The sequence below is a fragment of the Tachyglossus aculeatus genome, chromosome 11, assembly GCF_015852505.1.
Source record: "Tachyglossus aculeatus isolate mTacAcu1 chromosome 11, mTacAcu1.pri, whole genome shotgun sequence".
Taxonomy (NCBI): Eukaryota; Metazoa; Chordata; class Mammalia; order Monotremata; family Tachyglossidae; genus Tachyglossus; species Tachyglossus aculeatus.
The window spans coordinates 55,280,016-55,399,865 of NC_052076.1; the positions used below are offsets into that span (position 1 = coordinate 55,280,016).

The window sequence follows — 119,850 nt, forward strand, 5'->3', positions numbered from 1 at the left end:
TTACCCCATGGGGTGAAAGCAACTATCTCTGGTTGGCAAAAAGAGGAAATCCACCCCTCAAGCTTCTTCCCAAACTGTCTCCCGCCTTTGTACACCGGGAGGAGGGATATACGGTGGCAGGGGAAGGGGAAGAAGATTCATTCAATCGTATTTTTTGAGCGCTTGGAAAGTACAATTCAGCAACAAACAGAGACAATCCCTGCCCACGACGAACTCGCTGTCTAAAAGGAGACAGACATCAAAACAAGTAGATAAAACCGTTACGGGAGAAAGTTATGATGGAAATTAGTAGGGAGAGGCAGTCAGTTGTCATTGCTCTCCGACCAGTGGCTGGTGCTTAAATCCATCAATCAATCAATCAATCAATCATATTTATTGAGCGCTTACTGTGTGCAGAGCACTGTACTAAGCGCTTGGGAAGTACAATATGGCAACATATAGAGACAGTCCCTACCCAACAGTGGGCTCACAGTCTAAAATGAGGACCGACATGCTATAATCAGCTTTATGATCGTTTAATTTTTTGATCCCTTCGTTATGCATGATCCTGTTGGAACAGGTAATTTTGAATTTATAGCAATTAGTTCATCCTTCCAAATACTCATCTTTTGGCTGGAACTAAATATGGAAATTTAACATAGACGAGTGTTTGTCAAGCTTGCAGAAAAACAACAAAAAAACCCCTCCGTAAATCAAGACAGAGTAAAGGTTATAAACAAGACTACAAACTTTTATTTCAAACAGAAAAAATACCCTCCCCCACTTAGTTCCAGTATTGGACTGAAAATATTATTTTCTCAAAAGGAAAAGTAATTCTTGCAGCCAAGGCTGGGTTACTATTACTGTATTGGTAGAAGGAGTAATGCAGAAACAACATTGTTTGTTCACTCTGAGAATTATGCATCCTGCTGAAACAGCTACAAGATCATTGGAAGCTAACAAAATTACATTTTCAGGGGCTCTTTAATACTGGAGGGATTTTTTGTTTTAAAAGGGAACCTGCATAATCCTAAGTATTGGGCAAGGAGATCAACAGCTGCAAAAATTTAAATTTATTTGGCCAATATGGGGAGAGGCAAAACACTCTGACAGCTAAGCCAGATCATCAGCAGAGCTGAAATTACAGAAATAATCTACGTGCAGGATTCATTCACGTGCAAAGTTGACCGTTTACTTGGCACTGAAATGAAGGCAGAAAATATCAACTTTGTCTTAAAATAGGTGTCTTCAAAGCATCCCTGTGACAGTATAATTTAGGACAGAAACAGTTTATTATCTGTACACTCGAATCACGCTATAATCTTCAACTCCTGGAGACTGTTTTTCTCGTTTGGGTGGGCGGAAATGAGTGTCCTTGACAACACTCCAGTCTGCTCCCTGGTTAGGATTTCTCACTCGATCCCTTGGTTTCCTCCTCAACAGCCTCCAAAGTTTCCGTCCTTACTCCACACAGACTGCCCCATTGCAGTTAGATGCAATTGTATTTTCATTGCCGACATCTGCAGAGAAATACGGGCTCTTCCCCTATTTTAATTTGCAGTGTTAAGTGTCTTAATTAGATTTCATTGTGTTCAGCTTTGTTATTCCTGTTGCAGTAAAGGCTGTTCTTTCAAATAATTACTTTGCAATGCCACTAACTCCGTGAGAGTTTTCTCCAGTGGGATGGAAAATCTTTAAGGGAACTTGACCCCCCCAAGGCCTTTTCGGACTTTGAGTCCAGTTTTGATAGTTCCCTTCCACTGGATGGTGTCCAGTTCACAACCTGTCCATTTGTTCAGCGTGGAAGGACTCACCTCAAAAAGAAACTTTTTCTCTTTCTTGCTTCACTCTCAATCAGGGGAGGTAGCGATCGGAAGCATTTATCAAGGGGGCAGGAATGAAGATACAGTTACAAGGAATGAAGGTACAGTTGCACTGCGATACAGCCTGCTTTTATGTAAGAGGGGAAAAAAAGAAAATCAACTGGGGATAACAATGTGAAGCAAGTTCAGAACTCCCCGCACCCAAACACAGGACATTATAATTTGTATCTAGAAAAAAACAACAACAAAACTCACGTAGTTCCAAAGCCACTGAAATGGTAAGCAGTTTTAAATATTAATGGAGCTCTTTAGGAAAGCCTATTGTCTTCCTTCAGCCGTGGAGTCCAAATGACTATCCAAGTTCCTGAGACAAAGACACTTATGCTGAAAATCAGGCCAGTGATGCTTGCCACAATGGCTAAATACTCCTCTCCTAAAACCCATTTTGCCTTAATTGTATATCGCCATCTGAGAAATTGAGTCAGGGGAACAATCGTAAAATGGGGAAAGTCTCAGTGTCGATCTAAAACAACCCCTAGAGTAATTTCACGTCCTTCACGCTTTCAGCTTTCCATGGCGTTGAATTTTCTCTTCTTATAATTCTGGACCAGGCTGGAAGCCGTGATTTGCGAGGCCTGTCCCTTCTCCCAGCACTGGAAGTCATTCAGTCCTTTCTGGCCCGTCTGAAACAAGCCCCGTTCCAACTCATCGAGTCGAGCTACCAGGGCCGAAGTGTCTTCATTGTACGCATTCTGGGAAGAATCCATGATGCGCCGGAAACGTCCAATAAATGTCTACGGGGGGAGAGAACCCAAAAATCACCAATGAGCTCGGTCACTCGAAAGCCGGACTCTCTTTTCCCCTTCGGACGACAGGGAAGAAAGAATCAATTTGAAATAATTCTAGTCCAAAAATCTTGGTGATTTACTGGGTGGGTGTTTTCCCCAGTAGTCTTTCACTTCTCCCTAGTCTCTGGACATTGACTTTTCCCATTTTCTAAAGGAAACGGAACAGTCGTTTTCATTGATTATCAGCAATATCGATTTATATAGTGTATCGCCTAGTCAGACAAGACATCTTTTATCCCCCAGACTACCTGACAATGTCAGCCAAGGCCTAAGACAAGCATTTATCAAGTCAACTACTCCTAGGGGAAGCGGCGTGGCTCAGTGGAAAGAGCCCGGGCTTTAGAGTCGGAAGTCATGGGTTCAAATCCCGGCTCCGCCACTTGTCCGCTGTGTGACTCTGGGCAAGTCACTTCACTTCTCTGGGCCTCAGTTCCCTCATCTGTAAAATGGGGATGAAGACTGTGAGCCCCCCGTGGGACAACATGATCACCTTGTAACCTCCCCAGCGCTTAGAACAGTGCTTTGCACATAGTAAGCGCTTAATAAATGCCATAATTATTATTATTATTATTATTATTAAGAACCAGAAGTGGGGGTGAAAGCATTTGAGTTTTTAAATCCTGAGTCTTTTAGACTGTGAGCCCGCTACTGGGTAGGGACTGGCTCTATATGTTGCCAACTTGTACTTCCCAAGCGCTTAGTACAGTGCTCTGCACACAGTAAGCGCTCAATAAATACGATCGATGATGAGTAGGGAGGTTAGTTTATTTTAATATTTGATGGACGATTAGGAATTTTAAAAAGTAATATCCTCAGAGAACAATAATTTTAACCATGGCAAGGATCCCAATAAATACGATTGAATTCAAGTCATTTTTTCTTCTTCTAGAAAGAGGATGGGATGAGGATTGGGCGACTCATTCAGCGTAACTTTCCTCTATATTTCTTCCCACCCCAAGGCCTCGTCCTGCCTCTTGAGCCTCCTGCAGCCTCAGAGTAGAGAATTATGTGCAAAAACAACTTCCGCTGAAGCGAGTAGGGATGCTTTAATAGCGTGCATCTCACAGGGATTCAATCAATCGTATTGAGCGCTTACTGTGTGCAGAGCACTGTACTAAGCGCTTGGGAAGTACAAGCTGGCAACATATAGAGACAGTCCCTACCCAACAGTGGGCTCACAGTCTAGAAGGGGGAGACAGAGAACAAAACCAAACATACTAACAAAATAAAATAAGTAGAATAGATAGGTACAAGTAAAATAAATAAATAGAGTAATAAATATGTACAAACATATATACAGGTGATGTGGGGAAGGGAAGGAGGTAAGATGAGGGATGGAGAGGGGGACGAGGGGGAGAGGAAGGAAGGGGCTCAGTGTGGGAAGGCCTCCTGGAGGAGGTGAACTCTCAGTAGGGCCTTGAAGGGAGGAAGAGAGCTAGCTACCCAGACTGCGAGCACGTTGTTGGGTAGGGACCGTCTCTATATGTTGCCAGCCTGTACTTCTCAAGCGCTTAGTACAGTGCTCTGCACACAGTAAGCGCACAATAAATACGACTGAATGAATGAACGAATAACCCTTACAAAGTTTCCAGTACTTATCTATCGCTTCCTCCCGACCGTTACCGCTTTCGTATATTTAAAAAATAAAATGATGGAATCGGGAGCGGAAAAATCTTCCACGTCCTCCTGGGCAAATCAACTACTCGCCTGCAGTAAGGTCTGAGATATCTTTGTATTTTCCGAACTGTCGAAATGCAGGAGCTGGGAGCCAAATCCGTAGTAGTGGGGCCCCATTTTATGCAGGTCGACGACGTTGGCGTCAGCACTAAAAACGGTCCTCCAGCCTTCCTTGTACGTCTTGGGCAGCTCCACCGAAAGAATCCTCCTTTTGTTGTCATAGAGTCCTTTCGCCAGCCACAGGGGTATTTCTAGTTTTGAGCCCTGATTTCAAAAGAGATTCGAAGGTAAGCCGAAAATGCAGATTATCTGCAGAAAACAAACACGACAGAAAAATCCGCCCCTGGCAGATAAGTGAAGTCCATCCCTCAACACAGCTGGCTCTGCCACTTTATCGCTTTAAAATTGTAACTGCGGACAACGACATGCCCATGACAGGATGCGGGCAGAGGACCGTTTTATGCCTCAGGAAAGGGCTAAACATGAGAATGCAACGCCAAGTTAATTTTTGGAACTAGAAAACAAGATATTGCAAACTGAGTGAATCTTTAGTACCGTACTACCCTAAACAGTTCTGCCACGTTAAACCAATTTTTAAAAATGCAGATACAGTGTTCACGTCAAACCGACAGTGCCTTCTGCAAGTGTGCTAATTTTCTTGAATCAGTTTTATCTGTACTTTAAAAACATATATTTTTTTCTCGTTCTCATTTAATCAGAAAGTGGCCAGGCGATTCAGCTTCCTTTCTAAAACTAAAAAGAGCCCACTTGGGGATGATTCTGGAAACCTCTAATTTGTGGAGATGGATGGAATACCTGGCTTTCTAAACCAAGGGTTGGGAATGTGCGAGTTTGAGCATTTTGTAAACTCATCTATGGAAAAAATACGGAATGTGATTGAAACACACCAACAGTCAATAAAAAAGGGAAAAAAACATATAATGAGTCAGGGTTTTTTTCTATCACGCATTACTGTGTATACGATACAGTGTCATTAGCAACCTGGTGTCCCTGCCTGCTCAGGGTATCTTGCAGTTAAGCTGTGCAGCGGCAAACACCATATTGCGGGGGCAAGGAAGCAAACCTGTATATATGTTTCTACATATTTATTACTCTACTTATTTATTTTGCTTGTACCTATCTATTCTATTTATTTTATTTTGTTAGTATGTTTGGTTTTGTTCTCTGTCTCCCCCTTCTAGACTGTGAGCCCACTGTTGGGTAGGGACTGTCTCTGTATGTTGCCAACTTGGACTTCCCAAGCGCTTAGTACAGTGCTCTGCACACAGTAAGCGCTCAATAAATACGATTGATTGATTGATTGATTGATTGATTAGTCTTGCTTTGGATCCCCATTCTTCCGAGGGACCCTCCGAACCGTGGGAGCTTCTACGACGAAACCGACCCTACTGAGTAAATGCACCCAGGCTGTGGGAGACTGAAGATTTCTGGGACAAATTGGGCTAGGAATGCCGCAGGCTGGGTCATAAAATTAATCACCTTTATTGAGTGTCTGTAATAATAACAATAGTAACAATGATGATGGTGTTTGTTAAGCCCTTACTATGTGCCAGGCACTGGGGTAAATACAAGGTAATCAGGTTGTCCCACGTGGGGCTCACAGTCCTCATCACAGGATGAGGTAACTGAGGCACAGAGAAGTGAAATGACTTGCCCAAAGTCACACTGCTGACAAGTAATAAATATTTATTTATTTATTTTACTTGTACATCTCTATTCTATTTATTTTATTAATATGTTTGGTTTTGTTCTCTGTCTCCCCCTTTTAGACTGTGAGCCCACTGTTGGGTAGGGACCGTCTCTAGATGTTGCCGACTTGTACTTCCCAAGCGCTTAGTCCAGTGCTCTGCACACAGTAAGCGCTCAATAAATACGATTGATTGAAGTGGCAGAGGCGGAATTAGAACCCATGACCTCTGACGCCCGAGCCCGGGCTCTTTCCACTGAGCCACGCTGCTTCTCTGCTCATTGTGTAAACTCATGGCGGGCAGGGAATGTGTCTATTGATTGTTATATTGTACTCTCCCAGGCACTCAGTACTGTAATAATAATGACAGCATTTATTAAGCGCTTACTATGTGCATAGCACTGTTCTAAGCACTGGGGAGGGTACAAGGTGATCAGGTTGTCCCACGAGGGGCTCACAGTCTTCATCCCCATTTTACAGATGAGGGAACAGAGGGCACAGAGAAGTTAAGTGGCTTGCCCGAAGTCACACAGCTGTGCTGTACTTTGCACACAGAAAGCACTCAATAAACGACTGAATAAATGACGAACGTGCACAGCAATGTACTAAACACGCGGGAGAGTACACTATAACAGAATTAGCAGCCACGTTCCCTGCCCATAACAAGCTTACAAGCTAGAGTGTCGAGGAGGTCTGGCTGGTCGTATTAAATATTCCAAGAGGATAACAGGGGGGGAAATTTAGTTTTACTCAGTGCTAATCGTGGTTTGTTTGTTCACTATTCAAGGAATGATAGAATCTTTTCACTGTTAATGATAATAATGATAATAATAATAATAATGATAATGTTGGTATTTGAGAAGCATAATGGCTCAGTGGAAAGAGCCCGGGCTTGGGACTCAGAGGTCATGGGTTCAAATCCCCGCTCCGCCACTTGTGAGCTGTGTGACTTTGGGCAAGTCACTTCACTTCTCTGGGCCTCAGTTCCCTCATCTGCAAAATGGGGATCAGTCAATCAATCATATTTACTGAGCGCTTACTGTGTGCAGAGAACTGTACTAAGCGCTTGGGAAGTACAAGTTGGCAACATATAGAGATGGTCCCTACCCAACGACAGGCTCACAGTCTAGAAGGGGGAGACAGGGAACAAAACCAAACATATTAACAAAATAAATAGAAATCGAGAGAGGGAAACAGAGAGGGGACAGAGAAACAGAGAGACAGAGAAAGAGAGGAAGAAATAGAGAAATGGGGGGGGGGGGCACAGAAACAGAGACAGAGAAAGAGAGGAAGAAATTGAGAAATGGAGAGAGAGAGGGGGCAGAAAAACAGAGACAGAGAGAGACAAACAGGCAGAGACAGAAAGAGAAACAGATTAAGACAGTAAGCCCCACGTGGGACAACCTGATCACCTTGTATCCTCCCTGGCGCTTAGAACAGTGCTTGGACCATAGTAAGTGCTTAACAAATGCCAGCATTATTATTATATTATTACCTTTTTACTGTTAATAATAATAATAATAATAATGTTGGTATTTCACTGTTAATAACAAAAACAGTAACAGTGCTGGTATTTAAGCACTTACTAAGGGCCAAGCACTGTTCTAAGCGCTGTTAAACAACTTAACGTTCCGTCTTCGTCGACTGTTCCCTCCATGTTTCAGGAGAAATATATTTATATTTTATTCACTATAATATCAGAAGCAAATATGGGCCATGGGGACTGGATTTTAATGCCACAAAAGAGAGTCACGTGGGCCTGCGGACCCCAACCCTGCGGAGACCCAGAATGCACCGCGCCGCCCCCGAGCGACTACTAATCCCAGAATGCACCGCGGTGTCCCCCTAACGACTACCAATCCCAGAATGCACTGCGCCCCCCCCAGGAACTACTATTCCCAGAGTGCACTGCCCCCCACCCAGCAACTAGTAACAGCAACAGTGATGGTATTTTTTTAAATGGCCTGTATTGAGCGCTTACTATGTGCAAAGCACTGTGCTAAGCGCTGGATGATAATGATGATGGTATTTGTTAAGTGCTTACTATGTGCGAATAATAATAATGATGATGGTATTTGTTAAGTGCTTACTATGTGCAAAGCACTGTTCTAAGAGCTGGGCTGCGGGTGGGGGGGGTTACAAGATGATCAGGTTGTCCCACGTGGGGCTCAGTCTTCACCCCCATTTTAAAGATGAGGGAACTGAGGCAGAGAGAAGTGCCTCAGAAGAGAACTAATCCCAGAACTACTGAGGCCCTACTGAGACCTCACCTCCTCCAGGAGGTCTTCCCAGACTGAGCCCCCTCGTTCCTCTCCCCCTCCTCCCCCTCTCCATAGAGAAGCAGCATGGCTCAATGGAAAGGGTACGGGCTTTGGAGTCAGAGGTCACGGGTTCGAATACCGGCTCTGGAGCCGCATGTCTGCTGTGTGACCTTGGGCAAGTCACTTAACTTCTCTGAACCTCAGTTACCTCATCTGTAAAATGGGGATGACTGAGCCCCACATGGGACAACCTGATCACCTTGTATCCCCCCCTTTGCGCTTAGAACAGTGCTTTGCACATAGTAAGCGCTTAACAAATGCCATCATTATTATTAGTATTATCCTCCATGCCTTACCTCATCATCATCATCAATTGCATTTATTGAGCGCTTACTATGTGCAGAGCACTGTACTAAGCGCTTGGGAAGTACAAATTGGCTTCCCCACAGCACCTGTATATATGTTTGTACGGATTTATTACCCTATTTATTTACTTATTTTACTTGTACATATTTATTCTACTTATTTTATTTTGTTAATATGTTTTGTTTTGTTGTCTGTCTCCCCCTTCTAGATTGTGAGCCCGCTGTTGGGTAGGGACCGTCTCTATCTGTTACCACCTTGTACTTCCCAAGCGCTTAGTACAGTGTTCTCCACACAGTAAGCGCTCAATAAATACGATTGCATGAATGAAAGTTAAGCGGCTTGCCCAAGGTGACACAGCTGACAAGTGGCGCAGCGGGATTCGAACCCACGACCACTGACTCCCAAGCCCGGGCTCTTTCCATTGAGCCACGCCGCTTCATCATCATCATCATCAATTGTATTTATTGAGAGCTTACTATGTGCTAAGCGCTTGGGAAGTACAAATTGGCAACATATAGAGACAGTCCCTACCCAACAGTGGGCTCACAGTCTAAAAGGGGAGACAGAGAACAAAACCAAACATACTAACAAAATAAAATAAATAGAATAGATATGTACAAGTAAAATAAATAAACAGAGCAATAAATCTGTACAAACATATATACAGGTGCTGTGGGGAAGGGAAGGAGGTAAAATGGGGGGATGGAGAGGGGGACGAGGGGGAGAGGAAGGAAGGGGCTCAGTCTGGGAAGGCCTCCTGGAGGAGGTGAGCTCTCAGCAGGGCCGTTTCTCTTCCCAGAAGGCACCGCGCCCCCCTCCGAGCAACTACTAATCCCAGAATGCACCGCGCCCCTCGAGCAACTACTAATCCCAGAACGCACCGCGCCCCCCGAGAAACTACTAATCCCAGAACGCCCCGCGCCCCTCAGCTATTAATCCCAGAACGCACCGCGCCCGTCGAGCAACAACTAATCCCAGAACGCACCGCGCCCCCCGAGAAACTACTAACCCCAGAAGGCACCGCGCCCCTCGAGCAACTATTAATCCCATAACGACCCGCGCCCCTCGAGCAACTTTTAATCCCAGAACGCACCGCGCCCGTCGAACAACAACTAATCCCAGAAGACACTGCTCCCCCGAGAAACTACTAATCCCAGAACGCACCGCGCCCCTCGAGCAACTATTAATCCCAGAACGCACCGCGCCCGTCGAGCAACAACTAATCCCAGAAGACACTGCTCCCCCGGGAAACTACTAATCCCAGAACAAACCGCGCCCCTCGAGCAACTATTAATCCCAGAACGCACCACGCCCCTCGAGCAACTTTTAATCCCAGAACGCACCGCGCCCGTCGAGCAATTTTAATCCCAGAACGCGCCGCTCCACCCGAGAAACTACTAATCCCAGAAGGCACCGCGCCCCCCGAGCAACTACTGATCCCAGAAGGCACCGCGCCACCCTCCGAGCAACTACTAATCCCAGAACGCACCGCGCCCCTCGAGCAACTACTAATCGCAGAACGCACCGCGCCCCTCGAGCCACTATTAATCCCAGAACGCACCGCGCCCCTCGAGCAACTACTAATCCCAGAAAGCACCGCGCCCCTCGAGCAACTAATCCCAGAAGGCACCGCGCCCCCCCGAGAAGCTACGAATCCCAGAAGGCACCACGCCCCCCGAGCAACTACTAATCCCAGAAAGCACCGCGCCCCCCCGAGAAACTACTAATCCCAGAATGCACCGCCGCACAGAGTCGGCTGCCTCCCGCTCCATTCAATCGTGCTTATGGAGCGCTTACTGTGTGCAAAGCACCGTACTAAGCGCTTGGGAAGTACAACTCATTCGGTCGTATTTACTGAGCGCCTCTGACGGGCCTGGGACCGTACTAAGCGTTCGGGAGGTGTTTTTTTCTTTTCCGAGGCGGGTGGGCACGAGCGCGCCCGGCGTTACCTCGGGGATGCCACCGTCGGCTTCGGCGGCTCCGCTCCGCTCCTGGAAGAAGGCCCCCAGGCGGGGCAGGGGGGCCTCGGTGCGGGCGGGCAGCTTCTCCTGCGACAGGAGGATGTCCTGTAAGGAGAGGAAGTTCTGCTGCGGGCCCAGGGCCCCCGACCCCACGGGGAGGTAGGCCGACTCCGACATGGCCCCAAGGCGCCGGCGGAACCGTTTCCGCTTCCGCTTCCGCTTCCGTTCCCGCGCGCAGGCGCGCGCCAGGCCGGAGCAATCGAGCCCGGAGCCGTCAGGTGAGAACCGCGGCAGGCAGAAGCAATCGATCCCCCACCGCCCACAGCGCTCTCCTACGCCCCCAGGTGGTCACTGGGATCATAATCCTTATAATCATAGCGTTTGTTAAGCGCTTACTATGTGACAAGCCCTGTTCTAAGCGCTGGGGTAATAATCATAACAATAATGATAACGATGGCTTTTGTGAAGCGCTTACGATGTGACAAGCGCTGTTCTAAGCTCTGGGGTAACAATAATACCAATAACAATAATGATGGCTTTTGTTAGTTGCTTACTATGTGACAAGCACTGTTGTAAGCGCTGGGATAACAATAATAATAATAATGATGGCTTTTGTTAAGCGCTTACTGTGTGACAAGCCCTGTTCTAAGCGCTGGGGTAATAATAATAACAATAATAATGATGGCTTTTGTTAGTTGCTTACTGTGTGACAAGCACTGTTGTAAGAGATGGGTTAATAATAATAATAATAATAATAATAATAATGATGATGGCTTTTGTTAATTGCATACTATGTGACAAGCGCTGTTCTAAGTGCTGGGGTAATAATCATAACAATAATAATAATGATGGCTTTTGTTAAGCGCTTACTATGTGACAAGCGCTGTTCTAAGCGCTGGGGTACCAATAATATCAATAACAATAATGATGGTTGTTAGTTGCTTACTATGTAACAAGCCAGTTGTAAGCGTTGGGGTAATAATAATAATAATGATGGCTTTTGTTAAGCGCTTACTATGTGACAAGCGCAGTTCTAAGCGCTGGGGTATTAATAATAACAATAATAATAATGATGGCTTTTGTTAAGCACTTACTATATGACAAGCACTCTTCTAAGTGCTGGGGTAATAATAATGATGGCTTTTGTTAAGCGCTTACTATGTGACAAGCCCTGTTCTAAGCGCTGGGGTAACAATAATAACAGTAATAATAATGATGGCTTTTGTTAAGCGCTTACGATGTGACAAGCGCTGTTCTAAGCGCTGGGGTAACAATAACATCAATAACAATAATGATGGTTGTTAGTTGCTTACTATGTGACAAGCACTGTTGTAAGCGTTGGGGTAATAATAACAATAATAATAATGATGGCTTTTGTTAATTGCGTACTATGTGACAAGCCCTGTTCTAAGCGCTGGGGTAATAATAATAATAATAATGATGGCTTTTGTTAAGTGCTTACTATGTGACAAGCACTGTTCTAAGTGCTGGGGTAACAATAATAATAACGGTGGCTTTTGTTAAGCGCTTACTATGTGACAAGCGCTCTTCTAAGCGCTGGGGTAACAATAATAACAGTAATAATGATGGCTTTTGTTAAGCGCTTACTATGTGACAGGCCCTGTTCTAAGCGCTGGGGTAATAATATTAACAATAATAATGATGATGGCTTTTGTTAAGCGCTTACCATGTGACAAGCCCTGTTCTAAGCGCTGGGGTAATAATATTAACAATAATAATAATGATGGCTTTTGTTAAGCGCTTACGATGTGACAAGCACTGTTCTAAGCGCTGGGGTAATAATAATAACAATAATAATGATGATGGCTTTTGTTAAGCGCTTACTATGTGACAGGCCCTGTTCTAAGCTCTGGGGTAATAATAATAACAATAATAATAATGATGGCTTTTGTTAAGCGCTTACGATGTGACAAGCGCTGTTCTAAGCGCTGGGGTAATAATAATATCAATAACAATAATGATGGCTTTTGTTAGTTGCTTACTGTGTGACAAGCACTGTTGTAAGTGGTGGGGTAATAATAACAATAATAATAATGATGGCTTTTGTTAATTGCATACTATGTGACAAGCGCTGTTCTAAGCGCTGGGGTATTAATAATAACAATAATAATAATGATGGCTTTTGTTAAGCGCTTACTATGTGACAAGCGCTGTTCTAAGCGCTGGGGTAACAATAATATCAATAACAATAATGATGGCTTTTGTTAGTTGCTTACTATGTGACAAGCACTGTTGTAAGCGTTGGGGTAATAATAATAATAATAATGATGGCTTTTGTTAAGCGCTTACTGTGTGACAAGCCCTGTTCTAAGCGCTGGGGTAATAATAATAACAATAATAATGATGGCTTTTGTTAGTTGCTTACTGTGTGACAAGCACTGTTGTAAGCGTTGGGGTAATGATAATAATAATGATGGCTTTTGTTAAGTGCTTACTATGTGACAAGCACTGTTCTAAGCGCTGGGGTAATAACAACAATAATAATGATGGCTTTTAAGTGCTTACTATGTGACAAGCGCTGTTCTAAGTGCTGGGGTAACAATAATAACAATAATAATAACGATGGCTTTTGTTAAGCGCTTACTATGTGACAAGCGCTCTTCTAAGCGCTGGGGTAACAATAATAACAGTAATAATGATGGCTTTTGTTAAGCGCTTACTATGTGACAGGCCCTGTTCTAAGCGCTGGGGTAATAATATTAACAATAATAATGATGATGGCTTTTGTTAAGCGCTTACCATGTGACAAGCCCTGTTCTAAGCGCTGGGGTAATAATATTAACAATAATAATAATGATGGCTTTTGTTAAGCGCTTACGATGTGACAAGCACTGTTCTAAGCGCTGGGGTAACAATAATAACGGTAATAATAATGATGGCTTTTGTTAAGCGCTTACTATGTGACAGGCCCTGTTCTAAGCGCTGGGGTAATAATATTAACAATAATAATGATGATGGCTTTTGTTAAGCGCTTACAATGTGACAAGCCCTGTTCTAAGCGCTGGGGTAATAATATTAACAATAATAATAATGATGGCTTTTGTTAAGCGCTTACGATGTGACAAGCGCTGTTCTAAGCGCTGGGGTAATAATAATAACAATAATAATGATGATGGCTTTTGTTAAGCGCTATGTGACAAGCCCTGTTCTAAGCGCTGGGGTAACAATAATATCAACAATAATGATGGCTTTTGTTAGTTGCTTACTATGTGACAAGCAGTGTTGTAAGCGTTGAGGTAATAATAACAATAATAATAATGATGGCTTTTGTTAATTGCATAGTATGTGACAAGCGCTGTTCTAAGCGCTGGGGTAATAATAATAATGATGGCTTTTAAGCACTTACTATGTGACAAGCACTCTTCTAAGCGCTGGGGTAATAATAATGATGGCTTTTGTTAAGCGCTTACTATGTGACAAGCGCTGTTCTAAGCGCTGGGGTAATAATACTAACAATAATAATAACGATGGCTTTTGTTAAGCGCTTACTATGTGACAAGCCCTGTTCTAAGCGCTGGGGTAACAATAATAACAGTAATAATAATGATGGCTTTTGTTAATTGCTTACAATGTGACAAGCGCTGTTCTAAGCGCTGGGGTAACAATAATATCAATAACAATAATGATGGCTTTTGTTAGTTGCTTACTATGTGACAAGCACTGTTGTAAGCGTTGAGGTAATAATAACAATAATAATAATGATGGCTTTTGTTAATTGCATACTATGTGACAAGCGCTGTTCTAAGTGCTGGGGTAATAATAATAACAATAATAATAATGATGGCTTTTGTTAAGGGCTTACTATGTGACAAGCGCTGTTCTAAGCGCTGGGGTAATAATAATAACGATAATAATAATGATGGCTTTTGTTAAGCGCGTACTATGTGACAAGCACTCTTCTAAGTGCTGGGGTAATAATAATGATGGCTTTTGTTAAGCGCTTACTATGTGACAAGGCCTGTTCTAAGCGCTGGGGTAACAATAATAACAATAATAATAATGATGGCTTTTGTTAAGCGCTTACGATGTGACAAGCACTCAGCGCTGGGGTAATAATAATAACAATAATAATAATGATGGCTTTTGTGAAGCGCTTACGATGTGACAAGCCCTGTTCTAAGCGCTGGGGTAACAATAATATCAATAACAATAATGATGGCTTTTGTTAGTTGCTTACTATGTGACAAGCACTGTTGTAAGCGTTGGGGTAATAATAATAATAATGATGGCTTTTGTTAAACGCTTACTATGTGACAAGCGCTGTTCTAAGCGCTGGGGTAATAATAATAACAATAATAATAATGATGGCTTTTGTTAAGCGCTTACTATGTGACAAGCGCTGTTCAAAGTGCTGGGGTAACAATAATATCAATAACAATAATGATGGCTTTTGTTAGTTGCTTACTGTGTGACAAGCCAGTTGTAAGCGTTGGGGTAATAATAATAATAATGATGGCTTTTGTTAAGTGCTTACTATGTGACAAGCACTGTTCTAAGCGCGGGGGTAATAATAATAACAATTATAATAATGATGGCTTTTGTTAAGTGCTTACTATGTGACAAGCACTGTTCTTAAGCGCTGGGGTAATAATAATAATAATGATGGCTTTTGTTAAGCGCTTACTATGTGACAAGCACTCTTCTAAGCGCTGGGGTAACAATAATAACAATAATGATGGCTTTTGTTAAGTGCTTACGATGCGACAAGTGCTGTTCTAAGCGCTGGGGTAGTAATAATAATAATAATGATGGCTTTTGTTAAGCACTTACAATGTGACAAGCCCTGTTGTAAGCGCTGGAGTAATAATAACAATAATAATGATGATGGCTTTTGTTAAGCGCTTACGATGTGACAAGCGCTGTCCTAAGAGCTGGGGTAACAATAATATCAATAACAATAATGATGGCTTTTCTTAAGCGCTTACTATGTGACAGCCCCTATTCTAAGCGCTGGGGTAATAATAATAACAATAATAATAATGATGGCTTTTGTTAAGTACTTACGATGTGACAAGCGCTGTTCTAAGCGCTGGGGTAACAATAATATCAATAACAATAATGATGGCTTTTGTTTAGTTGCTTACTGTGTGATAAGCGCTGTTGTAAGCGGTGGGGTAATAATAATAATAATAATAGTAATGATGGCTTTTGTTAATTGCATACTATGTGACAAGAACTCTTGTAAGCGTTGGGATAATAATAATAATGATGATGACTTGTTAAGCGCTTACTGTGTGACAAGCGCTGTTGTAAGCGTTGGGGTTGTTAGTTTCTTACTATGTGACAAGCACTGTTGTAAGCGTTGGGGTAATAATAACAATAATAATGATGATGGCTTTCGTTAATTGCATACTATGTGACAAGAACTGTTGTAAGCGTTGGGATAATAATAATGATGATGATGATGGCTTTTGTTAAGCGCTTACGATGTGACAAGTGCTGTTCTAAGCGCTGGGGTAACAATAATAACAGCAATAATAATGGTGGCTTTTCTTAAGCGCTTACTATGTGACAAGCCCTGTTCTAAGCGCTGGGGTAATAATAATCACAGTAACAATAATGATGGCTTTTGTTAAGCGCTTACGATGTGACAAGCGCTGTTCTAAGCGCTGGGATAACAATAATATCAATAACAATAATGATGGCTTTTGTTAGTTGCTTACTGCGTGACAAGCACTGTTGTAAGCGTTGGGGTAATAATAATAATAATAATGATGGCTTTCGTTAATTGCATACTATGTGACAAGAACTGTTGTAAGCGTTGGGATAATAATAACAATGATGATGACTTTTGTTAAGCGCTTACTGTGTGACAAGCACTGTTGTAAGCGTTGGGGTTGTTAGTTGCTTACTGCGTGACAAGCACTGTTGTAAGCGTTGGGGTAATAATAACAATAATAATAATGATGGCTTTCGTTAATTGCATACTATGTGACAAGAACTGTTGTAAGCGTTGATGATGGCTTTTATTAAGCGCTTACGATGTGACAAGCACTGTTCTAAGCGCTGGGGTAATAATAATAACAATAATAATAATGATGGCTTTTGTTAAGCGCTTACTATGTGACAAGCGCTGTTCTAAGCGCTGGGGTAATAATAATAACAATAATAATAATGATGGCTTTTGTTAAGCGATTACTATGTGACAAGCACAGTTCTAAGCTCTGGGGTAATAATAATAACAATAATAATAATGATGGCTTTTGTTAAGCGCTTACTATGTGACAAGCCCTGTTCTAAGCACTGGGGTAACAATAATAACAATAATAATAATGATGGCTTTTGTTAAGCGCTTACGATGTGACAAGCCCTGTTCTAAGCGCTGGGGTAATAATAATAACAATAATGATGGCTTTTGTTAAGTGCTTACGGTGCGACAGGCACTGTTCTAAGCGCTGGGGTAATAATAATGATGGCTTTTGTTGAGCGCTTATTATGTGACAAGCACTGTTCTAAGCGCTGGGGTAATAATAATAATAATGATGGCTTTTGTTAAGCGCTTACTATGTGACAAGCACTGTTCTAAGCGCTGGGGTAATAATAATAACAATAATAATAATGATGGCTTTTGTTAAGTGCTTACTATGTGACAAGCACTCTTCTAAGCTAGGGTAATAATAATAACAATAATGATGGCTTTTGTTAAGTGCTTACTATGTGACAAGCGCTGTTCTAAGCACTGGGGTAATAATAATAATGATGGCTTTTGTTAAGCGCTTTCTATGTGACAAGTGCTGTTCTAAGCGCTGGGGTAATAATAATAATAGCAATAATAATAATGATGGCTTTTGTTAGGTGCTTATGATGTGACAAGGTCTGTTCTAAGTGCTGGGGTAACAACGATAATGATGGCTTTTGTTAAGCACTTACTATGTGACAAGCACTGTTCTAAGCGCTGGGGTAATAACAATAATGATGGCTTTTGTTAAGCACTTACTATGTGACAAGCACTGTTTTAAGCGCTGGGGTAATAATAATAATAATGGCTTTTGTTAAGCGCTTACTCTGACAAGCACTATTCTAAGTGCTGGGGTAATAATAATAATAATAATGACTTTTGTTAAGCGCTTACTCTGTAACAAGAACTATTCTAAGAGCTGGGGTAATAACAATAATGGCTTTTGTTAATAATAATAATGATGGCGTTTGTTAAGCGCTTAGCAGGGGGGGATACAAGGTAATCAGGTTGTCCCACGTGGGGCTCACAGTCTTCACCCCCATTTTACAGAAGAAGTAACTGAGGCTCAGAGAAGTTAAGTGACTTGCCCAAAGTCACACAGCTGACGAGTGGTGGAGCCGGAATTAGAACCCAAGACCTCTGACTCTCAAGCCCGGGCTCTTTCCACTTAAGCCACGCTGCTTCCCTACAAGGTAATCAGGTTGTCCCACATGGGGCTCACACTTTTTAATCCCCATTTTACAGACGAGGGAACTGAGGCCCAGAAAAGTGGAGTGACTTGCCCAAAGTCACACAGCAGACAAGTGGCGGAGCCGGGATTTGAACCCATGACCTCCGACTCTTAAACCGGGCTCTTTCCACCAAGCCACGCTGCTTCTCTAGAATCCATGGGGACGGTGAGTGACCCTGTGTCATCATGGCTAATCATTACATCCTGCACAAGTACGGAAATAATCAATCAATCAATCGTATTTATTGAGCGCTTACTGTGTGCAGAGCACTGGACTAAGCGCTTGAAGTACAAGTTGGAAATAATAATAATGGTATTAAGCACTTACAATAATCCAAGCACTGTTCTGAGCGCCAGGGTAGATACAGTGTGACCAGCTTGTCCCATGTGGGGCTCCCAGTCTTCATCCCCATTTTCCAGATGAGGTAACTGAGGCACGGAGAAGCGAAGTGACTTGCCCAAAGTCACGCAGCTGATAAGTGGCGGAGTCGGGATTAGAACCCACGACCTCTGACTCCCAAGCCGGGGCTCTTTCCACTGAGCCACTAGATCGGAAAGCCCAAACTTGGATCCGTCCCCTCCAGCGATCTCTAGAAATGTTTGCCGGAAGAGAGCCGCAAAGTGTGGGCCAGTAGTTATTATTAGATTAGATTCAATCGGATTTATTTATTGAGCGCTTACTGTGTGCAGAGCACTGTACTAAGCGCTTGGGAAGTATTATTATTAGATTATTATTGCATTAGATTAATTAATTATGCAGTGCCTGTCCTCGGGTGTCATTCATTCGGTCGTATTCACTGAGCGCTTACTGTGTGCAGAGCGCTGTACTAAGCACTTGGGAGTGTACTAACAGGATAATAGGCACATTTCCTGCCCGCAGTGAGCTTACAGGCTAGAGTGGGAGGTGGACATTAATAGAAATAAATAAAATGACCAATCTGAAGTGGGGCAGGGTGGGGTTCTGCCTTCTGATTTATTTGGAGAAGTAAAGAGGACTCGTTAGCCAACCTGTTTGCCAATATTTTGTCAATTCGGACTGTTCCACCCTTACTTTTCTATCATCATCAATCGTATTTATTGAGCGCTTACTATGTGCAGAGCACTATAGCGCTATCAGTAAATAGAGAAGCAACGTGGCTCCGCCCGGGCTTTGGAGTCAGAGGTCATGGGTTCAAATCCCAGCTCCGCCAATTGCCAGCTGTGTGACTTTGGACAAGTCACTTCACTTCTCTGGGCCTCAGTTGCCTCATCTGGAAAATGGGGTTTCCTGTGAACCCCCCGTGGGACAACCTGATCACCTGGTCACCTCCCCAGCGGCTTAGAACAGTGCTTTGCACATATATGTTGCCAATTTGTACTTCCCAAGCGCTTAGTACAGTGCTCTGCACATAGTAAGCGCTCAATAAATACGATTGATGATGATGATGATAGTAAGCGCTTAATAAATGCCATCCTCATTATTAGTAAATGCTACGCGGCTCCTACTACGAGGAGAGCACTGAACTAAGCACTGCGAGAGTACAATAAAATTAGTGTCAACGATCCCTGCTTCCCAAGAGAGCCTGGGAAGCAGCAGTTCATTCATTCAATCGTATTTATTGAGCGCTTGCTGTGTGCAGAGCACTGTACTAAGCGCTTGGGAAGTACAATTCAGCAACAAATAGAGACAATCCCTGCCCACAATGGGCTCACAATCTTGCTCCCAAACAGTAGCTATAAGATCTGAGGGCAGTGCCACTGTCTTCCAGAGGAGAATGGGTCTGTATATCCATCAATCAATCAATCAATCGTATTTATTGAGCGCTTGCTGTGTGCAGAGCACTGTACTAAGCGCTTGGGAAGTACAATTCAGCAACAAATAGAGACAATCCCTGCCCACAACGGGCTCACAATCTTGCTCCCAAACAGTAGCTATAAGATCTGAGGGCAGTGCCACTGTCTTCCAGAGGAGAATGGGTCTGTATATCCATCAATCAATCAATCAATCGTATATATTGAGCGCTTACTGTGTGCAGAGCACTGTACTAAGCGCTTGGGAAGTACAAGTCAGCAACAAATAGAGACAATCCCTGCCCGCAACGGGCTCACAATCTTGCTCCCAAACAGTAGCTATAAGATCTGAGGGCAGTGCCACTGTCTTCCAGAGGAGAATGGGTCTGTATATCAATCAATCAATCAATCGTATTTATTGAGCGCTTACTGTGTGCTGAGCACTGTACTAAGCGCTTGGGAAGTCCAATTCAGCAACAAATAGAGACAATCCCTGCCCAACAGTGGGCTCACAGTCTATATTGTTATCATGCATCTACCCCAGCATTTAGAACAGTGCCTGGCACATAGTAAGCGCTTAACAATTGCATCATTAGTATCATCTTTGAAGAGATGGAGGTACAGAGAGTAAGTTGGTATTAGAGTGTGCAGGTTGGGATGTAGTAGGCGATAAATGACGTAAAAAGTAGGAGGGAGAGAGAACTGATTTATCTTAAAGTGGATTTTTAGAAATTTGATTTGAGGAGACAGAACCGGGCCGATTAAACAGTCGCTCGTCACTTTCGTCTTGTCGTACCCTGTCCTGGTGATAGAGGATAACCACGGTATCCCTAAATCACGCTTTGGGGATTGCTTTATTATTGCTTGGAGAGTTTCAGATACGAAATACAATAGTTCATTCATTCAATCGTATTTATTGAGCGCTTACTGTGTGCACAGCACTGTACTAAGCGCTTGGGAAGTACAAGTTGGCAATATACAGAGCCGGTCCCTACCCAACAGCGGGCTCACAGTCTATAAGGGGGAGACAGACCACAAAACATATTAACGAAATAAAATAAATAGAATAAATATGTACAAATAAAATAGAGTAATAAATACATACAAATAAAATAAATAGAGCAACAAATAGAAAAGATTTTAAGATCTTCTGATAAATGTGATCGTTTGGCTCCGTTCTTTAGCCTTTTTTGATGTGCTTTCCCCCCACCCCGCCAAAAAAAAGTACCTTTGAATTTTAAGAAGCTTTGAAATACAGAATCGCAAAGATATTAGAATATTAGTAAACATCAGTGCCACATTAATTGCGAAGCACGCGGAGGATGTGGGCCGCGCCCCGGCCCTGTCAGTCGTCCGCTGTGAGATTAAGTGGTTTGCCCAAGGTCACACTGCAGGTGGGCGGCGGAGCCGGGATTAGAAACCGGGTTGGGAGTGGGGCAGACATCAAGTGTCCAAAGGTCACAATTCCAAGTTGGCAGGCACAATCCCTGCCCACATCTGCAGGAGAAATCACTCAGTCATTCATTCAATTCATTCAATCGTATTTATTGAGCGCTTACTGTGTGCAGAGCACTGGACTAAGCTCTTGGGAAGTCCAAGTTGGCAACATTTGGAGACGGTCCCTACCCAACAGCGGGCTCACAGTCTAGAAGGGGGAGACAGAGAACAAAAAAAAACATATTAACAAAATAAAATAAATGGAAAAAATATGTACAAATAAAATAGAGTGATAAATACGTACAAACATATATACAGGTGGATCATAAGAAATCAGTCCAATCCCCTACCCTCCCATCTCTTCCAAGGTCAGTTCTGGTCACAGAACCCTCCAAGAGCTATTTTACCTCAGTGTCCCCTTCTCCCCTCCATTCATTCATTCATTCATTCATTCAATCGTATTTACTTAGCGCTTACTGTGTGCAAAGCACTGGACTAAGCGCTTGGGAAGTCCAAGTTGGCAACATTTGGAGACGGTCCCAACCCAACAGCGGGCTCACAGTCTAGAAGGGGGAGACAGAGAACAAAGCAAAACATATTAACAAAATAAAATAAATGGAAAAAATATGTACAAATAAAATAAATAGAGTGATAAATACGTACAAACATATATACAGGTGGATCATAAGAAATCAGTCCAATCCCCTACCCTCCCATCTCTTCCAAGGTCAGTTCTGGTCACAGAACCCTCCAAGAGCTACTTTACCTCAGTCTCCCCTTCTCCCCTCCATTCATTCATACATTCATTCAATCGTATTTATTGAGCACTTACTGTGTGCAGAGCACTGTATTAAGCGCTTGGGAAGTCCAAGTTGGCAAACACATAGAGACGCTCCCTGCCCAACAATGGGCTCACAGTCTAGAAGGGGGAGACAGACAACAAAACAAAACATTTTGACAAAATAAAATAAATAGAAAAAATATGTACAAATAAAATAGAGTAATAAATACGTACAAACATATATACAGGTGGATCATAAGAAATCAGTCCAATCCCCTACCCTCCCATCTCTTCCAAGGTCAGTTCTGGTAACAGAACCCCCAAGAGCTACTTTACCTCAGTCTCCCCTTCTCCCCTCCCCTCCATTCATTCATTCAATCAATCATATTTATTGAGCGCTTACTGTGTGCAGAGCACTGTACTAAGCGCTTGGGAACTACAAATTGGCAACATATAGAGACGGGCCCTACCCAACAGCGGGCTCAGCCTGGGAGCCAGAAGGTCCTGGGTTCTAATCCCGGCTCCGCCACTTGTCTGCTGTGTGACCCTTGGGCAAGTCGCTTCACTTCTCTGGGCCTCAGTTACCTCACCTGGAAAATGGGGATTGAGGCTGTGAGCCCCACTTGGGACAGGGACTGTGTCCAACCCGATGTGCTTGTATCCACCCCAGCGCTTAGTACAGTGCCTGGGACATAGTAAGTACTTAACAAATACCATCATCATCATTCTAGAGAATATTCTATGCCCCCTTATTAGGCCACCGACATTATAGGAAGTTGTGTGCCATTCCACACTTTGATGACTAATAATGATGTTCGACATTATAGAAAGTTGTGTGCCATTCCACACTTTGATGACTAATAATGATGTTCGACATTATAGAAAGTTGTGTGCCATTCCACACTCTGATGACTAATAATGATGTTCGACCTAATAGAAAGTTGTGCGCCATTCCACACTTTGATGACTAATAATGATGTCTTGCACTTTACTTTTCTACAGAAATACTTTACAGAAATATTGTATTTTTAATCGCTCCAACAAATTTTTACACTATTCGCTTTTTTTTTTTCCGGAGTTAGCCGTTTCTTGAGCTCTGATCCAAAAAGCCTTCCTCGGGTTCAAAATAAGTTGATGGGTGTGATGAGTTTTTATGTGTGGGAAGCGCTGATTTTTGGTTCTTCCCACAGTTGTTTTTTTTACCATTCTATTGAAAAATGTAAACGCAACTAATTTTTTGAAAGCTATTCTTTTTCTATATCTTTTTCTAATGTTTTCTGTTGGAAAGAGAAGTAAAATATCCATCCCTAAAGACATCAGATTTTCATTTTCTTTTCTGGTTTCATTAAAAAAAAAAATTCTACCATCTCTGCCTCATCATCATCATCATCATCAATCGTATTTATTGAGCGCTTACTATGTGCAGAGCACTGTACTAAGCGCTTGGGAAGTACAAATTGGCAACATATAGAGACAGTCCCTACCCAACAGTGGGCTCACAGTCTAAAAGGGGGAGACAGAGAACAAAACCAAACATACTAACAAAATAAAATAAATAGAATAGATATGTACAAGTAAAATAAATAGAGTAATAAATATGTACAAACATATATACATATATACAGGTGCTGTGGGGAAGGGAAGGAGGTAAGATGAGGGGATGGAGAGGGGGACGAGGGAGAGAGGAAGGAAGGGGCTCAGTCTGGGAAGGCCTCCTGGAGAAGGTGAGCTCTCAGTAGGGACATCAGATTTTCATTTTCTTTTCTGGTTTCATTAAAAAAAAAAAATTCTACCATCTCTGCCTCATGGTAAGCTCCTTGAGGGGAAGGATGGTCTCTACAGATTCTGTTGTACTCTCCCAAACGCTTAGCACAGTGCTCTGAACAGAGTCCTTAAATACTATCGCTTAATCTCTTGGTTTCCATTTTTTTTTTTGAAGAAATTCTTGGTCCCTTAAGCCTCTTTACCTGATGGGCCCCTCAATTTGTCAGGATAAGGTAACTAGGCACCTTGATTTGAACATGACGGTCATCACACGTTTGCAGAAGGCGCCACAATTTGCAGCCATGGTAGGGTAGCGGGATGAGAGGGACTCTCTTTTCTTCCTCTCCCATCTCCTTTTTTTGTAGTGGCAACAGCAGAATCAGTCAATTAGTGGTATTTATTGAGCACTTACAGGAAACATTTTTTTTTTAAATGGAATCTGTTAAGCAGTTACTAGGTGCTAGGCAAGATAAACAGGTTGTACATAGTTTGTGTCCCACTTGGCGATCACATGTCCGCCACATGTCTGCTGTGTGACCTTGGGCAAGTCACTTAACTTCTCTGAGCCTCAGTTACCTCATCTGTAAAATGGGGATGAAGACTGTGAGCCCTGATCACCTTGTATCCTCCCCCAGCGCTTAGAACAATCCATCCATCAATCAATCAATCAATCGTATTTATTGAGCGCTTACTGTGTGCAGAACATTGTACTAAGCTCTTGGGAAGTACAAGTTGGTCCTTCTGATTCCCAGGCCCTTGCTTCGTCCATAGTAAGCACTTAACAAATGCCATTATTATCATTATTATTATTATTATTATTATTATTATTATCACTGTCTTATTCCCCATTTTAAGATGAGGTAACTGAAGCACAGAGAAGTGAAGTGACCTTCCCAAAGTCACACAGCAGACAAGTGGTGGAGCCGGGTTTAGAACCCAGGTCATTCATTCGTTCAGTCGTATTGATTGAGCGCTTACTGTGTGCAGAGCACTGTACTAAGCGCTTGGGAAGTACAAGTTGGTCCTTCTGATTCCCAGGCCCTTGCTGTATCCACGAGGCCACGCTGCTTCTCTTGGGAATTGCTTGGCAAAGTACAATAAATTATTCATTGTAGTGAATAAATCATGAATATATACATAAGTGCTGGGGGGCTGAGAGAGGGGTGACTATAGCACGCAAATCCAAGTGCAAGGGTAACAGAGAAGGGAATGGAACATATCCATGCCACTAAATCAATATTTTGTTTAGGGTTTCTCTGAAATCCTTAATCCCTGTTCATTTTTAAATAGATGATTTTACCTCTTAGAACCGTGCTGCATGCGTGGGGTTTTTCATTCAATCGTATTTATTGAGCGCTTACTGTGTGCAGAGCACTGTACTAAGTGCTTGGGAAATACAAGTTGGCAGCGTATAGAGCCGGTCCCTACCCAACAGTAGGCTCACAGTCTAGAAGGGGAGGACAGACAACAAAACATATTCACAAAATAAATAGAATAAATATGTACAAGTAAAATAAATAGAGTAATAAATCCATACAAACATATATACATCTATACAGGTGCTGTGGGGAGGGGAAGGAGGTAAGGCGGGGGGATGGAGAGGGGGAACATATAGAGCCGGTCCCTACCCAACAGTAGGCTCACAGTCTAGAAGGGGAGGACAGACAACAAAACAAATTAACAAAATAAAATAAATAGAATAGCAAATATGTAATATACTCTATTTATTTTACATATCTATTCTATTTTATTTTGTTAATATGTTTTGTTTTGTTCTCTGCCTCCCCCTTCTAGACTGTGAGCCCACTGTTGGGTAGGGACCGTCTCTCTATGTTGCCAACTTGTACTTCCCAAGTGCTTAGTACGGTGCTCTGCACACAGTAAGCGCTCGATAAATACGATTGATTGATTGATTGATGTAATATATGATTGAAGACCATCCAAGCAGTTTCGCCACTGTGTAGATAATGATTTCCCAGCAGGGCAACGGGAACTAGCGTAAAACAGAGGCCAGTCTTCTGATTCTCAGGTGACTCGCCCCTGACTGGCACTGTTATGGTGGCAGTCTTCTTTCTAACCTGATTTTTACTTCTTTGAAAAACCCTTCCAGCCTCCCTCTGGCTCGGCTCCCGCTGTCGAGTTCCAAGGTTCAGACACGATGCCCTCGGCCGGGGGACCCGGGAAAGCCAGGCAACTGCACTGGGGAATGGAGGAGTGGGGGTCTTCCTGGTGACCCTCACGGTAACTATGGAGGGTCAGCATCATTATAAAAGGCAAAAATCACCGTGGAAACAGTCCAGGCTTCGGAGTCAAAGGACCTGAGTCATCATCATCATCATCAATCGTATTTATTGAGCGCTTACTATGTGCAGAGCACTGTACTAAGCGCTTGGGAAGTACAAATTGGCAACATATAGAGACAGTCCCTACCCTACAGTGGGCTCACACCTCTCTGCTGGGTGGCTTTGGGCAAGCCACTTAACTTCTCTGCTCCTCAGTTGCCTCAACTATGAGGATTCAATACCCATCCATCCATCCATCCATCAATCGTATTTATTGAGCGCTTACTATGTGCAGAGCACTGTACTAAGCACTTGGGAAGTACAAATTGGCAACATATAGAGACAGTCCCTACCCAACAGTGGGCTTACAGTCTAAAAGGGGGAGACGGAGAACAAAACCAAACACACTAACAAAATAAAATAAATAGAATAGATATGTCCAAGTAAAATAAATAAATAAATAAATAGAGTAATAAATACGTACAAACATATATACATATTCCCCCTCTTACTTAGACTGTGAACCCCATGGGGAACAGGGACTGAGCCCGAGCTGATTATGTTGTACATTCAGTGCTTGGTACATAGTGAGCGCTTAACAAATACCTTAATTAATTAAGAACCATTTCCCATGTGTCTTTATGATGCCTCTTCTCACATAGTAATAATAATAATCAATCAATCAATTGTATTTATTGAGCGCTTACTGTGTGCAGAGCACTGTACTGAGCACTTGGGAAGTACAAGTTGGCAACATATAGAGACAGTCCCTACCCAACAGTGGGCTCACAGTCTAAAATAATAAATGTGGTGTGTGTTAATAATAATAATGACGGCGTTTAGTAAGCACTTACTATGCGCAAAGCACTGTTCTAAGCGCTGTGGAGGTTACAAGGTGATCGGGTTGTCCCACGGGGGGATCACAGTCTTCATCCCCATTTTACAGATGAGGGAACTGAGGCCCAGAGAAGTGAAGTGACTTGCCCAAAGTCACACAGCTGACAACCGGTGGAGCCGTGACCTCTCACTCCAAAGCCCGGTCTCTTCTCCACTGAGCCACGCCGCTTCTTTTGTGTGTCAAGCAACTGTTGTAACCACTGAGCTGGTTGGACGTAGTCCATCTCCCATGGGGGGCTCACAGTCTTAGTCCCCATTGTGCAGATGAGGTGACTGAGGCACAGAGAAGTGAAGTGATTTTGACACCTGTCTCCGTGTTTTGCTTTGTTGTCTGTCTCCCCCTTCTAGACTGTGAGCCCGTTGTTGGGTCGGGACCGTCTCTGTATGTTGCCGACTTGTACTTCCCAAGCGCTTAGTACAGTGCTCTGCACACCGTAAGCGCTCAATAAATATGATTGAATGAAAGTGACCTGCCCAAACATGTGGCAAAGCAGGGATTAGAATACACGTCCCCTGATTTCCAAGCCCGTACTCTTTCCGCTAGGCCAACTAAGTTGTCTTGCGGGGTTGGCAAAGAGGCGACTGGGGTTCCTTAGTGTCATCAGTGGTCACCTGAACAAGTAAAGTGAGTGTGCACTTTCATTAATTAATTAATTCATTCATTCATTCAATCGTATTTATTGAGCACTTACTGTATGCAGAGCACTGGACTAAGCGCTTGGGAAGTCCAAGTTGGCAGCATATAGAGACGGTCCCTACCCAACAGCGGGCTCACAGTCTAGAAGGGGGAGACAGAGAACAAAACAAAACATATTAACAAAATAAAATAAATAGAATAAATATGCTCAAGCGTACGTATTTACACACATGGCTTGTTTTCAATAATTGCAAAGGATTGGGCCGCGGGGCGGCTGTTGATGCGCATAGATGCTAGGAAATTCAGGGTGGTAATTTGGTTGTCATAGGCCACGGGCCTGGGAGACAGAAGGACCTGGGTTCGAATCCCAGCCCCGACTGTTGTCTGCTGTGTGACCTTGGGCAAGTCAGTGGGCCTCAGTGACCTCATCTGTGAAATGGGGGTAAAGACTGTGAGCCCCACGAGGGACGTGGACTTTGTCCAACCTGATTGATTTGTATCTACCCCAGCGCTTAGAAGAGTGCCTGGAGTGTAGTAAGTGCTTAACAAATACCACAATTATTATTGTTATTATTATTATTATTGTGCAGATGAGGTGACTGAGGCACAGAGAAGTGAAGTGATTTTGACACCTGTCTCCATGTTTTGTTGCCTGTCTCCCCCTTCTAGACTGTGAGCCCGTTGTCGGGTAGGGACCGTCTCTTTATGTTGCCAATTTGTACTTCCCAAGCGCTTAGTACAGTGCTCTGCACACAGTAAGTGCTCAATACATATGATTGAATGCGATTGAATTATTAGAGATTCTTAATGCTAATATTTTCCCTTCTCATCTATTCTATCTTACTGTATTTGTTCCCTGGGGAAGGAATCAAACGATTGATCAATCAATCAATCGTAGTTATTGAGCACTATTGAAGAACACTGTACTCAGCACATGGGGGAGTACAATATATCAGATTTGGGAGACATATCCCCTGCCCAGAGGGAGTCCAGAGGGGGAGAGAGCTATTAAAAGAAATTGCGGGTATGTAAGTAAATGTTGTGGGGCTGAGGGTGAGGTGAATAAAGGGAACAAACACAGAAGGGAGAGTGATTAGGAGAAATGAGAAGGCCTCTTTGAGGAGATGTGCTTTTCTTCCCTTCTCATTGCTTCGAGATGCCATTTATGGTTTTGTTTACTTGGGCTGGAAGAAGCCAGTATGTGCTATAATCAATCTATCAATCAATCGTATTTATTGAGCACTTACCGTAAGAAGTCCTGGCTTCAGAACTAGCTAAGGAGCCTGCAAAATTGTTTGGAAACACACATGCATGGAGTCCGCAAAAAAGATAACATCCCTACAGAGTGCCCCTTTTGGCTGGGGAAAAAAAGTCTGACTAATTGGACTTGATTTAGTATGATTTTTAAATTCCAGATCAAATTCAGCGTTTTGAATCAGCTCTTCCAACGTTTTCATTTTAACGTGCTTATTAACTTCCAAAGACATGAGGCAACCCCTCTGAAAAAAACAGTTCACATGAAATCCCCAAAGTACGATCTCGGCTGGTGGCGTGTGATGCGGAGAGTTGTGTGTCGTTATAGTGTACTCTCCCAATCGCTCAGTACACAGTAAGCACTCGATAAGTACCACGTACTTTCAAGGCACAGTATAGCCCAGATTCAGCAAGGATTTGTAAAGCGCATTTGAAGCCCTGTCATGATGTTTTAAAATCTGTCAAATTCCTCCTCTTCAACACCCGATCCAGCGGGTTCATCAGCTTCACCCCGACGCGTGTCGGTGAAAGGAGCAGTAGAAGATCCTCAGTCTGGCTCAGAGACGGGAGGCCTTATTTTCCTGCAGAGTGGCCGTTTGCCCAGTTTTATATGGGACAGCCTGACATTCCACTGGCCTCAATGGAAAGAGGCCGGGCTTGGGAGTCAGAAGTCACGGGTTCAAATCCCGGCTCCGCCGCTTGTCAGCTGTGTGACTTTGGGCAAGTCACTTCACTTCTCTGGGCCTCATCTGTAAAATGGGGATGAAGACTGTGAGCCCCAGGTGGGACAATCTGATCACCACAGCGCTTAGAACAGTGCTTTGCACATAGTGAGCACTTAATAAATGCCCTTCTTCTTCTTATTATTATTATTCTCTGTCCAGTACAGTTACAGCACTGGCCGCCCTTTTGCCTGGTAATTTTATTTTAAACGCTCGGTCCCCCTCTGCCACAGCTCTGACTGCCCAGTTCAGCACCCTTTTTCATGGAGTCCTGGGAGAGGAACCAAACAGTAATCAATCGATCAATCAACAGTATTTATTGAGCGCTTACTGTGTGCAGAAGAGACCGTGAGCCCTCTGTGGGACGGGGACTGTGTCCGGCCCGATCTGCTTGTATCCACCTCGTTGCTTCATTTATTCATTCAGACATATTTATTGAGCGTTTACTGTATGCAAAGCACTGTACTAAGGGCTTGAGAGACTACAGTATTGTACATGGAGTCCCTGGCACATAATAATAATAATAATAATGATGGCATTTATTAAGCATTTACTATGTGCAAAGCACTGTTCTAAGTGTTGGGGAGGTTATAAGGTGATCAGGTGGTCCCACGGGGGGCTCACAGTCTTAATCCCCATTTTACAGATGAGGTAACTGAAGCCCAGAGAAGTTAAGTGACTTGCCCAAAGTCACACAGCTGACAGTTGGTGGAGCCAGGATTAGAACCCATGACCTCTCACTCCAAAGCCAGTGCTCTTTCCACTGAGCCAGGCTGCTTCTCGTGCTTCCATAGTAAGTGCTTAACAAATACCACAATTATTATTATTACTACTACTAATAATGATGGCATTTATTAAGCGCTTACTATGTGCAAAGCACTGTTCTAAGCGCTGGGGAGGTTACAAGGTGATTGGGTTGTCCCACGGGGGGCTCACAGTCTTAGTCCCCATTTTGCAGATGAGGGAACTGAGGCCCAGAGAAGTGAAGTGACTTGCCCAAGGTCACACAGCTGACAGTTGGCGGAGCCGGGATTAGAACCCATGACCTCTGACTCCAAAGCCTGTGCTCTCTCCACTGAGCCACGCTGCTTCTCGTGCTTACATAGTATGTGCTTAACAAATACCACAATTATTATTATTACTAGGCGCTTGGGAGAGTACAGTGCCACAGAGTTGATAGTCCCCTCCTCCCCCTCCCCATTCCCCCCATCTTAACTCCTTCTCCTCCCCACAGCACCTGTATATATGTATAGATGTTTGTACATATTTATTACTCTATTTATTTTACTTGTACATATTTATTCTATTTATTTTATTTTGTTAATATGTTTTGTTTTATTTTCTGTCTCCCCCTTCTAGACTGTGAGCCCGCTGTTGAGTAGGGACCGTCTCTATATGTTGCCAACTTGTACCTCCCAAGCGCTTAGTACAGTGCTCTGCACACAGTAAGCGCTCAATAAATACGATTGAATGAATGAATGAATGGATGATAGGCAAGCCTCCGGTGAGCTTACGGTCTAGATGAGGAGGCATGATTTAACAGTAAAAATAATATGGGTACATTATAGAGAAGCAGCTTGGCTCAGTGGAGAGAGCCCGGGCTTTGGAGTCAGAGGTCATGGGTTCAAATCCCGGCTCTGCCAATTGTCAGCTGTGTGACTTTGGGCAAGTCACTTCACTTCTCTGGGCCTCAGTTCCCTCATCTGTAAAATGGGGATGAAGACTGTGAGCCCCCCATGGGACAACCTGATCACCTTGTAACCCCCCCCAGCACTTAGAACAGTGCTTTGCGCTTCATAAATGCCATTATTATTATTATTATTATTATTATTATTATTATTATTATTATTATTATCAAACGGCAATGGCAGTATGTGTCAACAATGAAATGTTTTAAATAACACTTTTGGGGGCGTGGACAGGCAAACTATTCAGCAAACAGACACTTTGCCCTAGTAGGCTTATCATTATCTTTTCCAGGTAGATATGATTTCCTTTAATGGCTGTCATCATCATCATCAATCATATTTATTGAGCGCTTACTGTGTGCAGAGCACTGTACTAAGCGCTTGGGAAGTACAAGTTGGCAACAAATAGAGACAGTCCCTACCCAACAGTGGGCTCACAGTCTAGAAGACTGTCCTTAGCAAGTGATTTTGAGAAGATAGAGGTGAAGGCGGGGTCCTTGTTTAGAGTCTAGAGGCAGCAAGCAGTGGTGGAGGAAATTCATTGTCATATTTATTGAGCGCTTACTGTGTGCAGAGCACTGTACTAAGCGCTTGTACTCTGCCCCACCCCATGTTGAGGACTGGAAACTCCCTCTAGAGTGGAAGCTCATCGTGGGCGGGGAACATGACTAATAATAATAATAATAATAATGATGGCATTTATTAAGCGCTTACTATGTGCAAAGCACTGTTCTAAGCACTGGGTACCAACTCTGTTGTATTATACTCTCCCAAGAGCTTAGTATAGTGCTCTGCACACAGTAAGAACTCAGTAAATGCCATTGATGATGATCAATTGATGATAATAATAAGAATGATGGTGTTTATTTATTCATTCAATTGTATTTATTGAGCGTGGAGCGTAGAGAAGCAGCATGGCTCAGTGGAAAGAGCCCGGGCTTTGGAGTCAGAGGTTATGGGTTCAAATCCCAGCTCCGTCAGCTGTGTGGCTTTGGGCAAGTCACCTAACTTCTCTGGGCCTCAGTTCCCTCATCTGGAAAATGGGGATCAAAACTGTGAGCCCCCCATGGGACAACCTGATTACCTCGTAATCTCCCCAGCGCTTAGAACAGTGCTTTGCACATAGTAAGTGCTTACCAAATACCATCATTGAATGCTTACTGTGTGCAGAGCACTTTACACAGTGCTTGGGAAGGACAATAATAATAATAATAATGGCATTTATTAAGAACTTACTATGTGCAAAGCACTGTTCTAAGCACTGGGGAGGTTACAAGGTAATCAGGTTGTCCAGTCAGCAACAGAGAGAGACGGTACCTACCCAACAGCGGGCTCACAGTCTAGAACAGTCTAGTCTTCTTTTAAACGCGACTTGGTCAGTCAGTCAGTCATTCATTCAATTGTATTTATTGAGTGCTTACTGTGTGCAGAGCACTGTACTAAGCAGTTGGGAAGTACAAGTCGGCAACAGATAGAGACAGTCCCTACCCAACAACGGGCTCACTGTCTAGAAGGGGGAGACAGACAACAAAACAAAACATGGAGACGGGTGTCAAAATCGTCAGAACAAATAGAATTAAAGCTATATGCACATCATTATCAAAATAAATAGAACAGTAAATATGTACAAGTAAAATACAGTAATAAATCTGTACAAATATATATACAAGTGCTGTGGGGAGGGGAAAGAGGTAGGGTAGAGGGAGGATGGGGAGGAGGAGAGGAAAAAGGGGGCTCAGTCTGAGAAGGCCTTGCGCTGACTGTGGGATAGCGCTTACTATACACTGTTCTGAGCACTGGGGGAGATACAAGGTTATCGGGTTGTCCCACATGGGATTCATACTTTTAAACCCCATTTTACAGATGCGGTAACTGAGGCACAGAGCAGCGAAGTGAGTTGCCCAACGTCACACAGCTGACAAGTGGCAGAGCTGGGTTTAGAGCGCAGGTCCTTCTGATTCCCAGGCCCGAGCGTGGCCTAGATTGTGTGGGCGGGGAACGTGTCTGATGTTGTATTGTACTCTCCCAAGTGCTTAGTACAGTGCATTGCCCACAGTGAATGCTCAATAAATAGAATTAAAAGAATGGATCCTTCTTTTTCTAGGGCAGAGCCGAGTGAGTCTTACCTTTCGGCTCTGGGCAAGCTGTTGCTTGAAGCTCTAAGAAGCAGGAGCTGTAGCTACTAATGTCAAGAACTCTAATAGTACGGGGGACCGAATCCTATGGCTTGGGAACCATGTTAAGCGCTTAGTACAGTGCTCTGCACACAGTAAGCGCTCAATAAATACGATTGATTGATTGATTGATGTTTGGCTCTTAGAACCAAATGTGGTTTTCGAAACAGGGAGGGGGGAGGCCTTCCCAGACTGAGCCCCTTCCTTCCTCTCCCCCTCGTCCCCCTCTCCATCCCCCCCATCTTACCTCCTTCCCTTCCCCACAGCACCTGTATATATGTATATATGTTTGTACATATTTATTACTCTATTTATTTATTTATTTATCTTGTACATATCTATTCAATTTATTTTATTTTCTTGGTATGTTTGGTTTTGTTCTCTGTCTCCCCCTTTTAGACTGTGAGCCCACTGTTGGGTAGGGACTGTCTCTATATGTTGCCAATTTGTACTTCCCAAGTGCTTAGTACAGTGCTCTGCACATAGTAAGTGCTCAATAAATATGATTGATGATGATGTATAACCGTTGCTGTCACCATGAGATAAACTATTTCAACTTGTGTTTAAACTGGACAATTAGCTCTTGGCACACCCCAAAGCTTCGTTTTCCTCAAGGGTTTCATTTTGATTGGTTCTTCTGCCCAAAAAGGACATTTTGAGTCTATAGGTTTGAATTAGTGGGCACATTTTTTGCCCATGATGATGATGGAATCATCTCCCCTGCTAACTGGGGAGAATTATTGCATCGCGGAGATAATCTAGCTTTGGCTTATTAGACACTGCTCATCCGATGACTTCACCTGGGGGAAGAAGAGTTGGCAACTGGGGAAAGATGTGATGTTTTTTCTCTGTCGCTGGTTTTTATTCCTCACTTGCTATTTCAGTTATTATCCAGTGGTGGGCACTATTCAAAAAGCCAGTTTTCTCCAAATAAAAGTGAGAATCAGGAAACAGAAATGTTCAGACTAAAAATACCAAAAAAAGCCCTGACTACTTTAGCAGGGATTCTGATAGGTTTCGGTGTCAGTCTGGGTTATTTTCCTCCACAACAGAGTCGTAGTTATAAATAAAGTACTTAGTTTTCTTCTTTTTTTCATTTATAAATTATTTATATCAATGTCCGTCTTCCCCTCTAGAACGTAAGCTCATTATGGACAGGGAAGGTGCCTGCCAACTCTGTTGATGATGATGATGATGGCATTTATTAAGTGCTTACTATGTGCAAAGCACTGTTCTAAGCTCTGGGGAGGTTATAAGCCGATCAGGTTGTCCCACGGGGGGCTCACAATCTCAATCCCCATTTTACAGATGAGGTCACTGAGGCACAGAGAGGTGAAGTGACTTGCCCAAAGTCGCACAGCTGACAATTGGTGGAGCTGGGATTTGAACCCATGACCTCTGACTCCAAAGCCCGGGCTCTTTCCACTGAGCCACGCTGCTTCTCTGTTGCATTGTATTCTCCCAAGCGCTTAGTGCAGTGCTCTGCAGATAGTAAGTGCTCAATAAATACCTTTGGTGGTGATGATGATGATGGATTTTACTCAGTAATTTTGAGAATTTTCCCCTTCGGTCTGTCTTCAGGTTCCACAGAAGGAAGCACAAACTTCAGATTCCCCTGCAGTTTGCCCTGACTCTGCCACTGTGCACCGATCTTGCTGCTTAATTTTATTGGACTTAATTTTCCTCTCCACCTCATGATGTATAATTATATCAGTTAATCACATCTTGGAGTGTCAGTATAAAGGGATACATTGTCACTGTTCTTATGAGTCATGGCTGCCGTGCCTTTAATAGCCAAGCAGCATATGTTCAAACACACTCAAATTATGGATAGGTTGAACTCTGGAAAGGCTCTCTCTACTTTAATATTGTTGTTTTCTCTCTCTTGTGTCTTTAGCAACTTCTCTTCTCTCTGTGGCTAATCACAATGATGTTAGTACTGTGGTATTCCGGAGTTTCGGGTCCCAGTGTCCTGCAACTGAGTTTGAATCACTTCAGGGGTTTAATTTTCAGAAAAACTATCCAAGCTCTGAGAAGCTGGTTGCAGTTCATTCATTTATTCATTCAATCGTATTTATTGAGTGCTTACTGTGTGCAGAGCACTGTACTAAGCGCTTGGGAAGTACAAGTTTGCAACATGTAGGGATGGTCCCTACCCAACAGCGGGCTCACAGTCTAGAAGGGGGAGTCAGACAACAAAACAAAACATATAAACCAAATAAAATAACTAGAATAAATATGTACAAGTAAAATAAATAGAGTAATAAATCTGTACAAACATATATACATATATACAGGTGCTGTGGGGAGGGGAAGGAGGTAAGGCAGGGGGATGGGAAGGGGAAGGAGGGGACTGTGCTACAAAAATGAACTAGACAACATCCAAATTATTTAAAAATGCATTTTAATCTTTTGCAGATGTCTATGCTACTGAAGACCCTTCCGTTAAGTTGTACTGGGCTTCCACCAGTGGATGGTTCAGTCGATCAATCAATCAGTGGTATTTATTAAGCGCTTACTATGTGCAGAGCGCCGAACAAAGAGCTTAGGAGACAACAGCACAGCAGAATTAGTGGGCACATTTCTTGCCCATAACGATGATGATGATGGTATTTGTTAAGCTCTTACTATGTGCCAAGCACTGTTCTAAGCACTCGGGTAGATACAAGGTAACCAGGTTGTCCCACATGGGGCTCACAGTCTTCACCCCCATTTTACAGATGAGGAAACTGAGGCATGGAGAAGTTAAGTGACTTGCCCAAAGCCACACAGCTGACAAGTGGCAGAGCCGGGATTAGAACCCATGACCTCTGACTCCAACGCCCATGCTCTCTCCACTAATCCACGCTGCTTCTCTAACGGACTCTGAGTCTAGAGGGGGAGACAGACATTAATATAAAATAAAAATTTATGATATATAATTTAAAGATATGTACAAGGTTCAAGGCCCTGTATCAGTGATAACAGGAAAAGGTAAATGGAGCGGGGAATCCTGGATCACTTTTGTAATATTGGGTAGTGTAAATTGGGAAACTTGATGTTGCAGGGAGAGCCCTAAAAAAATGAGAAGATTTCTGGAAACTGCGGGGCAGAGGCATTTTACACTATTCTAGAAGAAGGTTAAGGCAGCTATGGAAGTAATAATCATGATAATAATAATGGTAATATAATAGTATTATATATTATGTGTGATAATATATAATCATGATAATAATAATAGTAATAATTGTGTTTAAGTACTTGCTATGGGCCAAGCAATGTACTAAGTGCAGGGGTAGCTAGGAGATCCTCAGGTCAGGCACAGTTCCTGTCCTACATGGGGTTCACAGTCTAACAGACTGTGAGCCCGCTGTTGGGTAGGGACCGTCTCTATGTGTTGCCGACTTGTACTTCCCAAGCGCTTAGTACAGTGCTCTGCGCACAGTAAGCACTCAATAAATACGATCGATTGATTGATTAATTGATTGATTAATAGGAGGCAGAACAGGTTTTGAATCACCATTTTACAGATGAGGAAACTGAGGTACAGAGAAGCCAAGTGACTTGCCCAAAGTCACAGAGCAGGCAAGTGGCAGAACTGGGATGAAAACTCAGCCCTCCCAACTCCCCGGCCTGTCCTCTTTCCACCAGACCGTGCTGGAAATAGGAAGCCTGGGGAAATTGAGTGTGAAATGCAGTTCAAGGGAGAGCCTTGCTTTGGACCGGCAGAGATTTGTCCTGGGGAACTGCTGCCCCTCTTATCCCTATTCCTCACTCTTAACTCCAAGCCCTCACTACCATCTGCTTCCTAATTTTACGTTCAGGGGGACTTTCTCCCCTTCTACACAGCGCTGCTTGTTCCCATCAGTAAGTTCTTGATGTGTGTTGCCGTATCCTTTCAAGATAGATATGATAGATGATGCCACAAGAGCTCCACATGTTGAATGAAGTATGGCTCAGTTTCCTGGGAACTTTGCTCCCCAACGCATCCTAATAATAATTATGGTACTTGTTAAATGCTTACTGTGCGTGAAACCTGTTCTAAGAGCTGGGGTAGATACAAATTGATCAGGCTGGACACAGTCCCTGCCCCATATGGGGCTCACAGTCTAAGAAGGAGGGCATAGGATTTAAAGCCCATTCTACAGAAAGAAGTGAAGTGACTTGCCCCAGACCACCCACCAGACAAGTGGTGAAGCCGGGATCAGAACCCACAACCGTCTGATTCCCAGGCGCAGGGTCTCCCCACTTGTACTTCCCAAGCTCTTAGTACAGTGCCCTGCACACAGTAAGCGCTCAATAAATACGATTGAATACCATTCTGTTTCACAAAATGCAAGGTGTTCCCCCCAACCGGGTTGCAGAGGGGAAAAAGTAGACCTAAAGCGGGGCCCCTTCTTGGGGGTTTCATCCCCCTGGCTTCCGGGAGGGAGTCTGGGGAGCAACTGTGGAACATCTTTATTTTAATTTTCCTTTTTTATTTTTAAGATGATGGCAATCCAGCCCAGCAGGTGACATCATCTCATCATGCTGCGTGCCGCGCTTGACGTGAGCGATCTCATAGGTGCGCTGGTAAGAATTTTTTTGCTGTTATTTCACCCCTGCGTGTTGGTGATCGGTTGTTTCAACCACCCAACTTTGTGTGGCTTTGGGCAGGGGCTAATTTAAATGTAAATGAATTCCCTATTCCTCCTACACTAACGGACAGGGTCATTATTGTTGAAGTCAATTGAGAAGCAGTGTGACTGTCAGAGCATGAGCCCGGGAGTTCAAAGGATCTGGGTTCTAATCCCCACTTGTCTGCTGTGTGACTTTGGACCACTCATTTAACTTCCTTGTGTCTCGGTGACCTCATCTGGAAATGGGGATTAAGGCTGGAAGCCCAATATCGGACAGAGACCGTGTCCAACCCGAGTAGCTTGTATCTGCCCCAGCACTTAAAACCATGCCTGGCATCTAGTAAGCGCTTAACGGATACTTGAAAATAAAATCCAAGTCAGTACCGTTCTGTGGAAAAGGTCCAGCGCTTAGAATAGTGCTTAGTAAGCGCTTAACACATGCCGTCATTATTATTATCACAGCTGGAATCATCACAATCACCTAATCACATGAACTATGCATTAGTTTGTGATGACCCTCGACTTCATTACATCTCGAAGCCACTGAAAACCGCATCTTAAAGAACTTGTATTCACTCTTCCTGCTTGACTAATCCAATGAAATCCAATTTGTTCAGTTTTTATTTGCCAGCGAGGCAGACTCGTTCCCAACAGTTCTGGACGAGATGGAACCTACTAGTGTACAAAAGCATAAATATAACTGCCTCTGCATCTTTCAATTAAAGTTGTTTCATGTAGGAGATGAACTATAGCTGCTGGGAGTCTTTAACAGTAATTGGTTTTCTTTGTGAGGCTGAAATCACTAGGATTGTGTCAGTTTTTCTTCTGGATTAGATCAGGGTATCTTCCTCAGAAGCATGTGCAATTAAGCCTTGATATTTTCAAGTAATTAAGTGAGACATACACCGTAGAGCAGAATCTCTAGGGAGTAGTAGAGTAGTTAAGGAAATGTAATTTTGGGGGGTTAATTTGAAAGCCTCCAAATCCTTGTTAAATAACCTCATGCTACTGAAATTAGGTTTCTATAAATAACAGATACACCAAGAGGTAGATACGATAAGGAAGTAGCATCCACAGCTGAACCCAGGAAAAGAGGATATTCAGGGCCGTCAACCTGGAATCTGTTGAGCCTTCTTATACAAAATGCAAAATATTTAAGGAATATTTCCTCCTTTGCTCTTTCTAGGACAAAAAACAGGAGGAAAAGTCTTCAATTTAAGCAAAAAAGGTGATTAATACTCATTCATCCTTTCAGTTGTATTCATTGAGCGCTTACAGTGTGCAGAGAACTGTACTAAGCGCTTGGAAAGTACAATTCAGCAATAGAGACAATCCCTGCCCACACCAGGCTTACAGTCTGGAAGTTGGAAGACAGACATCAAAACAAGTAAACAGGAATCAATATAAATAAATAGGATTTTTTATAGATATATACATATATACATAAGTGCTGTGGGGCAGGGGGGAGAGGACAAAGGGAGCGAGTTGAGATGACGTGGAAGGGAGGGCAAGTTGAGGAAAAGGGGGGCTTAGTCTGGGCAGGCCTCTGGGAGGAGGTGAGCTTTCAGTGGGGCTTTGAAGGGGGGAAGAGTGATTGGTGGATTTCCCCCTCTCCATCCCCCCCACCTTACCTCCTTCCCTTCCCCACAGCACCTGTATATATGTATATATGTTTGTACATATTTATTACTCTATTTATTTTACTTGTACATATCTATTCTATTTATTTTATTTTGTTAATATGTTTGGTTTTGTTCTCCCCCGTCTAGACGGTGAGCCCACTGTTGGGTAGGGACCGTCTCTATATGTTGCCAACTTGGACTTCCCAAGCGCTTAGTAGAGTGCTCTGCACACAGTAAGCACTCAATAAATATGATTGAATGATTGATTGATTTGAGGAGGGAGGGCGTTCCAGGCCAGAGGTAGGACATGGGCCGGGGGTCGACGGCGGGACAGGCGAGATGGAGGCCCAGTGAGAAGGATAGCACCAGAGGAGCAGAGTGTGCGGGCTGGGATGTAGAAGGAGAGAAGGAAAGTGAGGTAAGCAGGGGTAAGGTGATGGAGAGCTTTGAAGCCAATAGTGAGGAGTTTTTGTTTGATACGGAGGCCTTGACAGTTTTATTATACTTGGGTCGGAAGAGACTTACAAAGTTTTTTTGATAACTATCCCGCAGAAGCAAATTATCTCTGCTCATAAACACACGGTCCGCCTCTGAGTTGAAGATAACTTACTTTTTCTTTTTTTAAAGAATAGTCATTGGAGAGCTTTTAAGTCCCACAAATTGAAGAGCAAAATTGGCTTCCTTTCCCTTGGGTCTGCTTTCAGTGTAAATCATCTCATTAGGGAGCCAGTTTTTAACGGTTAGTTTTTTCTAATCTAAAATCAAGGAAAAAAAAAATCCTCCTTGATGTATTCCCCCAGTGGTGTATAATGAAAGTACTTTTCTGTTAGTTTATATCACACCTCCCTTCCCCATTTTGTCCTTTGCTGTGCCACTCCTCTCCTGCAATACGTTGTCCTTGTATCTGCATAACAACACTGTTATTTCTCCATCGTTGACTCAACCATGACCCCCAATAGTCGACTACTCCTGCCCTTTAATCCCCCCTCCCGCTAAAAATCCCCCGTCTCCACTCCCCACATTGGACCCTCTAATGACTTGGCTAACTTTTGTTAACAAAATAGGAGTCCTTAGCCATAACTTCATCCAGGGCCACCCTCTCTGCCTCAGTGCTCTCCCACGCCCTCCTCCACATTTCCTTTTCCATCTTCCATCTATCCTTAAAAATCTAACCTTTTTGTGTGGGACACAGGACTTAGCTCCTTTCATCTTTTAAATAGCTCTCTCCAACCCTCCTCCCCGTTTTTTTTACTGTTTTCTTCAACTTCTCACTCCGCTCTGAATCCTTCCCTGCTGCCTTCAAACAGCTCAGGTCACCTCCAAACTGAAAAAAGCCACCCTCCAATCAGCCCCATAATAATAATAGTAATAATAATGGCACTTGTTATGTGCTTACTATGTGCCAAGCACTTTTCTAAGCACTGGGTTAGATACAAGGTATTCAGGTTTTCCCACGTGGGGCTCACAGTCTTAATCCCCATTTTACAGATGAGGTAACTGAGGCATGGAGAAGTTAAGTGACTTGTCCAAAGTCACACAGCTGCCAAGTAGGGGAGCCGGGATTAGAAGCCACGACCTCTGGCTCCCAAGCCCGTGCTCTTTCCACTAAGCCACACTGCCCCATCCTTTGTCCAGTCACCCAGCTGTTATCCAGTCATCCTTTCTTCATCATCATCAATCGTATTTATTGAGCGCTTACTGTGTGCAGAGCACTGTACTAAGAGCTTGGGAAGTACAAATTGGCAACATATAGAGACAGTCCCTACCCAACAGTGGGCTCACAGCTTGAACGAACTGGATACCCCCCTGCCTTCGCTAGCTCTCCACCGACTCTCTTAATAACAACTGTGGCATTTGCTAAGCACTTACTCTGCACTGTACTAAGCGCTGAGGTCGATTCACTCACTCACTCACCTCCTCCAGGAGGCCTTCCCAGACTGAGCCCCTTCTTTCCTCTCCCCCTCGTCCCCCTCTCCATCCCCCCATCTTACCTCCTTCCCTTCCCCACAGCACCTGTATATATGTATATATGTTTGTACTTATTTTTTACTCTATTTATTTATTTATTTATTTTACTTGTACATATCTATTCTATTTATTTTATTTTGTTAGTATGTTTGGTTTTGTTCTCTGTCTCCCCCTTTTAGACTGTGAGCCCACTGTTGGGTAGGGACTGTCTCTATATGATGCCAATTTGTACTTCCCAAGCGCTCAGTACAGTGCTCTGCACATAGTAAGCGCTCAATAAATACGATTGATGATGATTGATGATGATTTTCTTGAACTTCTGCAGTCTAGGTTTTTTACCCCCTTTCATTCTACTGAGACCCAGCTCCCCAAGGTCTCCAATGATCCCTCTCTAGTTCAATTACTCCTCCCAAGCTAAGTGTCTAACTAACTCACTCTCCACTCTCCCGTCTCCTTGCCCGTGATGTTCCCCCAACTTGAAATTCTACCCTTCACACAGTTGAACAAGTAATTGAATGTTCAGATAAATATATCTAGACTGTGAGCCCACTGTTGGGTAGGGACCGTCTCTATATGTTGCCAATTTGTACTTCCCAAGCGCTTAGTACAGTGCTCTGCACATAGTAAGCGCTCAATAAATACGATTGATGATGATGATGTTTGGAGGACTTGGAAGATGGGGAGAGCTATGGGGTGGGTATCAGAGAAGCAGCATGGTGTAGTGCGTAGCCCACAGGCCCAGGAGTCAGAAAGTCATGGGTTCTAATCCCAGCTCCCCCACTTGTCTGCTGTGTGACCTTAGGCAAGTCACTTTACTTTTCTCTGCCTCAGTTCCCTCATCTGTAAAATGGGCATTGAGACTGTGAGCCCCACGTGGGACAGGGACTGTGTCCAACCCGATTTGCTTGTATCCACCCAGTGCCTGGCTCATAGTGTGCGCTCAACAAATACCATTATCATTATCATTATGGACATATCTGTAGAAGCAGAGGAGCAGCGTGGCTCAATGGTGAGAGCATGGGCTTTGGAGTCAGAGGTCATGGGTTCAAATCCCAGCTCCACCAACTGTCAGCTGTGTGACTTTGGGCAAGTCACTTCACTTCTCTGTGCCTCAGTTCCCTCATCTGTAAAATGGGGATTAAGATTGTGAGCCCCCTGTGAGACAACCTGATCACCTTGTAACCTCCCCAGCACTTAGAACACTGCTTTGCACATAGTAAGCGCTTAATAAATGTCATCATTATTATTATTATTATCTGTACTTTATTTACACTAATGTCTGTCTCCCCCTTGGGACTGTAAGCTCACTGTGGGCAGGAAACATGTCTACCACCGCTGTTGTATTTCCCTCACCCAAGCGCTTATACAGTGCTCTGAGAATAGGTTCTCAATAAATATCATTGATTAATTGACTCTGATGATGGTATTTGTTAAGCGCTTACTATGTGCAAAGCACTGTTCTAAGTGCTGGGGACATACAAGGTGATCAGGTTGTCCCACATGGGGCTCACAGTCTCAATCCCCATTTTCCAGATGAGGGAACTGAGGCACAGAGAAGTGAGGAGGCCTTCCCAGACTGAGCCCCTTCCTTCCTCTCCCCCTCGCCCCCCTCTCCATCCCCCCATCTTACCTCCTTCCCTTCCCCACAGCACCTGTATATATGTATATATGTTTGTACATATTTATTACTCTATTTATTTTACTTGTACATCTCTATTCTATTTATTTTATTTTGTTAGTATGTTTGGTTTTGTTCTCTGTCTCCCCCTTTTAGACTGTGAGCCCACTGTTGGGTAGGGACTGTCTCTACATGTTGCCAACTTGTACTTCCCAAGCGCTTAGTACAGTGCTCTGCACACAGTAAGCGCTCAATAAATACAATTGATGATGATGATGATGAAGTGATTTGCCCAAAGTCACACAGCTGGCAAGCGGCGGAGCCGGGATTAGAACCCATGACCGCTGACTCCCAAGCCTGTGCTCTTTCCACTGCGCCATGCTGCTTCTCTGAGTCACCCAACAGCTACTCGTTGCAGTTTGCATTTGTACCAGGCCTCAGCCCTTATGCAAGATTTGACCCGTCCTTAAAACTGCTTTCCCAAGAGCTTAAGTGCAGTATTTGGCCCCACGATAGCCTACAGTCAATATCAATTACTGACCTACTTGTAGGTTCCAGCAATGGTTTGATTAATTGTCAGTGGTCTACTCTTCCAAAACCATTTAGTTCAAACAAATGCTATTTGTTTTCATCGATTCCTTAAACAAATCAGAACATCTAAGGATATTACCGTTTCTCCCTGTTAAAAATATCGTATTTACAGTCCTTTCCACTGTTAATGCACTGGTTCCACGTATTTTCTTATTTCCTAAATCCTCACCCGTGATCAATCTTTGAAGCGCCGATGAGATTCATTGAGCTCCTTTGATTTAGAAAGGATCTTTAGTTAAAACTCCACTGAGGGAAGGCTTTCCAGGAAATGTTTCTTCAAGTACATGTCTGTGAATCGTTGGATGCATAAATCCAGTGTCACAGGAACTGATGTTTATTCAAGTTCGTACTGAGTGGGTAATAATAGGCATCATTCATTCATTCATTCAATCATTTATTGAGCGCTTACTGTGTGCAGAGTAATAATAGGCATCATTCATTCATTCAATCATTTTTATTGAGTGTTTACTGTGTGCAGAGCACTGTACTAAGTGCTTGGGAAGTACAAGTTGGCAACACATAGAGACGGTCCCTATCCAACAGTGGGCTCACAGTCTAGAAGGGGGAGAACTTTCAATTCATTCATTCATTCATTCATTCATTCAATCGCATTTATTGAGCGCTTACTGTGTGCAGAGCACTGTACTAAGCGCTTGGGAAGTACAAGTTGGCAACATTTAGACAATTCACCTGCACATGTAACTGTCTGGGGCTAGAGTATATTTCTCCAGTTTTGGCCACTTGAGTTCAATGTGCATCTTAATAATAATAATAATGGTTTTGTTAAGCGCTTACTATGTGCAAAGCACTGTACTAAGCGCTTGGGAAGTACAAGTTGGCAACATATAGACAATTCACCTGCACATGTAACTGTCTGGGGCTAGAGTATATTTCTCCAGTTCTGGCCACTTGAGTTTAATATCTTAATAATGGGTAGGGACTGTCTCTATATGTTGCCAATTTGTACTTCCCAAGCGCTTAGTACAGTGCTCTGCACATAGTAAGCGCTCAATAAATACAATTGATGATGATGATATCTTAATAATAATAATAGTGATGGTTTTTGTTAAGCGCTTACTCTGTGCAAAGCCCTGTTCTAAGCGCTGGGGAGGTTGCAAGGTGATCAGGTTGTCCCACGGGGGGGCTCACAATTTTAATCCCCATTTTCCAGATGAGGCCACTGAGGCCCGGAGAAGTGAAGTGACTTGCCCAAAGTCACACAGCTGACAGTTGATTTGAACCCATGACCTCTGACTCCAAAGCCCGGGCTCTTTCCACTGGGCCATGCTGTCAGGTCATTTCCGTCCCACAGCGACTTCATGGGCACATCTCTCCCATCCGCATCTGCAGGAGTTCCACTGTGTATCCATGGAATTTTCTCGGTAACGGTACGGAAGTGGTTCACCATTTCCTCGGTTTGGAAGTGGTTTACCATTACCATTGGGCATAACCATTGCCTTCTCCCACGTGGTAAACATGCATCTTCACGCTCGCCTCTTTCTCATGCCGCTGCTGCCCAGCAAAGGTGAGTTTTGACTTGTAGCGGACGGTCTTCCACTCGCTAGCCACGGCCCAAGCTAGGAAAGGAATGGGCAGGCCTCTGCTTGACTCTCCCTCCCATAGCCGAGGCTGGTAGAGTATTGGAAACTCTCCAGTTGCAATCCTGAGAGAGGATTTATGTGTGTATTGAATTAAGTGTAGGAAAATGTATTCTCCTGCACCTGTTTCTAATCAATCAATTGCATTTTTTGAGTGTTCTATAACAATATAACAGAGTTGGTAGATATTCCCTGCCCATGGCGAACTTTCAGCCTAGAGGAATTCTACTATTTACTATTCTATAATAGTATCATAGGTTATGTTATTATTTATTATGTAATGCATATAAATATATTTACTATATGATCACATTAAATATATTATTACAAGAGATAATATTATTCTCATTTTATCTACGAGAAGCAGCATGGTGTAGTGGCTAAAGCGTGAGTGAGAAGGTCATGGGTTCTAATCCTGGCTCCCCCACTTGTCTGCTGTGTGACCTTGGGCAAGTCACTTCGCTTCTCTGGGCCTCAGTGACCTCATCTGTAAAATGGGGATTGAGACTGTGAGCCCCACAGGGACTGTGTCCAACCCAATTTGCTTGTATTCACCCCAGCGCTTAGAACAGTGTCTCGCATGAAGTAAGTGCTTAACAAATACCATAATAATAATTATTATTATTATTATTTCTACGGAGATCATAGTCTAGACTGTGAGCCCACTGTTGGGTAGGGACCGTCTCTGTATGTTGCCAACTTGTACTTCCCAAGAGCTTAGTACAGTGCTCTGCACACCATAAGCGCTCAATAAATATGATTAAATGAATGAATATACAATTAAATTCAGCATTTTTTGATGATGGCTGGTTCTGGCTTTGGGCAGCATCTAGACTGTAAGCTCTTTATGGGCAGGGAATTTGTTTACTGTTATTTTGTACTCTCCCAAGCATTTAGAACAGTGCTCTGCACCCAAAACTAAACCCTCAATAAATATGATTGAACAAATGAGTGACTGAACGTGCCTACTGACTCTTTTATATGGTACTCTTCCAAGTGCTTAGTACAGTGCTCTGCATACGGTAAGCGCTCAATAAGTATGATCAGTTGATTGATCTATTATAGACAAAGTAATGTTTGGGGCCTTTCTCAACTTCTTTAAATTAAAAATCATATGATATGAGTAAGTAGCTTTCTTTACTTCCTCCATCACTTAAAATGGATGCAGAATCCTGAGTTTTCATTGCCTGTTTTTTTTTGTTTTTCATGTACTCAGAGCAGCTCCACTTCCCCTCAAAACTGACACATTTTGGTGTCCCCATTTCTGATTTGGGCTCATGCCTGCTCATCCCATTTGAGAAATCTGTACAAATACATACAAGTGCTGTGGGGAGGGGAAGGAGGTAGGGTGGTGGGGGTGGATGGGGAGGAGGAGAGGAAAAAGGGGGCGACGGGATGGACAGCCTTGAAGCTGAGAGTGAGGAGTTTTTGCTTGATTCATAGGTTGAAGGCAACCACTGGAGATTTTTGAGGAGGGGAGTGACATGCCCAGAGCGTTTCTGTACAGAGATAATCCGAGCAGCAGAGTGAAGTATAGACTGAAGCGGGGAGAGACAGGAGGATGGGAGATCAGAGAGGGGGCTGATGCAGTAATCCGGTCGGGATAGGATGAGAGATTGAACCAGCAGGGTTGCGGTTTGGATGGAGAGGAAAGAGCGGATCTTGGCGATGTTGTGGAGGTGAGACCGGCAGTTTTTGGTGACAGCTTGGACATGAGGGGTGAACGAGAGAGCAGAGTCGAGGATGACACCAAGGTTGCGGGCTTGTGAGACGGGAAGGATGGTAGTGCCGTCTACAGTGACGGGAAAGTCAGGGAGAGGGCAGGGTTTGGGAGGGAAGATAAGGAGTTCGGTCTCGGGCATGTTTTGGGCTTTCATCGATGCTGTATGTAACATGAAGATAACAAATGCAAAACTCAAATATGATTTGAATTTCTACCGTGAGGCATAAGGTGTAGATGAAATAAAATTTATCTTTTGGAAAAAATACTGATATTGGAACTGAACCACAGTTTCTCTGTCTTGGAGATATTTAAAGGCAAAAAAAAAAATCAAAGAGTATTAGATTAAAAATTCCGAACTAAAAAGCACATTTTGAATATCATCTGCATAAAGATACGTGTTTTAAATAGACTTGAAAACAAGCCTTAAAAAATCAGCCTGTAAAGTGTTTCCACCCTGCAAGATTTTCAACAGTTCCTCCCACACAAACTAACGTGAATTGGCGGCGAGGTATTGGAAGGCAGTGAACATTAATAACTCGAAGAGACATAGTGCTACGACTAAAATCCCATTAGGATGGATGCTATTAGAGGAGGTAACTTACGCTAACAAAATTTTCCTCATCTACTGATTGACTGCCACTGACTTCCAATACATTTCTGGTTTCCATTTCAATGAACAGTTCGATTGCCTGGGAATCAGCAATCTACACATAATGGTCTCAGGGCATTACCGAAGTCTGGGCTGAGAATTTTCCATCCTGCTTAGTAATAATAACGATGGCATTTGTTAAGCGCTTACTATGTGCAAAGCACTGTTCTAAGCGCTGGGGGGGATACAAGGTGATCAGGTTGTCCCACGTGGGGCTCACAGTCTTAATCCCCATTTTACAGATGAGGGCACTGAGGCTCAGAGAAGTTAAGTGAGTTGCCCAAGGTCACACAGCAGACGTGGCGGAGCCGGGATTAGAACCCATGACCTCAGACTCCCAAGCCCGGGCTTTTTCCACTGAGCCACGCTGCTTCTCTAGGAGCTGCAGGGGCAGGGGTGAGCAAGAGAGTAAGAGTGGGGACACGGGGAAAGCCTTGAGACTGTGGTTATGTAGGAGGAAGCCATTAAATCACTCTATCTGACCCTCACATTCATTCGTTCATTCATTCAATCGTATTTATTGAGCGCTTACTGTGTGCGAAGCACTGTACTAAGCACTTGGGAGAGCACAGTCCAACAATAAACAGACACACTCCCTGCCCGCAATGAGCTTACAGTCTAGAGGAGGAGCTTGCCATCTAGAGGAGCCGGGGTCCCAACTCTGCTTTCTCTGGACTGTAAGCGTGTTGTGGGCAGGGAATGTGTCTACCGATTCCGCTGTATTGTACTTGATTTTTAATTTAAAGAAGTTGAGAAAGGCCCCAAACATTACGTTGTCTATAACAGATCAATCAACTGATCATACTTATTGAGCTCTTACCGTGCAGACTTGGTGCAGTGGTCTGCACAAAGTAACCGACGGAACCCGTGGAATAAGATAAATTCTTGTAAATGATTGTAAATGTGCTCTGCATGCAGTAAGTGCTCAATAGATTCCTATGATCGATCTCCATTGCCTCAGGAGACACCGTTCAGCAGATCGCTCATCTCTGGACCCTGATTCGTCGTTAAGGGAAATAAATCTCCAAAGAGCTTCCACCCATTTATGGAGAGCCTAGCTCTCCCTCCTCAGGGGCAAAGTTAAGACTCGCTCTACAATTCAGACTTTTCATTCATTTAGACGGGATTTCTGACTTGATGCCAAATTAATGTCGTCATATTGGCAGGGAACATGTCTGCTAATTCTGTTGAATTCTACTCTCCTAAGCGCTGAGTACAATGCTCTGCACATAATAATAATCAATGATTGATTGATTGCATGGCAAGGCCCCTGCCATAATACTATCTAACATAGCCTCTAATTTGCAAACACTTTAAAATTAATACAACAGGAGCTGGTCTATAAAGTCGGGCCCTGCTTTGTTCTATCATGTTGACGATTATTTCAATCACCTTCTGCAAGAAGTTGTAATCGATAACAGATCCACAACTGGAATTTATCTTATTCCACGGGTTCCGTCGGTTACTTTTTAGGAATAATTTCTGCTCATTTATATTTTTTTTCTTGAGCTCCTAATCACTGACAAATGAGTTTCAATGATGATTTTTATCAATAGTTCCAAAGAAAGTTCTGCCTGGCCGCTCATTTATTCTTTCATTCATTCATTCTATTGTATTTATTGAGCGCTCACTATGTGCAGAGTACTGTACTAAGCACTTGGGAAGTACAAGTTGGCAACATAAAGAGACGGCCCCTACCCAACAACGGGCTCCTTCTTTCTAGCCCATAACTGGGTGGCTTCTCATTAATAATAATAATAATGAAAAATAGAAATAAGAATTTTCAAATGATCGAAGATATTGTTTGGAAATTAATTGGTATAAATGTGAGTGGAACAGCTTGTTAACCCAAAGACCATCTCCTGTTGCTGCTCGAGAAATGCTGAGGTGAAGCCAAATCACTCTTTTTCCCAAAAGGGACATTGACCCTATTACAATTTATTTCCAGTTCTTTATTTCTTTTAGAGCAACTAGCTGGTGTTGAAGTAATCATTTTATGTGGTGTAGCAGAATGACTGTTGCTCATTATTCATTTAATAACCGTCTCTGGGGGATTGAAAATTTGACGTCCCCCGCTTTGGTTCACACCAAAGACCAAATCGCCTGCTTTGAGGAGTTTATTGCACTTTTTATAGAAATGACTGATTCCAGAATGACAGGAGCAGCTTTTGACTTAGCTTCCTCTCGACCATAATGTAGAATTGTAAGCTCATTGTGGGCAGGGAACGAAAACTCGCTCAAGTGCTTAGTACAGTGCTGTGCACACTGTAAGCGCTCAACAAGTACGATTGATTGAAAGTGTGATTGATTAGCATTTTGATACTCACCTCAGCCCCACATTACTTACTTTTTTATTATGTGCCAGGCACTTTACTAAATGCTGGGATAGATAAAAGCTAATCAGGTTGGACGCAGTCCGTGTCCCGCATGGGACTCATAGTCGTAATCCCCGTTGTAGTCAATCAAATTAATTGAGTGCTTAATGTGTACAGAGCACTGTACTAAGCACTTGGGAAAGTACAGTCTAACAAAGTTGGTAGGCACATTCCCTTCCCACGACGCGATTACAGTGAGGCATAGAGAAGTTAAGCGCCCCTTCCCACGTCACATAGCAGATAAATGGCGGGGCCTGATAGGGCGTAAAGTAAGGGCTCAATAAATACGATTAATTGATTGTTTGATTAGTGAGGGGGTATCGGGCAGGAAGCGAAAGCCTGTAGTGGATGATGGAACAATGCCCTGTTAGAATGTGCATTATTTAGTCACCTCCACCTGGAGTCATTTAATTCTTTAGAGTATGTGTGGTACATTCTAACTGACCCTCATTCTCATGGTAGAATGTGCTTTTGTTTTTGACAGGGTGAAGCCTAGAGGGCCAGGTAGAGGCCTAAACATCTGGTTTTTCCTTTGATACTCTTGATGCCCAAAGTTCAGACCGCCAGCCGACTCCGGCCTTCCTCTCCCCAAGGTACACGGATGAGATCTACAGGGTATTCAGAGATTGGGAGTCTTTTGGAGAAGCTTCAGAAAGGGACGCACACAGATGTGGAAGTTAAAAAGGCCCTTGGGGCCCACTTTCGGGGAATTAATTTGCCTTACTGTTAGCCCAGACTCTACTCTGTTTGGGAACAGGGCAGCCCTGAGGGATGTGAAGTAAATGATGCTACGAGCTGGAGGGAGGGAGGGGGCTGTAGGCTGGGTTGAAAGGGTTGTAAAATAAATATGGGATTGGCACTGGAGGCAGGGAGGGACTGAGAGAAGGCAGGGAGGGTGGAGAAATCCAACCTGACCTCAGGAACAGCTTGGTTCTCCAATTTCAAGGCCTGAATTTTTGATTACATTTTCTTCACTGCAGTTTTAGCTGTCGTTTATTGTCGTTTATTGTCGTTTAATGCCTTCGGATATTGAATATGGATGCACCTTTGTAGGGCCAGTAGTGAAGAATGACCGACATTCATTCTTTCATTCATTCAGTCGTATTTATTGAGTGCTTACGTGTGACCAGTCTATCTCTCGAAGAGGGAAGCAGTGTGGTCTAGTGGATAGAGCACCAGCCTGGGAGTCAGAAGGACATGGGTTCTAATCCCGGCTCTGTCACGTGTCTGCCGTGTGACCTTGGGCAAGTCGTTTCACTTCTCAGGGCCTCCTTAACCTCATCTGTAAAATGGGGATTAAGACTGTGTGTCCAGTGTGGGACAGGGACTGTGTCCAACCCAATTACCTTGTATCTACCTCTGCGCTTAGTATAGTGCCTGGCACATAGTAAACACTCAACAAATACCACAATTATTATTACTGTCTCATGTGTGTCATGCTATTTCAGAACAGCAGAACGGTGAGTATGGTGGAAGCAGATCTGGCTGTTTTTGTTGGAGAATGTCAGGCCTCCAGAACTTGTGCACTTTGGAAAAGAGACTATTTTTGAAAAACGAGGGAGGCAGCAGGGATGGGAAATGGAGTGGCAGAAAGCGGGGATTGGGTGTGAAAGCTCAGTTATCAGAATTCCCCCGGCAAGACCCTGACCCGGCCCCAGGGAGACAGGCGGGGTAAATCATTCAATCATATTTATTGAGCACTTATCGTGTGCAGAGCACTATACTAAGTGCTTGGAAGAGTACAATATAACAACAAACAGATGCATTCCCTGCCCACAAGAAGCCCACAGACATGAAGGAATCAGAAAAACAGCTGGGAAAAATATTTTTAAAAGTCTTATGACATCTTTTTTTTTTTAAAAAATGATGAATAGTTTTCTCCGAAATGGAGCATTAGGGGACGTGACACTCTGCCTCATTAGCGATGATGTTGTACTCCACGAGGACTGCTGTTGCCCCACATATGTTTCACTCTAGGGAAGTAGCCATTCGTGACCTAAATTAAACAGCCTCTCCTAGAACCCAGTAGCTCTCCAAATGCAGTCGGCTGTGGTCTTCCGGATGGCCTGCAGATCTGCTGCTGTAAATTGATTTTCATGGCCGTCTCCTCCCCGACCTAAACTGTAGGCACCGCTGATCTCCTCACCGTACCTCGCTCTTGCCTGTCCCGCCATCGACCCCCGGCCCACGTCCTCCCCCGGGCCTGGAATGCCCTCCCTCTGCCCATCCGCCAAGCTAGCTCTCTTCCTCCCTTCAAGGCCCTGCTGAGAGCTCACCTCCTCCAGGAGACCTTCCCAGACTGAGCCCCTTCCTTCCTCTCCCCCTCGTCCCCCTCTCCATCCCCCCATCTTACCTCCCTCCCTTCCCCACAGCATATGTATATATGTTTGTACATATTTTTTTACTCTATTTATTTATTTAATTTATTTGTACATATCTATTCTATTTATTTTATTTTGTTAGTATGTTTGGTTTTGTTCTCTGTCTCCCCCTTTTAGACTGCAAGCCCACTGTTGGGTAGGAACTGTCTCTATATGTTGCCAATTTGTACTTCCCAAGTGCTTAGTACAGTGCTCTGCACATAGTAAGCACTCAATAAATACGATTGATGATGATGATGATGATCAAACGCCATTGGATTGGACTCTTCCAAGTGCCCAGGGTGGAGTTCCTCATCTCGGTATACCCTTATCGATACATCATAAATACCATCTATCGCTAAATCCTGTCGGTTCAACCTTCACAACGTCGCTAAAGTCCATCCTTTCCTCTACTTCCAAACTGCTACCACATTAATTGTTCGTTCGTTCAGTCGTATTTATTGAGTGCTTACTGTGTGCAAAGCACTGTACTAAGCACTTTGGAGAGTACAGTATAACAATAAACAGATACATCCAAGCACTGATCCTATCCCGCCTTGATTACTGCATCAGCCTCCTTGCTGACCTCCCTGCCTCCTGTCTCTCTCCACTCCAGTCCATATTTCATTCTGCTGCCGGGATCATTTTTCTACAAAAACCTTGTTAACTTGCATCTACCCCAGCGCTTAGAAAAGCGCTTGGTACATAGTAAGCACTAAACAGGTACTGGGGCTGGAGGAAGGATGAAAGAGTCGATGCCTTTGAACAGGAGTCCTGGGCAGTAACAATGTGGGAATATTTAATAGGTGTGAGAAACGGCGTAGCCTAGTGGAAAGAGCACAGGGCTGGGTGTCAGAGGACCTGGGTTCTAATTCTGGCTCTGCCAACTGCTTGAAATGTGACCTGGGGCAAATCACTTCTTTATGTTGCAGTTTCCTCAACTATGAGAATGGGGATTAAATTTTACTCCCTCCTACTTTAAACTGGGAGTCCCATGTGGGACAAGGACTGTGTCCAACCCTGACAGCTTGTATCTACCACAGGGCTTAGAACAGTCCTTGACACATAGTAAGTGCTTAATAAATTATTATTATTATTAATGCTAATAATAATAATGTGAGGCATGTGAGTAGCTTATCATTTGATCCCTACCTGATGTGTCCAAGGATTCTTCCCATTCCTTTTGTCTGCCTGATGTTCCTTTCCAAAGTGGGTCCCAGTTACGATTTGTCCCAGTCTGTGTCCAGTTGATATTCCCCGGCAGCTCAACTGAGGTTCACACCTGGTTTATAGATCCTGTATTTTGGGGAGAGTCCAGTTATTTAAATGGGCATTCCTAGGTTAGAAGAAGCAAAAAGGAAGGAGTGATGATTTCAGTCTGTTTCACTCTAAGCCTCAACATAAGCCTGTTTTGTCCCCAAAATGAAACTGAAATTCACTCAACATAAATGCATACTCTCTTGCCCTGGATAATTCCTTTCTTCCTGAACCTTAAGTGTCAAGCTCTCCCTTCTCTGACTCTCCCAGAGAGTCCCTGGTCCCCTTCATGCTACAACTTTTGTGCCACGTTCTTTGGGTCAAGCCCGTTTAATTCATTTGCCTCAGATTTGTGCCTCCTTAGCCACCCTCTGCATTCTCTGAGAAAGCTGACCCTCGAGAAACCCGCGGTAGAATAATCCTCTACAAATAATAATACTAATAATGGCATTTATTAAGCACTGACTATGTGCAAAGCACTGTTCTAAGTGCTGGGGAGATTACAAGGTGATCAGGTTGTCCCACGGGGGGCTCACAGTCTTCATCCCCATTTTACAGATGAGGTAACTGAGGCCCAGAGAAGTGAAGTGACTTGCCCAAAGTCACACAGCTGACAAGTGGTGGAGCGGGATTTGAACCCATGACCTCTGACTCCAAAGCGTGTGCTCTTTCCACTGAGTCACGCTGCTTCTCCATAAAAGATTATATGGCAATTCCCCTGCCAGAGGTGATCAGAATGGAAAGAATTTTATAGTTCTGTTGTACTCTCCCAAGCACTTAGTACAATACTCTGCACACAGTAAGTGCTCAATGAATACGATTGAATTAATTAATAAATTAATGTTCATTTCCCAGAGTCTTAATATTTTCACTGCCATTCCTTTAAAAGGTTTTTATTCTATCATACATTTAGTAAAATATGGGGAAAGTACGAATTGTGACATCTGACTGTCCATCCTAATTAACTTTTACGAACCCCAGTGCTTAGAAAGGTGTTTGACACATAGTAAGTGCTTAACAGATGCTATTAAAAAAATCTGGTGATCACAAATCCATGTTTAACGTTACTTTCTTAGACACAAATAACAAGAAATTAAATTTTCTCCAAGATTCCTAACAAGAAATATACAGAGAGAATGCCTTGGAGAGAAAGATCAGAGCGAATAAAACAGCGAGTATAAATGAGCCACACCAAAACAGAGTTTCTTATTTCTGGGAGCATCCTCTCAAATTGTTTCTTATTTTATAATAAGCGAAATTAAACAACCATATGCACTTGGCTGGAAAGCTAATAAATATCAGGCAAGACAAAACAAGTCACTGAGTTGTTACTTGTGGCTTGCACATGTCTGTTCTGTTACTATTTTAAGAGATCGGTGGCTCTTCGTTAGAGGAAACTCTTAGCTGGCAGTAAGAATTCAGCCAAGAAACACTGAGATAATTACGCGCTAAAGACACTTGCATCATTGGAAGTAATCATCTTAATCTTCCACGGAGGTTGATGTGAACAGCGGCTACACAAACGCAACTCTCAACCCTCCCAAGCCGGATCCATATTATTCAATTCAGCTTTTTATTCAGGAGCCAGTTGTTGGTATATTACTGTCTTGGCTTTGTTCTACTTCCTTTTCTTGGAATCAGTCAATCATATTTGTTGAACTCTTACTGCGTGCTGAGCACTGTACTAAGCGCTTGGGAGAGTGCACTGTAACAGAGTTGGTAGACACATTCTCTGCCCACAAGGAGCGTACAGTCTAGAGGAATATGTCGCGTCCCCCTTCCTCCCACGTATCGCATATTACATTTTCCCTTTGGTGGGGAGAATCTGGCCGAAGATGTTACTATGAGAAGGATTTTGGGGTGCCCGAAAAGACTGACATGTGACCGGCAATCCCTCTAGACTATAAGCTTATTGTGGGCAGGGAATGTGTCTCTTATATTGTTATATTGTACTCTCCCAAGCGCTTAGTACAGTGGTCTGCACCTGCACAGAGTAAGCACTCAATAAATACCATCGACTGACTGACTGCAGTCTTTTCCACACTATACGTGCAGGCCTTGGCCTGCTTAGGGGTGGTGACTGCTCTGTGGGGTTTTGCATCATTACTTCATTTATTGAATTTATTTGTATTTTTACTTAAAATGTCACCCATTTTCCTTCTCTGGTTGCCGCTCTCCTCTGGGGTCCATCTGCTGCTGACACTTTTTTGTCGCATTTGTTAAGCGCTTGCTATGTGTCAAACACTTCTAAACACTGGGGTACGTACAAGTTAAATTTTTTTTATGGCATTTGTTAAGCAGTTACTATGTGCCAGCTTTCTTCTAAGCACCGGGATAGATTCAAAGTAATCAATCAATCAATCATATTTATTGAGCACTTACTTTGTGCAGAGCAGTGTACTAAGCGCTTGGGAAGTACAAGTTGGCAACATATAGAGACAGTCCCTACCCAACAGTGGGCTCACAGTCTAAAAGGGGGAGACAGAGAACAAAACCAAACATACTAACAAAATAGAATAGATATGTATAAGTAAAATAAATAAATAAATAAATGGAGTAATAAATATGTACAAACATATATACATATATACAGGTGCTGTGGGGAAGGGAAGGAGGTAAGATGGGGGGATGGAGAGGGGGACGAGGGGGAGAGGAAGGAAGGGGCTCAGTCTGGGAAGGCCTCCTGGAGGAGGTGAGCTCTCAGCAGGGCCTTGAAGGGAGGAAGAGAGCTAGCTTGGCAGATGAGCAGAGGGAGGGCATTCCAGGCCTGGGGGAAGAAGTGGGCCGGGGGTCGATGGTGGGACAGGCGAGAACGAGGCACCGTGAGGAGATTAGCGGCGGAGGAGCGGAGGGTGCGGGCTGGGCTGGACAAGGAGAGAAGGGAGCTGAGGTAGGAGGGAGCGAGGGGATGGACAGCCTTGAAGTCCAGGGTGAGGAGTTTCTGCCTGATGCACAGATTGATTGGCAGCCACTGGAGATTTTTGAGGAGGGGAGTAACATGCCCGGAGTGTTTCTGGACAAAGACAATCTGGGCAGCGGCGTGAAGTATGATTGAAGTGGGGAGAGACATGAGGATGGGAGATCAGAGAGAAGGCTGATGCAGTAGTCCAGATGGGATAGGATGAGAGCTTGAATGAGCATCAGGTTGGACGTAGTCCATGTCCAAAATGAGGCTCACATTCTTAACCCCCACTTTTCAGATGAGGTAACTGAGGCACAGAGAAGTGAAGTGACTTGTCCAAGGTCACAAAGCCGACAAGTTGCAGAGCTGGAATTAGAGCCCAAGTCTTCAGACTTACAGGCCCGTGCTCTATTCATTTATCCATTCAATCATATTTATTGAGCGCTTACTGTGTGCAGAGCACTGTACTAAGCGCTTGGGAAGTCCAAGTTGGCAACATCTAGAGACGGTCCCTACCCAACAGTGGGCTTACAGTCTAGAAGGGGGGGACAGAGAACAAAACAAAACATATTAACAAAATAAAATAAGTAGAATAAATATGTACAAGTAAAATAAATAAATAGAGTAATAAATAAATATCCACGAGGCCAAGCTGCTAGGTAATTCAGTTGGACATAGTCCCTGTCCTGCATGGGGCTCACAGTCTAAGTAATAATAATAATAATAATGATGGCATTTATTAAGCGCTTACTATATGCAAAGCACTGTTCTAAGCGCTGGGGAGGTTACAAGGTGATCAGGTTGTCCCACGAGGGGCTCACAGTCTTCATCCCCATTTTACAGATGAGGTAACTGAGGCCCAGAGAAGTGAAGTGACTTGCCCAAAGTCACACAGCTGACAGTTGGCGGAGCCGGGATTTGAACCCATGACCTCTGCCTCCAAAGCCCGGGCTCTTTCCACTGAGCCACGCTGCTTCTCTAGGGAGGGAGGAGGGAGAACAGAGGCACGGAAAAGTAAAGTGACTCGTCCAAGGTCACCCAGCGAGGATTAGGCAGAGCTGGGATTAGAACTCGGGTTCTCCAATTCCCAGGCTCATGATGTTTCCACTAAATCACGCTGCTTCTCACCAATGGATGGCTCCATCACATTGCTTCCTTCAGGGTCTCGAATCTCAGCAGCTTTTTCTCGCTTCTCAAAATGTCACGCCGACGTTCTGGATTTAGCTTCTTGTTGATCAGAGCATCATTTAGCCATGTCCTTCCAAAGTAATTTACTTTAGTGGCTGCTTCCAATTCTATAAGGCCAAAGAGGGGGGGTTTTTGGTGCTGAGAAAAATGTCCACTCTTCGAAATTGTTACGCGAGTTTGGTTGTCTTCAAGTTAGTGGTAAATCTGAAAAGCATCCTATAATATGCTGCCAGGTCATGTTTGTATGTTTGGCAGAGGTGGGGGGTTGCTGGGGAGGGGGGTTTCATGAAGTACCCCAAAGCAATTCCTTATTGACCGTGTCAAATCTTTTCATGGAAATTCATATAAAATCCAGCACAGCTTTCATTCTGGCAACTTGGGAAGAGTGACAAATTGTCACTGTGAACCTATCAGCTGTCCAAACCCAATAAACATATGATTTTTTTTAAAAAAATCCTGGATCTCTCCTTGTCCCATTCACAGCTTTGTTTAATTGGAGTCACCAAGGTAACGGTGATGCCATGCTATTTAATTAGGTAGAGGCCTATATAAAAAAGGCATTAAAAAAAACCCTCCATCATGAGACTAGATTTTATGAGGCCAAGAAACCATTTCTCCTTTGCCAACATCAGTCAGTTTGGAAGCATAAATAGGGGTTTGGAGAACTACCCTAAGGTGTCCAGGAAACATCTGGCAAACTGAGGAGCTCAATAGGAACAAACTTGAGGCCCGAAATAAACCTCCGAAAAGGTTGCAAGAGGAAAGGACTCTAAGTAGGAAAATAAATGCAAAGCATTAAGACTTTGGGGTGAAACAATAGTGTGTGGGGGGGGGGGGGGGGGGGGGGGCGGGGGGGTAAATAACTTAGTTTAGCCCTAAGAGAAAGTCGAACCTTGAACACAAAACTGGAGTTTGAAGTCCTGTGTATCATATTTTTTCAGCAAAGTAACATCATTGCTAAGAGTCACAGCAAAATATCACACCAAAATATCACTCCTTCAGGAGATCTTAGCTTCCCCATTTAAGCCCTCTTTTCCCCAATTAAGCTCTCTTTTCCCCACTCCCTCTCCCTTCTGCATCATCTATGCACTTGGATCTGTGACCTTTTGGTATTTTCCCCACCTTCAACCCCACAGCACTTATGAGCATATCCGTACATTGTATATTATATTTATTTATGTTAATGTCTGTCTTCCTCTCTGGACTGTAAGGTCATTGTGGAAAAGAAACATGTCTACCAAGTCCGTCATATTGTACACTTCCAAGCGTTTGGTACAGTGCTCTGTACACAGTAAGCGCTTAATAAATACCGTTGTTTATGATGATGAAGTTTGAACAAGAATTGTGTGTTCAAATAACTTTCGGGGAAGTATACAGGGAGGTCCTGGAGAAACCTCTCTCTTACTGAACCCCTATTTCAATCCAATAACCTAATGTTATCGAAAGGACTGAGCAATGGAAATTCAATCTCCCCCTTCTAGACTGTGAGCCCATTGTTGGGTAGGGACCGTCTCCCTATGTTGCCAACTTGTACTTCCCAAGTGCTTAGTACAGTGCTCTGCACACAGTAAGCGCTCAATAAATACGATTGAATGAATGAATGAATGAAAGATTAGTAAATCAATCAGTGGAATTTATTGAGCACCTACTATGTACAGAGCACAGTACTAAGCACTTGGGAGAATAAAATATGACAGAAGGTGGAGAACTTGCCTTTGTCTATGGAGGATATTTTAACTAGGGCAGGAGGAACTAAACGTGTAAGATTCTGCACAAATGTCAAAGGACTTCCATTTTCACAGGTAGCCAGTCGTGCGTTGCCTCGCCTCAGTTCGCCTTGTCAGGAGGTCAAAGATGAGAAGACTGCTCTTGTTATTGCTGCACATTTCACAATCTTCTGCCAGTGAGTGAAATTTATTTTTAAATGACTGCAACCGGGAGCTACGTGCAGAGAACCGAGCGTATGTAATATCGCAAGGTTATCGTCGAGCGGTTATCATTTCCAAGCTACTCCTCGAGACAGTGTTACCCCATTAGTGCTACCCAGTATCTAGTCGATGAGTATGACCGAGAACATTTGGGTCTGTGTAGAATTCGTTCAATTGTATGTATTGAATACGAATGAATTTGATAGTTTGAAGCAGAGAGTGTTAATATGGGAAAGAAATGTAAATTTAGGTTTATAGGGCCTCCTACTGATATTGCAACCAAAGAAATCGAAGAAAAATGAGTCATGTCTTGCAGAAACGAGTTCCAGAGAAAGGCTCCTCCCTCCTGCCCCCCACACTCTTCTGGTCGAACCATTGTGCAAATTAGTGGTGGCTCTTGTGGGAGATACAGGAGAGGCAAAGCGCATTTTTTGAGTGGGTGCGAGAGCCTTGTTTGGCAAGTGGATTTCTGAAAGAGAAATAAATATTCGTTTCATATTAGAACTCTCATTATTAATAATAATAATGGCATTTATTAAGCGCTTACTATGTGCAAAGCATCATCAATCGTATTTATTGAGCGCTTACTATGTGCAGAGCACTGTACTAAGCGCTTGGGAAGTACAAATTGGCAACATATAGAGACAGTCCCTACCCAACAGTGGGCTCACAGCACTGTTCTAAGGGCTGGGGAGGTTACAATAATAATAATGATGGCATTTATTAAGTGCTTACTATGTGCAAAGCACTGGGGAGGTTACAAGGCGATCAGGTTGTCTCACTGGGGGCTCACAGTCTTAATCCCCATTGTACAGATGAGGTAACTGAGGCACAGAGAAGTTAAGTGACTTGCCCAAAGTGACACAAGGAGTCAAGCAGAGGCCTACCCATTCCACCCCTAGCTTGAGCAGTGGCTAGCGAGTGGAAAGCAATCCGCTACAAGGCAAAACTCACCAGTGCTGGGCAGCGGCGGCCTGGGAGAGAGTCGAGGGCAGAGACTCGAGTTCAAGGAGTGGTAAATCCCTTCCGTATTTTTACCGAGAAAACTCAATGAATACACTACCTGAACGATTGCAGATGGAGATGGCAGTTTACTTGTTTTGATGTCTGTCTCCCCCCCTTCTAGACTGTGAGCCCTTTGTTGGGTGGGGATTGCCTCTATTTGTTGCTGAATTGTACTTTCCAAGCAGTACAGTGCTCTGCACACAGTAAGTGCGCAATAAATACGATTAAATTAATGAATAAATGGGGTGCTCTGGGAGAGATGCGTCCATGGAGTCGCTGTGGGTCAGAGACGTCTCGACGGCATAAGACAGGACAAGACGTATATAATGATGTTCCTCTGCCAGAATGTTTTCTTAATTGAAAGTGCTCTTGACATGGAGGACTAGCGGAAGAGAAACGTGGTACTAAGGCTAGCCACAAACGAATGCTAGGCCAAGAGGCTCTGCCTGAATTGACCTGCTGAGTTGGGACCGCGAGCTAGCTCTTAGTTTCAAAATGAATATTCAGTTAACGGGGCTCTGGACTTAGAAAAGCAATAACCGCAGCCGCTTTTTTCAAAATGGAAGACTTTCTCATTCATTCATTCATTCATTCATTCATTCATTCATTCATTCATCCATACTCATTACAAATAAATGAATGAATGAATGAATGAATAAATAAATAATGGCATTTGTTAAGCACTTACTATGTGCAAAGCACTGTTCTAAGCACTGGGGGGATACAAGGTGATCTGGTTGTCCTGCTTGGGGCTCACAATCATCCCCATTTTACAGATGAGGTAACTGAGACTCCGAGAAGTGACTTGCCCAAGGTCACACAGCAGACATGTGGCGGAGCCGGGATTCGAACCCATGACCTCTGACTCCAAAGCCCGTGCTCTGTCCACTGAGCCACACTGCTTCTCTGCTTCTCTTCTCAATAAGCACTCTTATTGAGTGCTTACTGCGCGCAGAGCACTGTACTAAGCTCTCAACCCTCCCTTGATTGCTAAGACTAAAAAGATGCACGCTAGTCACGGCCATCTCCAGTTTGGGTCCTAGTTTGGGCTAAAGAGTTATCAAGATAGAGAGAAACGGAGAAAGAACCATAAGGGATAAAGAGAGAGGAGGCAAAAAAAAAAGGAAAACCATCATCATCATCATCATCAATCGTATTTATTGAGCGCTTACTATGTGCAGAGCACTGTACTAAGAGCTTGGGAAGTACAAATTGGCAACATATAGAGACAGTCCCTACCCAACAGTGGGCTCACAGTCTAAAAGGGGGAGACAGAGAACAAAACCAAACATACTAACAAAGTAAAATAAATAGAATAGATATGTACAAATAAAATAAATAAATAAATAAATAAATAGAGTAAAAAAAAAATTGTACAAGCATATATACATATATACAGGTGCTGTGGGGAAGGGAAGGAGGTAAGATGGGGGGATGGAGAGGGGGACGAGGGGGAGAGGACTTCATAGAACTATGAAGAGAAGTAATTGGTAAGAGAAAAGCAGCATGAGAAGCAGCATAGCTCAGTGGAAAGAGCCCGGGCTTTGGAGTCAGAGGTCCTGGGTTCAAATCATGGCTCCGCCAATTGTCAGCTGTGTGACTTTGGGCAAGTCACTTCACTTCTCTGGGCCTCAGTTCCCTCATCTCTAAGATGGGGTTGAAGACTGTGAGCCCCACGTGGGACAACCTGACCACCTTGTAACCTCCCCAGCGCTTAGAACAGTGCTTTGCACATAGTAAGCACTTAATAAATGCTATTATTATTATTATTCAATTGTATTTGAGTGTTTACTGTGTGCAGAGCACTGTACTAAATGCTCAACCATCCCTTGATTGCCAAGACTAAAAAGATGCACGCTAGTCACGGCCATTTCCAGTCTGGGTCCTAGTTCGGGCTAAAGAGTTATCAAGATAGGGAGAAATGGAGAAAGAACCATAAGGGATAAAGAGAGAGGAGGCAAAAAAAAAAGGAAAACCATCATAGAAATATTAGGAGAAGTAAATGGTAAGAGAAAAAGCAATCTCCCGTGTAAAAGCAATACTTTGTTAGAATCCTCTGTACCTCATTCATTCATTCATTCATTCAGTTGTATTTATTGAGCGCTTACTGTGTGCAGAGCACTGTACTAAGCACTTGGGAAGTCCTAGTTGGCAACATAGAGAGATGGTTCCCACAATTAAATTCATTCATTCATTCCATCGTATTGATTGAGCATTTACTGTATGCAGAGCACTGTACTAAGCGCTTGGGAAGTCCAAGTTGGCAACACAGAGAGACGGTTCCCACAATTAAATTCATTCATTCATTCATTACATTGTATTGGTTGAGCGCTTACTTTGTGCAGAGCACCGTACTAAGCGCTTGGGAAGTCCAAGCTGGCAACATACAGAGACGGTTCCCACAATTAAATTCGTTCATTCATTCATTCCATCATATTTATTGAGCACTTACTGTGTTCAGAGCACTGTACTAAGCACTTAGGAAGTACAAGTTGGCGACATATAGAGATGGTCCCTACCCAACAACGGGCTCACAGTCTAGAAGGGGGAGACAGACAACAGAACATGTAGACAGGTGTCAAAGTCATCAGAATAAATAGAATTAAAGCTAAATGTACATCATTAACAAATGAATTGTGAATGGTGAATAATGTAGTAGTACCAGTAGTATTTATTAACCAATTAATTATGCGCTTACTATGTGCAGGACACCGTCCTAAATGCTTGGGAGAGTACAATATAATAGAGTTGGTAGGCACATTCCCTGCCTACAACGAACTTGCAGTCTAGAGTGTTTACTGGGGGTAGAGCACTGAAAGAAGTGCTGAGAAAGGATGCAGAGGTGCGAATTAGACACGGTCCTTGTCAATCGAGGGGACTGTGTGTAATCTCATGACACTTGCAAGACCTGAAACACCCATTTTCATGACATTCCGAATTCACGTTTCATCCTGTTACAGTATGGTGATGCAGGATTGCATTGTCCATGTGAATAATAACTAAAAATCCCCACTTCTTCCACTGTGGAGCTCCATGGCTAGCCAAGGAGTTGATTGAGACATTTATCCCAGACCCCACATTTTAAAGGTGGGGGGCCCATCCTTCTTTACGCAAACAACAGAGCTGCCGAGTCCAAAACAGCAATGTGGCCTGATGGAGAGAGCCCAGCCTTGGAATCAGAAGGACCTGAGTTCTAATCCTTCCTCCACTACTTGTCTGCTGTGTGACCTTGGGCAACCCGCTTCAGTTTTCTGGGCCTCAGTTACCTCATCTGTAAAATGATGATTGGGACTGTGAGCCCCACGTGGGACAGGGACTTTGCCCAACTCAATTTACCTGTATCTTAGATCAAGATAGCCATAATTGAAGTTCCATGGCAAAGCTTCTGAACTATGCCAGTTACACAAACAAATGACTTTAAAAAGTCAGTTCACCTAAGTGTCCCAGGTTCCTGGAAAAAAAAAAGAAAAACTAAAAACAGGATCTAATAAAACTTTCAGGCAAATCCTCTGTGACTGTTTGGCAAAGATGAATGTTGGGAGTCTATCAGTAATTTTATCTCGTTTAATGATTTGACTTTAGTTATAATTTTGATGATTTGTCAACAGATCATTGTCATTTGTCAACATTGTCAACATTTGTCAATCATTGTCATTGATCATTTGTCAACAGCTTAAACCAAAATTTGATATAAATTCAAATCTAAAAAAAGTCTGTGCTGCCCTGAAAGGAGTATCAGTCCATCAACCCATAGTATTTATTGAGCCATCTGCTGTGTGCAGAGCACTGAACTAAGCGCTTGAGAGTGTACGGTAGAATGTATTTAACATTGGAACTCTGGAGGAGCTTGGGCTTGGAAAGAGTTCCTTCTTTATGAGACAGGTTCCTGCCCTTCCCAAACTCATTTGGAAAAAAAAAAAACCAGTGGGATGAGAGATGGAATAGCAGAAACAGAGGGATGGGATAAGTCCTGAAAAATAAGTAATGAGAGGGAAGGGAGAAAGTAGAAATGAGAAAACCCTAAAAATCCAGTTCGGAGCAATGTGCGCCCGATGATGAGGATGCTCTATCTTTCTTTTGCAGCTTGTGGGATTCAAAACATCATTGTGTCAGCCCTTCCCAGAGCAGGATTTGCCTCTGTGAATGAGTTCCCCTGGATGGTATCACTGCAGGATTCACACTACACCCATCTGATGTTCGGCTGCATCATAAGTGAGAACTGGATTCTAAGCATTGCTTCCAGCTTTCAGAATAGGCCAGTATTGTAATCCTATTTACACAGAGCCATCTTGGATGGGCAGGAGAAAAGGGGAAAGAGGGACTCTAGTGCTCGGAGATTATTTCCTCTCTGAGGGAAGATCGCGATCCAGTTTTGACCCAGATGGTGGGAGTTGAACAGATTGACCACATCCTCCCCTGCAGTTTCTTCAGAATCCTAAATCACCATTCTGACTAGAAGATGACTCGGGCAGGTTTTCCCTGCATGAATAATACTAATAATAATAATTGTGGTACTTGCTAAATGCTTTCTGTGTGCCACCCACTGCACTAAGTGCTGGGGAATTACAAGATAATCAGGTTGGACATAGTCCCTTGTTCCATATGGGGCTCGTAGTCTAAGCCCAGCGGCCTGAAAACTTCAGGAACTGAGCCAATAGGAGATCAATCAATCATTAGTATTTAGTGAGCGCTTAGCGTGTGCCAAGCACTGAGAAGCAGCGTGGCTCAGTGGAAAGAGCAACGGACTTTGGAGTCAGAGGTCATGGGTTCAAATCCCCGCTCCGCCAACTGTCAGCTGTGTGACTTTGGGCAAATCAATCAATCAATCGTATTTATTAAGCGCTTACTGTGTGCAGAGCATTGTACTAAGCACTTAACTTCTCTGTGCCTCAGTTACCTCATCTGTAAAATGGGGATTAAGACTGCGAGCCCCCCGTGGGACAACCTGATCACCTTGTAACTCCCCAGCGCTTAGAGCAGTGCTTTGCACATAGTAAGCACTTAATAAATGCCATTATTATTATTATTATTATTATTGCTAAGTGCTTGGGTGAGTGTAATACAACAGAGTTGGTCCTGTCAAGGAGGTTACAGTCCAAAGGGGGAGATGGACATTAAAATAAATTACCGATAACTAAGTGCTGTGGACGCAGTGACTATCAATCAATCAATCAATCGTATTTATTAAGCGCTTACTGTGTGCAGAGCTTGTACTAAGCACTTAACTTCTCTGTGCCTCAGTTACCTCATCTGTAAAATGCGGATTAAGACTGCGAGCCCCCCGTGGGACAACCTGATCACCTTGTAACCTCCCCAGCGCTTAGAGCAGTGCTTTGCACATAGTAAACACTTAATAAATGCCATTATTATTATTATTATTATTACTAAGTGCTTGGGCGAGTGTAATACAACAGAGTTGGTCCTGTCAAGGAGGTTACAGTCTAAAGGGGGAGATGGACATTAAAATAAATTACCGATAACTAAGTGCTGTGGACGCAGTGACTATCAATCAATCAATCAATCGTATTTATTGAGTGCTTACTGTGTGCAGAGCACTGTACTAAGCGCTTGGGAAGTAAAAGTTGGCAACATATAGAGACAGTCCCTACCCAACAGTGGGCTCACAGTCTAAAAGGGGGAGACAGAGACAAAACCAAACATACTAACAAAATCAATCAATCAATCAATCGTATTTATTGAGCACTTACTGTGTGCAGAGCACTGGACTAAGCGCTTGGGAGGTACAAGTTGGCAACATATAGAGACAGTCCATACCCAACAGTGAAGTGCTTATAGGGTACAGGTCCAAGTGCCTAGGCGATGCAGAAAGGAGAGCTATTAATTGTCTCTGAATTCTAATGGACATTATACCAAAACAGGGTAGTTCTGGTACACGAGGCCTTTGCTTCATTGCCTCCGCTTCCTGCAAAGGTGGGGCAGTTATTTCCTTTAATGTGGTATCTCTGGGAACCCTTAAATTCTTAGAAAACATTCCGTCAAGGCTAACTGGAGAAGGGTGAGGAGCGCCCGTTATATTGTAGTGCTTTTTTCCCCCTCCACCATCACCCGTCAACAGTGGACCCAAGCCACTTTCTGGACTGTGTTTTGCCATGCTCTGCCTTGCATTGATTGATGTACGATTGATTGATTGATTGATTGACTCCTCTCACCTTCCAAAATGCTTTGGCATCCAGAAGGCCAGCGTAGAACACCCTAGGAAGTGGACAGCCAGAAAATCCTCCTAGGAAGAAAGCTGCTGTGAGCAGAGACCCCTTGAATTCTTAAAGGCCTTTCCCCACAGACATACCCTCCTCCAGGAGGCCTTCCCAGACTGAGCCCCTTCCTTCCTCTCCCCCTCGCCCCCCTCTCCATCCCCCCATCTTACCTCCTTCCCTTCCCCACAGCACCTGTATATATGTATATATGTTTGTACATATTTATTACTCTATTTATTTATTTTACTTGTACATATCTATCCTATTTATTTTATTTTGTTAGTATGTTTGGTTTTGTTCTCTGTCTCCCCCTTTTAGACTGTGAGCCCACTGTTGGGTAGGGACTGTCTCTATATGTTGCCAATTTGTACTTCCCAAGCGCTTAGTACAGTGCTCTGCACATAGTAAGCACTCAATAAATACGATTGATGATGATGATGATACCCATGAGTGGATTCCCAACTTTATTTCAGTTCCGTCGCAGAAAGAAATTTGATTTGTCTGGCGGGCAGCTGCTTAGCAGAGATCGGGCCTCCAAGCGGTTTTTGATGGCCGCAGCGACCGTCTTTTCCCCTGGTCAATCAGTCAATCAATCAATCAATCAATTGTATTTATTGAGCGCTCACTGTGTGCAGAGCACTGTACTAAGTGCTTGGGAAGTACAGTTGGCAACATATAGAGACAGTCCCTACCCAACAGTGGGCTCACAGTCTAAAAGGGGGAGACAGAGAACAAAACCAAACGTACTAACAAAATAAAATAAATAGAATAGATATGTACAAGTAAAATAAATAAATAGAGTAATAAATATGTACAAACATATATATATACATACATATATACACACACACACACACACACACATATATATATATATGGTCCTCTGAGCGTGAGGTACTTCTAAGGTCCGAGCAGGGAACATGACTGCTAATTCTGTTGTACTGTACTCCCTCAAGTGCTTAGTACAGTGCTCTGCACATAGTAAGCGCTCAATCAATCAATCAATCAATCGTATTGAGCGCTTACTGTGTGCAGAGCACTGTACTGAGCGCTTGGGAAGTACAAGTTGGCAACATATTGAGACAGTCCCTACCCAACAGTGGGCTCACAGTCTAGAATAAATACCATTGATTGAATCACTGTGGCTTAGTGTAAAGAGCTCAGGCCCAGAAGTCTGAGGACCTGGGTTCTAATCCTGCCTCCACCACGTCTGCTGGGTGACCTTGGGCAAGTCACTCAACTTCTCTGGGCCTCAGTTACCTCATCTGGAAAATGGGGGTTAAGACTGTGAGCCCCACGTGGGACAGGGACTGCGTCCAACCTGATTACCTCATATCCAGAGAAGCAGCGTGGCTTAGTGGAAAGAGCCTGGACTTGGGAGTCAGAGGTCATGGGTTCGAATCCCGGCTCCGCCACTTGTCAGCTGTGTGACCTAGGGCAAGTCACTGAACTTCTTTGGGCCTCAGTTACCTCATCTGTCAAATGGGGATGAAGACTATGAGCCCCACGTGGGACAACCTGATTATTGTGTATCTAACGCAGTGCTTAGAACAGTGCTTGGCACATAATAAGCGCTTAACAAATACCATCATTATCATTATTATTATTATTATCCATGCCAGCACTTGGAACAGGGCTTGGCACATAGTAAGCACTTACCAAGAACCATGAATATTATTATTATCATGATTCATTCATTCATTCATTCATTCAATCGTATTTATTGAGCGCTTACTGTGTGCAGAGCACTGTACTAAGCGCTTGGGAAGTACAAGTCGGCAACATATAGAGACAGTCTCTACCCAACAACGGGCTCACAGTCTAGAAGGGGGAGACAGACAACAAAACAAAACATGAAGACGGGTGTCAAAATCTTCAGAACAAGTAGAATTAGATTGATTAGATGATTGATTTTTTTACGGAAGACTCCTCCGCTTCCTCTCTAGGCCTAAGGTGATCGCCATGGTCGGCATCGCCAACATGAACGCCAAAAGGAGAACCCACCCGGAGTATTCAGTCAACACCATCATCACCCATGAGGACTTCGACGCCGTCACCATGGAGCATAACATCGCTCTTTTAAAAACAGATGCAGCGATGGAATTCGGCGACCGAGTTAAACCCATATGCTTTCCGAGAAACACCGTGGCAGCAGCGGCCCTGAGCAACTGCTGGGTGTCGGGATGGATCCACAGTTCTACAGTTAAAGCTCTTATTCTCATAGAGGAGGATGTGTGGGAGCGACGGAGTTGGCTTTCATTTAGGACCCGAGCCGAACGATTCAGGATGCTGACGCCTGAAAAGTTGGGCTGGGAGCGTTACGAGTTTTCTGCCAAGATTTCCAGTACTTGTTCCTTCTGCCAAACGTAGAAATTCCAAGCTCAGAGCCATTTCTCATCCCGTCCCAGGTAGACCTGGGGAGAGCGGCGGAAATCCTGAACTTGGCGGATGATGATGGAGGTGGAGGGAGAAAAGTAGCCACCCCTGAAACACAGGGTCAAATCATCCCTTCATCTTGGAAAATCACTTTGGGGCAATGCAGGGATTGGATCGCTCAGATTTCCTGGGCCGGGATTTTTTTTATTTTTGAGTAGGGGGACATAAGAGCAGGGAGAGAGGCTGGGGATGGTATAGTAGGAGACTGTGGTATCGTTATTTCTGTGATTGAAATTCTTGGGAGCGCTACGAAAGTAGGAGGGGATGTCCAAAAGTAATCTTTGTTAACAGATGCTTCAACATCTTTATTCCGTGGGGCTTGGCACAGGGTTTCACGTCTTTGGTTAACAATATTGGGCTCTCTGTTCATTGGTTCAGACAGGAAAGCCCGCAACAATGAGCGTCCTGAGGAAGCTGTCCGTGGTGGACATTGAACGGTGTCCCTTAAGGAGACACAATGGGACAGCATGTTGCAGCCATAGAGAATCGGACAATGAGTCTGGATGTTTGGTAAGCAATATTAATGATATTCGTGGCTAAAAGTTGATCGAATGAGCCGTATGACCACATGGCCTAGTAGAAAGAGCACGGGCCTCGGATTCAGACGACCTGGGTTCTAATCCTGGCTTTACCAAATGCTTGCTGCTGCTGATGATGGCATTTATTGAGCGCTTACAATGCGCAAAGCACTGTTCTAAGCGCTGGGGAGGTTACAAGGTGATCAGGCTGTCCCACGGGGGGCTCACAGTCTTCCCTCTCGTCCCCCTCTCCATCCCCCCCCGTCTTACCTCCTTCCCTTCCCCACAGCACCTGTACATATGTATATATGTTTGTACATATTTATTACTCTATTTATTTTACTTGTACATATCTAGTCTATTTAACATGTTTGGTTTTGTTCTCTGTCTCCCCCTTCTAGACTGTGAGCCCGCTGTTGGGTAGGGACCGTCTCTGTATGTTGCCAACTTGTACTTCCCAAGCGCTTAGTACAGTGCTCTGCACACAGTAAGAGCTCAATAAATGCGATTGAATGAATGAATGACCTCGGGCAAGTCACTTAACTTCTCTGTGCCTCCGTTCTCCTGTTTGCCCTCCTACTTAGACTGTGGGGCCCATGCGGAACAGGGACTGTGTCCAACCTAATTCACTTGCATCTATCCCAGTGCTTAGAACAGTGTTTGACACGTAGGAAGCACTTAACAAATAACATTTAAAAAACAGTGGGAGAGGCATTTAGACTATAGAGACCAACACACCAACCCCCATTCATGGAATGATTCAACAGGGGTTGCTTTACTAGTGGATTTTGTCTTCTTTAAAGAAATATTATTGAATTTGGATGGGTGATTAAATACAAATTACCCCAGCATTGCACCTGGAGAGTTTCTGGTACTCTATCAGTGTCGGCTACGGGAGGGAGAGTCAAATGGAGGCCTACGTGTGCCGTTCCCTGGGCAGTGGCTAGCGAGCGGAAGGCAATCTGCTACGAGTCAAAAGTCACCCCTGCTGGGCAGCAGCATTCATTCATTCAGTCGTATTTATTGAGCGCTTACTGTGTGCAGAGCACTGTACTAAGCAGCAGCACGGGAGAGAGTCGAGGGCGGAGACTCAAGTTTACTGCGCGGAAGAAGGCCGTGGTAAACCGCTTTGGTATTTTTACCAAGAAAACTCTATGGGGGCACTACCAGAATGATGGCAGAAGGAGGTGGGGCGTTCTGGGAGAGATATGTCCATGGAGTCGCTTTAGGTCGAAGACGACTCGACCCCGTAAGACGAGACAGTGTTTGTTAAATATAAGTCTTCAGGAAAGTTTTTTTCTACTTTTTAAAGAACCTTCCATCAGGTCCACAGATATGGGATACTACATAATAATAAAAATAATAATAATAATAATGGCATTTATTAAGCACTTACTATGTGCAAAGCACTGTTCTAAGCGCTAGGGAGATTACAAGGTGATCAGGTTGTCCCACGGGGTGGGGGGTGGGGGGGGGGCTCACTGTCTTAATCCCCATTTTACAGATGAGGTAATTGAGGCACAGAGAAGTTAAGCCACACAGTTGACAATTGGCGGAGCCGGGATTTGAACCCATGACCTCCGACTCCAAAGCCCATGCTGTTTCCACTGAGCCACGCTGCTTCTCAGAGGCCTCAGTCAATTCCCCTTTAGAACTGCCCCGAATCAGTCATCAGAGTAAAAATGCCTGTAAGATGCATCTCTAATCATATGAACAAAGGAAGCTAGGCTCCATAATCAGGTTGTGAAAGGAGTCAGTGTCACTTAATTGAACACTTATCAACTTTCTCAAATTTGGTTCACGCTCCCTTCCAAGATGTCCCCCGGCTTAGTCTATTGGAAATTACTTTGAGAGAAGATGAGGAGATGGGCGATGGTTTTAGAGGGACAGGATGAGAAATACAGTGCACAGACTTGTCTCAAAGGTAACCAGGGGCCGGGTCCTCTAATCTCCGGTGGAAAGGAGCAAGGAAGACAATCGGAATCATAGAAGTGAAAGGGACCTCCAAAAGACAACTAGTGAACTCTTTCCTTAAACCTTCCCAGGCATGGAGCCCTTTTTCTATTTTTCAGGTTCTTCATTTAGAAAGAAATTCATTTCAGGGACTATCCACCGCTCCCCTCAGCCCCACAGCACTTTTGTACATATCCACAATTTATTTATTTGTATTGATGTTGCTGTGGGCGGGGACTGTGTCTGTAAAATTGTTGTGTTGTACTCTCCCAAGCGCTTAGTACAGTGTTCTGCACACAGTAAGTGCTTAATAAATACCATTGATTGATAGTGCCTGTCTCCCCCTCTAGACTAAGCTCTTCGTGGGGAGGGAACGTGTCTACCAACCCTGTTATACTGTAAACTTCCAAGCTCTTAGTAGAGAGCCTGCAGACAGGAAGCGCTCAATAAATACGATTAGTTGATTGATCCACCCTACTAGAATAACCTGCAATTTCTTCCTCTGTCCAAATTAAAACTCCCACGCTGCAATTTAAACCCATTTCCTTTCTGTCCTCAATTGAGATTCATCTTAACCAGAAATCATAAAGAGGCCCATCTGTTGGAGTTTATGTGTCTCTTGCTGAGCCTTCAGGAAATTAGTTCGGTGATTTAAAAACCAAAAAGCATCGCTGGGCTGGGCTCTCTCTGGGAAAGGGGACTGAGTTTGCCCCTCTCTTATAAGTCTCCATTCGTGGTGTCCATTCCTTTTTGTCTTCACCCTGCTGCTCCTGCTTCCTGAAAAGGATGTTAAGAGGGAAAGAAGAGGAACAAGTGCTTATTTGATGGGGAGAAGCAGCATGGGCTAGTGGAAAGAACACAGACCCAGATGTCAGAAGGACTAATCCCGGCTCCGCCACTTCACTTCTCTGTGCCTCAGTGAACCTCATCTGGAAAATGGGGATTAAGAATGTAAACCCCGCGTGGGACAGTTACTGTGACCAACCTGATTAGCTTGCATCTACCCCAGAGCTTAGAACAGTGCCTGGTACATAGTAAGCGCTTAACGGATGCCATTAAAAAAAAAAGAAAGAGAATGGGGAGACGGGCAAGTTCTTATAGAGAGAAAGCTTTTTAGGGGAAGCACAGAAGGAGGTATACGGATAAAATAGAGAATGCTGTCCAACGTTGAAGACGGCACGTCTAATGCTGAGAACCGTAACCGCGGTTGAGGCTGCAACAATCTATTCCGCCCTGTCGCTTGTCGTGGCTTATGGATCTAGCTCTGCTCTCTCAATCAATCAATCAGTCGTATTTATTGAGCGCTTACTGTGTGCAGAGCACTGTACTAAGCGCTTGGGAAGTACAAGTTGGCAACATAAGTTGGCAACTTGTTGGCAACTCTCGAGTTTCCCAGAATCCCAGATTGCCCCCTGTCGTGGTAATCAGGCTGCTGCTCCTGCTTCTGTAATAACAATACTAATAATGATGATGTTGGTATTTGTTAAGCGCTTGCTATGTGTTAAGTCACACGGCAATCCTGTGACAGAGGTGGGACTAGAACCCGGGTCTCCTGACCTGCAGACCTGTACTCATTCCACCAGGTCTGAAAAGGGCAAACCTGGGAATCAGAGAACCTGGGTTCTAATCCTGCCCTGCCTTCTGGGTGACCTTGCAGAAGTCACTTAACTTCTCTGGGTAAAACAAGGATTAAATCCCTGTTCTCCCTCTTAGTTACGTTCTAAGCCCGACGCGAGCCAGGGACCATGTCTGATCTGTTTATCTTGTAGCTACTCCAGCGCTTAGTATGGTGCTTGGCAAAGAGTAAGCACTTAATAAACACCACCACTAGTCATTCATCTAATCGCATTTATTGAGCGCTTACTGTGTGCCAAGCACTGCGCTAAGCACTTGGGAGAGTACAAAATAACAACAGACAGACATATTCCCTGCTGACAATGAGCTCACAGTCTAGAGGGGGAGACAGACATTAATATAAATAAACAACAGATATATAATAATAATAATAATGGTATTTAAGCGCTTATTAAGTGACAGGCACTGTACCAAGCGCTGAGGTAGATACAAGCACTCCCTGTCCCACGTGGGGCTCATAGTCTCAGTCTACATTTTACAGAGGAGGTAACTAAGGCCGAGAGACGTGAAACGACTTGCCATACAGATCTATAGCCCACTGTTGGGTAGGGACTGTTCTGTATGTTGCCAGCTTGTACTTTCCAAGCGCTTAGTACAGTGCTCTGCACACAGTAAGCGCTCAATAAATATGATTGATCTATACATATGTGCTGTGGGGATGGGAGGGAGGATGAATGAAGGCAGCGAGTCAGGACGAGGCAGAAGGGAGTGGGAGAAAAGAAGAGGGCTTAGTCAGGGAAGGCTTCTAGAAGGAGATGTGCTTCGGTGGGGCTTTGAAGTTGGGGAGAGCAATTATCTGTCTGATATGAGGAGGGAGGGCATTCCAGGCCAGAGGTAGCATGTGGGCGAGAGGACTGCAGCGAGATAGACGAAATCGACGCCCTATTATTTTTGAAAATGAAGGGCAGCTCTGTATTTATATCTACGAGTAGAACAACATACCAGGACCAGGTAAAACCCCATATGAAGCAGAGATGTCTTGAGGAAAAGTCTTGAAGATGCCTGTGCCCCAACATCTAGGACTTGGTGAAAAGGGGAAGGAGGCAGTCGGTGGTTCAAACAAAAAGAGTACAAGAAGTTAGAACCGGAATGGAGAGGGGAGTAGGAAGCTGATGGGGAAGCAGAAATCCAAAGAGGGGAGACAAGGCAGGGAAGGACATGATGGAATTTAAAACATCCAAAGAGAAGATAGAGAAAAGTAGTTGGGGAGAAACCAAGTGCACACATTAAGTGCTCCATGGATATGCTTGATTGATTGATTAATTAACGGATTGGTGAGCTAACTGAGCTGAAGGTCACCCTCAGTGAGGCCTGTCAATCAGTGGGGGAGCTCGCTGTCTCCATGCTAAAGGCGATTCCCTGCTTCTGTCCTCCCCAATATCTCTCTGCCACAGCCAAGCGCCTGCCCAGGCCCACCCCTAGAACTGGGGTGCAGAGGGGTCTGGGCAAGGTGAAAGAGGGGCAGTGGAACCCATCAGAATTTACACTGGCCCGGCAGCCCCGGGGGACACTAGAGCGTTCCGGAAAAGGACAAGGTACAGTGACAACGGCAGTCAAATGAATAAAAAGAAAATTAGTCGTCTCGTTGGAATTTAGCGTAGTTATGCAGACTGTAGAGTGGATCGGGAACTATTTTGCCTTCACTCCTCTGGGAAACCTGATAGTTCCAGAATCATAAAAATGGCAAAAATTGCACAAAGACTTCCCACCCCACTCCACCACCACTCCCCTCCCCCTTGTAATCCCGCTTTTCTCTTTTACAGGGTGATCCAGGAAACCCAGTTTTCTGTCAGGCCCAGGATACAAGGCAGTGGGTTTTGAGTGGAATATTAAATCGAGGTGGCATGGCCTGCTTTGGGCCATTTCTTTATACTGTGGTGTCCCACTACAGTAACTGGATTTCCACCAGGACAGTGAAAGCAGGCCCACCCTTGCATCCTACTTACAGTCAGAAAAGTCCAACTCCTCTCTCTCTTGCAAGTTCCAAAGAGAAGAGTGAATTAGAACAGACACCTCAACCGAAGGACCACTCCGAAGAGGAGAAACACTCGGAGAGCCCCAGAGGTCGGGCCAGGGCGAAATCCCATTCAGCAGAACCATCGGCCTCTTTGCAAGAGAACCGCAACCCTCAGGATGGAAAGGAACCGGAGTGGAAAAATCTGGATGAACGAGCCAGGTCAAAAGCTCTTGCCTCTGAGCCAATATATTATGACTATTACGGTGGGGAAGTTATTCCCATTTCCGGTCATAAAAGGTTCAGTCAGCCTCAAGAACTCATTTTGGTTGTCCTCTTGCTTGCTCTCCTTTACAGGGACATCTAGTCACTGAGGTAAACCTTTGGAACTGGAAAATACAGCTGGGCAGCAGGCTAGGAATTCTCCACATCATTTCTATGATTTTTTTGTTTTTGTAGCTACGAGTCTGACTCCAGATGTTCTGGACCGACATTTTTGTTGTGTCATTCCACCTAATAAAACCTGGAAATTCCGCAGGCAGTCCTTGGCTTAAGACTTGAATTAAGACGAATGACACTTGCCACGTTTCTAAATTTACCTCCAACTTCAGGGTCCAAACCCACCGGCTTCAACCTTACGGCATGGCATCCTTTATTATGGCACTTGCTCCGGGGGTGTCCAAGAGCGGTGGGGAAACCATTTTGAAAGCCGTTAATGGGCAGAGGGCAGGGGGCCAGTGTGTGGGCGGGAACTTGTACTTCCCAAGCGCTTAGTACAGTGCTCTGCACACAGTATGCGCTCAATAAATACGACTGAATGAATGACGGAATGAGGTTGAGGGAGGAGAGACTTAGAAAGAGATGGAGGATGGGCCTGGGATAGAAAGACTCAATCTGCCCGTTTTACTTCGGAGGAAGTAACCATCAGCTATCCTATTGTGGCGCCTCCATATAAATACATTGATGCAGCTATACTACTCATTCATAATTGACAGAGAACTGCGTAATGCCGGAGAATTTCACTAAGAATTCAGAATCCACCCTTGGTTCCGGAGCCAATCCTTTCCTCATTTATAATGTTGCTGTGGTGAGAAAACTGGTCCCGAAGTAACATTTGACGTAAGGTGCAGTTTTCAAAAACCAATTGTGCTATACAGAGTAGAAAGTCCTTGGATTTTCTAAGACCGAATACGTATCCCTTCCCAGATATCCTCCAAACCAATTGTGCTATACAGAGTAGAAAGTCCTTGGATTTTCTAAGACCGAATACGTATCCTTTCCCAGATATCCTCAAAACCAATTGTGCTATACAGAGTAGAAAGTCCTTGGATTTACTAAGACCAAACACGTATCCAAACCCAGATATCCTCAAAAGTCAAGGAGTTTCAATCCTTAGAGGAGGGGAAAAATTGGGAAAAGAAATCAGATCACTCGCAAACCCAAGAGACACCAATATAAAGGAGACACTCATCTTCATGAACACTGGTAGGGATTTGCTTAGAAGTTTTGTATTTTATTCACAGACAAGATATCTCTAATTTTCCAATTTCACTGTCTTGAGAAGTTGGACTCAAGCATAACCTCCGGTTGGCTGCCTTAGAGCGGAACACGCATCTGTGCTTGTTTAGCCATTTTCATTTGATTCCAAGTTTTGTGGTAACCTTTTAAGGACAGCTGCAGAAGAAGAAAACAATTGGTTCTTACAGGAATAGTAGAAATAATACAAGCAATAACAGCGTTTACTGGACACCCATTGGAAGAGTGGTACTGTACTAAGTACTAAGACAAATAGTAGCACTTAACAAATACCATTCCTGTTATTAATAACGAGGACCGTACGCTCTTACAGGAGAGACACACACTCAAATATCTCCAACTAGAGTTGGAGATAAATGGCTTTGTACATTCGATTTGCTTGTCTCTGTATGCTTTGATAGAGAGAACGCTCTCAATCTTGTGCTATTTCGGTTTGTCAGATTGTTCTTTCCATTGGAAGAAAAACCCTGTGGCGTTTGGGGCTTAGCTGTTCATCAGTCTCACAGTGTGTGCCTACCAACTGCTAAGTTGTGGCAAGAACCCTCCACCCCCATCTTTCTGAAGGGGTTTCCACTCATTTAAACGAGAATCCTCTTTTTTTTCTTCTGCAGAGTAATTCCGGCGACTTTCCAGCTAAAAATGACTTCTTTCAATTATAGATTCAGATTTGATTTACTGAATAAAATAGCAGTTTGGAGCAGGAGGTGGAACTACGCTGAGATAAGCCGTCTGGAAAGTGTGCAGTCTGTCTGTGAGAATGGCAACACTACCCCAATTCCCTCTGCAATTTGTTTCCTCAGTCTATTGCGTCTACAGATTAATTTTGCCGTTGAACTGGCGATGGTGCTTCTTTACGCACAAGCTGTATTCCGCAGAATCACCCAATTTCTCTCTAATGCCGGTGTGCTAATTCGCTTTCCCCTTTTCTTCCAGAGACCCCTTCGAAGTATGGATACCGCTCTGTGCAGGTTCATCAATCACTGGGATTTATTGAGCGCTTCGTGTGTGCAGAGCACTGTACTAAGTGCTTGGGAGAGTACACAACAACAGTGTTGATAGACAGAAGGCAGCCTGGCTCAGTGGAAAGAGCACGGGCTTGGGAGACAGAGGTCATGGGTTCAAATTCCAGCTCTGCCAATCGTCAGCTGTGTGACTTTGGGCAAGTCACTTCACTTCTCTGGGCCTCAGTTCCCTCATCTGGAAAATGGGGATTAAGACTGTGAGCCCGCTGTGGGACAACCTGATCACCTTGCAACCTCCCCAGCACTTAGTAAGCGCTTAATAAATGCCATTATTATTATTATTACTCTGCACCCAGTAAGCACTCAGTAAATACCATCAGTTGGCGAATGGTAACCTCGTAACCTCCCCAGCACTTAGAACAGTGCTTTGCAAATAATAATAATAATGGCATTTGTTAAGTGCTTACTATGTGCAAAGCACTGTTCTAAGCACTGGGGGGGTACAATGGGATCAAGTTGTCCCACGTGGGGCTCACATTCTTAATCCTCGTTTTACAGATGAGGTAACTGAGGCTCAGAGAAGTTAAGTGACTTGCCCAAGGTCACACAGCAGCCATGTGGCGGAGCCGGAATTCGAACCCATGACCTCTGACTCCAAAGCCCGTGCTCTTTCCACTGAGCCACTAAGTGCTTAATAAATGCCATTATTATTATTATTATGCCCACAGAGAATTTGCAGCCTAGTGGGGGAGATGGACATTAATATAAATAAATAGATCAAAGAATATGTACAGAAGTGCTGCTGGGCTAGTTCCATACCAAAAGATGGCAAAGTGAGTTAAAGAAATCAGACCGGTAATGCCCAGTTTGATATCAAACAGCAGCCATGGTGAAGGAAGTGTCCCTGCCTTCCTCTATTTCCCCTCTCCCTAATCTACTATAATAATACCTGTCTCCCTCTGTACACTTTAAGCTCTTCGTGGGCTGGAATCATGTCTACCGACTCTGTTGGTACCAAGCTTAGTATGGTGCTCTGCACAGAGTAAGTGCTTAATAAATACCATTGATGGATTGACTGATTGATCGATCAATCCATCGATCATATTTACTGGGCGCTTACTGTGTGCAGAGCACTATCCTAAGCGCTTGGGAGAGTACAGTGTAACAGAGCTGGTAAATGATAATGATAATAAATAGTGATGGCATTTATTAAGCGCTTACTATGTGCAAAGCACTGTTCTCCCCCTTTTAGACTGTGAGCCCACTGTTGAGTAGGGACTGTCTCTATATGTTGCCAACTTGTACTTCCCAAGGTATTAGTACAGTGCTCTGCACACAGTAAGCGCTCAATAAATACGATTGATTGATTGATTCTAAGCGCTGGGGAGCTTACAGGGTGATCAGGTTGTCCCACGGGGGGCTCACAGTCTTAATCCCCATTTTCCAGATGAGGTAACTGAGGCACAGAGATTTTAAGTGACTTGCCCAAAGTCACACAGCTGACAATTGGCGGAGCCGGGGTTTGAACCCATGACCTCTGACTCCAAAGCCCGGGCTCTTTCCACTGAGCCACGCTGCTTCTCATAATGGTAGACCCATTCCCTGCCCACGGGGAGTTTAGTCTAGTGGATTGATTGGTTTCCTGCGTTTCTACAGTTCAGGCTACGCAAGGTAGAGGCTTTTTAGAGAAGCAGCTTGGCTCAGTGGAAAGAGCCCGGGCTTTGGAGTCAGAGGTCGTGGGTTCATATCCCGCCTCGGCCACATGTCTGCTGTGTGACCTTGGGCAAGTCACTTAACTTCTCAGAGCCTCAGTTACCTCATCTGTAAAATGGGGATGATGACTGTGAGCCCGAATGGGACAACCTGATCACCTTGTATCCCCCAGCGCTTAGAACAGTGCTTTGCACAAAGTAAGCGCTTAACAAATGCCATTATTATTACTATTATTATTATTATTTCTGCCTAAAATCCCCGCTAGCCTTTCCTACACCCCACTGCCACCTCCCTGGCAGTCCCTTTCTTGGCCTGTACGAAGTTGGAATCCATGGCCCCTACCCAACGGCTACTTCTGTAGAGCATCTACTGCAGGGACTAATCAAACTCTGACAGGAGATTATCATTGTGGGCAGGAATGTGTCTGTTTGTGTTGTTTATGGCATTTATTAAGTGCTTACTATGTGCAAAGCACTGTTCTAAGCGCTGGAGAGGATACAAGGTAATCAGGTGGTCCCATGGGGGGCTCACCGTCTTAAACCCCATTTTACAGATGAGGGAATTGAGGCACAGAGAAATGAAGTGACTTGTCCAAAGTCACACAGCAGACAATTGGCGGAGCTGGGATTTGAACCCATGCCCCCTTCTAGACTGTGAACCCACTGTTGGGTAGGGACCGTCTCTAGATGTTGCCAACTTGTACTTCCCAAGTGCTTAGTATGGTGCTCTGCACACAGTAAGTGCTCAATAAATATGATTGATTGACCTCTGACTCCAAAGCCTGTGCTTTTTCCACTGAGCCACGTTGTTATGTTGTACTCTGTAAAATGGGGATTAAAACTGTGAGCCCCCCGTGGGACAACCTAATCACCTTGTAACCTCCCCAGCGCTTAGAACAGTGCTTTGCACATAGTAAGCACTTAACAAATACCATCATTATTATTATTATTACTCTCCTAAGCGCTTAGTACAGTGCGCTGCACACAGTAAGCACTCAATAAATACAACTGAATGAATGAATCATCACCCTCACGGGGACCTCCTCCATTGAAACTTTAGCTCTACTGCTTTTGGAGCTGACCGCCCATATCCACCCCAGCGCTTAGTACGGTGCCTGGCACATAGTAAGTGCCTAACAAGAACCACAATTATTATTATTATAACTAAGACTCAAACTAAAATTAAAAGTTTCTAATTAAAGCAAAAAAAAAAAAAAAAACCCAATAGAATGATGCCCTGGACAGTTTGCTCCTTAAAACTTAAGAGGAGAAGCATGGAGTAATGGATAGAGCCCGGACTGGAGAGTCAGAAGGTCATGGGTTCTGATCCCGGCTCCGCCACTTGTCTGCTGTGTGACCTTGGGCAAGTCACATTACTTCTCTGGGCTTCAGTTACCTCATCTGTAAAATGGGGATTGAGACTGTGAGCCCCACATGGGAAAGGAACTTTGTCCAACCAATTTGCCTGTTGCCAGCCCAGCGCTTAGTAAGTGTCTGGCATATTGTAAGTGCTGAACAAATACCATCATTATTATTATTATTATTATTATTATTAAAACCAGTACCCTCTTGCTCTCAACCCCTTTTAATTTCCTGTCTCCTTGTTGCCCCTGCCTTTAAAATGAGAAGTTGGCACCTATGATTACCCTTATGCGTATGGATTTATTAGTGAAATCATATTATAATTCTCCAGTAGAACTTGGTTCTAAATAACCTACAAGACAATTACTGGCTAAAAACGGGCTGAGGGGAGCTTCCTTTTTCTAGATTTTATTAAGAGAACAAGCAATTTGAGGCATGTGTACAGAATGTGGATTCTTTCTGATCCCCCAAAATGATCTATTACCGGCAGTAGGAGAAAAAATTAGGCAATGCTGTTTGTTTGCTGTTAGAATAGTTAAAATAGCAGTTAAATGGTTTTACGAAGTATCTTGTTCAAAGTAAATAGAAAAATGTCCGTAAGTATACGTGGCTGTTTTACCTCTGCAATCTCTACTTTCCTCTCCCATATCTTGATACTCTTCTCAAGTTCAGAGCTCTTCATGGTCTCGTGGACATAACTCATTACATGAGGTACTTGATAATTTGAGAGCCGCTGCTTTAATTTCTTACTTAAACTCTCTGCTTGGGCTGTTTCCTAAGAGGGAAGAGACGAGAACAGACCAAAGTGGACGGTGTTTGTCGCTCTGACTTTTAGTGTGGGTTTGTATTAGCATCTCAGGATCACATTTTGTTTGCCAAAGATCACCTTTGTCTTTTGCGTTCAGGAAAAAATAGAAAGTCGCCCTGTTGTGAATGAGGTGAGGTTTTGATGTATTTGCAGTTTATAGATCTTGCAAGGTTCACAAAACTGATGATTCTCAGATCTTCCCCTCCCTCATAAGACCTCAGAGTGTCTGAATATAGTAGTGACATTGTTAACTTCATGCCTAATCCAAAGATTTATGTCCCATTCAAGAAAAAATTACTCAAAACACTCGACACAACAATTTGTTTTATCGTCTCAGAGCTTATCTTTGTACTCAAGACAAAAAGCAGTGTGGCCTAATGGATAGACGCTGAGCACATTGCGGGAAGGGAATATGTCTGTTTATTGTTATATTGTACTCTCCCAAGTGCTTCATAAAGTGCTTTGCACACCGTAAGCGCTCAATAAATACAACTGAATGAATGAATGAATGAATGAACCCAGGGCTGGGAAACAGAGGACCTGGGTTCCAATTCTGGCTCCACTGCTTGTCTGCTGTGTGACCTTGGACAAGTCACCTGATTGATCTGTGCCTCAGTTACTTCATCTTTTCAATGGGGATTAAGACTGGGAGGCTCCTCTGGGACACGGACTGTGTCCAGCCTGATTAGCTTGTATCTACGCCAGTGCTTAATATACTGCCTGGCACATAGTAAGCACTTTACAAACATCAATCAATCAATTGTATTTATGCCATTAAATATACATGTATATATATATATATATATATATATATATATATATATATATATATATATATATATATACTGAGCCCATTGGGTAGGGATTGTCTCTATATGTTGCTAACTTGTACTTCCCAAGCAATTAGTACAGTGCTCTGCACACAGTAAGTGCTCAATAAATACGATTGAATGAATGAATGAATATATAAAATATATAAAATATATAAAATATGTCCATAGACATGTTTACAAACAAATGGGCTTTCTAGGAATATCCTAATAGGAATATTATAGCAATTTATAAATATTATGATATATAATACATATAACCATATATAATATATTATTATACAGAATAATAAAAATCATAACAATTATTATATAATATAATACATTATTATACAGAAAATAAAAGTCATAGTAATTGTTATATATAATATAAAATAATATAATATAATGTGATGTACTGCAATGCAATATAATATAATACAATGCAATATAATATAATATAATATAATGTGCTGTAATATGATATAATATGAAATGATATAATTATATAAAATATATAATTATATGATATAATCTAATGCGTCATAATGTTATAATATATACACATAACATACTACATTATATAATCATACATAATTGTATGTAATGATATATAATGATATTATATATTATTATATTATATTATATTATATTATATTGTATTGTATTATATTAATGAATTTTCTATTCCTCAAAAATAGCATTTTCAATATTGTACTAAAAATACAATACAATAAGTTGTATTTTTGACCCTGTTAAATTTTTGCCAAGATGTGTTGTCTTTAGAGCCCCTCCTGTCAGATGAAAGCACAGATATAAGGGGTTTTCTCTCTACTCAAAAAATCTGGATTGAAGAGTTTGTATTTCCTGGTGTCTTGCTAGAACTGGAGTCGATAGGTTGGCTCCCCAAGCAATAGATGAAGGTGCCCCAGGCCCCTGGCCAAAAGGAGATCCCTGGGGTCATCAGAGGGGATGAGCTCATTATTCTTGAGGGGTCCCTCACCCTCCACGTGGTCATCTCCCATCCTCCAGGGCCATCAATCAATCAGTCAAATGTATTCATTGATCGCTTACTTTGTGCAGAGCACTGTACTAAGCGCTTGGAATATAACAGACACATTCATTCTATTTCTTCTGACGATTTGGACACCTGTCTCCATGTTTTGTTTTGTTGTCTTTCTTCCCCATCTAGACTGTGAGCCCACTGTCGGGTGGGGACCGTCTCTATATGCTGCCGACTTGTACTTCCCAAGCGCTTAGTACAGTGCTCCGCACACTGTAATCACTCAATAAATATGCTTGAATGAATGAATGAATTCCCTACCCACAGTGAGCTTATCAGGAAGATTTACTTAAGGCATCCTGGCTGCATGATAATATAACAAGACACATTCCCTGTCCACATTCATTCATTCAATCATATTTATTGAGTGCTTACTGTGTGCAGAGCACTGGACTAAGCGCTTGGGAAGTACAAGTTAGCAACATCTAGAGACGGTCCCTACCCAACAACGGGCTCACAGTCTAGAAGGGGGAGACAGACAACAGAACAAAACATGGAGACAGGTGTCAAGTCGTCAGAATAAACAGAATTAAAGCCAAATGCACAAATAACAAGCTTATCATGAGTGTGGCCTAGTGGAGAGTTAGAAGGATCTGCGTTCTAATCCCAGCTCAGCCACTTACCTGCTGTGTGACCTTGGGCAAGTCACTTAACTGCTCCGTGCCCCAGTTCCCTCGTCTGTAAAATAGGGATTTGAGCCCGGACCGTCTCTATATGTTGCCGACTTGTCCTTCCCAAGCCCTTAGTACAGTGCTCTGCACACAGTAAGCACTCAATAAATACGACTGAATGAAAGGGACTATGTCCAACCTGATTATCTTGTATCCACCCCATGCTTAGAAAAGTGCCTGGGTACATTGTAGGCACTTAACAAATACCACTCTGAATATTCTTATTATTACTTCAGGCAATCTGGCTGCGTGGCAATATCACAGACACATTCCCTGCCCACAACGTGTTTATCGTGAAGATTGACTTTAGACTTTCTGGCTGCGTGTACCACTCTGCCGATGGGGAGCTAAATATAGCGGTGTTAGATGGGAGGGGCGTGAAGAGAAGGGGTTTGTGCTAGAGGCTGAGCTGTATAGGCCTTTTCTATGTATGGAATCGCACTCTGGAGACTCCAATAGGCTTCCCAGCTGAGTCTTAATCTAGCTGTGAATGAGGTGACACAGATAGGGGAATGTTATTAATGTTTAATGACTGCTTACCGTATGAAGAGCACTATATAAGTGCTTGGGAGCACGTAATGAGAGTATAAAGAGGTGCTCCTTGCCCTTGATGAGCTTAAACGCCAACGGAAGGGACAGGCAGATCAAAATTGCACATAAACAGAGCAGGAGGAATAATATAGATACAACTGTCTGTTGTTGTACTCTCCAAGGACTTAGACGGTATTATGCCAGGCACTGTTCTAAGTGCCTAATGTCCCCCACTCACTCATTCAATCGTATTTATTGAGAACTTACTGTGTGCAGAGCACTGGACTAAGCTAGTAATGCTAGTTATGGCTTGCCCAATCCACCTTTGGAAGGGATACCATTTTTCTAAATGAAAAATCATCTTCTAAAGACATTCTTTGCCTGACAGACAGATTCACTGTAAGGGCTTTATCTCCTCTTACCTCTTCTCTTAGTATGATTTCCCTTTCAATTTTCTCCAGCATTTCTCTTTTCAAGGAGATCTCTTTTTCCAGGCGTCTGGATGTCTCCATCACATTCTGCAACTTTTGCTGGAATCAAATATATGTGGTATTCGTTAATTGCTTACTACATTTCTGGCATGGAGTCAGAGGTCTTGGGTTCAAATCCCAGCTCCGCCACTTGTCGGCTGTGTGACTTTGGGCCAGTCACTTAACTTCTCTGGGCCTCAGTTACCTCATCTGTAGAATGGGGATGAAGACTGTGAGCCCCACGTGGGACAACCTGATTACCGTGTATCCCCCCAGCGCTTGGAACAGTGCTTTGCACATAGTAAGTGCTTAATAAATGCCATCATTATTATTATTATTATTAATAGCTCTGAGCCGATCAGATTGGTCGCAGTCCCTGTCCCGCATGGGGTTCACCATCTTAATCCCCATTTTACAGATGAGGTGACTGAGGCACAGAGAAGTGAACCGGCAAGTCACCGAGAAGAGCAGATTTCAACGACCTGAAAAAGATGGGGATTCTTAAACTGCCATGGAAACATGAAGACAGCTCCCCACTCCAGGAATGAGATGATGATGGTATTTGTTAAGCGCTTCCTCTGGGTCTCTACGTTAAGATACAAGCCAACCGGGTTGGACACAGTCCCTGTCCCATGTGGGGCTCACAGTCTCGATCCTCCAGGAGGCCTTCCCAGATTGAGCCCCTTCCTTCCTCTCCCCCTCGTCCCCCTCTCCACCCCCCCATCTTACCTCCTTCCCTTCCCCACAGCACCTGTATATATGTATATATGGTTGTACATATTTATTACTCTATTTTACTTGTACATATCTATCCTATTTATTTTATTTTGTTGGTATGTTTGGTTTTGTTTTCTGTCTCCCCCTTTTAGACTGTGAGCCCACTGTTGGGTAGGGACTGTCTCTATGTGTTGCCAATTTGTACTTCCCAAGCGCTTGGTACAGTGCTCTGCACATAGTAAGCGCTCAATAAATACGATTGATTGATTGATTGATTGATTGATCCCCATTTTACAGCTGAGGCCCAGAGAAAGTGAAGTGACTTGGCCAAGGTCACACAGCAGAAAAGTGGCAGAGCGGGATTAGAACCCAGGTCCTTCGGACACCCAGGCCCGTTCTCCATCCACTAGGCCGTGCTGCTCCCCCGGTAGGTGCCATCATACTTAAGTGGCCACTCTGGCCGCCCCAGCAGGGGCAGAAAAATCCAGTAGAGTGGGCAACCCAGTTCCAACCCTGGGCACCTCTTTTTCCATCTCCCTCCACACCAGTCTCGGAATCACCACTTACCTTTAACATCTGATGGGGAGTCGGCTCCGTGGATCAGGAGCAGAGATCTTATCAATCTATCCATTGTATTTACTGAGGGCTTACTATCGATCAATCAATCAATCGTATTTATTGAGCGCTTACTGTGTGCACAGCACTGTACTAAGCACTTGGGAAGGACAAGTTGGCAACATATAGAGACAGTCCCTACCCAACAGTGGGCTCACAGTCTACTGAGCGCTTGGGAGAGTAATAGTGATGGCATTTTGGCAAGCGCTTACTATGTGCCAAGCGGGGAGGATACAAGGTGATCAGGTTGTCCCACGTGGGGCTCACAGTTTTAATCCCCATTTTACAGATGCGGTCACTGAGGCTCAGAGAAGTTAAGTGACTTGCCCAAGGTCACACAGAAGACATGACCCATGACCTCTGACTCCGACTCCAAAGCCCGTGCTCTTTCCACTGAGCCAGGCTGCTTCTCTAAATAAACAGATTTAGCAGACACATTCCCTGCCCACAACGAGCTTACACACTGCTTACTATAGATTCGCACTGAAGATCTGGTTTTTCATTCTTGCTCCGACACGGTGGCCACAATAGGGAAGTAGCATGGCCTAGTGGGAAGAGCACAGGCTGGAGAATCAGGGGACCTGCTGTGTGACCTTGGGCAAGTCACTTAACTTCTCTGTGCCTCAGTTTCCTCATCTGTAAAATGGGGATTAAGACTGTGAGCCCCATGAGGGACAGGGACTGTGTCCAATCTGATCGGTTTCTATCTACCCTAGTGCTTAGTGCGGTGCCTGGCGCATAGTAATTGCTTAACAAATACCCTAAAAAGTCACTTACCTTCTTTGCGCCTCAGTTCCTGTTCAATACCTGTTCTTCCTCCTACTTAGACTGTCAGCCCTACGTGGGATTTAATTATCCCGTACCCATATCAGCATTTAGCACAAGTGTTTGGCACATAGTAAGTGCTTAGCAAGTATTACTATTATTATCATTGTTGTCGCTGTTGTTATTATTAGTATAAGCCTATTCTTGTAAAGTGTCCAAGGTTGTTTGATAGTACAAGAGGGAAAACAGTGTTCCCGGTTTCTGGATTAAAGGAATATCTTTAGGTATTCTCCAGCTATCATTTCTAAAGGCAAAAATAGTCTCCTGTTTGTCTGAGAGGTATATTGACTGCAGGTGAAGTAAGATTTTCCACCCCTGGGTGAAGTGAACAGATGTTTAGTATTATCATCATTAGCCCCACATAGAAGGAGGTGGAGGTGGGGGTGGAGGGGGAGAATTGGGGAAGGGGGTGGTGATGGGAAAGGAAAAATTCAAGCTTCAAGGGAGAGGAAGGCAGAATTCCAAATGAAATGGGATCGGGGTTTGCTCTCTTTATTTTTGTCCATCCCAATTAATAATCTTTCCCCCACCCAAAGGTGCCCCCAGGAACACTTAGCCTCGAAGAACCTCACCTACTTCATGTCTAGAGTAATTTTTTAGGAATGTCACGCCTCTACTACTTCCTGTTTGGGGGGTGGGGATGGGAAGAAGCAGAACTTAAAAGTTCAGCTTCAGGATCTGTGTGCATCCTTCCGACTTTCTCGCTCCCAACCAACTCCTCCTGAGGACCTGGTTGGCTATCGCCCCTCCCCTAGGCTGGAATGTGACCAGTAATTTCATTCATTCATTCAATCGTACTTATTGAGCGCTTACTGTGTGCAGAGCACTGTACTAAGCAATTGGGAAGTACAAGCGCTTAGTACAGTGATGGTTTGTCTGTCTAGATAATGGTATCTATTAAGGGCTTACTATGTGCCATGCACTGTTCTAAGCCCTGGACTGTACTAAGTGCTTGGGAGAGAACAATTCAGTAGAGTTGGGAGACTTGATTCTTGCCCTTAAGGAGCTTATAATTAATTCATTCAATCATATTTATTGAGCACTTACTGTGTGCAGAGCACTGTACTAAGCTCTTGGAAAGTACAATTCAGCAACAGATAGAGACAATCCTTACCCAACAATGGGCTCACAGTCTAGAAGGGGGAGACAGACAACAAAACAAGTAGACAGGCATCAACAGCATATAAGATATATAATTATAATGTAAGCTCATAGTGGGCGGGCAATTTGTCTACCAATTCTGTCACACTGCACTTCTCCCAGGCGCTCAGCACACCGCTCTGTACACAATAAGCGCTCAGTAAATGTGATCGATTGATTGCTAGTCACGGAGCTGCTGTAAGCTTCTTATAGGCTGGGAACACATCTACCAACTCTGTTGCACTCTCCCAAACTCTTAGTAGGGGAGCAATAGATATCCTCATCTATTTCTAGAAAGTGGCTTCCAGCTTCTTTGCCCTAGGCCTCCGATGGATTTTAAAAATAGGTTTTAGAATAACCCATCCCTCTGCCACATGAGGGAACTGTTCTCAGCCCCTTCGCCTCAGAAAAAAGGAAATACCATTGATCGATACGTTACCGACAGGGAAAGTGGCGAAATACAAGGATTTACAAGGCTTACTTTGTAGGAGTTGAGAACTTGGAGGGTGTTTCCCGCTGTCATCTTTAACTGAAGCAGTTCTTGGTTCTGCTCGTCGATCTTCTCCAGAAACTGAGCATTCTCAATCTTCAGCTGCTGAAAGTCGACTTCGTGGAGAGCTTCGTCAACCTCTTCCTTCTACAGCCAGAAAGGAGCACAGGGCTGAAAAGAGATCCCTCTTCCGAGTTCAATCGATGGTTACAATCTGGGTGCTTTTGGAAGTGAGATTTAAAGATATTTTATCCTTCAAACCCCAAAACGGGAAAGTTGCCTCAATTTTCCTGAAATTTACAAAGCTGGAGAGCCTCCCGTGGCCTAACTGACATTTTAAGAAGGCTTCCATCCCTGTGGTTCTCACATTATACAGTACTGTGATATCCTCATCTATTTCTAGAGAGTGGCTTCCAGCTTCTTTGCCCCAGGCCTCCGATGGATTTTAAAAATAGGTTTTAGAATAACCCATCCCTCTGCCACGTGAGGGAACTGTCCTCAGCCCCTTCGCCTCATAAAAAAGGAAATTCTCTGCAAAGACCTGACAGAATCCTTTCTGATTTAGCCCGGCTTGACATCCCGGCTCATCACAAACCTGTTTCAGGTGCATTAGTATTTTTTTCTTCTGGACTTTGAGAGAGATATTCTTCAGTCGCAATTTATCTTTCAGGACCTCCTGAAAAACAAGAGACGTTTAATCCTTTTCTTTTCTTCTTTCCTTTTGTTTTGAGCTCTGTAGTAATAGTCAGAAAGGGTTTTAATGCTTCACTTTAGATCCGCCATGAGTCAGGGCTCAGTACAGTGCTTTGCGCAGAGTAGGCAACAAATCGTGTCGCTGTCAGATCATTTCCCTGGTTACTGGCTAGCTCTAAAAATAGAGATGGTGACTTGTCTGCTGTGTGACCTTAGGCTCACTTAACTCCTCTTTGTCTCAGTTTCCTCATCTGTAAAATGGGAAGTTCATCATATTCTCTCCTACTTAGACTGTGAGCCCCAAAGGGGCAGGGACTGTGTCCAGCCTGATTATCTTGTCCCAACCCCAGCGCTTAGTACAGTGTTTGGCACATAGTAGGTACTTAAATACCATAATTATTATTAATTATCAGTAGAAAAGGCTAACTTGGGTAAGACAATCAGGTGCAGAACTGACTGGATTTAAGGGTTTGGGCTAGAAATTCCTGCCAGCTCTAACATTTTTTTAATAATATTTGTGTCAGGCGCCGTTCTAAGTGTGGGGTAGATACAAAGTGATCAGGTTGGACACAGTCCATAATAATAACAGTTATTATTATTATTGCAATTGTTAAGCACTTAATAATAATAGTGATGGCATTTATTAAGCACTTACTATGTGCAAAGCACTTTTCTAAGTGCTGGGGAAGTTACAAGGTGATCAGGTTGTCCCATGGGGGCTCACAGTCTTCATCCCCATTTTACAGATGAGGTAACTGAGGCACAGAGAAGTTAAGTGACTTGCCCAAAGTCACCCAGCTGGCAATTGGTGGAGCGGGGATTTGAACCCATGACCTCTGACTCCAAAGCCCAGGCTCTTTTCCACTGAGCCATGCTGCTTCTCTAATCAGTTACTATGTGCCAGACACTGTTCTAAGTGCTATGGGACATGCAAGAGATTTGGGTTGGATACAGTCCCTGTCCCCTGTGGGGCTCAAAATCTCCAGTGGCTACCAATCAATCTGCGCATCAGGCAGAAACTCCTCACCTTGGGCTTCAAGGCTGTCCATCCCCTCGCCCCCTCCTACCTCACCTCCCTTCTCTCCTTCTCCAGCCCAGCCCGCACCCTCCGCTCCTCTGCCGCTAAACTCCTCACCGTGCCTCGTTCTCGCCTGTCCCGCCATCGAATCCCGGCCCACGTCATCCCCCGGGCCTGGAATGCCCTCCCTCTGCCCCTCCGCCAAGCTAGCTCTCTTCCTCCCTTCAAGGCCCTGCTGAGAGCTCACCTCCTCCAGGAGGCCTTCCCAGACTGAGCCCCTTCCTTCCTCTCCCCCTCGTCCCCCTCTCCATCCCCCCATCTTACCTCCTTCCCTTCCCCACAGCACCTGTATATATGTATATATGGTTGTACATATTTATTACTCTATTTATTTATTTATTTATTTATTTTACTTGTACATTTCTATCCTATTTATTTTATTTTGTTGGTATGTTTGGTTCTGTTCTCTGTCTCCCCCTTTTAGACTGTGAGCCCACTGTTGGGTAGGGACTGTCTCTATGTGTTGCCAATTTGTACTTCCCAAGCGCTTAGTCCAGTGCTCTGCACATAGTAAGTGCTCAATAAATACGATTGATTGATTGATTGATTCATCCCCACTTTACAGATGAGGTAACCGAGGTCCAGAGAAGTGAAGCGACTTGCCCGAGGTCACACAGCAGACAAGTGGGGGAGCCGGGATCAGAACTCCCAGCCCCGGGCTCTATTCGCTAGGCCACGCTGCTTCTCTACTGAATGTCTATTTCCTGAGTGCCGATTTGTTGTGTTCCCATAGTATCATTCTTTCTTTCAGACAAATTCTGACACCTCCACCAGAGTATCATTCTTTCTTTCAGACTTAATCCTGACACCTCCACCTCTTCATTCCCATGACCGTGGTCCGCGGATGGCTATAAAAGGAATGCAACATATGATGATATTTGGAGAGCGGATTGCAAAGCGGATTGGAGAGTGCCAGCTATTTGTCTCAGGTGTTTCTTTATCGTATGGTAATACATACCCTGATCTGGTGCTGAAATGAAAATAAAAATAATAAAGCCCGACCCGTCCTCGGGTGAACCTGATCATAATGCCATTATTATTATTATTATTATTATTATTATTATTATTATCATTATTATTATTATTATTATTATTATTATCATCATCATCCCAGGAACGAACGGGCTTTCTGAAGGAGCCACCGGGTTCAGGACTTTGGGTAAGAACAAGAAGCAGTGTGGCCCTGTGAAAAAGAGCCCAGGCTTGAGAGACAGAGGACTTGGCTCTGCCTCCTTCCTGCTATGTGACCTTGGGCAAGTCACTTACTTCATTTCTCTGTGCCTCAGTTTCCTCAACGTAAAATGGGGATTCAGTACCTGCTCTCCTTCCTGCTTAGACGGCAAGCCCCGTGAGGGACAGAGACTGCGTCCGACCTGATTAACTTGTATCTAGCCCACTGCTTAGAACTGTGCTTGACACGCAGTAAAGCACTTAACAACTATCATAATAAAAAATAAGTGATTTTTTAATAAATCACTTAATAATAAACAAAATAAATAAAATAATAAATAAATAAATATAAATGCATAAATAAATAAAAAATAAATAGATAGGTAGATAAATAATTAAAAAAAGTGGAGCAGCGTGGCTCAGTGGAAAGAGCCCGGGCTTTGGAGTCAGAGGTCATGGGTTCGAATCCCGACTCTGCCACACGTCTGCTGTGTGACCTTGGGCAAGTCACTTCACTTCTCTGGGCCTCAGTGACCTCATCTGTAAAATGGGGATGAAGGCTGCGAGCCCCATGTGGGACAACTTGATCACCTTGTATCCCCCCCAGCGCTTAGAACAGTGCTCTGCACATTGTAAGTGCTTAATAATGCCATCATTATTATTATTATGTGTTAACAATTTATTTATAAATTTGTAATTTATTAATTGAATGGAAAAGGCACAGGGTTGGGAGGCAGGAGATGATAATAATAATAGTTATATATTTAATATAACTATATAGTATATATTATATAAATATATAATTTATTGTATATTATAATATATTTTTATATATAATAATAGTTATAATAGTTATTATAACTGTGGTATTTGCTAAGCACTTACTATGGGAGGCAGGAGATAATAATAATAGTTATATATTTAATATAACTATATAATATATTATTTAACTATATAATTTATTATATATTATAATATATTACAATATATTTATATATAATAATAGTTATAATAGTTATTATAACTATGGTATTTGTTAAGCACTTACTACATACCAGGCACTGTACTAAGTGCTAGGGTAGTTACAATGTAATTAGGTTGGACAGAGTCCCTGTCCCACGTGGGGCTCACAGTCTTAATCCCCATTTTACAGATGAGGGAACTGAGGCACTGAGAAGTGAACTGACTTCCCCAAGGTCACACAGCAGAGAAATGGCAGAGCCGGGATTAGAACTCAAGTCCTTCCGACTCTGGGCTGTAAACCACACTGGTTCGTGTCTGGGTTCTAATCTCTGCTTTTCCATTTGCCTGCTCTATGACCTTGGGCAAGTCACTTTACTTCCCTATGCCACTGTTTCCTTCTCTGTAAAATGGGGTTCTTCTTCCCTCTTCCTCTTGAACTGGGAGTCCCGTGAGAAACAGGGACTGGATCCCACCTGATTATCTGGTATCCTCCACTTCCCCATCCCCCCCGCCTTACCTCCTTCCCCTCCCCACAGCACCTGTATATATGTATATATGTTTGTACGGATTTATTACTCTATTTATTTATTTATTTATTTTACTTGTACATATCTATTCTATTTATTTTATTTTGTTAATATGTTTGGTTTTGTTCTCTGTCTCCCCCTTCTAGACTGTGGGCCTGCTGTTGGGTAGGGACCGTCTCTCTGTGTTGCCGACTTGTACTTCCCAAGCGCTTAGTACTGTGCTCTGCACACAGTAAGCGCTCAATAAATAAGACAATGACTGAATGAATGGTCTCTACCCCAGCACTTAATACAGTGCTTAGAGCCTAATAAGGGCTTAATAGCATTAATAATAATAATTGTTTATAGTGTTATAAAATAATACTGTATTCTATGTTGTTCTCTCACATAATAGCATCTGCTTTCATCTTATTATTATTTTGGTATTCGTTAAACGCTTACTATGTGCCAAGCACTGGGGTAGATATCAGAGAAGCAGCATGGTGTACTTTATTTTATTTTGTTAATATGTTTTGTTTTCTTCTGTGTCTCCCCCTTCTAGACTGTGAGCCCGCTGTTGGGTAGGGACCGTCTCTATATGTTGCCAACTTGTCCTTCCCAAGCGCTTAGTCCAATGCTCTGCACACAGTAAGCACTCAATAAATACGATTGAATGACTGAATGAATGGTCTCTACCCCAGCACTTAATACAGTGCTTAGCGCCTAATAAGGGCTTAATAGCATTAATTATAATATAATATAATTGTATTATAATATAATAATATAATACTTGTTTATAGTGTTATAAAATAATACTGTATTCTGTTATTCTCTCATATAGTAACATTAGATTTTATCTTATCATTACTTATTATTAAGTAATAATAATATTATTAATAATATTAATAATTATTAATAATGATAATTGTTTATGGTGTTGTAGAATAATACTGTATTCTATGTTATTCTGTCATATAATAACATCTGCTTTCATCTTATTATTTTGGTATTCGTTAAACGCTTACTATGTGAGAAGCACTGGGGTAGGTATCAGAGAAGCAGCACGGTGTACTGGACAGCCCACAGGCCTGGGAGTTGGGGAGTCTGCTGTGTTACTTTGGGCAAGTCACTTTACTTCTCTGTGCCTCAGTTACCTCATCTCCAAAATGGAAATCCTGGGACAGGGACTGTGTCCAACCCGATTGGCTTATATCTACCCCGGCGCTTAGTACAGTGCCTGGCACCTAGCAAGAGCTTAACAAATGCCATCGTTATTAACACTTAATCGGATCAGACGCAGTCCCTGACCCACATGGGGCTCAGAGACTAAGTAGGAGGGAGTGAGAACACTTTCCCAGACTCACCCTGAGTCGGTTCTTATCCTCCATGTATTTCATTATCTTCTGAGTGGCCAGGATGCTTCCTTTCTTCTTGGGTATGGTTTGAAGAATATCCTTGTCGAAGTCCTGCATGGCTTTCTTAAGTTCCGCCCAGTGGATTTCCGCTTCCTCCAGGATGGCCTAAAGAAGTTGGGCACAAACGTTAAGGGAACTGCCCGGCAACGTGCTCCGAACTTTGAGCTGGCAAGGAGTGTGAGGGAAAAGAATAGGGATTTTGGCTACCGTTTGTTCGCTCAAGGCTTTAAAGATGTCTGGCCTTTTCAAAAGATCAAGCGGATGGTCAGTTCCTCTTTGTAGATCAAACAGAGTGGAATGAAAAACTCTCCTCAGCTGAAGGAGGTGCTTCGAAAATAGGGGTGGGGTTGGTGCAGATCTGGAGCCCGACTGGAATTTTTGCAGGATTCGTGATTTTTCAGAACTCTTTGCGAGGCCTGAAAAACTACTCCTTTGGCGAAACAGAGATACAAACAACACAGAATGCTTCTGTAGAAACAGGTATATAATATTAGGAGTTTTGTAGCAGAAGGCGGCCTAGGAAATTGGTAATCAGATATAAAACTATATAAGGCAATCTGATCAATCATCTGTGGTACTTGCTGGGCACTTACACTATGCAGAGCACTGTACTAAGTACAACAGAGTCGGTAGACGTGATTCCCTGTTCTCAGGGGGCATACGATCTAGCGGAGGAGTTTACCACCTGAGAAGCATCTAGATATTTTGCCCAGGTGTAATCTGATTTCAGGCTCTTACAGCACTGTTTTTAGCCCCAAGTTCCCTGCTCAATAGAAGCCTAGGAGTCAGGAGGATCTGGGTTCTAATCCCACCTCTGCCATTTGTCTGCTGGGTGACCTTGGGCAAGTCGCTCCACTTCTCTGGGCCTCGGTTCCCTCATTTGTAAAATGGGGATTTAGAGTGCGAGGGACAGGGATCAGGACCAGCCTTACAACCTTGAATCTGCCCAGCGCTCACTGCAGTGCCTGGCACAGAGTGAGTGCTTAAAAAATACCATTGAAAAAAAGCCTCCTCCTCATCAATCGTATTTATTGAGCGCTTACTGTGTGCAGAGCACTGTACTAAGCGCTTGGGAAGTATAAGTTGGCAACATATAGAGACAGTCCCTACCCAACAGTGGGCTCACAGTCTAAAAGACTCAGAGCAGTCTAAAAGACTCAGAGACACAGTCCTCAGAGCAGTGGGGAAGGAAAGAAGAGACTGACATGAGCAAATCTTCTTCCCAAAGGCACGCTCTTTCTATCTTGAGCATTTCATTTCTCTATCTGCCTCCCCCTCTAGACGGGAAGTTCACTGTGGGCAGGGAACGCATCTACCGCCTGTTATACTGTATTCTCCCGTGCTCTGCACGCAGTAAGTGCTCAATAAATACCACTGCTAAGTTGCTGCTATGGGGCTGGACAGCAGCATATCTGGTTGAAGAGGTCCTTTCTGCACCTCTTCTTCCCCAAGATATCTCCCAACCTTCCCCCGCCTCAAGGCAAGCTTCTCGGTTCTATCCCTTTTTGGCCATTCGCCCGCCGGATGACCTTGGGCGGGTCATTCAACTTCTCTGTGTCTCAGTTTCCACCCTTGTGACATGGGGATTCAAATCCCTGCCTGGACACTCTCAAGAAGAGTAAACTCTGAGACGGAGGTCATTGTATTTTGGTGACCCTGTAATTTCAGGAGAGCTGCCGTGATAAGAGCAAAAGAAAAGCTCAGAGGGGACCCTAGCGCAATAACTTAAGCGCTTAGTACATTGCTCTGCACACAGTGAGCGCTCAATAAATTGAATGAACGAATAACACTCTTCCGACTAACAGCAGAGGAAACTAAACATTCCACGGCCACTTGCAGTTCACACCTGTCCCAAAGGTAGTCAGAAAAGTGAAGGAGAATAATGATCAGACGAGCACTGTAAAGATTATCTAAAGTTACTGAACAGTCAGGTGACCCTCAAATTGACAATTTAATTAGGGCCACAACCCCCCCAAAATATGGCCTAGGGGTCTGAGGTCTGCACAGCTGCGGTCTTCTCCACAATCACGCCCACTCTGCTTAAAAGGAGGAAGCTGAAACAAGTCGGTTAATGGCTTATCCAGCTGGCTTATCATCATCAATCGTATCATCAATAGTATTTATTGAGCGCTTACTGTGTGCAGAGCACACAGTATCATAATGCTTTCAGCAGTCGAACCGGTAGAGGAGGATGATTGCCATTTGGAAAAGTACGTATGAAATCGATGAATAATTGACCTTCAGACATTTAAGCCTGGGCACTTTGCCATTCCCAGCCCATCCACCGCCGTTAAGGATTAAGAGGTTCCATCTCTCAGAAATCAAAGTCTTTGAAAGAGAGAACTTTCATTCATTCATTCAATTGTATTTATCGAGGGCTTACTATGTGCAAATACAACCACAAACAGACACATTCCCTGCCCACAGTGAGCTCACAGCCAAGAGGGGGAGAACGCAGCAGATTGTCTTCTTCTTGGTGTTTATTTTACCTCCTGATTTTGCAGCTCCCGTTCAGAATTGGCCCTCATCCGCCTTATTTCTTCCTTGGTTTCTTCCAGCTCCCTTTGTCCCAGTTCGTATTTTTGATCCACTGTTAAGCTGATGAGACGTTCCGCTGTGGCCCTGGATTTGGATTTCCGTCGATTACGTAACTGCCATTGGGAAATAGAAAGATACCGAGGGGGAGGCCGTCAGCTGGGTGAGCCAGGAAGCAAATCGTATGACCCCGGAGCCCACCGAGATGGATAGAGAACTTTGGTCGCTACCGTGATACCTCAAGCCCATCTGGAGGAGGAACATTGATAAAATGTCCTGATGGGGAGGAAAGCTGGAGAGAAAGTGATCGATAGTCAATTAATTGATTAATCAATCACCTAGGGAGTGCTAGACATTGTACCGAACCCTCGGAGATGGGACCTGGCAAAAGTGGCAGAAATCAATCAACCGATCCTATTTATTGAGCGCTTACTGTATGCAGAGCACTGTACTAAACGCTTGGGAGAGTACAATACAACAGAGTTGGTAGACCTGATCCCTTAATGCTGTTTGATTAATGGACTATCTCTGCTCTTTGGGGAAAGAATCTCAGTAGCATTTTTTTTACGGGAGGAAAGGTAACAAAGTTTCAGAGAAAAAACTGTGGCCAACTAACAGTATTTACTGAGTGCTTACTGGGTGCAGAGTAATAATAATAATAACGGCATTTATTAAGTGCTTACTAAGTGCTGGGGAGGTTACAAGGTGATCAGGTTGTCCCACAGGAGGCTCACAGTCTTCATCCCCATTTTACAGATGAGGGAACTGAGGCCCAGAGAAGTTAAGTGACTTGCCCAAAGTCACAAAGCTGACAATTGGCGGAGCTGGGATTTGAACCCATGACCTCTGCCTCCAAAGCCCAGGCTCTTCCCACTGAGCCACGCTGAGTACTGTACTAAACGCTTGGGAGAGTACAATACAGTAGCATTGGTAGACATGATTCTGCCTTCGAGGAACTTGCAGTCTAGTCAGGGAGACAAACATTAAAATAAATTATAAAGTCTGCCATGTTACCTTGGGCAAGACACTTTACTTCTCTGTGCCTCAGTTATCTCATCTGTACAATGGGAATTGGGACTGTGAGCTCTATGTGGGAGATGGATTCCGACCAACCTGATTATCTCGTATCTACCCCGGCGCTTAGAACAGTGCTCGGTACATAGTGAGGGCTTAACTAATATCATTATTATTATTATTATTATTTGCCAAAGTACAAGAATATGTACATAAGTGTCAGGGGCCTGGGGTTGGGATGAGTATCGAACTACTTAGGCGGTAAACACTCAAGTGCATTTACGGACTGAAGTTGAATGTAGAGAACCTATCTAGAATAGCGTTAGATTGTAAACTCACTGTGGGCAGGGACTGTGTCTATCAATTCTGTTACATTGTACTTTCCCAAGTGCTTAGTACATACAGTGCTCTGCACCCAGTAAGCTCTCAATAAATACCTGGATTGAAAAGGTCAGAAACCCAAAGTGAGAGTCCTTATTTTGATGAAAGCTGAGAAGGCTTTACCTGTAAATTGAGCCCTAACCTGCCCTTTTCTCTCTCTTTCTCATATGTTTAAGGGTACGAGCTATTCAGAAAAAAAAAAAAACAAACCCATCACTATTGACAAAATTTGTGACGGAAAATTCCCCTTTCCACACTTGTCAGGAAAGCCACCGTGAGGCCGCTGAAATGAGAAACAGACTGGGGAAAGAAACAGATGGCTTCGTGGAGTGAGACGCGAACTGACAAGCGGATCCTGAAATAGTCCTCCCACCTAGAGACACAAACTCAATGTAAAAATGTTACAGCTAAACACGGTACCTGGGAAAAGTCCACCGAAGAGGTTTTGAAATCTGTCATTCGTGAGCCACGCTGCTCTTTTGGCTCCAGTTTATTGAAATATTTTTCAAACATCTCGGTCTCGATTTTGAGGGTGGCGTTTTCATAGCTGCAAGAGAGAGGGACGTAGAGTGAGTCAAGCCTGGCCGTTCAGAATTTGTGAAGCCGACAGGTCTGTGGTCAGTTTCTTGCATACTGTCCGTGGGGGCTGAAGAGAAAAAAAAAGCAGATGAAACTCAAGATCACAAGTTTAGCCTCGACAAATCTACCGTACGAGATCGAAAGCCCCATCTGGGCCACCACATTCTTGAAATTGCCCACACCCACAGCGTTCAGATGTTTCCTTTGGTTTATGTTTTCTCAGTTATTTTATTTCCAGGACCAAACAGATGGAATATTCTACTGGAAATGCATTACGAGTGGAGGGAAGTTTGCAACAGACGGCTCTGGAAGCGTTAGAGAAGACAGTCCTGTTTCATCATTTGCAGGCTAAGAAAATGACTTTTTAGCCTCCTCAAGGGCAAGTAAATGATACGGGTTGGAAGCAATCTCTAGCCTGAACCGAAGGAAATGTAAAAAAATAAGCAGGGGGGGAGGTGGGGGGAAGAGTCAAAACTTGTATCTCTTCTGTAGTATCGAGAGGTCTATGGCTACATCTTCTCTGGGATTTTTCTAAACCAGCATTTAAATCAGCGTTTAATAAATGAGAATGAATAAATGAATCAGCGATATGTAATGAGTGCTTACAGTGCTAGAGCAGTGTACTAAGTGCCTGGGGAGAGAATAACACAATATAGGACGTAGATTCAATTCCTGCCTTCAAGGAGCTTGTAGTGTAGTTGGAGGAGGCAAACGTTAAAATAAATTAGGTTCACGAGCGCTGTGTAGCTGGGGAGAGGTGAGTATCAAAGCGCTGAAGGGTGATCATCATCATCAATCGTATTTATTGAGCGCTTACTGTGTGCAGAGCACTGTACTAAGCGCTTGGGAGATGCGGGGCTGGGGCGGGGAAAGCAGCTAAGCTTATAAAGGGAACAGACCAAATGCATAAATGGCACAGAAGGGAGGGCCAATATTGGGGGAAAAGAGGTTTAATCAAGAAAGCCTCTTGAGAGTGTGATTTTAGTAAGGCTTTGAAATAGGGAGAGTGGTGGTGACTCAGTGGATAGAGCACAGGCCTGGGAGACAGAAGGATCTGGGTTCTAATTCCACTATGCTACTTGCCTGCGGGGTGACCTTGGACAAGTCACTTCACTTTTCTGTGCCTCATCTCTAAAATGGGGATTAAGATCGAGTCCCATGTGGGACATGGATGTATCCAACCCGATTAGCCTGCATCTACCCCAGCGCTCAGTGTAGTGCCTGGCACACAGTAAGCGCTAACAAATACCTTAAAAAAGTGTGGCAATCTAGGGCCATTTTAATCTTTTTCTCGTATCTATAATGATGATAATTTTGGCATAATGCTTATACTGCAGAGCTCAATTAATATTAAATGATAGAAACATAATGAAATGGGCTTGAATTAAATATTAACTTGATGATGGCCCTTTTAGAACTAAATACTTTTTTAAAGATTGGCAAGAGCTCAGTAAAGCTTATTCCTCAGACGGGAAGACGGTCGATAGTATTCTTGGCCGATTCCACAATTGCTGTATCGCATTCAACCACTTCTTTGGTTAAGTGGGACTGAAACTTAATGAAAGGTAGGGATGCCATAAAAGATTAAAAGCGGTAAAATACAAACAAAGCACAGTTTTTAATTATAACTTCATAGGGGAGCTGAGTGGCCGGCCTAGTGGAAAGAGGTGTCAGAGGATCTGGGTTCTAATCCCTGCCCTGCCGCTTTTCTGCTAGGTGGCCAAGCCACTTGACTACTGTGTGCCTCAGTTTCCTTATCTTTAAATTAGGGATTAAGGTCGTGAGCCCCGTGTGGGACAGGACCTGTGTGCCACTCGATTATCTTCTATCTACCCCAGCACTTAGTACAGTGCCTGGCACATAGTGAGTGTTTAACAAATACCACAGTTATTATTATTATTATAACTAGACTGTTCTCAGTTATAAGTCCTCTAGACCAAAAGTTCGCTGTGGGCAGGTAACGCATCTTCCGACACTGTAGTCTCCCAAGCGCTTAGTACAGTTTTCTGCACAGAGTCAGCCTTCAACAAATACGATGGACGATAACTATAAATCTTCCCTCTCTCATTCAAGAGAAAGGAAGAACTGGTCTGGACATCTTGTCCCTCCTCCACCTTATTCCCATTGCCCGGTGCGGTTTTTCCCAGAGTCTTTATAGTAGATAGAGCACGGGCCTAGGAGTCATGGGTTCTAATCCCGGCTATGCAGCTTGTCCGCTGTGTGACCCTGGGCAAGTCACCGCCCTTTTCTGCGCCTCAGTGACCTCATCTGTAAAACGGGCAGAGAGACTGTGAGCCCCACGTGGGACAGGGACTGTGTCCAGACCAATTTGCTTGTAGCCACCCCGGCGCTTAGTACAGTAACTGGAACATAGTACGCGCTTAAAAAACCCTCAATAATTATTATTATTCTCTGTCTTCAGTTACCTCATCTGTAAAATGGAGATTGAGACTGTGAGCCCCTTATGGGACAGTCCAACTCGATTTGCCTGTATTCACTCATTCATTCAATCGTATTTATTGAGCGCTTATTGTTTGCAGAGCACTGTACTAAGTGCAGCGCCTAGTACAGTGCCTGGAACATAGAAAGCGCTAAAAAAAACCCATAATTATTATTATTGTCTGTCTTCAGTTACCTCATCTGTAAAATGGAGATTGAGACTGTGAGCCCCACATGGGACAGTCCAACTCGATTGGCCTGTATCCACCCCAGCGCTTAGTACAGTGCCTTGCACATATTCATTCATTCAATCATATTTATTGAGCGCTTACTGCGTGCAGAGCACTGTACTAAGCGCTTGGGAAGTACAAGTTGGCAACATATAGAGACGGTCCCTACCCAACAGTGGGCTCACAGTCCAGAAGTAAGCGCTTAACAAATACCATCACTGTACTTTAGGCAAGTCACTTTTCTAGACCGTGAGCCCGTTGTTGGGTAGGGACCGTCTCTATATGTTGCCGACTTGTACTTCCCAAGCGTTTAGTACAGTGCTCTGCACGCAGTAAGCGCTCAATAAATAAGCGCTCAAAAAAAACAGCGCTTAGAACAGTGCTTTGCACATAGTAAGCGCTTAATAAATGCCATTTAAAAAAAATACGAGTGAATGAAAAGTCGCTTAACTTCTCTGTGCCTCAGTGACCTTATCTGTAAAATGGGGATGAAGACTGTGAGTCCCCCGTGGGACAGCCTGATCACCTCGCAACCTCCCCAGCGCTTAGAACAGTGCTTGGCACGTAGTCAGCGCTTAATAAATGTCGTTATTATTATTCTTCTTCTTGTAATCCGTCGCGCGGAGCGGAGGCACGGAGGTACCTGAGGTCCTCCACTATCCCAAACAGCTGGAGCACCGGGAATGTCGCCTTTTCCCGGATGAGGGATTCGGCCCGGACGCTCTCCGTGTCATCCTCCGGCAAGGCCATGCCGCCCCGTCGCTAGGGTAAACACCACGGGCCGCCCAGGGATGCTGGTTGCTAGGGGCAACGTCACAGGGCCGCGACGGGGCGGGCACGCGTCGCTATGGTTACCGGTCCACCGCGCGTCGAGGGACGTTGGTTGCTAGGGGTGACGTCACTAGGCTGCGACGCGCCTCTGCGTTGCCATGGTTCCCAGCCCTCCCCCCCCCCGCTAATAATAATAATGATGATGATCATCGTCATCATCAATCGTATTTATTGAGCGCTTACCATGTGCAGAGCACTGTACTAAACGCTTGGGAAGTACAAATTGGCAACATAGAGAGACGGTCCCTACCCAACAGTGGGCTCACAGTCTAAAAGGGGGAGACAGAGAACAGAACCAAACATACTAACAAAATAAAAGAAATAGAATAGATATGTTCAAATAAAATAAATAAATAAATAGAGTAAAAAAAATGATGATGATGACGATGATAATGCGTTCGCGCCTAAAACTCGCACTTCCTGCCCGCAGAGCGAGATTAATATCATAATGTAAAATTAATAATAATGCTGATGATTCATTCATTCAATCGTATTTATTGAGCGCTTACTGTGTGCAGGGCAATGTACTAAGCGCTTGGGAAGTACAAGTTGGCAACATATAGAGACGGTCCCTACCCAACAGCGGGCTCGTTAAGCGCTTACTATGTGCCAATCACTGTTCCAAGCAATCGTATTTATTGAGCGCTTACTGTGTGCAGAGCGCTGTACTAAGCGCTTGGGAAGTACAAGTTGGCAACATATAGAGACAGTCCCTACGCAACAGTGGGCTCACAGTCTAAAAGGTAGTTACAAGATAATCAGATTGTCCCCCATGGGGCTCACAGTCTTAATCCCCGTTTTACAGATGAGGTCACTGAGGCCCAGCGAATAATAACAATAATAATGATGATGGTGGCATTTGTTAAACAGTTACTATGTGCAAAGCACTGTTCTAAGCGCTGGGGAGGATACAAGGTGATCAGGTTGTCCCACGTGGGGCTCACAGTCTTAATCCCCATTTTACAGATGAGGTCACAGAGAAGTTAAGTGACATGCCCAAGGTCACACAGCTGACAAGTGATTTGAACCCATGACCTCTGACTCCCAAGCCCCTGCTCTTTCCATTGAGCCACAATAGTGAAGTGACTTGCCCAAAGTCACACAGCTGACGAGTGGCGGAGCTTGGATTTGAACCCATGACCTCTGACTCCCAAGCCCGGGCTCTTTCCATTGAGCTAAGTTCTTTTACCCTCTTCAGCCTTCACACACTGCTTCCTCGGGAAGCAGCGGGTCTATATCTATAACTCTATCTATTTATCATGATGCTACTCATGCCTCTTTACTTGATTTGATGATTGTCTTCCCAACTTCTAGACCGTGAGCCCACTGTGGGCAGGGATCGTCTCTCTTTGCTGCTGAATTGTACTTCCAAGCATTTAGTACAGTGCTCTGCACATAGTAAGCACTCAATAAATACGATTGAATGAATAAGAGAAAGAACCCCAGCCTGGGAGTCAGAGAACCTAGGTTTGTTCATTCATTCATATGTTTGTACATATTTGTGTACATATGTTTTGTACATATTTTTGTACATATTTATATATATGTTTGTACATATTTATTACTCTATTTATTTATTTTACTTGTACATAGCTATTCCATTTATTTTATTTTGTTAGTATGTTTGGTTTTGTTCTCTGTCTCCCCCTTTTAGACTGTGAGCCCACTGTTGGGTAGGGACTGTCTCTATATGTTGCCAATTTGTACTTCCCAAGCGCTTAGTACAGTGCTCTGCACATAGTAAGCGCTCAATAAATACGATTGATGATTCATATTTATTGAGGGCTTACTGTGTGCTAAGCACTGTACAAAGTGCTTGGGAGAGTACAAAATAATTCCCCGCCCACAGCGAGTTTACAGTGTAGAGGGTTCCAATCCCAGCATCACTGCTTGTCTGCAGGGTGACTTTGGGCCACTCCCCTGTGCCTCAGTTTCCTCAACTTTAAAACGATGGTGATGATGATATTTGTTGAGCACTCACTATGTGACAGGCAGGCACTGTACTAAGCGTTAGGGTGGATACAAGCAAAGCAGGTTGGAGGCAGGCCGTGCCCCAGGTGGGGCTCACAGTCTCAATCCCCATTTTACCAATAAGGTAACTGAGGCCCAGAGAAGTGAAGTGACTTGCCCAAGATCACACAGCAGACAGGTGAGTTTGTTTTTTAACTTGATCTTTGTTGCTTCAGGATAGAGTTAGTGTTTGTGTGGCAGTGGAACAGAGATTGTAGCGAGGATTGAGGGGTTAGTCCCCTCTGCCACTGCTTCAAAAATCTATCCCACCATTGTCCTTAGTCTGCTTTCATCTTATTTTTATTTCGGTATTTATTAAGCGCTTACTATGCGTCACGCACTATTCCAAGCTCTGGGGTAGATACAGGTTTGTTAGATTGTACTCTCCCAGGCTTTTGGTACAATGCTCCACAACCCGTAAGCGCTCAGTAAATACGATCGATTGTTAATCAGGTCGAACGCGGTCTCTGCCCCACATGGGGCTCACAGTCTAAGTAGGAGGGAGAGCAGGTATTGAATCCCCATTTTACTGTTGTGGGAACGGTAGTACAGAGAAATGAAGTAAGTGGCTCGCCCAAGGTCACACAGCAGGTGGTGGAGCCGAGATTAGGACCCAGGACCTCTGACTCATTGTCGTATTTATTAAGCGCCTACTCTCCAGTCATCCATGTACTAAGCGCTTAGTACAGTGCTCTGCACACAGTAAGCGCTCAATAAATACGATTGATTGATCCACGAGAAACAAAAGGAATGAGAAATCCTCCAGTAAAATTTCCTCAGCCCTGGAAAGGTTCAATTCTGAATTAGCAGGCTTCATCATCACACTCAGTGAATCCCAGTACGGTGAATCAGAGTAATATCTGCTCTGTGGTTAATAGACCATGTTTCATCGTAGCCCAGCTAAAGCTCCACTAAAATGACAGTCGATAATACGGTAAAGGGAGGGGAGGAAACCTCATTAGTCATCAGGATGCGATGTGCTCCTTATTAAGATTACGTTGCAACTGAGGTATATGCAAAGACCTATTGCGGGCTGGGTTTACGCCGGGGGCTGTGGAAAATGAGAACTCAGAAGAAATATTCCTGGTTGGCCCCACTGCCTCTTGGGAATGTTGATTCCCGGGCTAAGGTGGGACGGTCCTGCAGTGCTACAGGTTTCCAGGGATTGAAGTCTCAAGCGAGCAGGAAGCTTGCAGGAGATGGGGAAAGAAGGGGAAGTCTCGATTTGCAGAGGATGGGGAAAAGGAAGGGAAGAATTCAAGCTCCCAGAATTTCCAGGCGATTCCTCTAAACACTCCGGGGATAAGGGGTCACTTCTACTGACACACCACCTCTTCCTTAGTTGATGGTGAAGGGAAGTTGGCTCAAGAGGGATCCCCCAAACCTCAGAGGGGATCAGGTGATGGCTTTATCCCCTCGCCTCCCCTCGCAATCTGAGGCTTCACTGTGCTCCTTTGCAATTCTGCAACGTTGGGAGAAATTTTCTCCAACCAGCCAGAACCATCCCGGCCAAGTCGGAGCATCTGATCCTTTATCTTTATACATTTACCTGTCCCTCTGAATACAGAACCCCGTCACCCAGATATAGCCTGCCCTACTACTTTGTGGGGGTTCAAGATTTTTGTAGATATTTTTTCACTCAGTTCTGCGGCCAAGAATATTAGCTTATACCCAGCGCAGATTTTGGGTTACCATAACATTTGATCCTCAAATGAAAGGCAGTCTAAAATCCAGTAAGCTCCTCTCCTCTGTTTTCAGTCTTCTTTTGTAGATTGGCTTTTTTTAAAGCCCTAGCACTACTGCAATTTTTAAAGTGTTCTTGGTTAAAAAAAAGAAATGACAGCCTCGGCTGTCTGGAACACTGGAGTTGGAGTTAGAAGATCCTGGTTCTATTCTGGGCTGACCAACTGGCTATTCAACCCATAATCTCCCTGCCCGTCTCCTTCCCATCTGCAAAATGTAGATCATATTACCGGCTTCCCGGCCTTATTAAAATCACAACTCCTCCAAGAGGCCTTCCCCCACTGAACCCTCGTTTCCCCTTCTCCCACTCCCTTCTCTGTTGCCCTCGTACTTGGATTTGCGCCCTTTATTCACCCCTGCCTCAGATCCACGGCACTAATGTACATACCCGTAATTTATTTGTATAAATGTCTGAATCCCCCTCTAGACTGTGAGCTCCTTGTGGGAAGGGAACGTCTACCAAATCTGTTACATCGTACTCAAAGGATATGATTCATTCATTCATTCGATCGTATTTATTGAGCGCTTACTATGTGCAGAGCACTGTTTTAACGTTCGATTCCAACTAGCCCCCAGAAACTGAGTGAATTAGCCCCAGCCTTAGCCTGTAAAGCTGCTTGAACTCTTTAGAGAAGAGTTCTGGGTAAATGCAAGGCAAGAGTGTGTGAACAACATCTCACGGTGTAAAACACAAGTGCTTGTCTTGGAATGGAAGGAAATTCGAACTCAAAATGAGAGTCTCAAGTGTTAATAATAACTGTGGCTTTTGTTAAGTGCTTACTATGTGCCACCCACTGTACTAAGCACTAGGGTAGATACAAGATTATCAGATCCCACATGGGGTTCACAGTCTAAGCAGGAGAGAGAAGAGCATGGCGTGCTGGATAGATCCCGGGCCTGGGAATCAGGACCTGGGTTCTAATTCTGACTCTACCACTTGTCTGCTGTGTGACCTCGGGCAAATCACTTAACTTCCCTGTGCCTCAGTTACCTCACCTGTAAAATGGGGATTAAGACTGTGAGCCCTGGTGGAACAGGGACCGTGTCCAACCTGATTACCTTATATCTACCCCAGCTTTTAGTCAATGCCTGGCACATAGTAAGCACTTAACAAATACTCTTATTATTAGTAGTAGTAATAATAATTATTACTATTGAAGCCCCATTTTGCAGATTACGGAACTGAAGCACAGAGAAGTTAAGTCAGTGGACTGTATTTATTGAGTGCTTACTGCATGCAGAGGACTGTACTAAGCTCTTGAGAGAGTACAATATACAGACTTGGTAGACACAGCCCTTGCCCACAATCAATCAATCAATCATACTTACTGAGCACTTACTGTGTGCAGAGCACTGTACTAAGCGCTTGGGAAGTACAAGTTTAACATATAGAGACAGTCCTTACCCAACAGTGGGCTCACAGTCTAGAAGGGGGCTCACAGTCTAGAAGGTCCCTCAATGAGCTTACAGTCTAGACTTGCCCAAGGTCACACAGAGGGTAAGTGGCAGAGCCCGGATTAGAACTCAGGTCCTCTGACTCCCAAACTCCTGCTCCTTCTACTAGGCCGTGCTGCTGGAAGTGATACGGGGGAGGAATTCCTTGCCTACCCATCGCCAGGGTGATAATAGGTAAGCGCTTAACTTAGACTGTGAGCCCGCTGTTGGGTAGGGACCGTCTCTATATGTTGCCAACCTGTACTTCCCAAGCGCTTAGTACAGTGCTCTGCACACAGTAAGCGCTCAATAAATATGATTGAATGAATGAAAAACTATTATTATTATTATTCTCTCTCCCAAGCTCCCACCCCGACAATCCACAGCTTTCCCGCTGGGGTTGCCCGCTAAGAATTTCTGAGCCGGCTGGGCTCTTTTCAGGTCAGATTTCTGCTGTTCCGTCATGAAAAGCAGCAGCTAGGAAAGGAATGGGTTTCCGAGTTTCCAAATCATCAGAGCCCCCACAGACACAGCGAAGGACTCCCTGATCAGCGGCGATGGCTGACAGTCAAACCCAGCAGGCAGCTGGTTGAAATGGGGTTCGGCAAAGTTCGTTCCCACGCTTTAGGGGAAAACAGGCTTCACCAACTGAGTAACCCCCCTCAAACAGACGGCAACCTCCTCCCACGACCACCAGCCCACCATGCCCTTCTCAGGTCACATTTCTTCCAAGAGGATTCCCCCGAATAAGCCCTCTTTTCCCTGATTCCCTCTCCCTCCTGCATCATCTACGCATTTGGATCTGTGACCTTTGGGCATTTAATATCTGCCCCACCCTCAGCGCCACAGCCATTATTGTACATATCTATGAATGACGCATTATAAATTATTCATGTGGGCCAATGTCTGTCTAACCCTCTAGACTGCAAGTTTGTACATATTTATTACTCTATTTATTTATTTATTTTACTTGTACATATCTATTCTATTTATTTTGTTAGTATGTTTGGTTTTGTTCTCTGTCTCCCCCTTTTAGACTGTGAGCCCACTGCTGGGTAGGGACTGTCTCTATATGTTACCAACTTGTACTTCCCAAGCTCTTAGTACAGTGCTCTGCACACAGTAAGTGCTCAATAAATACGATTGATGATGATGATAGTAAGAGCTCAATAAATGCCATTGATGGGCATTGATAACTCCAGTATTTACACCCGGACTGCCCTTTGGAATGCAAGCACCCGTCATTAGCTTTTGTATCCTTGCTCAGTGTAGATGTAGAGGCAGTGTTAGGTCAATAAGCATTGATTCAAACATGACAATAAGCACCCCACATTTTACTAGTCCACAAATACATTTTTTTTAACTAGCCATCCGAAGAGGAATGGCTGAATCTATGTTCTGGATTATCTAGTTAATGTGGGCCATTTACTCACCTTGGATCAGTGAGAAAGTGGTTCTTCTGAAGGCTGTACATTGTTGATGATCTCTGGGGCACAGGTGACCCTGTCTTGGTCTTTTATTGGTAAAGTGTCCTGTTTGGGCTACTGTGTCGGACGATGGGGTCAGTAGTCATATTCAAGCTCCTTTCTTCTCTGGTTCCCTAATATAATAATAATAATGGTATTTGTTATGCACTTACTATGGGCAAAGCACTGTTCTAAGTGCTGGGGGAGGGGGCTACAAGGTGATCAGGTTGTTCCACGTGGGGCTAATAATTATGGTACTTGTTAAGCGCTTACTATGTGTCAAGCGCAGTTGTAAGCACTGGGGTTGATAAGAAGTAGTTAGGTTGGACCCAGTCCCTATCCCATATAGGGCTTGCACTCTTAATTCCCATTTTACAGATGAGGAAACTGAGGCCCAGAGAAGTGAAGTGATTTGCCCAAGGTCACACAGCAGACATGTGGCCTGTGAGCCCACTGTTGGGTAGGGACTCTCTCTATATGTTGCCAACTTGTACTAACCAAGCACTTAGTACAGTGCTTTGCACACAGTAAGCGCTCAATAAATACGATTGATTGATTGATTGATGTGGCAAAGCCGGATTTAGAACCCAGGACCTTCTGACTCCCAGCAGGCTCCATCCATTAAGCCACTCCATTGAGAAGATGAAATGATGCCTCGATATGTTGTTTTGTTGAATATGGAATTTGTTAAGCGCTCACTATGTGTCAGGCACTGTTTGAAGTCCTGGAGTAGGTACAAGATAATCAGGTCGGACACAGTCCCTGTCCACATGGCTCTTGCAATCTTAATCCACATTTCACAGATGAGGGAACCAGGGCCCAAAGAAATAAAATGACTTGTCCAAGGTCTCATGGCAGACACGTGGCGGAGCCGGGATTAGAACCCAGGGCCACATGACTTCCGGGCCCGTGCTGTCTATCTGCTACGCCAAGCCGCTTCCTTTTTCTCCTGGACTCCTCCTCCAGCTCAAAACCTTTCTCCCTCTTTCTTTCGATTTTCTAGGATGACCGAGAACAAAGCCCAAGTCAGAGTTTTCTGAAAATCAAGAGGATGCTGGGCCTGACTATGAAAGGAAAGCCTCTATCCTTGGGTATCTCTAAGATGTCCAAAAATAGATCTAAATCCCAGCGCAAGGTAATGCAGCCAGAATATCCTTGGGAAGTGATAGTCCAGGGGAGGGTGAGTCAATTAGCGCTCACAAATTTTGAAAAAGCACAGCTGCACCACTAGAGCCTCGAAATGCCAAAAGCGATAAGTTACCCAGCCCTTCTGTCCTCGGTTCTCGTTTTCCTCTCTTCCCCCTTTCAATCAATCTTATTTATTGAGCGCTTATTGTAGGCAGTGTACTGTACTGAGCGCTTGGGAGAATACAATATAACAGAGTTGGTAGACACATTCCCTGCCCGTGAGGAACTTACAGTCTAGGGTGGGGAGACAGACATCGTCCTTGTTGTCAGATTTCCATCTTTTTTCGGGTTTCAGAACTGGTACTAATTGTCATAATGATTGTGGTATTTGTTAAGCCCATATTGAGCCCTCCCTTTTCCAGCGCTTAGAACAGTGCTTTGCACATAGTAAGTGCTTAATAAATGACATAATAATAATAATAATAATATGTATTTGTGGACTAGTAAAGTGTGGGGTGCTTATTGTCATGTTTTAATCAATGCTTATTGAATAATAATTATTATTATTATTATGTGAGCCCCACATGGGACAGGGACTGTGTCCAATTTGATTTGCTTGTATCCAACTCAGAGCTTAGCACACGGTAAGCTCTTAGCAAATGCCATCATTATTATTATGTGTCAAACACTGCACTAAGTACTGGAGTAGGTACAAGAGGAGAACAAGTATCGAATCCCTATTTGGCCAAAGCGGGAACCAAGGCATGGAGAAATTAAGTGATTTGTCCAAGGTCACACCGCAGATAGACTGTAAGCTCGTTGTGGGCAGGGAATGTGTCTGTTTATAGTTCTATCACATTCCCCCAAGCACTTAGTACAGTGCTCTGTAGACAGTAAGCGCTCAGTAAATATGATTGACTGGCTGACTGAGATTGGAACTCAGGCCTTCTGACTCTCAGGCCTGTGCTCTTTCCACTAGGCCACACTGCTTCTCTTTTCCGTGAGCCTCATGTGGGACAGGGATTGTATCCAACCGGATTTGCTAGTAGCCACCCCAGCACTTAGTACAGTGCCGGGACTGTACTAAGGACCTGCCCACTATGGGTATGGCCAGAATGGCATAGCTGGGCTCACCCAATCTTTCAGTCTGCCCGTCGCTTTTGATCCTACAGACTGATTCCCACCGCGTAAGGAGCCCAATCTAGATGTCTGAGGGCGTGTTTCCCATCTGTCGGATTCCTGGCTATCATTTTCACAGATAAGAAGATAAGTTTCCAATGATTTTCCAAACAGAGCCCAATCTGGGCGGAAATCCCCAGATCGGGGAGCTGAGCTCTTGAATGAGCGGAGGGAACTGGGAAACGCTTGATGACCGATTTAGTGGGAGGCAAAATTTGAGACTTTTTTTCTGACCATTAAAACCCCGTGACTTATTGAAGTTCATGAGTAGGTGGGCTGGAATGAGCACTCTCAGTTCCCAAGGCTCCAATAAATACAATTGAATGAATGAATGAATGAATCCGCTAGGTTGTAAACTCCTCACTAAATTGTAAACTCCATGACAGCAAGGATCATATCTTCCTACACAGAATCAATCAAGCAATCAATCGTATTTATTGAGCACTTACTATGTGCAGAGCACTGTACTAAGCACCTGGGAAGTACAAATTGGCAACATATAGAGACAGTCCCTACCCAACAGTGGGCTCACAGTCTAAAACTCTACCATCCCCTGAGTCCAGTGCTCTGCATAGGGTAGATGCTCACTAACTACTTATTTATACCATCGTCAATAACTGAATGTATGGTTGAATAAATGGAATGTTCCTTTGTACAGCCCCTGCTCCCACAATCTTAATAACAATAATAATAATTGTGGTGTCCATAAAGTGCTTACTACGTGTCAAGCACATTAAACACCATTTATTCAGCTGTAGATTCAGTTGTTGGTTTTTTTAATGATATTTGTTAAGCGCTTATTATGCCAGGCACTGTTCTAAGTGCCTAATGTCCCCCATTCATTCATTCATTCAATTGTATTTATTGAGAACTTACTGTGTGCAGAGCACTGGACTAAGCGCTTGGGAAGTCCAAGTTGGCAACATATAGAGACGGTCCCTATCCAACAACAGGCTCACAATCTAGAAGGGGGAGACAGAAAGCAAAACAAAACATGTGGACAGGTGTCATCAGAATAAATAAAAATAAAGCAAAATGCACATCATTAACAAAATAAATAGAATGGTAAATGTGTACAAGTAAAATAAATAGAGTAATAAATCTGTACAAATTTATATACAGGTGCTGTGGGGAGGGGAAGGAGGTAGGGCGGGGGGGGATGGGGAAGAGGAGAGGAAAAAGGGGGCTCAGTCTGGGACTCACGGTCGTAATCCCCATTTTACAGATGAGGTAACTGTGACCCAGGGAATTTAAGTGATTTGCCCAAGGTCACACAGCAGACAAGTGGTAAAGCTGGGATTAGAACCTAGGTCCTTCTGACTCCCGGGCCGGTAATAATAAAATATTATTGTTTGATTGCTTCTTCATCCACTGACCTACAGTGACAGTTTACGGGAGGTTGGTAGCTAAGGGAAACGGAGGAGAAAGTGGTTGGGCTTTTAGACTGTGAGCCCACTGTTGGGTAGGGACTGTCTCTATATGTTGCCAACTTGTACTTCCCAAGTGCTTAGTACAGTGCTCTGCACACAGTAAGCACTCAATAAATGCGATTGATTGATTAATTGGGCCGGATTTGGTGAGGAAGGCAAATCAACCAGTAGCAGTGTGGCCTAGTGGAAAGAGCACGGGCCTGGGAATCAGAGGTCTTGAGTTCTAATTCCAACTCCACCACTTGTCCGCTGTGTGACCTTAGGCAAGTCACTTCACTTCTCTGTGCCTCAGTTTCTTCATCTGTAAAATGGGGATTAAATCCTACTCCCCCGCCCCACCTAGACTCTGAGTTCCGTGTGGGACAGAGACCGGATCCAAACTGATATTCTAGTACCTACCCCGGAGCTTGGAAAAGTGCTTGGCACATAGTAAGCGCTGGACAAATATAATAGCAACAACAACAATAATAATAATAAATAAGTTTTTATTGGATTACTCCCAGTCAGAGAATGTTACTTGATGGTTTTATTTCTTCTTTTGTTTATGCCTGTTGGACGAACTGAAGTAGCTGTGTTGGGAAAGCTATTGCCAACATCCGGCCCAGCTGGAGGCTCGAAGGAAAATTGCTCATCTCTCCAAGCATCAAGCACCAACTTCTCACCATTGATTTTAAGGCCTTCATTCAGTTCGTTCCCTCCTGATTATCCACTCTCTTCTCCCACTACACCCCAGCTCACACGGTCTGTTCTTCTCCGGCCACCTATTCCCCGCCTCATTCTGACTTGCTCCCCTTATTCATCCTCCCCGCCCGGCGCCACTGCACTTACGTCCATATCTGTCATTTATTCATTTATATTAATGCCTGTCTCCTTTCTAGACTGTAAGCTCACTGTGAGCAGAGAATGCTTCAGTTATAGTGTTACATTGTTCTCTCCCAAGCGCTTAGTACAGGGCTCTGCGCACCGTAAGCGCTCAGTAATATCTGTCTACTTGTTTTGTTTTGTTGTCTGTTTCCCCCTTCTAGACTGTGGGTAGGAACCGTCTCTATGTGTTGCTGATTTGTACTTCCCAAGCGCTTAGTACAGTGCTCTGCACACCGTAAGCGCTCAATAAATACGATTGAATGAATGAATGAATGAATATCTCAAGCACTGTACTATGCACTGGGGTAGATTGGATACAGTCCCGGGCCCACCTGGGGCTCAGAGTTTAAGGGAGAGGTAGAATAGGTATTTCATCCCCATTTTTTCAGAGGAGGAAACTGAGGCCCAGTGAAGTTAAGTGACTATTCCACAGTCACACAGCAGTCAAGGGATTCTGCGTCTCCTCTGCCCGCCCCCCCGCAAAAGTCCTGCCCCTCACTCATAACATAAAGTAAACAACTGTGGTTGTCACATCATTTCTACCTGTCTGCTGTGTGACCTTGGGCAAATCACTTCACTTCTCTGGGCCTCAGTTCCCTCATCTGTAAAATGGGGATTGAGATTGTGAGCCCCTCGTGGGACAACCTGATCACCTTCTAGACTGTGAGCCCACTGTTGGGTAGGGACTGTCTCTATATGTTGCCAACCTGTACTTCCCAAGCGCTTAGTACAGTGCTCTGCACACAGTAAGCGCTCAGTAAATACGATTGATTGATTGTATCCTCCCCAGAGCTTACAACAGTGCATTGCACATAGTAAGCGCTTAACAAATACCAAAATTATTATTATTATTCTCCGTGCCTCCGTTTCCTCCTCTGAAAAACGGGGATTGAAACAGTGAGCCCCACTTGGGCCAGGGACTGCGTCCAACCCAATCTAGTTGTATCCACCCCAGCCTGGCACATACTGAGCGCTTAACAAATGCCACAGTTATTGTTCCAGCGCTCAGAGCAGTGCTTGGCACGTAGTAAGCGCTTAACAAAATACTGTAATTATTATTATTATTCTAACAGAGTCCTCTTAGGAAAGGCCCAGAAAAACTTTTCAGGCGGTGGGTTTTATAGCCTGCAGAATCCAAGAAGCAATTGTCCCCCAGCGGGACTCCTCTGGCCCAGGGAACAGGAAAAGCAGGATTTCCTTTAGACTGTAAACTTCTGGAGGGCAGGGAGCTCTCTTGTTTTCCCCTTTGTCATTCCCCGGAATGCCCAGGAATTGAGCGCCTAGTGTATACAAGCCACTGAACTAAGTGCTTAGGAGAATTCAGCTGAGGTGAAAGGTATGACCCTTGACCTCAGTGAATTTTCAAGCTGAGATTCATGTGTCCTGAGCTCTAAGTGTTAATTACTTGTAAGCTTGCCACCACCTTGCTTGGAAACCCTGAATCCTAGTCTAGGACGTGATTCCCGGCCTCTTTCCCTTTCAAGGTCCTCAAGGAGAGGATTTTTTTAAATATAGCATTTATTAAGTGCTTACTATGTGCAAAGCACCGTTCTAATAATAATAATAATAATGGCATTTATTAAGCGCTTACTATGTGCACAGCGGGAGACAGACATTAAAAGAAGTAAGAGCTACGTACATAAGTTATTTGTGGTGAGGACGGGGTGAATATCAAGTCCTCGCTTGAAGGGCACAGATTCATTCATTCATTCAATCGTATTTATTATTATTATTATTATTATTGTTAATGATAGCATTTATTAAGCGCTTACTATGTGCAAAGCACCGCTCTAAGCGCTGGGGAGGTTACAAGGTAATCAGGCTGTCCCACGGGGGGGGGCTCACAGTCTTAATCCCCATTTTACAGATGAGGGAACCGAGGCCCAGAGAAGTTGAGTGACTTGCCCAAAGTCACACAGCTGACAATCGGTGGCGCTGGGATTTGAACCCTTGACCTCTGATTCCAAAGCCCGGGCTCTTTCCACTGAGCCACGCTGCTTCACTATTGTTGTACTGTACTCTTCCCAAATCTTCCAGATTTTGTCATCTGCCGGTGAGGGAAGCAATCTGATTCTAGGGTTTTTTTTTTTTGTTCGTTTGTTTATGGTGTTTGTGCCAGGCACTGGACTAAGCGCTAGGGTAGATACAAGATAATTGAGTTAGAAACAATCCCCATCCCACCTAGGGCTCACGGTCTTAATCCCCATTTTACAGATGGGGTAACTGAGGCACGGAGAAGTTCATTCATTCATTCAATCATATTTACTGAGCGTTCACTCTCTGCAGAGCACTGCACCAAATGCTTGGGAGAGTGGTAGACGTATCCCTTGGCCGCAAGGAGCTGACAGTCTACAGCGGGAGACAGACATTAAAATAAGTAACAGCGACGTACATAATTTATTTGTGGTGAGGATGGGGTGAATATCAAGTGCTCGCTTGAAGGGCACAGATTCGTTCATTCATGCAATCATATTTATTATTATTATTAATAATAATGATAGCATTTATTAAGCGCTTACTATGTGCCAAGCACTGTTCTAAGGGCTGGGGGGGTTACGAGGTGATCAGGTTGTCCCACGGGGGGCTCACAGTCTTCATCCCCATTTGACAGAGGGGGGGAACTGAGGCCCCGAGAAGTGAAGTGACTTGCCCAAAGTCACACAGCTGACAGTTGGCGGAGCCGGAATTTGAACCCATGACCTCTGGCTCCAAAGCCCGCGCTCTTGCCACTGAGCCACGCTCATGAACCCTTAGGCCGTGAGCCCGCTGTTGGGTAGGGACCGTCTCTCTTTGTTGCCAACTTGGACTTCCCAAGCGCTTAGTCCAGTGCTCTGCACACAGTGAGCGCTCAATAAATACGATTGAATGAATGAATGAACCCCTTCCCTTCCACTGCTATCCTCTCCCCATTTCCTACTTTCCTGTGCCCCAGCCCACTCCGGGCACTTCCCAAAAGCGCCCAGGGCAAAGGCACTCACCTCGACTCCCTTCGATTATTATGGTATATTGCCAACTTGTACTTCCCAAGTGCTTAGTACAGTGCTCTGCACACAGTAAGCGCTCAATAAATACGATTGATTGATTGATTGATTGATTGATTGGTATTTGTTAAGCACTTACTCTATGCCAGGCACTGTACTAAGCACTGGGGTGGATACAAGCTAATCAGGTTGGACATAATAATAATAATGTTGGTATTTTTTAAGCGCTTACTATGTGCCAAACACCGTACTAAGCACTGGGGTGGATACAAGCTAATCAGGTTGGACATAATAACAATAATGTTGGTATTTGTTAAGTGCTTACTATGTGCCAAGCACTGTTCTAAGCGCTGGGGGGGATACAAGGTGATCGGGTTGTCCCACGGGGGGCTCCCAGTCTTGTACTTCCCAAGCGCTTAGTACAGTGCTCTGCACACAGTAAGCGCTCAATAAATATGATTGATTGATTCATCCCCATTTTCCAGATGAGGGAGCTGAGTCCCAGAGAAGTGAAGTGACTTGCCCAAAGTCACACAGCTAACAAGTGGTGGAGCGGGATACGAACCCATGACCTCTGACTCCCAAGCCCGGGCTCTTTCCACTGAGCCACGCTGCCCATGCCCCACATGGGGCTCCCGGACTTGATCCCCGTTTTACAGATGAGGTAACTGAGGCACAGAGACGAGAAGTGGTTTGCCCAAGGTCACACAGCAGAGAAGTGGCAGAGTCGGGATTAGAACCCATGACTTTTTGGCTCCAAGGCCTGTGTTCTATCCACTACGCCACATAATAATAATAATAATAATAACAATAATAATAATATGGAGGGGGAATAATAATAATAATTATGGTATTTGTTAAGTGCTTACTATGTGCCAAGCACCGTTCTAAGCACTGGGGTAGATACAAGACAACCAGGTTGTCCCACGTGGGGCTCAACCTTAATCCCCATTTCACAGATGAGGTAACTGAGGCACAGAGAAGTTAAGTGACTTGCCCAAGGTCACACAGCAGAGAAGTGGCAGAGTTGGGATTAGAACCCATGACTTTTGGGCTCCGAGGCCTGTGCTCTATCCACTGTGCCACAGAATAATAGTAATAATAATACTACGGAGGGGGAATAATAATAATAATGATGGTATTTGTTAAGTGCTTACTATGTGCCAAGCACCTTTCTAAGCACTGGGGTAGATACAAGACAACCAGGTTGTCCCACGTGGGGCTCAGCCTTAATCCCCATTTCACAGATGAGGTAACTGAGGCACAGAGAAGTTAAGTGACTTGCCCAAGGTCACACAGCAGAGAAGTGGCAGAGTAGGGATTAGGACCCATGACTCTTTGGCTCCAAGGCCTGTGCTGTATCTACTACGCCACATAATAATAGTAATAATAATAATATGGAGGGGGAATAATAATAATAATGATGGTATTTGTTAAGTGCTTACTATGTGCCAAGCACCGTTCTAAGCACTGGGGTAGATGCAAGATAACCAGGTTGTCCCACGTGGGGCTCACAGTCTTAATCCCCATTTCACAGATGAGGTAACTGAGGCACAGAGAAGTTAAGTGACTTGCCCAAGGTCACACAGCGGATGAGCGGCAGGGCCGGGTTTAGGAATGACTCCCAAGCCGGGGCTCTTGCCACTAGGCCACGCTTCTTCTCTAGAACAGGTACTGAATAGGGACCGTCTCTAGATGTGGCCAACTTGGACTTCCCAAGCGCTTAGTACAGTGCTCCGCACACAGTAAGCGCTCGAGAAATGCAACTGAATGAATGAAACAGGGGGCACGGGCTGGCCGGGCGGGAGCCCACTTGGCAGCTCACCTCCTCCGGGAGGCCTTCCCAGACTGAGCCCCCTCCTTCCCCTCCCCACAGCGCCTGTGTATATGTATATATGTTTGTCCGGATTTATTACTCTATTTATTTTACGTGTACATATTTATTCTGAATGAATGAACGGGCGGAGTGAGGGTGGGGGGCTGCGGGTCCTCCCGGGCGGCAGGGGGCGTTCAACAAATATTATTATTATTATTATTATTATTATTATTATTATTATTATTATTAATGAACGGGAGGAGTGAGGGTGGGGGCGGTGCGGGTCCTCCCGGGCGGCAGGGGGCGCTCAACAAATCCCATCCTCATTATTATTATTATTATTACTATTGATGAATGAATGAATGAATGAATGAATGAATGAACGGGCGGAGTGAGGGTGGGGGCGGTGCGGGTCCTCCCCGGCGGCAGGGGGCGCTCAACAAATCCCATCCTCATTATTATTATTATTATTATTATTATTATCATTACTATTATTGATGAATGAATGAATGAATGAATGAATGAATGAATGAACGAACGGGCGGAGTGAGGGTGGGGGCGGTGCGGGTCCTCCCGGGCGGCAGGGGGCGCTCAACAAATCCCATCCTCATTATTATTATTATCATTATTATTACTATTGATGAATGAATGAATGAATGAATGAATGAACGGGCGGAGTGAGGGTGGGGGCGGTGCGGGTCC

General features: G+C 44.0%; 3 protein-coding genes and 1 non-coding gene across 8 annotated transcripts; 1 reads left to right on the forward strand and 3 right to left on the reverse strand.

The window, feature by feature from the left end:
* Positions 1 to 709: 709 nt before the first annotated feature.
* Positions 710 to 10,852, reverse strand: GINS3 (GINS complex subunit 3). Its single transcript, XM_038754086.1, has 3 exons — positions 10,612 to 10,852; positions 4,358 to 4,591; positions 710 to 2,596 (listed from the first exon to the last, which is right to left on the reverse strand). The coding sequence occupies exons 1-3, from the start codon at positions 10,798 to 10,800 to the stop codon at positions 2,366 to 2,368; spliced, it is 654 nt and encodes a 217-aa protein (XP_038610014.1). The 5' UTR covers positions 10,801 to 10,852; the 3' UTR covers positions 710 to 2,365.
* PRSS54 (serine protease 54) lies at positions 10,793 to 76,080 on the forward strand. Of its 5 annotated transcripts, none has more exons than XM_038754083.1 (7): positions 10,793 to 10,901; positions 37,927 to 38,002; positions 50,686 to 50,794; positions 64,925 to 65,096; positions 69,003 to 69,258; positions 69,871 to 70,002; positions 75,362 to 76,080. In XM_038754083.1, exons 3-7 carry the CDS (start codon positions 50,746 to 50,748, stop codon positions 75,917 to 75,919), a joined length of 1,167 nt encoding a protein of 388 aa, XP_038610011.1. In that variant the 5' UTR covers positions 10,793 to 10,901; positions 37,927 to 38,002; positions 50,686 to 50,745; the 3' UTR covers positions 75,920 to 76,080. The 5 variants fall into 5 exon arrangements, with proteins under 5 accessions (XP_038610011.1, XP_038610010.1, XP_038610012.1 ...); XM_038754085.1 differs by lacking the exons at positions 10,793 to 10,901; positions 37,927 to 38,002 and adding an exon at positions 59,711 to 59,811 and having other exon boundaries at positions 50,716 to 50,794; positions 75,362 to 75,774; positions 75,910 to 76,080; XM_038754082.1 differs by lacking the exon at positions 10,793 to 10,901 and having other exon boundaries at positions 37,976 to 38,010.
* On the reverse strand, positions 45,392 to 45,529 carry LOC119935296. Its single transcript, XR_005453183.1, has one exon. It is a non-coding gene; the product is annotated as a small nucleolar RNA SNORA7 (small nucleolar RNA).
* Positions 76,081 to 77,028: 948 nt separating the features above from the next.
* Positions 77,029 to 103,045, reverse strand: CCDC113 (coiled-coil domain containing 113). Its single transcript, XM_038754071.1, has 9 exons — positions 102,910 to 103,045; positions 99,439 to 99,565; positions 97,578 to 97,739; positions 95,038 to 95,193; positions 89,859 to 89,939; positions 89,255 to 89,410; positions 85,429 to 85,536; positions 81,744 to 81,899; positions 77,029 to 77,226 (listed from the first exon to the last, which is right to left on the reverse strand). Exons 1-9 carry the CDS (start codon positions 103,014 to 103,016, stop codon positions 77,149 to 77,151), a joined length of 1,131 nt encoding a protein of 376 aa, XP_038609999.1. The 5' UTR covers positions 103,017 to 103,045; the 3' UTR covers positions 77,029 to 77,148.
* Positions 103,046 to 119,850: the final 16,805 nt, after the last annotated feature.

Coding starts and splice junctions, on each gene's coding strand:
- GINS3 (XM_038754086.1), bottom strand. CDS start 10,800: ATGTCGGAGTCGGCCTACCTCCCCGTGGGGTCGGGGGCCCTGGGCCCG. Junction 4,592..10,611: donor CCGACGGTGGCATCCCCGAG/GTAACGCCGGGC, acceptor TTTTGAAATCAG/GGCTCAAAACTAGAAATACC. Junction 2,597..4,357: donor TATCTCAGACCTTACTGCAG/GCGAGTAGTTGA, acceptor CTCCCCCCGTAG/ACATTTATTGGACGTTTCCG.
- PRSS54 (XM_038754083.1), top strand. CDS start 50,746: ATGCCCAAAGTTCAGACCGCCAGCCGACTCCGGCCTTCCTCTCCCCAA. Junction 50,795..64,924: donor CCGGCCTTCCTCTCCCCAAG/GTACACGGATGA, acceptor TTTCTTTTGCAG/CTTGTGGGATTCAAAACATC. Junction 70,003..75,361: donor ACAATGAGTCTGGATGTTTG/GTAAGCAATATT, acceptor TCTCTTTTACAG/GGTGATCCAGGAAACCCAGT.
- CCDC113 (XM_038754071.1), bottom strand. CDS start 103,016: ATGGCCTTGCCGGAGGATGACACGGAGAGCGTCCGGGCCGAATCCCTC. Junction 99,566..102,909: donor GGGATAGTGGAGGACCTCAG/GTACCTCCGTGC, acceptor TCTCTCTTGCAG/CTATGAAAACGCCACCCTCA. Junction 97,740..99,438: donor CTTCGGTGGACTTTTCCCAG/GTACCGTGTTTA, acceptor TCCCAATGGCAG/TTACGTAATCGACGGAAATC.